General features: G+C 35.5%; 1 protein-coding gene and 1 pseudogene across 3 annotated transcripts; one reads left to right on the forward strand and one right to left on the reverse strand.

Annotated features, from left to right (window-relative positions):
- The first annotated feature begins 11542 nt into the window (after positions 1-11542).
- Positions 11543-120321, forward strand: ADGRL4 (adhesion G protein-coupled receptor L4). Of its 3 annotated transcripts, XM_047871600.1 has the most exons (16): positions 11544-11838; positions 13254-13403; positions 69322-69474; positions 76184-76333; positions 76860-76930; positions 77935-78114; positions 78230-78413; positions 79699-79815; positions 84578-84783; positions 86979-87152; positions 88593-88796; positions 90872-91092; positions 91215-91281; positions 116693-116784; positions 118373-118541; positions 118898-120321. In XM_047871600.1, exons 1-16 carry the CDS (start codon positions 11589-11591, stop codon positions 118958-118960), a joined length of 2451 nt encoding a protein of 816 aa, XP_047727556.1. In that variant the 5' UTR covers positions 11544-11588; the 3' UTR covers positions 118961-120321. The 3 variants fall into 3 exon arrangements, with proteins under 3 accessions (XP_047727557.1, XP_047727558.1, XP_047727556.1); XM_047871601.1 differs by lacking the exon at positions 116693-116784 and having other exon boundaries at positions 11543-11838; XM_047871602.1 differs by lacking the exons at positions 91215-91281; positions 116693-116784 and having other exon boundaries at positions 11543-11838.
- Positions 82740-83221, reverse strand: LOC125172948 (transcription factor BTF3-like; annotated as a pseudogene).
- Positions 120322-144179: the final 23858 nt, after the last annotated feature.

Consider the following 144179-nt stretch of genomic DNA (forward strand, 5'->3'; position numbering starts at 1 on the left):
CATGAGCTGTGAGATCATGACCTAGGCTGAAGTCGGATGCTCAACCGACTGAGCCACACAGGTGCCCCAGGACTTTTAGATTATTCTTACTATGTTTCCTATTAAACCACTATACTGAGTCTCTAGTTTGTTTATAACTGAAAAGTATACCTCAGATTTTTCTTCATGTTGTCCCCTAAATTTAATTTTTGATCAACCTTATCAATATCAACACATTTCTAAGGTGAATTTTTTTAAAGCTCATTATGGGGCGCCTGGGTGTCTGACTTTGGCTCGGGTCATGATCTTATGGTTTGAGTTCGAGGCCCACATAGGGCTCTGTGCTGACAGCTCAGAGCCTGGAGCCTGTTTCAGCTTCTGTGTCCTTCTTTCTCTCTCTGCCCCTCTCCCACTTGTGCTCTGTCTCTTTCTCTCAAAAGTAAATAAACATTAAAAAAATTATTTAAAAAAGCTCATTATGATAACGCAAAATAAATGTTAAGTATAACAAAAGATTTAATGTACTTGATAAAAACTGCAGAGACCTCTTATAAATATCTAAATGTTACCATTTTTTTACTTTTGTATGAAAATCTATCAATATCAGTAAGCTAATATTATCTAATAATTCATTTGAGAGGAAAACCAGAACTGACAATTTTACTAACAAAGCTATTAGTTCTAAGTATTTCACTTAAGATGTCAACCACTTAAAAACCAAAAGACTTTATCAATAAGCCACACTTGCTTCACTCAAAGCCCAGGATTGTGTTACAAAACACCGTGTGATAGTTACAAATTAATAAAAATTCCCACTATCACTTACAGCATGCTGGGATGCTTTTTTTCATGTTACTCTGATAAATACCATCTTATTTTTTAATGACCGTCTTCATAATCTATAAAAGCCACCATGTCGACTCTCCAGAAATGTTTCAGTAACCCTTTGATTAAACAAAATCCTTAAGGATTTCTTTGAAATCTTGAAGGTTTGTCATTATTTTTAATAGACTAAGCGAAGCACTCAAAGGATAGTCACAAGCAGTTAAATCACTTGGATTTGCACTTGCCACAATGAGGTACTTTTGTGTAGCATTCATATTTTAATCAAGGAGGATCTCTTTAGTTTAATTTACAACTTGAAGATCTATTATAATAAATCCAACATACTCAAAGAATTAAGATAAAGAGACATCTAATGTTGAAGTTATTATCTCATAATAAATATTGAAAAAATACGTATGTACCCTAACTTTGTTTTAATTTCTGGACTCAATAAATTAGTGAAAAAAAAAATAACATGAAAGTAAAGATTCTAATATTAAGTATTTTTGTTGTATTTAGCTATGAAAAGAAGTTATACTTTCAAAAAGTTGCTTTATTTGTGTCTATAGAAATATATATGCACACACACATACATATACACATATACATATATATGTATATATTCATATGTGTGTCTGTGTGTTTGTGTGTGGTATGGTATTTAATTCCCTAAACTGTGGTTCAGGGCCCCCTGTCTTATCCTAATGTTAACTCCTACCTGAGCCTCTGACTTCCTTTGTTGGCAGTCTCTGATCATTACCAACTAGATGCCAAAAGCAAATTAGCGGGAGGCGCAGCATTACATAGGTACAAAGAATACACTTGCAGATGCCCTGGTAGCCACGCCTTTAATCTGATGTGCCAAAACTGTCCTCATGTTCAGCTCCTTCAAATCCAACATCGATAGTTCTAAAAACATTATGCTTAAGAGTAAACCCCCAAAACAACAATTGCTCACTTAAGATAGGAGGTAATTGTTCTCACCTTAAAGACTAGGCATGGCCAATTTTGCCCGTTCTTGCAGGTGGCTTTGGCTTTACGGTCCTCAGGGATGACTCTGTTTTATCACTCCACCATCCCCAGGCTGCAACTTTTCCTCCTGGTGGATAACTGCTAGAGTTCCGATTTGAGCACAGTGTCTTAAGTAACAGGAAAGAAGAAGCAGGGAGAAAAAAAAAAAAAAGGCTATTTAAACAAGGCTTTAAAAGCAAAACCCAGAATTGTGCTTATACCCTAATAGCCAGAACTTAGTCTCAGCAGAACCAGTTGTAAGGGCGATCAGAAAATGCAATTTTTACGTTGGTAGGCTAAGTTCACAGCTTCAAGTATAGGCTACTATTATTAGGAAAGATGGAAAATATACTTGTTAGGGAAGCAACCAGCAGTCCCTGCCACACCCTCATGGCAGTCTACATTCTTTGTACCATACTGACAGTTATTTATTTGTATTAAAATTGTTGGTTTAGGGGCGCCTGGGTGGCGCAGTCGGTTAAGCGTCCGACTTCAGCCAGGTCACGATCTCGCGGTCCGTGAGTTCGAGCCCCGCGTCGGGCTCTGGGCTGATGGCTCAGAGCCTGGAGCCTGTTTCCGATTCTGTGTCTCCCTCTCTCTCTGCCCCTCCTCCGTTCATGCTCTGTCTCTCTCTGTCCCAAAAATAAATAAAAGTTGAAAAAAAATTTTTTTTAATTGTTGGTTTATCCCTGCTTAATGAATTACTGAGGTCAGTAACATGTCATGTCTAGTTTTGTGGTAAGAAGATCAGGACTGCCTGAAAGTTACCCTGAGGATTCATTTTGGGATACCTAGCAAGCGACTTTGAATTAAGGATTCTTCTCCCATCAGAAGGCAGTTTTCTCTCCCACCCCAGCCACCTAGAGAAGTTAACAAGCTCCGAAAAGCCCTACAATCCCCGATGTTAGGCAGCTAGTACCTAAATTCAGATTACTTGGCTCCCAGGAGTCTTCCACCCTATGAAAAAGCTATTTTCTTCAGGTTATCTATAAGAAGGGATAACAGGGCTATGTGCGTGGCTCAGTCAGTTAAGCATCTGACTCTTGGTTTCAGCTCAGGTCATGATCTCGTGGTACATAGGTTTGAGCCCTGCATTGGGGTTGGTGCTGAACTGTGAGGAGCCTACTTGGGATTCTCTCTCTCTCTCTCTCTCTCTCTCTCTCTCTCTCTCCTCTCTCTCTGCCACTCCCTGCTCATGCTCTCTCTCTCACTAAATAAATAAATAAATAAATAAATAAACTCTAAAAAACATAAGGGAGAATGGAGGGCCAAATCCCCTTCACTGGAATCCAAACCCACACAGCGTGTCCTGAACAGTACCTATTTAGGTAAACTCACAAGCCCATGCTCAGCAATAACCAAGAAGGCACACATCCCCTCCAAGAGGGGACGGCTGGTCCCAGTCTCTCTGCTATGCATGAAGTACAGACCCAGTAGGGAAGGCCCTGCTTTCCCTTTTGGTGGTGAGGAGTAGGACAATAACCTTGTCAGTTGTAAAGGAAGGAATTTTCAGTTAATTTGGTTGACAGAGTTCAGAATTCTGATATCAACTGTTGACAAGAGTTGTTTGGGAAAGTACTTGGGCACCCTGTGGCCCCATGGGAAGCCAGATTAGATACGGCCCCTTCTGATGAAGAAAGTAGAGGAGCATCTTCAAGTCCCAGCTAGCTCATTGTCCAGGAAACCCAGAATCAGCCTATAGGATGAGTTAGGGATATTTCTGCTTGTCATGCTATAATTTTGAATCTCCAGTGTCACAGAGAATATGGCAAATAGTAGACACTCAGTAATGTTGGCTGGAGAATTAATGAATGAATAGAGGATATCTAATGTTACACCTGATAGCAACATTGGGAAATACATTAATATCTGAATTATTTGTTATTTTCTTTAAATGAAAGAAAAAGCCACCTTTATGTAGATATCCTAACCTGTCAGTGGGTGTTTTCTCATGAAAGATCTAAGCTTTCTATGACACTACCAAGGAAGTACAGAGTGAGCTCTCCTGGAGTAATGCTAAGAGCCTTTGTCTTAGGTATTTCTCATCAGAATGGAAGCTTGTTCCATGCTGTCCCTTTTTAACTTACTATATATTTCTTTCAATCTGATTCTAAACATCTAATTCGAATAGTGTTTTCTAATCTTAAAGGAAAAACTATTCACTGTAAAACAATTTGTCTGAGGACTGGAGAGATAAAGAAGCCATTGCAACTGGTTTGCAGGCACATAGAAAAATGGGAAAGCCACACATGGACCCTGCTGAGCCTCCTGTTCTCACGTGAATATCAGGCCAAGTAGATGAAGCGATGTCTTTGGCTTTAGAAGATGAAGAAGTTTGATATCCCCTGGCATACAAAGCCACTAGAAGGCAATAAGGATGTAATAGTAGCTGTGATAAAAATGAACTGGAACACAGTTCTCCAGATACAACAGGGCGCCTCAGAAGTATATTCTACTCTATTGTTCCCAGTATCTTAGTTAATTATTAGACACATTGTGTAAACTATTGTTTTTACTGGATAATATATGGAGATGATTCAGTGCTAGAGTGATTTGATTTTCCAGTAACATTACTGGGATGAGAAAAGTTACATCTGGGCAAGTTATTTTACCGTAGTCATATTTCTTCAATTCTGTGTAGCACTCAACATGAACCAAGAAGCTAGGTTTTAAAGATTCTGATAAGAATAGATTAATTATTTTGACCCCTTTTCTCCCAGTAAACTTTTTGCACAGTGAAAATATGAGGTACACTTGAAATTCAAGGATAACTCTTTGTTAGGGTCAAACATTTTATGATGCAGAGGTATAAAATTAATCCATTTTGTTGACAGCCTTATAAATCCTTTAGGAAAAAATAAAACAAAAAGAAAAATACATTCTATTGACAAGGATAGTAAGGAAATGGAACAAAATTAGTGTATTTACAGGACAACCTCTAAGACCATAATCATATGGTTCCTCTCAAATGCTACAGTAATGGACCACAGAACACTGTAAACAAGACATATCACTTAAAAACTGTGCACATCAACCTTAACCATCTTAGCACTGAAGGAATAAACAATGCATAATATTAATTTCAGCCTTCAAAAACCGAAAGAAAACAGTCAACAGAGGACTCACAATTTTAAAAAGTGATATGCATTGTATTAAGTTTTCAAAAGTACTTTCTGACAAGTATAAATATTTTTTTTTAATCTCAAAAATAAGAGAGCAATGAGGGACATATTTAGAAGACACACTGCTAATGACAGAATACTGAAATTATTAAAAATAAAGTGAAAAATAACTATTTAAAAAATCTGTCCAATACTACAAAATAATATAATAGAAATAAAATAAAAGCTACTTAAGAAAATGTTCTATATGTAGTTTTGTTGTTTTTTTTTTTTTTCTGTAAAGAGAGGAAGTGCCCAGATCAAGGAAAATGTTAACTGCTTACATTAGAACCTTGTTTGTATCTCCTGATCTAATTAGACAAAGTGAGGAAATAGTTTGAAATAAAATCTCAACCTCAAGATTAAAGGGTCAGCTATGTTGACAATAATTTAACCACAACCTCTATCTTTCAGAGCTAAGCAATTTCACACCTAAACAATGTTATTACTATTATAGTTTAGAATTATTTTCATTTTAAACATATGTATTTACATTGCAAAATTGCTTATAAGTACCTGAATATCACCTAATGAAAGAAAAACCTCTTCATTTGTCCTATGTACTGGGCTCAGTAATTGTATATGTCACAAAAATAAAATGATATGACTACTTTTCCACAAAATTATTATTTGTACCTTACATAACTTTGTTTACATTTCACAGATAAGATTCACTTTCAAAAGATATTATTTTAAATATTTTCCCTTTCTAGAAGTTAATTCAGACAAAGAATTATTTTCAGAATTATCACCAAAACTGATCATCATTCTAGATTTTCATCATTTTCTTATAAGTCATTGAATAAAAGTGTGTAATTTCATATGACAAAGAAATCAATTTTTATTTATCATTTAAAAATTTTCATTATATTATAAGAAAAGTTGTAGTGGAATTTGGTATAATTACATTTGGAAAATTGCTATTTAAGAATTTTTTGGGGTGCCTGGCTGGCTCAGTTGGTAGAGCATGTGAGTCTTGATCTCGGGCTTCAGCCCCATATTGGGTGTAGAGATTACTTTAAAAAATAAAAAAAAATGGTAAAAGAAAGGAATTTTGGAAGAGAAAGTAGTGCAACTAGTTTGTGAATAATTTTTAAGACACATATGAGAACTAAACTCTATATCTTAGCCCTTGCTTTACAATGTTAATTTATAAGTTATGCGTCAATGATGCCTTTTTTGTCACCATGACTTTTAGGGGAGTAATGGTTACCTTCAAATTTATCTTATTATTTCTGTTTAGGCAAAATCATATTAGCAGTTGGTTGAAGACAGTACTATTTATACTATTTATATTCATTTACGGTTATACATAGAAATATGAGGAAAACTTATGACCACCTGATATGCACCTTCATAAAAAAAGTTTTAAAAATGAGATAAATTACAAATGATTATAAGCTAATGAATTTTATTTAGAGTTCAAAATAACTTTATATTTTTAAGCTAATCCTTTCTCATAGAAGGCTATTAATAACAGATTACAATAGGAAAATTAAATCTTGTCTGAGATAAAGATTTGTGACAAAGTCAAAAGTAAAGAGTATGAATAAAAAGGTAATTCTCTAAGAAGTAGGAAGTTAATAATGATGTTCCCTAGAGATCTGAACAAGAGACTTGTATTTTCAATATGCATGTTAATAATAATGGATGATTGTGAATAACAAGCAGCTGAAATATGCTGACAGTATGTAATTACAATATTTAATTTTCCTTAAAAATTTTGAGCAATTATGGAGAATTGTAAAAAGGTATAATAAACTAATGATCAAAGAACACAAAGTAGATGAAATGTAGTGTAAAGTACATTGTATTACATACTAAAGAAATAATTTAAATTATTTGTACATCCTGATGGATTCTCTAACTTCTTAGGATATTCTTCTGCACAACCCGGTGAAGCAGAGGAACCAACTATGATTAAATCAATATTACAACATGTTAATTAAAAGCATAGCTAAAAAGTGTAACAATATTAAGTAGAAGATGATTTTAGCATGATTTATATTTTAGAAGTGGCACACTTTTTAAAAAAATAGCTAAGTTTAATATTTTTATAACATGGAAAAAGTCCAAACAAAGGAAGATACATTAATAAAGTATTTAGAGGTCAGTTATAATGCAAACAATTAGTATACTACACATGCTTTCTTTCTTTCTTTCTTTCTTTCTTTCTTTCTTTCTTTCTTTTTTTTTAAATCAATGCCTGGCTTAAAAATATCTGTTCCTAAGCATTGGTGCTAATTTATAAATCTTTAAGAATAGGAGTCATAGGAGAGAAAGAATCATAAAAAAAACAGGGACATTTGCAAAAATGTTAAACAGAATAATGGAAAGATTTAGTGAGTTTTCTGAAGGTCACAAAACAATTGAATGACCAGGCTGGGAAGGAACTCAGATCTCCTTTCCAGTCAACATCGAAAATTACCAGATGCTCTTTGCACTTGCTTCCACTAAAAAAAAAAAAATTAGCCTAAAACTAGTCAAGTGTTGCTATTCATAGCCTTAGACAGTCAATTTTTAAATCATTTTTAAAATACTAGAGTTTTATAGTTATGGGTTATTAAAAATGCCTAAGTGAAAATGTTTATTATAATATTAAAATTAATTTTCATACAAAATATTGACAGACATTAAATAGATTCAATACAGATTAGAGATACACAAGTTTCCAGATAGCTAAGTTTGAAAATCGTAGCACTTCTTTGTTTTTTAATATTATTTTTTTAAAGTTTACTTATTTATTTTGAGAGAGAGAAAGAGCACACATGAGCAAGGAGGGGCAGAGAGTAGGAAAGAGAGAGAATCATAAGCAGGTTCTGTGCTGTCAGCACAAAGCCCAACAGGGGGCTCAAACTCACAAACTGTGAGATCATGACCTGAGCCAAAGTCAAGTGTCAAAGGCTTTTCTGACTGAGCCACTCAGACACCCCCAAAATTGTAGCATTTCTATATTGATTATTTAAGACCATTAGTTTAACAATAGACAAAAAGACATAGTTCCCTATTGTTTGAGAACCATGAATTACTCTACAAATAACTAAAGATTTTCCTGGACTTCTCTTCAAATTTAAATTCAAAATATTTACATCTGCTATATTGCAATAACATGAAATGTATCTGGAAGCCTAAAAGACATTTGAGGCAAACAATTTCTAGCTGATCTCCCAAAATAAAGATTTCCTTTTGTGATAAATTTTACTATTCATTGGTCTAGATATTTATTAATTTATTAACTCATTTAATCAGCACAAACTTTTATTGTATACCTATCCTTCTCAAGTTACTGTGTGAGGTATCATGGAGGGGAAAACAAAGAAGCAAAACTATGTTTCTTACCTTCAAGTTCTAAGATACCAGGTGAGGAACCCTCATCAGAGAAGTCCACCTTGTGGAAACCCAATCGGTACCCATTCCTAGAGGTTGTCTTACACTGAGTGGCTGATGTCCCACTTTGGTAAAGCTTTTCTTTGAGTGTTGCATGTTGCCATCAGATTACTCTTCCCATCCTTACACATAATTCCTTTTTTCTTGTTTTTACTTTTTTTTTTATAGTCCTTTTGCCAAGCATATGTTGTTAATGCTGGGATTGACTAAAAATTAACCTGTGGTGGAAAAATCTGTTTAGTAAATTGTAATCCTATTGAGAATCCTATGGGAAGAGAGATAATATAAAAGAATGAGGAACCACCTAAATTAACAAACTGGTAATAAAGTTTCCTTAAGTCAAGAAAAATCAAATGATGTGTAATGACAATATTTAGAATATAGTCACAGAGCTGGTCAAACACTTAGAATCCAATCACACTGTTAACATATATGGATAGGAATTAGAAAATCCCACAGAGGCCTCATGAGGGAGGTCCAGAAGCAGCATACGTTTTGCACATGATAAATACATCTTTGGAGAAGGTCTTTATTTCAACTGTGCACGAATTTCCTATATTTTGATGTGTTGAGTATTAAAGGTATGGAATGCCTGAGAGTTCTGGCATGTATATTAATGACCATAACAATTGTGATCTAATGTGGCATGCATTGTTATTTCCATGTTATAATGGGTGAGCTGTTTCCCAAAGAGGTTAAAAAAATCTATTCATGATAAAAGTTTGAGCTACACCCAGATCTTCACGGTGAGTACTTTTCAATGCAAACTTTAACTTGACTAAGAACTTTTCAAGGAAAGCCTCTTTGATTTCGCATCTTATAGATAGACCCAAGATAGAACTAACCATTAATTTGTTAAGACCCCACATTGCAGAATGAGGGTTCAAACTAATGTATTATGACCACAACTGGGTAGGCAGCTTAGAATGACTTAACTTCCATGTGTTATACTTAGGCTAAAGTCAAGCTCTAAGTGATTGCTATATTTTTAAAAGTTAGACATGTCTCAGTGGTACCCAAGTGAAGATGACCAATAAAATGTAAAACTTAAAACTGTATCCCTTTGAGAATACTTCTTTAAAATACACTTTTCTCTCACAATTGAAATATTTTCTTGGATTGAAAATTCTCAATGCTTCTTTTTTAGTAATGTAAAGACAATGGGTCCAAAATTATTCAGTTACTATATCTATTCCTTAAGAAAATAGACTACTTCAAATAAATTTTTAAGTAATTTTGATTTTTACCAGAGCAATCTTAAACTGTAAGCATCATTAAAAGTTCATGTTCACCCTTATGTTCTCCTACATTTTCTTGATAAAGATATATAAATACAATTTTACTTTTTATAAAAATACACATGTGAAAAAAGAAAGCTTGGAAAATATTTTTTAAACTGAATTTTAACTTACTTTTGTTAATTTTGAAACAATGTATAGAGAAGAATAATATATCATTTTTATTTGCTCATCTTCTGTTATCTTAAGGGTAAAGAGTAAGCGTGTGTGGCTGACATAGGAAGCAAACCATTTTAAGGCAATGATGTTAAAAGTAGGTACTGTCTTTCAGTTTATAAGTTGTCTCAGAAAACAATGTATTTCTATATTTATTATGCCTTCTGAATGATGAGTATGTTCAATGACTCCATATGATGAATCTATACCATGACTGTGGGAAAACTCTTCATAAACGGAATCAGGCCATTGGAACACCTCAAATTTTAAATTATGAGACTGAGCTCGCTATTTATTTCCCTACAAAGCCACTCCTCCTATTTTTCCAATTTTTGTGAATGGTTCCAACCTTCCTCTATTCATACAACTTGAAAACCTTTCTACTCTCTGTGTCTCAAATATATCTCTCAGCCTGAACTAGTCAATCAGACATCAATCTGTCCTTCTTTAATCCTTTCAGGACTCTGTCCGCCGCCCCCCCCCCCGCCCCTCCCTTTTTTTTTTTTTTTTTCATCCAAATACCTCTACCTTTGTTGAAACATTTGTAGTCTATTTCCTGAACTATTCTGGCTTCCCTGCCTTTGATGTCTCCTTAATATCCTTCATTTAGACTGCTGCCAGACTTTTTCACTGAATCACTGTCTAGTTAAAAAAAAAAAGGGGGGGGGGAGTAATCATTAAAAGAAAACCAATTAACAGTAGAACAAAATCCCAAACTTATGTTTCGTGGCATTTGGGGCATTTAAATCACCTTTACAAACTCCCTGAATAGCGATAATGGATAACGGTGACCCCTCATTTTTCCAACAGCCTTCTGAGGTGCTAAGAGCACTAACTCAGGAGCAAAACAGCCTGGGTTTGAATCAAACCAGCCACTTAAGACTAGTTGTGTGACCGGGCAACTCACACACTACCTCTGTTCCTCATTTCCCTCATCTATTCCAGACCCACTCTCAGGAGCTCCTGGTGGGAGTTAAATTAAGCTAGAAAGGGTCTAAGCAAATGCAGTAGAGAGCCAGGGAAATATATTTATACCTAAGTACTTAGGTCGTTGTGACTTGTGTCATTGTGACCGGTTTTCGTTGTTGCCCCACGGTGGGGGGGGGGGGGGGGGGAAGGCAGGGCTTGCTCCTCTTGGTGATTGTACTCTGTATACAAAGTCAGTTCTCAGTAGATGTTTGTTAAATCAAACAGAATGTAAATGAAACAACAAGGGGGTGCCCAGCTGTGTAAAGGAAAAATAGCTTGTCTTGATGGCACAAATTTCAGTTGCTTCTTTTCTTTAAATCAACGCTACTGAGGTATAATTTACACACAATAAGATGCACCAACTTGATGAGTTCCAACAAATGCGTAGACTTTTGAAACTGTTTTTTTGTTTGTCTGCTTGTTCTTTGCTCAGTCATCCGAAGCCCAATCTTCACCTGTAGACAAGGTATCCTTCTGCCCTCTGAAACCCTGAGTCCCAACAAGGTGAGGACTCGGCGCTGGCCAGGAGTGTCCCATTGTCGGGAGCCAGGGCTCAGCCTACCTGCGAAGGCTTCATGGAAATGTGCTCGTGAACAAAAGAACGCTGTGTCCGGGAACTTCGGAAGTACCCCTTCGACCTTTGCGGTCTTGGATGCTCTCCCGGGAGGGACACTCCGTGGGCGGCCCCCTTGTTTTGTCTACCGAGCTGGGGGTTTGAGGGCGGCCCTCTGGACGCTGAGCCCGGGGGCACAATGATCCCTCCAAGGGTCAGCAAGAGTGCTAGGCGGTCAAGAGGCCGGGGATGGAGGTCTGGGTGGCGTGGAGCAACCGGCCGGGGGCCGGACGTGACCGGCAGACTCAGGGCTTGACCCACAGGCTCACACAAAAGAGGCCGGAAAGTGTCCGGAGGAAGCGGCGCGTCACGGGGGACGGAGCCTGGACCCTGCCGCGGCCGCCCAGCTGCGTCCCGGGGACACGGCCCGCACACCCAGCCGCACTGCCGCCACCGCCTGCACCGCGGCCGCCGCCAATGAAACTCCTCCCGCTCCTAGGTGAGTGCCCAGCGAGGTCGCGGAGGGGCCGGGGCTTGCAGGGAAGGGGATTTTTCCGAGGTGGAACTCGCGTGCCAAGCGGATTTGGCCCGGGTTCCAAGAAGAATGGACGGCGGTACTTCTCAGGATGTTTTTTCTCCTTGGCCTTTCAACTCTGGAATTGGATATGCAGGGCCCAGGGACCAAGTCACCTTTTTATTCCTGAATACAAAGTCCGCAAAATCCCCAATGTCTCCTTTGACCTTTTTTTTTTTTTTTCTGATCTCCCCTCAAGAAATTTGGGAAATCCAACCCGGTAACGCTTGTGGGAGGCTTCCCGGCATTTTAAGGGGACTGCCAGCCCGGACTTTGGGTTCATTTAAAATACCATTTGGATGATGCTGTGCAGAAGGGTTATAAATCACATCTTTGCAGCTGAATTAATTCTGGTTTAGACAGTATATCCAGCCCTATGTGAGGCCGAGATTTAGAATCAAATGTTAACACTCTCTTGTTACCAGATAAGGACAGTTTATCTCAGATGACTGTTCTAAGAACAATGATTTGCATGGCTCCTGACTGTCCATCCTCAAGCAGGTGTGACTTCAGAAGACCTGGGACAACAATAAAAAAGGATGGGCCCATGCTTTTCCTTATCAGCCCACAAAATACCATTTCCTAATACAAAATACCAATTTCCTAACAGCCCACAAAATACCATTTCCAACTTTGTTTTCAATTACTCCGAAATAAAGCCTCGTTCTCTTTTCTGCTTCATTTTATTGGTTGTGTTTGTATGGTGTCCGTTCCCAGAAGATCAATCTTTGACCAATATGTTGAGTTTATCTTAAATTCTCCTACTGGGGGAACATGTAGCATAAATTTTACTATGGAAAAGGCAGGATTTAAAAGAAAATTAGACTACAGAAAAAAACAATAATTGCACTTGTCCTCCTGATGTTATGATATGTTGCTCTTCATCTTAAAAATTAGAGATTTGAATTTGACAAGACCCAGACCATCAAGTCACCTTGATCTCTGCACAGAATCATTCCCAGAGGCGAGAAATGGCTTTACAATCATGCAATCCCCTTTAACAATATTTCGTCTCAGAACCAAGAGTCCAGTGATCTAGGAATACTCTTTTCTGTATAGAGCTGGGTTGTTTACTACATTACAGCTTTGTTGAGATTTACTCAATAAATACTGACATTGAAAAAAGTGCTCATCTTTTTGCTTACTTGCTCTTGTGCTGTTAGCTAAATACTCTCTTGGGAAATTCTCATAATCCATTTATCTAGATGGAAAGAAAGAAGGGTTTTTGTGTTTACTATAGTATGACTCAACAATGGGGGGGGGCAGGGGAGAGACTTTTCTTTCTCTTTCTTTTCTTTCTTCCTTTTTTTTGAAAAGGTATATTTCTCTATTTTCCGTAGTGGGTTTTTCCACTTTCCTGAATTGTTCCTACACTCAGAACTGCACCAAGACACCTTGTCTTCCAAATGCAAAATGTGAAATACGAAATGGAATTGAAGCCTGTTACTGCAACATGGGATTTTCAGGAAATGGTGTCACAATTTGTGAAGGTAAACAACCTTTATTACCTCTTTTGGGTTTTTTGGTAAGATTAAATTCTGATATGATTGTTTTTCCCTTGTCCAGAAATTAAGTGTTTTACATTAATCTGTATGATTTCAAGCTATTGATAAAAAAAAAAAAGCTTAATTAACTAAACAAGTTTGAAGGTCCCACTTGAAAATGTATACTTGATTATTGATTTTTGAGGAGTCCAGGTATATCTTATTTTTGGTGTAACTATTGAACATTGTCCTTGAACTTAAGCTGGAAAACTAAGTTGCAGAGAGCAGAGTCAATACCTTTGGAAAGGAAAGAACACAGAGTTCATGAAGTCCAAGCTATATGGATATGTGTTGCCTTCGGGTACCTTCTTTACTACCTGACTACTTAAATTTGAGGATAATATTAAGAGATTCAAGTGTTTTGCCTGTATATCCTGCATGATACCCTGGAAGAGAGAGAGAGAGAGAGAGAGAGAGAGAATTTTGAAAATGTATTCTTTTCTGAAAAAGTAGATCTCACTTATAGAACTTGAGGCTACAATCCAGAGCAAGAATGGTAGAAAAGGTCCTAGCAGGGTGCAATTCAGCCCACTGATTTGATAAACAAGACCTTGTCCGAAAATCATATTTCAGTGACTTCTTGTCTGTGGTTTCAACCACCACTCTTTATCTTCCTTCAAGCCTCACTCTACCCTTCTTCTCTCTTTCATTTTTAGTACAATCTAGTTTTAACTGGGTCAATGGAAAAACATTCTGTGTTAGAGAGAGAAGCAGTTCCAAGTCATATAAATTAGTTTTAAAATATAATTAAATGACAACTTCAAATTAGAACTATGTGGTATTATACTCCTAAATGTATTTAAGATAACATGGACTTTTTCTAATTAAGCCAGGATATTGTACATTGTTAATATTGCATGTGTTTGCTTATAGAGTAAACAAGTTGTATCTCGTGATTCAATTTGATAGGCTCTTAAAAAAGATTAAATATGCAGTTCTTAGTAAGACCAGACCTCATCATAATTAGTTTAATGTTTAAAAAATGTAGAGCAAAGCTACAGTTGCTTAATGGTGCATTAGATCAGGCATTTCTGCTTGTACATACAGCCAGGATTTGTAATATACTATTCCACAAGCACTACGAAATTCTTTCTATAAATAATCTTAGATTTTTACTGTGTATTTAATTGAATGGCATTATAGCAAGTTGATAGTTGAGTGACCTTCAAAATATTGCATCGAATATATTAGTGTGCTTTTCCACTAATCATTACAAATTGCACTATGATACCTCATAAGTGGTGTTGCCTTTTTGTTATTTAGATTCTTTTCAACTGTCATGATTACCATCATTAACATCAATAATTTTTCACAATTTGGACCTTCAGCAGCTAACCAGATCATAATCATCTTTTTAATGTTTTTTTTTAACACATCTTCCATTATCCAATGCACTCTTCCTCCCCAACCACCCCCATCCCCCCGCCCTGCTGCCTCAGTCAATAGCCAGCTGAAGGACAGAAAAAACTTTTTGTTGGAAAAAAAAAAAATACTGCAAGATCTTTTGGCCTGTAATTTCTTTTCACACAGAACAGAATTTGTAATGGCACTTTTTTTTTCAAGGTCTTTTTAACAAATCCCTCATTTAAAGAATGTTATAATTTCACTTGTCTTAGGGATACAGGAGTACTGATGCATAGGGGCACTTGTACCCCAATGTTTATAGCAGCACTCTCAACAATAGCCAAATTATGGAAAGAGCCGAAATGTCCATCAACTGATGAGTGGATAAAGAAATTGTGGTTTATATACACAATGGAGTACTACGTGGCAATGAGAAAGAATGAAATATGGCCCTTTGTGGCAACGTGGATGGAACTGGAGAGTGTGATGCTAAGTGAGATAAGCCATACAGAGAGAGACAGATACCATATGTTTTCACTCTTAGGTGGATCCTGAGAAACTTAACAGAAACCCATGGGGGAGAGGAAGAAAAAAAAAAGAGGTTAGAGTGGAAGAGAGCTAAAGCATAAGAGACTCTTAAAAACTGAGAACAAACTGAGGGTTGATGGGGGGTGGGAGGGAGGGGAGAGTGGGTGATGGGTATTGAGGAGGGCACCTTTTGGGTTGAGCACTGGGTGTTGTATGGAAACCAATTTGACAATAAACTTCATATATTGAAAAAAATTTTTAAATAAAAAAATAAAATAAATAAATTCACTTGTCTTAATATTCACTATGTGAGGCTTATAATGGCCTCTTAAAACTGTTCAAACAGTGGTTTGCACCTTTTATTAATTCACTGGTAGATTTTTGAAATTTATTTCAGTAAGTATATTTAACATGTGTTTTAGAGTTAAAACACTATGTTCTCAACCACTGAATTGTCTAGATTATATATTGGGTTTGAACAGTTGGCTTTCTTCATCTGTGAAGAGATTTCCCACTTTTCCTATCTTTCTCTAAACTTGGTATTAGGTCAATAAGAAATGACCAGACAACAGTTTTGTTATAAAGGATGGCTACTTCTTGAAGAGTGGAAGTAAATTTCTTTTTGGTATCATTACCATCATCTTCCTCATCTCCATCCAATTTGGCTCCCTCAGACACCTGTCAAATAAATGTTATGGTAGTAACCAGACCTCACTTAAATGAACTCTGTTGCAAGAACTAGTTTTAAACAAGTCATTTAGAATTTGGATAACCTAGTCCCATAGAAACAAGTGTTGTTTTTTTTTTTGATGTTTATTCATTTTTGAGAATCTGAGAGAGACAGAGCATGAGCGGGGAAGGGGCAGAGAAAGAGGGAGACACAGAATCCGAAGCAGGCTCCGGGCTCCAAGCTGTCAGCACAGAGCCTGACACGGGGCTCGAACTCACGAACGTTGAGATCATGACCTGAGCCAAAGTCGGACACTCAACCGACTGAGCCACCCAGGCGCCCTGAAACAAGTTTTCATACTAGTGACTTTATTTCATTTAATCATCTTTTTACTGGACAAATATTTATTGAATATTTTCATTGTCATCATTATCATTATCACCATCACATCAAGATAGCTAATATCTAAGATATTAATTAGCACAACACCTTCATCTGTTGTTATTCTCATTTTATCTATAAAAAAGTAGAATCTTAGAAAAGTTCAGTGAATATCACAAGTGGTAACAACAAATAAGTAATAGAGCTGAGATTTCAGCCTAAGTCTGTTTCCAGAGCCTGTTCTCTTACTCACTATGTTTGCCATAAGACCTCTACTTAACAAATACTGCTATGCCCTTGGATTACAGTAATAGATAAGGAATTGGCCTTGATTTCCAGGATATCTAGGGACAGCTTCAGAACTATATTAACGACTTGATGCGGTGTTATAAAATATGCAAATACAGGTAAATTTGAGATATGTAATCAACTGCAGGGTAGCTTTCCAAGTGAGGGTGACATTTAAGCTGAGAATCAAAGAATAAATAGGATTCATTAAGACTGACAAAGTGACAAAGCCAGGCAAAATGAATCAGCAGTAACAAAGGCCTAGAAGTTGAACATGTGTAGTATGTTTTAGGGAGCCCCAAGTATTTCATTCTGGATGTATATATCACAGGGCATATTAACTGGGGGGGGGTCAGTGGGAATTAAGTGTGGGTGTCAAGATATGGACTTTTTTCTCTTAACAAAAAAAGAGCCATTGACAAGTATTAAGTAGCTAAGTTACATGATAAATAGTGTATATTAGAAAGATGACCCCATTCGGTAGAATAAGAATAAATTAGCAAAGGTCAACCCAACCTATACAAACAGTAGTACTGGGGTGCCTGAGTGGCTCAGGTGGTTAAGCCTCCAACTCTTGATTTCAGCCCAGGTCAAGATCCCAGGGTCATGGGATTGAGCCCTGAGTTGGGTTCCCTGCTCCTGCTTGTTCTCTCTCTTTCTCAAAAAAAAAAAAAAAAATATATATATATAATAATAATAATAATAAAAATAATAATAAAAGAAAAAGAAAAGAAAAAATCCAATAGTACTTTGTACAATTCTTATAGTTTATGTCACTTCTATCCAATATATCTTAATTTTCATAAGCTTTTGAAATAAAATGTATGGATGCTGTCTTTTATTTACAAACACCATTTTGAATGGTTATAACTAGTTTGTTAAGCTCAATGCTATAGCTTTTTGCATATGAGAGAAGCAGGACTCTGAAGCTTAAGTGAGTTTCCCAGTGTCCCAAGGCTACAGTGACAAAGCTAGGACTCAAACCCTGGGGATCTCAACCTTTTCTAGATTACCAAAAATATCACTAGTATTACTAATCAGCTGATGTAATTAGATTAGTGTAGTACAGCTTTTTAAATCAAATAGGTAAAACAGTATCATTTGAATAGGAATTATTTATTTTCGACAACCTTACTGAGGTATTAACATGAATTTATTTACACACTTATCTTTATGCTGACAATGAGTGTATTTTAAGGCAGAAGCTGGAGAAGTGTAGAAATTTGGGGATATATTTAATGGCTTTTGAAATTGTTGATGATATTTTCCTAAAATTTAGGATTATTTTAGTCTTTTAAACAAATATTGTTGCTATATGTTTTGCTTCTCAGCACAGTGTTGGTTACTCTCTGGAACACAGTTATAAATCTAAAAAGTGAGACATGAGACATCCCATCTCCCCTCAGTAATTTGGAAGGTTGGAAAAGTTGAAAGAATCATTGTGTACGTACAAAACATGATATTACTTGATTTGAAATAAACTGAGCTGGGAGAGATAAGAAGCAAGAGCAAGGGGAAGGATGCAGTACAGTGCCTGTTTGGGTGTGGGCGTCAGGAAGAAGGTAGTAGACTTTCTCTTCCTACTCACATCTGAACTCAGTAAGTGGTGCTGTGTTTGGGGAAATTTCATGGAGTCAGAATGGGTAAGAAAAGAGTTGCCCCAGATGAGGATAAGATAGGTCAGGAAAGATATAATTGACAGCGTGTATGCATGTATAAAAATCTTTCATAGCTTGGGACATGCTTGTTATGAATAACATCGCAAGCACTTTATAAGAAATAATGAAGTCTCAGTGCCTGCACTCAGGGAGACATACTCTATGCTTAAAAAACAGTTTTCTTCATTATCTAATAGCCATATATATGCTTGCAAAATTCAGCTGGGAGAATATCATAATAAACTAAAGAGCATTGTGACAATAGTAAATGTAGAGAGAACAATGTCGCAATAGTTATCTAAGAGTTTGGAAGAAGAAATGGTCTGCGCGTTCTGAATGTGGGAGAAATATCCATTAGAATAATCTGCTAGCATCATTCTGCCCAGGCTACAATATAAGTACCAAGGACATGTAATTTTCTTCCATAATAGCTTGTTTTTTAGTAATGAAAGGATGCTTATCAAAATGGGCAAACCGAATGTCATCAGAACAGATGCAAAGCATACAAAATGTGTGCATGTGTTTGTACATCGTGTATCCCCGGTTACCACAGATATACTATCTAAACTATCTCCTACAAAAAATAACTGCAGTTTTAAATATTTAACAAAAGACAGTTTGGTAATTTCCATAATAGACATGTGATCAGCAAAACTTAAATGATGCAAGTCCTCTTTTTCCTTTTCCTTTAAAAATAATTCTATTTTTAGTGGGGCACCTGGGTGGCTCTGTCAATTAAGCATCTGCCTCTTGATTTTGGCTCAGGTCATGGTCTCAGGTTTTGTGAGATCAATCCCCACATCTGACAGCATGGAGTCTGCTTGGGATTCTTCTCCCTCTCTGCCCCTCCCCCGCTCAGGAGGGGGTGCATGCACACTGCAGGCTCTCTCAAAATAAATTAAAGAATTAAAAATTAAAATAGAATATAAGCTTAAGGAAAGTGTTAAAATGGTTTATGCTTTTATTTTTTTCTTCCTATATGTTGAAGGAATTTGTCATCTTATGAAGTGGATATTTTTGAGGAAATTCCACCTAATTATTGTGGTAGAGTTTGTTCTCTCTAATGTGGAACCTCTTCTTGTCAACACACGAAAGAGGTCATATTTCTAGTACAAGGAAAAGGATTTCTGGAATTGGCAAAGGCACTTTATTTATTTGGAGGAAGTTCATGAAAATCACGCATCCTGGAATGTAAGCCTTGGGTTAATTTAGACTGTCATTTCTTAAATAGGTTACATTTCCATTGAGTACAAGACATCCCAAGGAAATATGTACTTCACTTTAAATACATCTGATACATGACTGTCTAGAAGCACATTAGAGTTCCTACTTTTTCAAGTTTGTATTCGTAGTCATGTACCTAAGAAGATCATCTGGAGTATGTAAAAATGCATTTGTTTTACCAAAAAATAAAAACTTTGCTTCCTCAATGCTTTTTATTAGTATATCACATATGAAGGAAAATGAATCTTGGAATTATCTAACTTTCTTCCATCTAGAACCTCCAGTTGATTGTTCAAATATTATTTAAATATTATGTATAAATCAGGAGCCGCCTCCCTCTAGGGATTGCAATAAGAAGGAGAGAAAGAGGGAGAGGGAGGGAAATGAAGGCAGGGAAAATGAAAGTGCTGGTCCTGGCTGCTACTTGTGCCATTTGAGTTTTGTTGATAAGCTGCACAATTTTATAAATAAACACTTACCTCATCTGACTTGACAATGTCATTTTTGCAGGCTGTTTCAGAAATCATTTTTTTAAATCATCCTGTTTCATGTTTATTGCACAGGATAATTATCAGAATTAATGAGATAACAAACTAAGAAATATTTTGAGATCTTAAAAGAGGTTTTAATATGAACATATGATTTTGGGTTTTTTCAAGTAATTTATACTGAAATATCATGACAAGTTTTCTTCATGTAAAAATCTCTTTGATTTGTAATCATTTTAATCTTTTATTTATTTATTTATTTATTTATTTATTTATTTATTTATGAGAGAGAGAGAGCACATGGGCATGAGTTGGGGAGGGGCAGAGGGGAAGGGAGAGAGAATCCCAAGCAGGTTGCTCACTGACAGGCACAGCTTGATGCGGGGCTAGGTCCCATGAACCATGAGATCATAACCTGAGCCAAAATCGAGAGGTGGACACTTAACTGAGTCACCCAGACACCCTGTAATCATTTTAAATCAGTATTATCTAGGTGGATTTATTGCATATTTAGAATCAGAAAAGTAATATCAGCATAGAGAATTAGCAATAAACACATTGCTTCTGAGTTCTTTTAAACAATCACAAAGAGTTGTTCAAAATTCTGAGTTAAATCAATTCTAAATAAGACTTACCATCTGATTTGACATTATTAGTGTCCTGATTTTTTTTTCTAAGTTAAGACTGCCATTTTTGTTTTTTGTTCCAGGCTAAAACATCAGTTCACAAAGTATGTATATATCTATGTATAAGTGTGTGTGTGTCTGTGTGTGTGTGTGTGTGTGTGTATGCGCCCTATGATATGTGCTGATGCTAAGGCATCAATAAAAATGGAAATGGATATTGTTTTTTCTAGAATTAGTGTTCATTTTGCATGCAGAGTGAACATGGCAGCTATACCATCTTATACTCTCTGTTCAGCCATATCTTTAGGAACTGCTAGGAAATTAAAATTAAATGGAAATTGTGCTCTCAATGTGGAATTTTCATACATTTTAATCCTCTGTGCTTTTCAAGAAAACTACTGGTAGAAATAAGAACAAAAGGATCATAGGGATAGCACTTTCAATTCCACGAAGTAACTCACCGAGTTCAAGTTTTTCTGCTTTGTTTACTGTAGCTCTGATCTTTTGTCAGCATTTTAAGATAGCAAACTTTATGTTGCTAAATTGATACTTCCTGTGTCCTGGGGCATGTCAGTTATCTACAGCCCCAGCTTTATAGGACATCAGCATACTTTACAGCCAACTCCTGCTTATTTCAGAAGCAAATTATCCAGTCTCCTGATTATCCATCTTTCCATTATTTCTTTTTCCTTATTTAGGCTTTTTTCATGCTTAAAGAAGTAACTTTCATATTTACAGTTTATTTACAAAAAGAGTAATAATATTGATGTTGATTTTAGTGCTTTCTGTGAGCTAAATGCTGCTCTAAGCACTTTACATGAATTTATAAATTTAATCCTCAAAACAACTCTTTGAAATGAGGGCTAGTATTACCCTCAATTTATAGATTAAATAATTTTCCAGTGAAAGCACATTCAAACTATTGCTTTATATAATTCTCAAGCTACTCTGTGAAGTAAGTCTGCAAATAAGAAAACTGAATCTCCCTGAGACATAAATGAATTATTTTGGTTGTTGCCCCCACCTTGAATCTGCTTTTTACTCACTATGTTATCAAAGAAATTGATTAAAAACAAAAAAGTATGAGGTGTATATACTTAAGATACCTTAGGAATAAGTGCAGGCAAGTTAAAACTATTTACAAGTTTCAATATCTTGATGAAACTCATAGATCAGATAAAGTTGTTTAACTCCTGTTCATCGACCTCCTTAAAACCCAGTGTATTGATAATACAACCAGTGAGATTGGGGTGAGGAGGATGGGCACGGGAATTCTATAAATTAGGAGTGAACTTCTCAAAGCAGAATCAGAGCAGGCTTCTGCAAAAATGGCAGCTCTTCCTTGTGGTGATATCCTATACCCTTCCCAGAAAGGAAGTGTCAGTCTCGGTGACTGGTTTAGTTACATGTGATTTTCCAAAGGTTACCCTGATTGGGCTCCTTATTCCCCATTGGCATTTGAGCCCAAATAAAGCCAAGAAAAAAATCTCTTAAAGGGAACTCTAGCATCCGCCTGAAAGGAATTGTTGAGAGTAAAAATTGATGTCACCTTTCTGCCTATACCCCATCTATGCCACCAGGAATAATTCTTGGAGATTGCTCTGCCCCTCCACCCACAGATATAGGGAATTCTGAACTGTCTTGTATGTACTAAGGAGGTTGTAATGGCTGGCAGGCAAAACCTGGGCCAAGCTACCTGAGAAAATCAACATTGCTCTTTAAAAACATGACGATCATTTAAGAATAATCAGTCATTGGAGAAGAGCCAATAATACAAAGCACAAAGTTGAATAAATAGAACAATCGGCCTGGAAAATGATACTGTTAGGAAGAGAAAAGAGGTTGAAGGGAAAAGTCTAGCTTATATCTTCAAAGAGATTCTGAAAAAGTTTGCATTCAAACAAACAAAAACAAGTAGAATAGGCTTCTGTGTACAGAAAAATTATCATACCACAAAAAATTTTCTTCTTCAATATGTCTTTAAACCTTTGTGCTGCTCAATTCCTCCTACCTTTATCCCCTGTTTTTGCTCTCATTTTGTAGCAAGAGGCATCAAGACCATAGCTGTAATTGTCAGGAATGAAAGCCAATGTTTAAAAGTCACCAGAAGGGGCGCCTGGGTGGCGCAGTCGGTTAAGCGTCCGACTTCAGCCAGGTCACGATCTCGCGGTCCGTGAGTTCGAGCCCCGCGTCGGGCTCTGGGCTGATGGCTCGGAGCCTGGAGCCTGTTTCCGATTCTGTGTCTCCCTCTCTCTCTGCCCCTCCCCCCGTTCATGCTCTGTCTCTCTCTGTCCCAAAAATAAAATTTAAAAAAACGTTGAAAAAAAAAAAAGTCACCAGAAGATTGAGAGCATAGTCCCCATTTCTGGGTTTCCACCCCTACCAAGATGATCACACAAGGAACAGGGAGGTTATAAATATCAAATTTACTAACAAATCAGTGGAAGATACATCAGGACTCAAGAAGTGAAGATATTCTGAGCCGATCAGCTCAACACAATCATCCTTTTTATAACACAATTTCACCCTTTTGTGATCTTTTCCTTCATCTGTGCCAAAACCTCTCCCAAATTCTTCCCATGTTTTATCACAACGTGAAACTAGGTAGCCAATGTGTTTTCTGATCCTAATTGCCTAATGTGGTTTTCACATTATAATGTCATTAATATAGCGATGGAACCCCTATGCAGTCTCACTATATTGTCTGTTTTCCCAAGTGATTTTCTGAATTCACCTGCTCATACTTTTGATGGTTCCTGCCAGACACACCTAATGTATTTTTCTCCTCCAATAAAATATATTTATCATTTAATCAGTATTAGTCCCAAGTTGAATTGATAATATATAGTAGTGAAAAAGTGGTAAAAAATAACCCAGGAATTGCAGAACTAAAGTTAAGACAAAAATTATGAGAACAGAGAAACAGGACTAGACATGGAGAAACTAACATCCATGTAATAGAAGTCTTACTGAAGAAAGGATAAGACAAACTTTAGCAAAGGAAATAATAAAAGGTCTGACAATTTCCCAGAGCTTAAGACACACATGAGTCTTTAATTAAAAGAGCCCTCTAATCCAACCTATCTTCTACAAAATATGTTTATGCCTTCACTTCTCAGTTTATTGCCTATTGAAGCCTTCTCAGCTTCGATGTCTATTGATTGATATCCTGCTATAAAAGAGGAGTATCATTTACTTCACATTGTCACTTTTATTCATACATTCAAGTTGTTACCTTCATGTCCTTAAATAATAATGGAAATACTGGCTATCGGGCTACTCCATTCCTGGAGACTAGGGTGAGGACCTCTTCAGATCATAGGGACAGAGAGAGAAAGGACTTTAGGGTGGCTGTGGCCATCAGGAGAGTGAATAGATGAGCCGAGCAGCCTAAAAATGTAGATGCCTACTACAGGAGAAGTTTTTGTCAAACTCTTGAGCCTCATTTCTTCGTTAGTCTACTTTCATTTAACCCCTACTTCATTTCATCACTTTTCTGAGACGAATTGTAGCCCTAAGAAGGGAGGGAGAGTATATTTAAAAGTCCTGTGATTTTAATCGTTATCTTAAAACTAATTTTTAAGTGTATTTATTATTTTCAGAGAGAGAGAGAGAGAGAGAACAAGTGGGGGAGGGGCAGAGAGAGAGGGGCAGAGAGAGAGAATCCCAAGCAGCCTCCATGCTCAACACGCCACTCAGGGCCTGATCTCACAACCTTGAGATCATGACCTGAGCTGAAATTAAGAGTCGGACGCTTAACTGACTGGGCCACCCAGGCATGTAATTTCTAAATCAAGTAATTCTAAATCAAGAAAAGTAATTGGGCATGAAAAGTAATTTCTAAATCAAGGTCTTATTTTTCAAGTTCCCATTGTTAGATCCATCCCTTATATCTTTGTATTGCAGTAGCTAAGACCCAGCCCTATAAATTGGAGCCTTCCTGTTATGCCATGGCCTAGTAACTAGATTCTCTGATATAAATTCTAATATTGCTGTGCAGGGTTTCCAAACTTGTTTTAAATGTTCTAGTCCAGTTCATCTGCGATTCTCATGATAAGTCACAAAGTGCATCTGAGCCTGTTTCTCTGTGAAATGAGCAGATTTCACCAGGATCACTATCAATATCTATTCCGGTTTTAAAATTATGTGGGTCTATTATTGTGAGACATGTATTTGAACTGTAGTTAATTCCCAGTTCAATCACTTTTGAGGTAAATAGCCTGGATTTGGGGCTTTATTTGAAACCTGAAAGTGAAACAGAGATTTTGGTCTCTTGCCTCTGAACTCAGTACACTTTTCATTGTTTTTTTGTTTGTTTGTTTTTTAACTCTGATCTCTGGAGCTGGCATGACCTAGGCAAGCAATGCTTTCATCTCCTCTTTCTGCTCCATTCCCTCTGACTCATGGCCATAACACATCCTGATACTCTTTCTTGCTGAGCCAGGATGTGACCTCAAATTTCCTCTCAAGACAGGTGTTACAAATGAATAGGGATTGGCACATAGGTGAAACTTATTTTCCATGTTTTCTCTGGTACCTTCCACTCTTGGAAGGAATTTCTGGACCAGTCTTCAGGAGCACTGCACTATTGCCGTGCTGAAAGGTAAGCTATTAAATATAATGCAACCAGAAAGTTAAGTACTGTAGCGGAGTGATTTGAACCATTAAAAACAATCAAGAAGGCTATAAAATCTTGATTTTTATATTTGCTTTCCTATTGGAGAGGTTTAGCTACTTTTATATGTTATTGAGACTACCTCCCTTTGGATAAGATGGTGTGCATATCCATTTTGTGGGTAAGAGGGTTGTGATTCATGTGCTTTTATAACCACCATTTAACTGACATCTGGAACAAAATGCTACAAATGGAACTTGTCTTTGTGTTGCAATTCCGAAAGTACATTGATGATTGTGTGTTTATGAATATGTGATGAGCCAGGGACAGTGAGAATGGAATTGACCAGAGCAATCCTCTCAGCTGGAAACCTGGACCAAATTTCTCCTTTCTGAGGATTACCTGTGTTTATAGGCATCAAAGTACCTTTGTGTCATGCCCAATAAATGGGATGGGATAACCACCGTGTTTGTGCTCAGGGGAGAAATTGGGCACTTTCCATGTTGGAAATACTATAAGCTGAGACTCATTGTGTAAGACACAGTACATGTCATTCTCTTTGGAAGATTTTTTCATTTCTATTAAGAATAATTGCTCATGTTTTCATGTTCTCTTCATAATTCCTTTTTATTTTGCATTAATACGTAATGTTGGAGTAAGTTTGGATGGGGTCTACCTGCTTTTTAATAGTACCTGAGGGAATGGCTGTTTGGGGACAGTGACTAGTTCTTATTCTTGATTGTACCCTTGAAAACTACCAAAATTGGATCCAATATATAAAATATCATGGGCTATTTTTCAGGTGCTACTCTGACAGGTTGGTGCACTATTTTTATTGTTCCTTCCCTATGCTGAATGTATTAAGATATTGCAATGAAAGGTATCTCTACTTGTACGAATCTGTGCTTAGATTTCATTGAATTTTATGCATTGTAAAAGGCTGATATAGCAAGGTTACCTTAGGTATGATCCCATCACAAATATTTTGCTACACATAGTGTCCAATATAGCCATATGGAAGATTTGTGTGATCAGTGAACATCATAAACTTCACATACTTCTTTCCATAACATCTTTGTTTTCCTACTTTATTTTGAGGATCATCCATACAATACTGAATGTTCATTAACTTATTTATTGCACTTTTGAGAATTTTCATGAGTTAGGAAGCAGCATGTGTTAGGCAGGGTCATTTGCAATTTTGGCACTAATCCTTCATGATCATCCCCTAGTTTTGAGGACGATCCCCTGGTATTCATGTTTAAATCCCAGGAGTTATTTATGTTGACTGTGGTATTTCCTTTTGTGTCTTATGTTATCAAAAATGCCTTTTTTTACAAAAATCCTAGGAAGTATGAAAATACTGGCACTTAAAAACTGATATTTTGGGGGCACCTGGGTGGCTCAGTTCGTTAAGCATCTGACTTTGGCTCAGGTCATGATCTCACAGTCCGTGTGTTCAAGCCCCACGTTAGGCTCTGTGCTGACAGCTCAGAGCCTGGAGCCTGCTTTGGATTCTGTGTCTCCCTCTCTCTCTGCCCCTCCTTTGCTCATGCTCTGATTCACTCTGTCTTTCAAAAATAAATAAATGTTAAAAAAAATTTTAAATAAACTTTAAAAAAACTGATATTTTTACTTTTAATCATAAGAGTACTTTGATAGTTCTTTCTTAAATTGCAAAAAAAAGAATTTTAGTTTGTGTTATTGAAAACACCTGCCTCATTTATTGCTCCTTCTAATGAACTGACCTTTTAAAACACAACTTTATATGAAACACAACTTTATATGAAACACAACTTTATATGTTTATTATTTAGTTAACCATTTAAGATGAAGTTTTATCTGGTTTGCATTAATGTGTTTAAAGTGAGGCACTGTTTCATTTTTTTTATCAAACTTTAAATTTGATTAAAATAGAATAAATGATCACATGAAAAGGGAAGAAATATTCTTAACTCTCTGTAACTTTAAATCATTTCCTTAGAATGTTGATATTTCCAAAATATAAAGATTATCAAGAAACTATTGTCTCCATCTACAAAAAAAATTTTTTAAGTGTATTTTTTAACCCTTCCCTAGACTGACTCACTTTCTTGCTCTAGAAAAGATTCTTATCCCATTTGACAGTGCTGGAATCAACTAAAAAGATTACATGTTTAGAAGGCTGTGGGAAAATGATTTTAACAACTCTAAATGTATTATCTCAGATAATTTTCTGTTTCCTGTCTGCTTGAGATACAATTTTATATCCTGTATCAACCATCAAACATCATCTTGGTCCCAACGATCTGAATTTACAATAGATTTGTATAATTTATTAGTCAGTTGCAAGAGAGAACACCACTGGATAGTGTATATAGCATTTATATACATATCTCAAACATTTGCAATGTTAAAAAACAGCAAACACAGCACATTTATCTGGCATGGAAATTGTAATTTTCTGAATATTAAAATATTAAGGCAAGGCTATTGAAGTATTTCAGTTCCTTTAACTATTTTGGTCCATTACCATTGAGTATAGAGAAAAGGTACTAACACTTAAATTACTATAGTCTCGTGTGTAGTGTGAGTAAGGTAAGAATGAGGATATTAGGAGAAAAAAGATTCAGTGTAAAGAAATTGGAATATACAGAAAGAACTTCAACCTGAATATAACAGATGATTGTATTTTATATTCAAGTCAAAGAGCTTTCATTGAAAATGTGATTATCTTGAGTGTCATTGGTCAGACAAGCTCAATTCCTACAAAGTCCCTTTATACGGATTTACTGAAAAGTGCCACTATTTTCTATAATAACATGATTTTCCCGACAATTTTATATTCTTAGATAATTAATTTCTATTACCAAGAAGTCTGGATAAGTATACAGATTCAGAGATTTTCTTTATAATTGCTTAAAAGTTCCCAGATAAATTGCTGGAAGATAGAATGTCAAAACTGTTCAAACCTAGTACTTACTTTAAGGAGGAAATTAACACTTTGGTCCTTTATTTGCCATGGAAAGAGATAATGACGTTCTCTAGGAAGATTAGAATCTAACCAAACAGTGTAGGCTATATATAGCACACAAAGCCTTGTGCCATTTGTGAAAATGCTATCAGGGAGAAAACCCAATGACTGAGTTTCTGTACTGTATTTTTTAGGTACACAGATTTAATTTAGAGATTATGGTTTGAAAATAAAATTTACTGTATGAGTGTTTTTGACTGATAAGAAATTGATTTTGTGAGCTTGCTACACATTAATTGAAATATCTGGCCATGTGTCTTGCCTAGATTTAAGAAACCATACATACTTGGAACCATATATATTCCTTCGCGTTGAACTAGCAAGTTAATCACTTTGTTACCCATGTAAGGAAGAAACTACTTTTTGCTGGTGTGGTGTCTGAATAATCTCCCTGTATTGCATAACAAGTGGGTTTTACGTAATTGACAGTTTATTTAGTTGGTTTCAATATATTGAAGGTGGAGACCTTTAAGTTATTTAGGAGTGATATTAGGTACAAATTAAATGCAATAATTTATATTTTCTAATATTGTAAAGGCTATATTTCTAAAATCAAAAATAAGAATGTGTGTGCACATAAGCCCATTAAAACATAAATGTTATTTGTTATTGATATTATTCAATGCATTTTAGAATGCAGTTTTTAAGAAGTTAAAATAGAATGAAGGTGGTTACATTGTAAGTGTCTTTAATATGTTTTAAATATAAGCTTATTTAACAATTATTGACTCAGGTTGTGCTTACACAGGAAAAATAAATTGCAGACAAGAGTTAAATGATGCAATTTGGCAAATCTTCCCAAAGAATGCCCAAATATATAATTTCCATGAGATTTTTTAAACTTAACTATCCAGGTCACTTATCTACACAAGAATTATCCAGCAAAGGGGATATCTGTATTTTATTTCTCTTTTGTGAATAAAAGAACCAAAATTTGGGTCATGTTGATTCAGTAATGTCATGCTGTTGGCCCTGTGCTGAACAAGAACACATCCTAAGTCTGAAATAATTTGCTATTAAAAATATAATTAAGTTGTGTTTAACATTTAGAACTTGAGGAAAGAAATGTGCTGGCCTTTGCACATTTTTGAGAATTAAAGTTTACATATACAGACAACTAAATCAATTTTGATGAGATTGAACAGAAGTTGACGTCGTCCTAACAGTCGTTTCATAGTTTTGTATTTAAAGCAATTTTTTGAAAAAAAAAGAATTGTGTACCTTTTGTGTCGGAAAGGTTCTTATGCCACATTTCCTAGTGCCATATAGAGGATAAGTTCCAAAGATAATTTCTGGACCTTTATAAACACAGAAACCTATTGAGAATACTAAAAAAAAAAGCTATAACAAATCTCTGTTGTGTATGCAATGCAGGAAGTCAAGCAGATGCTTGATTATAGTGTTATGTTTGTTCAACTAATGTCATGTTCATTGCTGCAGTTTCATAATGGAATACCATGTGGAGAAGAATGGTTTTTTAAATGTGTTTTGCACTTTGAATTTCAGTTTATTAGTAGACAAATATGTCAGAAAATTTTCGGTAGAGGCATTAATTGTTGTTTTATAGTCAATGATCTCTTGATACTTATCCTCTGAAAAAAATCACATGGTTGCTTTAAGAATAAATAAGTATAGAGTTAATCTGACTTTAAGTAAGGCTTTAGATTATAACCCATAGTATAATTCCACTATTATGATAAGAAAACTTATGACTTGTTAATTACTGGTGATACAATTTTAATAAAAGATTACAGTGATTCATAAATTGTGATCCAAGAACTTACTACTACTAATGCCTTAATATTTGCAGGTCTTTTCCTTTATTAAGGGAAAAGAAATTATCCTTATAACAACACTTATAATCAATGTAAGTATGATACACTTAGAGAGTAGAATTTAAAATAAAATTTTGACATATGGTAGTATTCGAAACTAGGATATCAAGTACAGATAATAAATATAGAAGAGAAAAGGAATGACTTTAATTTATTTTGAAGTTGGTTTCAGATGACGAAATGTTGTAACGGAGACCCACTTTGAAACTATGGGCCTCAACTTTTTAGATTCAGACACTATTGACAATTTCAACCAAAATACCTCAAAAGTAGAATTACAGCTTGCTAGGAGATGAAGGGCCATGAAAGAAGCACAGCCTCTGAGGAAGACTTTCCTGGGCTTAAATCCTGGTTCTGTCATTTACTACTCACTATCAGATTTGGACCAGTTTCTACATCTTTGCCGTATAAATAGTTTTATCATTGTCAAAGTACTTTTTGAGGATTATAGAAGGTAATACAAATACAGCACTTAGTTATGATGCTGGCCATAAGTGATAACGGTTATTAACATAAATCTGTCAGTCACCTCTTGCCAAATTGTTTATGGTAGGTTCATTCTCTTTCTACTTTCCCAAACCATTTGGGAAACCAGGTTAAGATCATCTAGGTAGCTAGGTCTGAGGATGATGTTACACTTATATACCAAAACACTCTTCTGCTTTTCTGAGACTCCATGAATATGAACAATACATATATGCACTTCAGCATATATCTGGAATACAGGCATATTACTCCCAACCTAGTAACAGTTTATTAATCTTTAACTTATATCTTAAGCTTGTTTTGTCTGAAGAAAAACTTTAAAACACACACAAACACACACACACATACCTAAAGAAAATTATTTTGAAATGTTTATCTTTGAAAGCATAGTATCTAATGAATGATATAAAATATAGTAGGAAATAGATTTAAAAAGCATAAATTCTCAGAAAACAGTTTATTCTGTTTACTATGACTATGTATCATTATTAACAAATATATTAATATCATTTTTTACAGCTTGAAAACAAGAAGGTTTACCTAAAAATGTGAACATTTCTCTCTGTTATGAAATTCTATATATTTTTGGTTTAACAAGTGTCTAACTAAAATTAGCTATTTCAAAGTATATGAAGATAAATAAAAACAGAAAAATAGATGATATATATACATACATAGTTGCTTTTAATTATTATTATGAAATGTTTAAAAAGACTGGCTGGGGGCGCCTGGGTGGCGCCGTCGGTTAAGCGTCCGACTTCAGCCAGGTCACGATCTCGCAGTCCGTGAGTTCGAGCCCCACGTCAGGCTCTGGGCTGATGGCTCGGAGCCTGGAGCCTGTTTCCGATTCTGTGTCTCCCTCTCTCTCTGCCCCTCCCCCGTTCATGCTCTTGTCTCTCTCTGTCCCAAAAATAAATAAAAAACGTTGGAAAAAAAAATTAAAAAAAAAAAGACTGGCTGGATGCTTTGTTATAAAACTTATTAGAATAGAGAAATATATAATATACATGTTTGTGTGTACATATATAACATTATATATAATAAGATCATAATACATATAATAATATATAATATATATAACATAATATATATAATAATATATATATAATAAGATCACTATATATGCAATAAAATCATCAAATATAGCAACAAGATTTACTTTTCATTGAGTAGGATCACTCTAAGAAAAGTATAAGGGAAAGTAACTTTTCATATTTGGCACAACTTTGTTTCAAAGATGGGAATTTGGTGTCTTACCTTTCAATATAATCTCCACGTAGATTCTTCAACTCTGAGGGAAATCACGGATCCATAGTTACCTCACAGGACAGCATTTACTGGTATCCTCAGTGCCTGGGAGAAGTGATGTGTGTTCACTGACAGAAACTAGTTGAGAGGAATGATTGGAATCACTCTATCATGATTCTGCTGTTCTGTGGTTGTCCAAGCATTCATCAGTGTAATATATCTCATCCTGAATCAGGATAGATTTGAATGGAAATATGTCTAGACACCCTTATTCAATTCAACAATATTTCTGAGTTACAATTTAACTTATGTCAACCTGGGATGATCAAATATTTATTCACTGCATTTGAACCCTCTGTAATTTCTTGGAAATTTTTCCAGTAGAAATGTAAGGAGGCCAAATACAAATTCAATTGATTAAGAATGAAAAGGCATCCTTTTGAGACTAAATCTCAACTAAATATTTTTTTAAATGTCAAAACAGACTTTTAAGCACTTGACCAGTGGTGAAAACTCCCATTAGGCTCTCTTAAGTCTAAATTTACTCCTCTCACTTTTTTTAAACTGTTTAAAATTATTATCAAGAAACTCGTGACCAATATAAGTTTTAAAAAGTGTCCTGAAATAGAGTGTTTAAACCCTTGATATAATAACATTTCTTTGTTTTCCATTACCTTTCATTTTATAATTTAGAAAAAAAGGACCAGGTTATATCTTAAATTTATGCACTTTTAAATTTGTTATTTTTAATTCTAATATATTTTGCAACTTTCATTCTCATTTGTCAATTTTCCTGAATTACAGACATACACAAAAAATGCAGTTGCCGTTAAAAAAAACTATTTAAATAATTTTTTAATTTATTTTTCAGAGAGAGAGAGCAAGCAGGTGAGGGACAGAGAGGGAGGGAGACACAAAATCAAAAGCAGGCTCCAGGCTCCAAGCTGTCAGCACAGGGCCTGGCACAACCCACAAACTGTGAGATCATGACCTGAACCAAAGTCGGACACTTAACCTACTGAACCACCTAGACACCCCTGAAAAAAACTATTTTAAATGATAGGATAAATAGTACCTAACAATAAATCTAAATCTAAAATTCCATTTTATAATTAGCATAATTTTTAACAACAGAGCAGTCATATTGAATCAAATTGGATGCTAATTTTTAATTTATTTATATTTACTTATAATTTATAATATATTTATAATTACTGTTCACAAATTCATGCGTTTGCTCACTCAAAATATACAGTTGAGCATTTGTGATTTATTAGACACTTTACAGGGTTAAATGTAAAGCAGTGAGCAAACGTGTGGCCCTTTTGGGTTCTAGAAGGATAAAGAAACATTAAAAACAAAATCGCACAAATGATTACTTAATCATTTGAGTGACCTGAGTGATCATGGAACCTTCATAAGGAGACAATGTCTAAGCTGAGAATTGAGCTGGGAATGAAGTTGATGAAAATGTGTTTACGGATGGGAATGGGGGATAAGAATGATTATTGCATGCACTCATGAAAGGTGTGATGAATGGTAAAGAGATGCAAGGGCCAAGAATAAAAATAAGTTACAAGTTAGTAAAATGCTGGAATTGTAGAAGATGTATCTAAAAAGTTGGTCAGTGTCCATATGGTGTAGGGTACTGATTTATCCATAGAAAAATTTTGATTATATTTTTAGATTTTTACATTTCTGAAGATCACATTAATTTCTACAAAGGAAATAAGTTGGAGGCCATCAAAGTGTGGATGCAAGCTTGTAATATAGGGCTGTTGCATTGGTTGGAGAGAGAATATTGGCTTAGTTAAGATTAATGAAAGAAAACAGGCAGGAGTAATATATAAAATGTAGAGATATATAGGTCTTAATGATGAACTGGATGTTCTAAGTGAGAGACAGATGTGAACGATATGTCTTAGATTTGTAGTATGAACAATTGGGTAGATGTTGATGAATTTGATGTTAAAAGGAAATATATATGGAGAAAAATGATTTGTTCTGTATTGGACGTGGTATGACTGACATGCTCTTCATATATCTAAGTTGCAGACAATAGTATATATTGGTCTAAAACTTAGAAAATTCTTGAATAGACAGAAAATTTTTGGAATCCTTAATAGAATGTTGGTAATAATGGAAGCCATGGAAGCAGATATGATTACCTATAGATAAAGATACCATAGAATGAAAACAAAGAGGAACTAAGCACAATTTCTGAGACTCAAATCTTTAATCAGTAGGAAAATAAAAATTGGCATAGAGTATTTAGAAATATGGCCTTAAATGTGGAGAGAGTGTGTATGTTACCACTAAATCTCAGGGAATGAGTATTTCAGGAGAGAAATAGAGTTCACAATTTCGGACACTACTGAGAGGTCCAATAAAAATGGAAAATCACTGAGTAACCCTTTTAATACAGAGATCAGTGATGACATTAGTAGGAGCTACTTTGGTGCAATTTTGGTGACGGAATCCAATCTAGAATGGGCTGAACAGTGCATGAGAAATAAAGTCAGTCTTTTAGGCAGTTTGGCTATGAAAGCAAACAGAAAACCCAATATGGAAATTTACCAAATGTAAAGGCTATTGGAAAGAATTGAGAAAAAGTAGAAGATGAAAAAAAGACTAGAGGAAACAGATTCAATGAAGACAAAAGTAGTTGGGGTCTCAGTCTCAGGAAAGCACACCCAAGCTAAGTGAGGGTATAGAGCAGGAAAAGATTCTGCCTTACTCGAAAGCACAGGCACAAGTTTGGCGTCTAGAGAATCCTAGCATGCTATTTCAAATTCTTGAGTGGTGGGGATCAAAGAGGGAATAAATGTGGCTTGTCTAGAAAAATGACAGGAGTCTTGCAATATTGAAAAGAAAAGGATACCAACAAAAACATTATCCACATAAAATAATCAAACAGTATCTGCCAGCACCTAGAGCAGCATGCCAGTAGATGGTTCCAATGAGGCCATGTTTCCTATCTTCTCCCATAGATAATTATCATCATTTCTGTCTTAATCAGTCCAAGCTGCTATAAAAAAAAATATCATAGAGTGAGTGGATTATAAACAACAAACATTTCTGTCACACAGTTCTGAAGAATGGGAAGTCCAAGATCAATGTGCCCACATACTAGATGTCTGGTGAGAACACTTCCTGATTTGCAGATGGCCATTTTTTCTTTGCACCTTCACAGGGAAGAGAGGGAAAACTCTAGCCCCTTCATCTTCCTAAAAAGGCACCTATCCCATTTATTAGGTTTCCTCCCTCATAACCTACTTATCTCTCAAAAGCCCCGCCTCCAAATACAATCACATATACATTTTATGGGGACATAAATATTTAATTCATAGAGTATCCCTAATCAATATTGACTGAACATTGCCTTACAATTGTCTCAGAACAGTATATCGTGAAATAACTATCAAATGATTAGAATTGTCAGAGAATCAATTCCACTTAAATTGATAGTAAATTTGGGGGGATTCTGTATTTATGCTGTAAATTAGAATTTTATAGACTGCACATCCAATATATGTACATTTATTAATTATATTTATACTACTCTACATTTTGCAACACCCCAAAATTGAATTGTAGAAAGGAAAAGATGTAAATAAATGAAGAAATGTTAATAATATTTCCTGTGTATCCATGGATCTTTTTGTACACGCTTTGGGGTGCATTTCCCCCATGGTAATTTGAAAACAGCTGGTACTAATGAGATCCTCTTTGACAAGTATACCATGGTAGCATGTCATATGTATACTATGGGGTTATCTCAAATCATGCATGGAAAATTTGGTTATTGTGCTGTTATATTGATTTAGATATTGAGAGTTGCAGTTACTTTTAACTAATGTTAAGAAAATTCATGTGAAATTGAAAATTTGCTATTAAAAATAGCACTGACAGCTCCTTCCAAAATATCATTTTTAAATGATACCATACTGCCATAATTTATCTAATTTTGTTCCCTGACACATGTATTGAGATTAAAGTGTCTTCAAAGCATCTTATTGCTACAAAACACCTCCCTTATGGTCAAATTCATTTTTAGACACTTTATCCAATCTCTTTGCCAAGATACATTTTTTCTATTCTTGATAATCTTTTGAGGTGTTAACTCAGATTGTTTGCAGTCATTTTGAATAGGACACCAGCTGCTTTTAGTTATGATGAGTCAACAACTTGGAAAATATTTGAATTTGAGTAGAAACATAGTTTGCATTTGGATCTCAATTTTATTTTATTAGTTGCAAAATATTATTTTATTTCTCCTCTTTTGACAGTTGGAGAAGAAAAATAATGCATACTGCTTTTTAAAAAATTAACATTTTTTGTAGATTTCATTGCCAAAAAACAGTCAATTAGTTATTATTCTGCTGTATAAAAACTTAAATATGAATCATATTTTTCATATATTGCTTAAGTTTGGCCACTCATATCTTCCACAACCTAAGAGGGTTTCTTATGTGTAATTTTTATCCTTGTCTTTATTTAGATGGGAAATGAGAGATTCTATAATAGCTCTCAACAAACCTGAAATTACTACTTCAGGAAGCATATTATGTTAGTTGTGTGAGACAATTAAAGATGTAGATACTGTTTTTAAATTTATCACATAAGGAATAAATTCTGTACTCCTTTTATTTATAAGTATTGTTTATAAATATTATTTTAGAATAACATTTTTTGTGGGGTGCCTGGGTAGCTCAGTCAGTTGAGCATCTGACTCTTGATTTCACCTCAGGTCATGATCCCAGGGTCATGGATTCTTTCTTTCTCCCTTTGTCCCTCTCCCCTGCTTGTGCAGTCTCTTCCTCATTAAATTAAAATAAATAAATAATAAAATAAAATGAAATAAAATAAAATAAAATAAATTTTTGTTTTGTGTGTGATATATACTCATTATAAAAATTTTAAGCCATTTGAAAATTATGAAGGAGAAAGCAAAACATCACTCAAATCTCCATACCCCTACCAAACCAGCTTTTATGTATTTAATAAACATTATTCTGTGGCCCTTTTACGTGTACCTGTAAAAGATACTATAGTTAAGGGAAATAGTTGCTACATTAGATAGATAGATGATAGATAGATGGATAGATGGATAGATAGATAGATAGATAGATAGATAGATAGATAGATATAGATGTGATAATTATAACTGATTATTATGTTACTGAAAGGTACCCACTCTCATTTTACTAGAAGTAAAAAAATGAAATAAAACTGAAAGAATTACTCATTGCAGATTTCTAATTTTAGCTGCAAGATAATAAACTTCAAAAGAACTGTTAATGTAAGAAAAAAAGGTGTAAATAGAATCCGAGTGCTGAGATAATTTTTTAACCATTTGTTTTAATTTCAGATAGTACTGATTTGTCCACTGCTATAAAAGATGAATCAGTTGGGGTTCCTGGGTGGCTCAGTTGATTGAGCATCCAGCTCTTGCTTTTGGCTCAGGTCTTGATCTCATAGTTCATGGGTTCAAGCCCCTTGGACTCTGAGCTGATAGCTCAGAGCCTGCTTGGGATCCTCTCTCTCTCTCTCTGCCCCTCCCCCTTCATTCACTATCTCAAATTAAATAAAGTAAAAAAACTAAAAGATGAATCAGTTATCATAATAACACTTTCTTCTCCCTTCTCTTTCTTTTTTACCTGCTTATTTTTTGCTTATACTATTTTTACTTTGCCAAAGCTTGTACTATTGATATTCTGTTCGACCACAATTCCCATAGAAGTTTAGTCTTGATTTTATGTTTAAAAGGTTTTAGTGCTTCCCTTGAGTAATTTTCACTATCGATTCTCCATTTCAGGTGATTTAAAAATATCTCTAATTAACTGAGTTTAATCATTGAAGATGTTTTTTCAAGAAGGCTTTCTGACCACTGCTGTTTTCAGTCCTCTACATTGGAGATGTCTAACAACCCCTTTTATACTTAAAAATTTTGTATGAACATACTATTTCTTTTTTTTTTTTTTAATTTTTATTTTCAACGTTTTTTATTTTATTTTTGGGACAGAGAGAGACAGAGCATGAACGGGGGAGGGGCAGAGAGAGAGGGAGACACAGAATCGGAAACAGGCTCCAGGCTCCGAGCCATCAGCCCAGAGCCTGACGCGGGATTCGAACTCACGGACCGCGAGATCGTGACCTGGCTGAAGTCGGACGCTTAACCGACTGCGCCACCCAGGCGCCCCTGAACATACTATTTCTAAGTCAAACTGTCTTTTCATTAGAACTCCCTACACCACTCTCTGTCTTCTGGTGCTGACTGCGGACATATCAGAGATTCAGGCTAGTTTAACTTTGACCTCTCACAAATGACCTGCCTTTTCTGCCTAGATGGCTACATTCACAATTTATTCAGGTGGGCCCAGCAGACATTTTCCTTTCCTGTTTCTTTTCTTTTAGTAGTATCTTTAATTTTCAGTTTGTGTAATTAACTAAACAAGCCAAAGATAATCAGTATCTCTGCATCCCCCTCAAAATATGAGAATTTAAATATTTCAATACCAATCGTCCATCCCTAGTCTGAGTTGTTTTTATAGTCTAGTATTTTAGTTTGGTATTATTTTTGGTCCTTTCATTAGTCCTTATTATTTTGCAATAATAGAAGTAATCATAATAGAAATAATAAGAGCTATAACATGCTTACTTTGTGCCAGGAACTGTCTTAGGATCTTCAATTATATTAACTCATATAATCCTCATACCACCTGACTTTCAGATGCAGAAACTGATGTATTGCAAGGCATCTGCCAGCTAACAAATGGCTGAATGGGAAATGAAATAAATAAATAAATAAATAAATAAATAAATAAATGGAATTTATTGTCAAATTGGTTTCCATAAAACACCCAGTGCTCATCCCAGCAGGTGCCCTCCTCAATTCCCATCACCCACTTTCCCCTCCCTCCCACCCCCATCAACCCTCAGTTTATTCTCAGTTTTTAAGAGTCTCTTTCGGTTTGGCTCCCTCCCTCTCTAACTTTTTTTTTCCCTTCCCCTCCCCCATGGTCTTCTGTTAAGTTTCTCAGGATCCACATAAGAGTGAAAATATATGGTACCTGTCTTTCTCTGTATGACTTATTTCACTTAGCCAGTCAGAGTGGCCAAAATGAACAAATCAGGAGACTATAGATGCTGGAGAGGATGTGGAGAAACAGGAACCCTCTTGCACTGTTGGTGGAAATGCAAATTGGTGCAGCCACTCTGGAAAACAGTGTGGAGGTTCCTCAGAAAATTAAAAATAGACCTACCCTATGACCCAGCAATAGCACTGCTAGGAATTTACCCAAGGCATACAGGAGTACTGATGCATAGGGGCATTTGTACTCCAATGTTTATAGCAGCACTTCAACAATAGCCAAATAATGGAAAGAGCCTAAATGTCCATCAACTGATGAATGGATAAAGAAATTGTGGTTTATATACACAATTATTCATATATTTAAAAAGAATGAAAGATCATCAGTACTACTGCAAATACTGCTACTACTAAGAACTAACATTTACTGAGCACCTACTAAATGCAATAATTCACTCGTAATATCCTTATGAATCCTATAAAGTAGGGGGTTTCATTGTAGCCATTTCATAGGCAAAAAAAATGTTACAATTTAAATTTTATACCTGAATCAGCACTGGGATAAATTGACACAAAATAATTGGAGACATCATGAAGGGAATGGCAATAATATAATCGTGGCTTCATTATGACCAATTTGTCTATATTAGTCACTTCGTATTAATTAATCTGTTTTACTTTCAGCAGATGTTTTTTAGTCTGTCCTCTTTGAAGTTTGCATGATAACGGGACTGCTTTTGGAGGGCACAGGAGTAAAAATGAGAAGGCCGCTATAGAGAGAGGCTGGTGCCTTCGGCAAGAACTGCGAGAATTGTCATAAAGAGTAACACAATTCTGGAAAATGACTATTCAAACTGAGACAAAGGAGGTGCTCAGGGCTCCAGTGATAGACGATACTGTTCAAGCTGCTGCTCACCTGCTGGAAATTAACCTACTATTCTCAGGCTTGAATAGTGATGGTACCAGAGGAAATGGGTTTAAACTCTAGCAATAGAAATTTAGGTTACGTTTAGGGAGAGGTGTTTAGGGTGAAAGGTGTTACGTACTGGAATGAGTACAAAGAGAAGTTGTCATATCTGCTTTTACAGTGTAGATTTTTATTTCTCCAGGATGATTTAAACATGAGAGATGAACTCAGCGACCTCTCTGGTTCATTCCCAGCCTTGTAATTCTGTGAAGAAATAAAATATTTCTTCAGAGCTGCTCATAAATTTCATTAGGCTTCAGTTAGTGTTCTCAATGGTAAACTAGTTACTAAAGATTTCTTCTGAATTTTCTGACCTTACTATATAAATAAAGCTTTAACTCCTCGGTGACTGTAAAATCTTCTGTTTTAAGAATATTAAGTAAAGTATTTTAATTGTAGAAGTTAGCACTGGTTTTCAATGAAACACTCAAACGGACTTGATTTATAGGTCTCTCCTGAAGACAATGTTATATTGTAAGAAGCAGTGTTTTGTTTTGTTTTAACTAAATTAGCTGGAAAAAGTATGAAGTACTGGAAAGAAGCAAAGGTGTCCTTACTCTTTAGAAGGACGCCAAATGAACAAGTCATACAGTAAATAAAAAAGATCGGAACTCGGGGTGAATATGAACACTGCAAAGACGTAGCACATGAGGGGAGGGAAGCCTTCCAGTCTTCCGTGCATGCATGTGTGCCCCCTACCCCCCAACCCCATGCATGAGCAGATGAGTAAGGAGGAAGGCTGCCGGCAAATGACGAAATCTGAGTGTGTCCTAAAACATTAGTATTCTTTATTCAAGTGAGGTTAAGAAAAAATGCTATGTTGGAAGCATATGTTTAATGGCTCTGAAAATGAGAGTGTGAGTTGTCTGAAAATCTTCAAGCACTTTATGGATCTGCAACACTGGGTACAAAGGGGGTGAGCGGTGAACAGGCAGATACAACCAAGGGCTGGCTTGTGAAGGAGTTTCAGTACCAAGCTGTGGCCAATGGACTTAAATAGCCAACTAGAAGATTTGAAGTTAATTTTGAAAACAAAGGCTTTTTAAGTTGTGAAAGGAAATGACATTTAAGTTTGGGGTCTGTATCTGTCATGACTGTGAACAGTGTTTATTATATTTTGAGGGTCAGGTTAACCATTTACAAATTATCTTGAAACTTTGTTTTATTTTCTTAGAAAGGCCAGCCCCATTAGAGAGATAACTGTGCAGGGTCTAGAGGAGGTTGTGATGTTTTCTGGATTTAAGTTAGGCACATTTGGAGATGGGTTTTCATTAAATTTAACTCATAACTAACTCTAAATATTGCTGCTGCTAGTGGCAAATGGTAAGTATTAACAGTCCAAAAGTATTAAAATGTAAAACAATGATATTAGTTATCAATCTAATATATATGCTGTGCTATACTAAACTATACATTACTAATACTATACTATTATATAGATGTTAAAATAGAGAAGAAAAATGAATCAGATCTTTGGCATTACATTAACTTGTATTTGAGTCTTGACTCCAAGCTTTCCAGCTTGGTAAACAGTGAAAAATCAACCTCTTTGATTCTAATTTCTAACTGGTGAAATAGAACTAATAAAATCCAACCCACGGGAGTTTTTGTAAGGATCAATTGAAACAACACATGTAAAGCACTTACAGATTTCAGCACCTGGAATATACTTGATAAATGTTAGTCTGGTCTTGTGCATATTTGTAAAAATACTGTAAGGTTTCTCAGGGAATCCTTCTCAAAGGGAAGTATATTTCATATACACTTAAGAGTAAGGTTATGAGAAAAAAAATGATAATAAAAACAGAAATGTCTGGCAACAATGGCCTAAGGAATTACATGAGAGAGGAATTGAAACATTGATTATTCAGGCAATTTTCTACTTGGAAATTGTAGCTTTTCATCCCCATGTTCTTGTAGGCAAAGATACTGCCTCTCACTTTTAGATTGTCAGCTATAAAGTAGGCAGTACATTTTTAATGCAAAAATAGTTGTATGGATGAAAGGATCAGTTATGCCAATAGATGGTCTAATAGAGGGCAAGAAAACCCACCAGAAGTCAGTCCCCCAAGCCCCAGAAATCTGGGGCCTGACAATAGGCACAGAGAGTAGAGTCAGGAATGAAGATCACAATGGGTACTCTTAAACTGGAAGAAAATGGGATACTGAAGATTTGACACATGACTTAGGGTCTGAGAGCCAGATAGAAGTCTTGTTATTTTGTGTTTGTTTTTGTTTTGGTTTTGGTTTTTTAATGTTTATTTTTGAGAGAGAGGGAGAGAGACGTGGCATGCCTGGGGGTGGAGCAGAAAGAAAAGGGGACACAGAATCCGAAGCAGGCTCCAGGCTCCGAGCCATCAGCACAGAGCCCAACACCAGGCTTGAACTCAGGAACTGTGAGATCATGACCTGAGCTGAAGTCGGAGGCTTAAGCATCTGAGCCACCCAGGTGCCCCAAAGTCTTGTTATTTTAGATGCCAAAGAAGCTGAACCCCAAAGCTTTTCTACCTAGTCATGGTAAATGGAAGGACAGAGCCGAAGGGAGAAATGGCTATGGAAATTTACATGGTTGCAAAAATTGGTGGGGAGAATGCTGTTAATTTGAGTATGAACTTGGTAAAATGTTAATTATTTGTTGAATTCTTCTTTATTTAATGAGTTTCTTTTCTGGCCTAGTGGCTTATATTTCTTTGCTAGTATTTTCTACTACCAATAAGTAATAGGGGTGACTGGTATTTTGATTAATTCCAGGTGAAGTTCACACCTAGGTATACACTGTATTCATTAGCATAAATAGTCCATAGCTAGATTCCAGGAGTGCCAGAAAAATAGCACTTACTCTCCAAACTACTTACCAGTATACACACATACTAGGACTACTGTTATCACTACTGCTTCTATACACGCATATATTTGCATATGGATCTGTTTCCGAGTTCTGTGTTTGATTTCATTTGTCCATTTGTCTATCGTTGCATCAGTACCACATGGTCTTAAATACTGTAGCTTTATATTAGGTCTCTACTGTTAGACTCATCTCACCTTATTTTCTTCAAGAGTATCTTAGAAGTAGTTAGCAATTTGCAGTTTTAATCAACTTTATTGTGGTGTAGTTTGCATACAACAATATTCATCCACTTTCAATGTATCTGTTGAGTTTTGATAAATTTATAAAGCCATGTAACCAGTGCTAAGTCAATATATAGAACATTTCCATCACTCTAGAAAGCTTTCATTTAATCCATCACAGTCAATCTTGTCCCTAGCCCCAAGCCAGGTCTGAGACAAACCCTGCTCAAATTTCTGTCATCCCAGACTAGATTTATCTCAAATGTGTGCAATCATTAAATATATCCTTTTTTTTGCATATGGCTTCTTTTTCTCAGCATAATAATTTTGAGATTCATCCATGTTGTGGAATGTGTCAGTAATTTATTCCATTTTTTTTCCTGAGAAACATTCAGAATTTATTAATCATTCACTGTTGATGGACATTTGAGTTATTTATTGTTTGGGGCCATTATGAATAAAACTATGAATATTCATATATAAGCATTAGAGTGGAAAATTTCTCTTGAGTAAACACCTAGAAATAGAATTCCTAGTTCATTTGGTAAGTGTATGTTTAAGTCTATCAGAAACTGACAAAATGCGTTGCAAAATGGTTGAACGACTTTTATTTTCCCATAGATAATGTATGAGAGATACAGGTGCTCTACTTCCTCATGGTCATTTGGTATGGGCCATCATTTAAATTTAGCTTTTCCTGTAGATATTGAATGGTTTCTCATTGTGGCTTTAATCTGCATTTCCCAAGTTACTGATGATGTTGAATATCTTTCATGTGCTTCTTTGCATTCCCTATCTTTGGTGCAGTATGTGTTCAAATATTTTGCCCAAAATTATTGAGTTGCTTTTTTTTTTCTTAAATTATCTCATATTTTTTTTAAGTTGATTTATTTATTATTGAGAGAAAGACAGAGGTAGAGAGATCGGAAGAGACAGAATCCCAAGCAGTCTCCTCCTCATCAGTGTGGAGCCCAGTGCCAGGCTCAAACTCCCAAACTGTGAGATCATGACCTGAGGCAAAATCAAGACTCAGACTATCAACCTACTGAGCCACCCAGGGGTCCCAAGTTGCTTTTTTACTACTGAATTTTTAGGGTTTTTTTCCAATATATTATGGATATGTCTTTCTTGAGATACATGCTTTGCAAAAACTTTCTCCCAGTCTATGACTTTACATTTTTTAATTTTGATTAAGTTTAGGTTATCAGTTTGATCTTTTATGGATTCTGCTTTTTGTGCTGTATCTAAAAAACATTTTTATAACATAAGTCACAGATTCATCCTGCATTTGGTTTTACATTGTGGTCTATGATCCATTTGAATTAGTATTTACACATGGTATAAGGTATGGATTAAAGTGTTTTGTTTTTGTTTCTATAACATATGAATATACAAATATTTTATCACTATTTGCTAAAAGACTATTCTTTCCAAATAGATGATGGTATAATTTTCCAATAAAAACAGTTTTACTTCTTCCTTTCCAAACTTAATACATTAAAACAAAACTCAGATTAAAACAAAAACAGACATGCAGGTTATTTTTTACACCAGAATTGGAGATTTTATCTCTGGGTTGTTTTTTTTTTTTTTTTTTATATATTCCATGCTCATATGTATTTTTTTATGTTATTATTTTTTAACTTTTTTTTTATTTTTAAGAGAGAGTGAGAGTGGGAGAGGGGCAGAAAGAAAGAGAGACAGAGAATCGGAAGCAGGCTCCACACTATGAGCACAGAGTCCAGTGTGGGGCTTGAACCCACAAACTATGAAATCCTGACCTGAACCAAAATCAAGAATCAGCCGCTTAACTGACTGAGCCACCCAGGTGCCCCTCCATGTCTATACGTAATTTTTGAACATGTGGGAGAAACTGCTGAAACTTAACATTTAAACATTCTACCTAATTTCTTGTTTTCCATCTGCCTATGGGAGCAGAAACTTGCTGTGTGAGCAAGAGGTACCGGGCTCTTATCCTTTCAGATGATTCTTTCTTCACATGCAGCACTAATCAGTACTTTGCCGAATCCTCACGTGAACCTTTGCAGTCCTCTAGGAGTTTTTCTCTCTGCAGCCTTTCCTTCCTTCCTTCCTTCCTTCCTTCCTTCCTTCCTTCCTTCCTTCCTTCCTTTCTTCCTTCGTTCCTTCCTTCCTGCCTTCCTGCCTTCCTGCCTTCCTGCCTTCCTCCCTCCCTCCCTTTCTTTCCTGTCCTGTGAACCCTAGATACCCTGGTCTTCTGGGACTGTTAGCTCCATCTATTCAACTCAAAGGGTTCATTAGGCTCCATCTGGGTCATGGGCAAGAAATTCTCTCAAGGCAGGAAGCTTACCTCATTTTTTTTTTTTTAATCATCTCCAGGGATTAGTGTCTTTTTATATCTGTTGTCCAAGGTCTTGAAAACCATTGTTTCACATATTTTTCTTGTTTTGTTATTGTCATTAAGGTTGATTATTTCTGACAAGAGAGTAAATCTGATCTCTTTTATTCATTTTCATCACTCTGTATTGTTATGTAAATTGAAAAAATAGCATGAATAGCTCCATATAAATGCTTGATTTGAGGGGCTGGGATTTTATTTCAAAATGCAAGGATTATATATAAAAATAGTTTGAAATGGATATCTGTAAAATAGTGAGGTAATCAATCCATGAACATGGTATATTCCTGCTTTACAATAATTTGACATTTCTCAATAGTGGTTAATCATCTTTGTAGACAGCTTGCACAGTTTTTATTTGTGTGTTTGTTTTTTGTTTGTTTGTTTCGTTTAGTTTTTTTTTTTTAGCTTATTTGCAGATACCTGTGACTTTTTGGTGTTTTAACTGATATTTTAACTTCATTGCTTATTTCTTATTGTTAAAAAGCTTATTGCTTTTATTGCTGTATAAAAGGAATGGAACTGATATTTTTCTTATTTTGACTTTATATCTAGTGAGCGTGTTACATTTATTTATATTTCTGATAATTTATTAAATCATCTACAGTATTACTCTTTTCCTTTTAATACTTATCCCTTTTATCTCTTTTTATTGCCTCACTGGACCTCAAGTACAGTGATGAATAAAAGTAATAAAAACAGACATTCTTATATCTAATCTCAAAGAAAAAACTTTCTTTTATCATTAAATATTGTATTTATTGTATTATCTCTTTTATTTCTAACGTATAAAAATTTTCATTAGGGATAGATGTTAAATTTTGTGAAGTCCTTCTTTATTAAGATGTTCATGCCATTTTTTTCTTTATACTACTAGTGCGGTAAATTTAATTGGTTTTCAATTGTTCAACAATCTTTATATTGCTGGAGTAAATCATTAGCTATCATGCATTACCCATTTTTGTGTTTGACTAGATTAGATTTACTGCTATCTGTTTTGATATTTTGCATCAATGTTTATGAATGAAGTTGAACTGTAATTTTTCTTTTTCATAATATCCTTGTTCAGGCTTCTAGATTTTTAGATTTTTCTGGTTTATTATAATTAGTTATATAGAATTCCATTTTTTCTGTTCTTTGAAAGAATTTTTGAAATGACATTATTTCTTTATATCATCCAAATGGTATACCACATAGGGCCTGGTGTTTTGTTTTTGTGGAAATATTTAATTATAGACTCAATTTCTTTAAGTTAGTTTTCTATTTCTTTTGCATGCTTGTTTTTATTTATAATAAGAGAGATTTTGCAGAAATCTCTGGAGAAAGAATGGTCTTTTCAGCAAGTGGTGATAAAACAATTAGATATCCATGTAGAAAAATGAAAAGCATGTCTGCTGTTTACAACATATATAACAGTTTCAGGTGAATTGTACATCTTTAGATGACATTAAAATCAGAACAGCTTGTAAAAGATTAGGAGGTAAGAAGATTGGGAGGTTAAGAAATGATTTCTTTTATAGGAAAGAATAGTAGTAACCATAAAAGGAAATATAAATGTACTAGATTAATTTTTTTCATCAAATTATATCATTAATGAAAAGGCAAGCCAGGGGCACCTGGGTGGCTCATTCCATTAAGTGTCTGACTCTTGATTTCAGCTCAGGTCATGATCTCAAGGTTTGTGGGTTCCAGCCCTGTGTCCAGACTCTGCACTGACTCAGCAGAATCTCAAGCAGGCTCTGAGATTCTTTCTCTTCCTCTGTCTCTGCCCCTACCCCATTCTCTGTCTCTCTCTCTCACTCTCTCTCCTTCTCAAAATAAATAAATAAACTTAAAAATACAAAAGAAAAAGAAAAGGCAAGCTATATAGTGGGAGAAGATAAATGCAACACATGTAATCAATGGCTTTTATATAGAATAGATAAAAAACTTCTAAAAAATAATAATAAGGCAAAGAGCCCAATAGAAAATGGGTAACAGACTTGAATAAGCAAGCCATGAAAAGAGATATCTAAATGTCCTGAAAACATAAGAAAAATGCTCACATTTGTTAGTAATTACAGAGATTAAAAGTAAACAACAATGAGTTAATACTACATACTTACCAGGATGGGTAAAATTTTTAAAGATTGTCAATATCAAATGAAATTTGGGAATAGTGGGACACTGCTAATATGAATATAGGTTGATATAACCACCTTGGAAAACAGTTTGGTATTATCTAGTATATTTGAAAATATGTGTGCACTATAACCCATCAATTCTACCACACAAACATCAAAAAACATAAAAATATTTGTATCAATATTTCTAATATTCAAAAATGCAAACAGTTCAATTGACCGTTATCAGTAGAATGTTAAGCCAATTGGAGTCTAGTCATATAATGGAATAATTATTAAATAGAATCATAAAGGGGTGCCTGGGTGGCTCAGTCTGTTGAGCGTCCGACTTCGGCTCAGGTCATGATCTCACAGTCTGTGAGTTCGAGCCCCGCATTGGGCTCTGTGCTGACAGCTCAGAGCCTGGAGCCTGCTTTGGATTCTGTGTCTCCCTCTCTCTCTGACCCTCCCCCATTCATGCTCTGTCTCTCTCTGTCTCAAAAATAAATAAACATTAAAAAAATAGAATCATAAAAATAAATAGAGCAAAGGTATATATATAAAGCCATATGAGTGACTCTCACAAATATACTTTTGAGTAAAAATAAACAAATGGAATAAAAATCAGACATAATAGAATATACATTGTGTTATAAACCTCAGGACCTGACAAATGCATGCAGTGTTGAGGTAACCATGCTTGTGCAATGAAATTACAAAGATAAGCAGCAATGTGAGATTTCATAAAAGTCAAGATAGTTGTTACCTCTAGGAGTGAATTAGCACAGTGATTAGCAGGAGGTATGGGGGTTCTCATGAGATGCTGCTAATGTTCTATTTTTTAACCTGAACGTTTATTACATAAATATTTCCTTTATGAAAAACCACTGACCTATGCATCTTTATTTTGTTCACCTTTCTACATGTGGGTATAATAAAGATTTTTTTTGTGCCAAAAAAGTTTTAAAACCTTATATTTCTATAAACATATTCTTTTCACACTCAAACATCAGGTTGTTCTGACTCATTTTCTACATCTAGGCTTCTCTCACTAGCCATCTGGGTGACATAAGGCATATCAGATTTTTTATTTGTAAAACAAGAATGCGATATTAGTGTAGGATTATCTTCTTCCTGCTATGAAACTTGACAACTTTATTTGCTCATTATATTGGTGTTTTAACCATAGATTTTCACCACCATTGGTTTTGTGTTATAATTGTCATATCATTAATTTATCATTGGATAGTCTTTCTAAGTAATAATTAACATTTCCTCCATCAGAGTTGCAACTCAGAAACCATTTCATATCTACTTTTCAGAGTTATATCCAGAAACAAACAATGGTCAAGACTGAGGATTGCTTAATAATCCCATAAATTCCCAATTTTAATTCTGTAGGAGGAAAAAAAAAGTTAATTAATTTATTTTTTTCTTTGTGATTGTAATAGGATCTGAAAGACAAATGTTATCACCTGCCCGCTGCAGTCTATTTGTTTCTTTTCTTAATGTTTCTTCACCATGTGAAATAGGTGGTAGGCAGAATAATGGCCCCCATGGGTATCCATGCCCTAATTCTCAGAACTTCTAAGAATGTCATGTTACATGGAAAGAAGAAACTACGTTTGCAGATGAAATTAAGGTTGCTAATCATGTGACCTTAAAATAGAGCAATTATCTTAGATTGGGTGAGCCCATTGTATCTCTCAAGTATTCTAAAATGTGGAAGAAGGTGGCAGAATGTATCAGTTTCAGAGTGAAGAGATTTGAGAAAGACTCAACTAGCCATCCCTAGCTTTGACAATGGAAATGAGGCTCTTTCTAGAAGCCAGAAAGGCAAGAAAATGGATTCTTCCCTGGAGCTTCTTGGAGAAAACTCAGTCCCACTGACACATTTTAGCCCCCTTGAACTCACTTCAGACTCCAACCTCTAAAATTGCAAGATAATAAATCTGTGTTGCTGATAGCCACCAAGTTTGTGGTAATTTGTTATAGCAGTAAAAGGAAATTAATACAGCAATACTGTTTCCTTGGGTATAATACAGTATAAAAGTGAAAGGCATCATGGATGTATTTCCATTCTTTTTATTATTTTTTACCTCCTAAAATTTTGGAGTCATATGTTTAAAAGAGACACTATAAAAAAATGTTAAAGCCAAATGGCACGAATAACGTGCCAGTAAATACCTGAAAAAGTAGAAGAAAATAAATCTAAAATTAATAGGCACTAAAATTCACCTGTATCCACAAGAAGCTATAACAAAGGGTTGTGATTTTCCCTGTAATTTTATAGGTTATTATTAAATAATAATTTAAAATCAGACTAATTGCTGCCAAATTAGAAATCCAGTAGAATACTTTTCAGTAAAGATGAACTAGAATATAATAAAGATACTTGTGTTTGTGTATATATTTGAGAGAATATTAGGAGAGGTAGCATCACAGGGGGAGAAGGTCTGTGGTTGTGCACTCTAGTAAGGGGTGCTTGAAAGAAATGGGTGTGTATGTGTGTGTGTGTGTGTGTGTGTGTGTGTGTGTGTTCAGTATACTGATCAAGCAAAGAAAAGAGAATATACTTTTCTTTAAAGATTATCACAAAAGGCTCAATAATCCAATAATGAAATCGAAGTTAATGTTCATGAATACCCAAAGATTTCCTCAGTTGCTCCAAACAATTTGTTAAACTAGTCAAACTCTTCTTAGAGTTTTGAAGAGGAAAACTATAGAATATGAATACAAATGAGCAAACAACATGAAACAAAAACCCTGTAGCAATAATGGATATTTTAGCACAGTTTATAAGTGGAGAAAGATAATAACTTGGTCAATTTATTGTAAAGATTTTAGGTGGCAAAACTCATTGAAAAAATGTGTTTTATGTGTTTAAATTAACATTATATAAATAGACTTCCTTCTTATTTTTGTTGTCACTGAACTATTGCCATGCATGCTACATCCCACATCACTTAGGAGAAATTGATATATGTTACATTTTATTCAAATATACATTATATTCAAGTACAATATATTTATTGTACTTGCTCATAAAATATACCTTATTTGAAACTTTAAGTATAGTCATAGGAATGTGTTTTTATTTTTTATTAAAGTTTTTAAATGTTTATTTGTATTTGAGAAAGAGAGAGAGAGAGAGAGAGAGAGAGAGAGAGAGACAGTGCATGAGTGGGAGAGGGGCAGAGAGAGAGGGAGACACAGAATCCGAAGCAGGCTCTAGGCTCTGAGCTGTCAGCACAGAGCCGGACCAAGGGCTCAGCCCCACAAGCAGAGCCATGAGATCATGACCTGAGCCAAAGTGGGATGCTCAACCTCCTAGGCTACCCAGGTTCTCCAATACGAATACCTTTAAAACCATAAATGTTTATGTGAGTATTTTTAAATAATATTTTTTTAATTTTTTAATGCCTATTTATTTTTGAGACAGAGGGAGAGACAGAGCACGCACAGGGGAGGGGCAGAGAGAGAGAGGGAGACACAGACATCTGAAGCAGGGTCAAAACTCTGAGCTGTCAGCACAGAGCCTGATGCAGGGCTCAAACCCACAAACTGTGAGATCATGACCTGAGCCGAAGTCAGATGCTTAACTGACTGAGCCACCCGCCCCTTTAAATAATATCTTTAATTATAATCAGAAGAGTCACTCAGAATCCCTTGTTTCCTTATAACTGAAGGTAATCTCTATATATACATAGCTTATGTATAATGCTTACGTGAATACGAAAACGAGTTACTAGATATTTGCTCTGTTACATGAAGCAAAACTAAACTCATTTTAAAGATATAAAATGGATAACAAAAGTTCTTGGTTTAACTCTTAAAATCTGAACCAAAACCAGGAACTTGTTTTTAAAAATGCTTTGAAACTAACTCAAAGGGAAAAAAAAAGAAGAAGAAACTAAATCTGGAATAAAGTGGAGAGAACTTGATATTTGAGAGAAAATGCAAATGCTAACAACCTAAGGGTGCCACCTGTCTGGCTTCCTTTAAAACCACAGAAATATGTGCTTTGCAACTGAATCCAGTCTGATGTTCATAGCTGAGAGGCCCCCACCCGGTGGGAGCAGGGTCCACTGGCAATCTTATTTCCCAAGCAGACTTCCCACACTTTTGGTGCCGCACAGGCAAGGCGGCGACAACAGATGGAGTATCGCTGTGGTATAAAAAACATTTGAGGGGAAACATGTGCAGATGTATTTTGGCCATGAAACTATGTGAAAGGTCTTACAATTCGAGAAATTAATTAGAAAACAGAACTGTTGTGCAGAATTTGAGAAAGTTTTGGCAGTAAGCAGTTATATTTGTAAAACCAAATAGCCACCACCCTTCTCTTCATCTTCTAAATAATAAATTTTATTTCCAGCGTGTTCCCTTTCTAATTTAACAAACTCATATCAATGTACTAATGTGAAATTATACAGTCCTTAAATTATAAAGCTTTGCTATAGGAATGAAGCTTTTTTTTTAATGTAAGTTCCTCATGTGTTAGACTTTATTCTTTTTAACATATTTGTAATTTCCATTTGTTCTAAATTTGCTACACCAGAAAACTTGGAAGTCAATAAAATCTATAGTTAAATCTATTAATTCTACTTTTAAAATTAGGCAATAATTTATAAGTTTTTATTTCCTGTCGTAATGAAGATTTGACTATAAATATTAAATCTAAAATTCATACTGATAGAAAATTCAAACTTTTTCATCATGACCATACAGTATGATGATAAATATGGGCTTTACATAAAAAAAAAGATAAATATGGGCTTTACATAACCTAAGCAGTGGGTTAAAAGTAATTGTTTTCATTCCTTCGTATTTATTCAAAAGTTAGTATGTTTTGGGGCGCCTGGATGGCTTAGTCGGTTGAGTGTCTGACTTCGTCTCAGGTCATGAACTCACAGTCCTTGAGTTCGAGCCCTGCATTGGGCTCTGTGCTGACAGCTCAAAGCCTGGGGCCTGCCTGCTTCTGATTCTGTGTCTCCCTCTTTCTCTGCCCTTCTCTTGCTCATGCTCTCTCCCTGTCTGAAAAATAAATAAAAAACATTAAAAAATCAAAAGTTAGTATGTTTTATTATTCTTAATATTTGTTTAACACCTCCAGTGTGCCAAGTACTACCTGAAGATATTTAATGTTTTTTTTTCTTTTTGTCTTTATTTTTTAAAGCAATTTTAGGTTCATAGCAAATTGAGAGGAAGGTATAGAATTGTCCATACACCCCCTAAGCCAACACTTTGCACAGCCTTCTCCATTATCAACAACACCCCCACTAGAGTGGTACATTTGTTACAACTGATGAACTTATCTGGACACATTATCACCTAAAGACCACAGTTTACAGTAGGGTTCACTGTTGGGGTATATTCTGCAGGTTTGGAAAAATGTATAATGAAATGTGTCCACCAGTATAGAATCATACAGACCATTTTTACTGCCCTGGAAATCCTCTTTATTCCGCCTGTTCTTCCCTCTCTCCTCTTTAATGGATTCTTAATCTTCACAATAACCCTCCAGTGGACATCCTTGATTCCATTTTGCTGGTGGGGAAATTAAACTTTGGACATGTCATATAAGATTCAAAGTTTGACCTATGTGACTCTTCAATATGTGTTTTTCCCAATTTCATGATGGCTCTTTTCAACCAGGATTCAAATTACTGGGTTTTTTTTCGTTTTTTTTTTTTCTTTTTTTCTTTCTTTTTTTTGTTTTTTTGTTTTTTTGGTGGGGGGCGTTCTATGCTGTCATTACTGACAAGATAAAATAAACTTTCCTTTCTCATTGGAAAATAGTTCTTTTGTCACCATGTTCATTGGAGATGATATAAGTCTTGCTTAATATTTTACAGCATCAGGTCAGCTGTCAGATTTAAAACCCAGCTCTGACAGTCTAATGCTCTGTCCTGCTGTGTGCTAACATCTCTGTGCCTTCAGTGTTTTCATCCATAAAATGGGGCAATATTACTTCAGAGTTTTGTTTTAGTATTTAAATGACACAGTAATGTGACTGCCTAGCACATAATAAATGTTCAGTAAACGTTAGCAATTACTTTCTTCTTCTTATAAGAGATAGATAGGGGCATCTGGGTGGCTCAGTCGGTTAAGCATCTGACTCTTGATTTTGGTTCAGATCATGATCTCATGGTGGTGAGATCGAGCCCCACATCAGGCTCTACTCTGACCATGGAGCCTGCTTAGGATTCTCCATCTTTTTCTTCCCCCCCCCCCCCCCCCGCCCCTGCCTCTCTCCCAACTCACACATACTCTCACTCTAAAATTATAAAAAAAAAAAAGATAGATGTAAATGGGTCCAGTAGTTTTAATACTTATAATCTCTTGTTCTTTCCAGCTATTGGTCTTTGGAGTAGGTTATTTATTTTTTTAATATATTTTTTAAATGTTTATTTTTGAGAGGCTGAGAGAGAGCTTGAGAGCAAGGTAAGGGAGAGAAGGAGACAGAGGATCTGAAGCAGGCTCCACTCCACGCCATCAGCACAGAACCTAATGCAGGGTTCAAACTCATGAGCCCTGAGATCATGACCTGAGCTGAAACCAACTGTCAGATGCTTAGCCGACTGAGCCACCCAGGTGCCTTAGTAGGTTATTTAAAAGAAGATTCTAGTTATACTTGATCTTGGAAAATCATTTTATTGTTTGCTACAAAATTGTTGGGACATGAGATAAGGAAATGTCCCATTTTTTTCCCCTTAAATTAACACTGATTGTTTAGGTATCTCTGGGAGTACTATAAAAGCTGAAATGTTGGCATGTTAGTCCATATTATTTATATTTTTATGTCAGCCTGCAAGGTTTGCCTGCTATAAACTAGCAAGTACAAGGAGTTAGTGCTCCAAAGGAGATATTCTTTTTCTAGCACAGTTAAAATTGAATCCTCAGTTAATTTTTCACTTATGTTTTATTTTTATAACAAAGTATTATACAGATTATGGCTTTTTGAATCATAGTTAACTGTGATGGTTACAAAGATTTTTTTTTAAATATTTATTTATTTTGGGGAGAGAGCAGGTGGGGGAGGGGCAGAGAGAGAGGAAGACACAGAATCCAAAGCAGGCCCCAGGCTCTGAGCTGCCAGCACAGAGCCCGATGCAGGGCTGGAACCCACAACTGCAAGATCATGACCTGAGCTGAAGTCGGACACTTAACCTACTGAGCCACACAGGCGCCCCTGGTTATAAAGATTTTAAAAACACGACAATTATAGATTTCACATTAAAACAGGAATCTCTCCAAATATATACTTGGATTTTTTCAGAACTCTGGACTAAGTAATCATAAGCAGCAATTATATTTTTATATTATGAGTAGGCGAATTCCTATTTTAAAGATTAAAATACTTAGGAATAAAATAGCTTCAAAGTTTTATTTATTTAAGTACAGTTATATTCACCATCTTATTTATTGCTGAGAACCTTTCTGCAGAAATTTAGACAGTATATTATTAATATCAGCACTTTGTGGATGAAAAAAACACAGACAAAATAGAACTAAGTGACTTGCCTGAAATAACACAACTGTTTGTAAATAAATCCAGGACTGGGGCTTATCTTCTCGACTCAAAGCTTTTGTAAAATTTTTTAACACAGCAATAAGCAGAATTCTATTCTGATTATATGTCCTTCTGCTACCAGAATATCTAGTATGAGTCGTTTAGCCAGAACCAAGATGTTCTCATTTTCAATAAGTCTGCACAACAAAGTCATTAGGCATAACTAACTGCTATCACAGCCATCTGTAAATGGGCTTTGAAAGAAACAACTTTGATACTGTAACAGAAAACATCACAGAGGCAGAAAACAGTATTTTATTTGATGAGTTTAACTATATCTCAACTAATAAATTGGCTGTCATTCCTGCCCAGTATAGAGATAAGGGGGACGAGGACATGTAGATGCCCTTTTTGGCTTGCCAATTTGCAATTATCCCATGACAGAACACAGTTTTACTATGATTGATGAAACATTTTAGGGGGGAAAAAAGGGCTTAAATGGAAGAATTTTATTAGGTTTTAAAATGACACTGCTAACAATAGTGCTGGGGAAAAATAAACATGAAAACATTTTAAGTAGATAGCAGGAATGCAGCCTAATCCAAACTGCCTAGAATGTCCTTGCTGTTTTCACTTACTTTTGCATCATATACGGGGATGTAAACAACTTAATTCTAAGGTTATTGTTGCAACCTTTTCTGCTTTGTACTTTGATCAGAAATAGTGTCTGAAATAAAAATGAGAAACCTCTAAGACTTCAGTGGCTTGTCATAAAAGGATGCTATTAAACATAAAAAAAAATGCGGTAACTGCATACTCTGAGCTAGAAAAGCACTAGAGTGATAAGGAAATGTACATTATACAGTAATATCAGGATCACTCTGATCTTGAACATTCATTTTCAAGTTGGACAAAGTTTTTGAATCAGTCTCCCTTGCTCTTAAGTATTCGTATCTCAAGTTATATAATCAGTTTTACCATCCCATATTGGGTCAGATCACTGGTCCAGAAAATAAGGCATCAGGTCTTTTCCCAGAGTCGGTACTATTAGCTAAATCATCTTACTGCTCAGTGTACCTAACCAATGGTATGAGGCTACAAAACTTATGGAGGAAAGCAATTTCTAACTGACCCTTAAGGCAATTATTTTAGGGCTAGAAGCGTGATATTTGATTACACCTAGTATCATTTTCAATTTAAATAGCTATAAATTACTCACACCTTTTTTTGAATAGCAACAAGTTTTAAGTCAAGGAACTCTTCTGAGAATTGAAGAAATGTCCATATGTTTATTATATGCCCCATAAAACAGCGTTTCTTTAAATGCTTTAATTATTTCTTGGGGCTGTGATTTTATTATGTGTAAATTTATTTTTATTTTTTCTTATGAAGAGATCCCATAAAACAGTCAAGTGACCGATGATTTGAGACCAGCCAGACATAAATGATAAAATAATAGTTTTGTGATATGCTGTATGATTAAAGCAGATGTCATATTTAATTTAAATTTAAACCAATGTCATATTTAATCCTGATGATATGAAAACTATGAATACAAGATTTATTTTTCACAGTCCCAAAGTAGATCTCAAATATCCAAATCCAATTAGAGGGTTCTCTCTTGCTAAAGAAACTTCAGAAGGCAAAGAAAGATAATCTTGGCAGCACTCTGGAAGTGGAAATGTACTCCTAAATAGGCAGGATCAGAGGAATTTGGGATCAGGTAGGAAGGACAGGTACACAAAGGAGCAGAGTGGGGTTAGGGCAAAGGAAATATGGAGGAAATATGAAGGAAATTGTCCACTGAGCAGCCTCTGTGGTGGTTTGAACACTAGTATGATTTATACCTCTTACAAGCACCATACCAAGTTTTAAACAGTTTGTCAATAGGGGCACCTGGGTGGCTCAATAGGTTGAGTGTCCAACTTCAGCTCAGGTCATGATCTCGTAGCTCACGAGTTCAAGCCCCACGTTGGGATCTGTGCTGACAGCTCAGAGGCTGGAGCCAGCTTCAGCTTCTGTGTCTCCCTCTGTCTCTGCCCCTCCCCTGCCTACTCTCTCTCTCTCTATCTCTCTCTCTCTCTCTCTCTGTCAAAAATAAATAGACATTAAAATTTTTAAACAGTTTGACAATAAAAGGTGTGTGACATGCTCAGGTATGGGTGCAAACAAGAAGATTCCATATTGTGATGTCCTCATTGAACAAGCATTTGTTGTGTATCTCTTATGTACCAAATATATACAAATGCCCAAATATACAAATATCAATAATTTATGGTCTTTTTCCTTGATAATCTCACAGTTTAAAATGAAAGACCTATTTGTAGAGAATTCATCAACTTATAATAGCAAAGTATGGGAATCTTATTTTAATATTCATAAAATATGAGACAAGCTTTTCTGTATACCATAGTTTTGCATGTCAAGTTTTCTTAAGGCATGGTAAGCTTCTGTGGCAACTTTTCTCAAGTAGATTAGTACCATATTTTGCATTAACCAAAATTTGCTATTTGATTAGTTTTATGTGGCCATAGATTTTTAAATATGCCCTCACCACTATTGTACTTTATTTTGTACATGTTGAGATATCTGTGAGATTTACAAGGATATGTCACCAAAAAGATGGAAAAATCATTGAAATTAAATTTCTGTATTCTTTTCTTTCAACAAATAAAAACTATGTATGTTAATTTACACACACCTGTACATATATGTATAGATATATTAGTTTTAAAGCAAAAATACATAAATGACATTTTAGTATAATTTTTGAAGAATGTTTGATATGATTTATGGCAAATATCTAAAGAAAAAGGTGTCATTCTGACATTGTCAAGATAAAGTTTATGCTTGGATGGACAAGACAGGGAGATAAAGAATCAACAATATCTTCAACATGGTTCTGCACAAGGACTTGTGAAATAATGGTGTAGATAAAAAGAACTTGAGGGAGGCAAAATGGTTGTCATCTTTGAAGAGGAAGGTAATAAATTTAAAGTTTCCATAGTTAATTTAGGGAATTGTTGGGAGACTTTAGGAATATCTAGTAGCTATTGAATTAAAATGCAGAGAGATCAAGCGTGGAGGGAAAAAAAAAGTAGGAGTGTCCCCAGGGGTAAAAGATGAAAACACAGAGTGAATGTAATCTCTGAAAAGGACAAAGGGCTGCTAACTGAGGCATTTTAGGGATGCATTAAATGTTTATTGCAGATAGCCTGCAATTCTGCACATGCTTTGCTCTCAGGGCCCTGTACTATGATGAAGGGATTTAAAAAATGAGTGTTAGGCTTTGACCTACCAAAAATTAAAAAATAAGTTAGGTTTGAGCATTAAACAAATACTATTTTTTAATATCAACCAGTCCGACATCAAGATGCACCTATTGGCTGGTAGAGAAATAAGTTTTGAGTTTTTTGCCACTTCTTTCTCAGCTATTAATACAGTCATATATCTAGGAATGGATAAAAAAATGTACAAGAATAGGTGAAGTTGGGGTCATCAATGTAGGCATCAGGAAAGAACATTACTCAGACACAGGACAAGCAAAATCTTAGTTTAACTAAAAAAAAAGAAAAAGAAAAGAAAAAAATACAGACAAAACTGATAGTTTTCTCATGTCAGTACCATTTGTCACGCCTAAATGTGGTAAATATTGAGGTCACAGTTACAATCACAAGTTATGGAAGGCAGCGTATCATCATTATACTATGTACAGGTGGATGACAAAAATAAATTTTGTCAGGACAGGGAATTCTTGCTCCTCTACACCTATTCCTGGTACTCATCATCAAATCCATATTTTTGTGCTTGACTAAAATTAGGTAACCACATTTCTTTTCTGCAGTGTGTTTTACTTGCCCACTGTACCCTATTCTCACCTTGATCAAAGTAATATCAACTCTATGAGCCCTATTATGTCCCTAGTATTATTAGTTTTTCATTTCAGTAAATATAAGAACCCTAATTATCTCTTAATTTACACATTCATAATCATACAGTCATCATCCAATTGCATTTATATATTGTTAGGTTGATTGTCCACCATTATTATACCTCAGTCTAATCTTCCTCTGTATTGAGGCCTGTATACAAAATACATTACTATTTGATTAGAACACTATGTTGAATGTTTACTTGACACAGAGTACATGGGTGGGTGATCTAATATCTGAATACATGCATTTCTACAAATGCTTTGCAATCCCATGAGCGAAAGATTTCTTTAGCTGCTTAAGAGAGAACAATAGGATCAGTTATTTTATCCCAGTAACTTACACATGCTACCCCACTGTCTCTCAGTTATGTTGGTGAGGATCTGCTACTATTCTAATCATTTTTCCTTTGTTAACTGGTGACTTTTTTTGTAACTGAGAGCTTGTAAGATTTTTCTCTCTATCATTGATTTGATTTTCCCCTTGAATATGTATTATTTTAATGATTAGAAACAAAAATCAATAAAACTAGTTTCTCAAAACGTATTTCATAACCATCACTTAAGTACCAGAAAGATTATACGAGTATTATTCATCTTTACTATTATAGTTAATAGATATAACAGAATGAAAAAAAAATTAGAATCATTGATTCATAATCTGAAATAAATGTATGAGGATTTTTATCCCACCCTCTGCAGCCAATGAGCAAAAGAAGTGGTTTCCAGTGTCTAGAGAAATAAGATGGCTTGTTTTCTTTCTGTTTGCCTACCCTGCTTAGATTTGGTTTTGCTTATTTGCTCTAAAATGTGTTTTAATAGCTCTGACAAAGGGCCAAAAAATGATCATAGCATGAAATGGGAACATTTTCGTAAGTGCTACATTTCCTTCAGAAAATAAGTAAATGCAAAAACAGCAACAAAAACCATTCTATACATTGGAAGGGGGATGCATATCCTTGGCAAAATTCCCGATCTGTATTCGAAGACATACTTTTCCTTTCAAAAACCTTGAAATGATACTTGTTGCTTCAAACCTTAATATTCCCAAGATAAGTACAAACCGAAGACAGTCCATAATTGAGGAGGCTGATAATGATGATTTTTCTCGGTTCATTAGAGCATTGGAATGAGAAGAGTATTAATTGCCAATGCCACTGGACACACACAAGCCCGGCAGCCTGCCATGGGGAGAAATAGAAAAGAGAAAAAAACAAAACAAAAAACAAAAAACAAAAAAAACCTCTCCCATTGCTTCACCGTTGACATAGAGGACCTGTTTCACAAGGAATCACATAATAGTTACAGTCATTTTAGTGTTCAAATTTACGGAACAATACTGGAGATCATGACCAGAGGGAAAATGTGTGTAAGAGTGATGTGCTCTTAAGGTTCTGTGGCTTTCACATTGTTAGAATCCATTTGAGTCCCGCCAATATCTCAAGTGCTTGGAAAAGAGAACAATATTTTTTCTTTTTTAATTATTTTTTCCTGACTGAGATCAATGGATTAAAAAATGGAATAGAAACTAAAATCATGCTCAACTGTTAGAAAGCCAGTGTCTTATAAACCCAGTAAAACTTCATTATACGGAAATTAATACAATTATGTGGTTTGTTGCCAAAAATGTGTCATTACCTGGATACTCCACAGCACTCTTGAGTTTGGAGAATTAGATGCCCATTAATTGTGCCTTGTTTGGAAGAACACTTTATGGGTCGCCTGGGTGGCTCAGTCTGTTGAGCGTCCGACTTCAGCTCAGGTCACCACCTCGTGGTTGGCGAGTTCGAGCCCCGCATCGGGCTCTGTGCTGACAGCTCAGAGCCTGGAGCGTGCTTCAGATTCTGTGCCCCCCTCTCTCTCCACCTCACCCCTGCTTGTGCTCTCTGTCTTTCAAAAATGAATAAACATAAAAAATAAATCAATTTTAAAAATTAAAAAAAAAAAAAGAAGAACACTTTATGAAAAAGTACCCGTCACTCTACACTGCAGAGATGTAAGGTAGAGCCAGGTAGTCTTCAGTATAAAAACTGTGTACAACATATTTTCTTTCTAAACTACATGATTTAGCCCATCAGGGGTTTAGTTTCATCATACATAAAATAGAAATAATAGCGATCATTGTGTTATTGTAACAATTAAATAAAATGAGCCATCCAGCAGGATGCATGAGAAATGTTTCCTCTCTTCTTTCAGATTATTAAGATATAAATCATGCTGATCTAATTTTTAATGTAAGCCCATGGTAATAAAATGAGTAGCTAACCACCAACCACAGGAACAAGTTGCCCAAAAATATGCTAAAAGAGGATTTTTCTGGCATATGCATCTGTGTATTATTTTAAACTCCTGTGTGGTTTTCGGGTAAGCTGGATTGAACCATGTGGAACCCCAAAGTTTTTTCTGGCCAGCACTGGGAACAAATATAAATTAAAAGGCTTCCTTGGTCCTTGTCCTCTACTCTCACATCCTAACCTCTGGGCTGTATCACTCAGTTGGTAGGAAGATCAAACCCAAGTAAAAACATATAAGAAACAACAACAACAACAAAAGGAAAAACAAGAGTGCAGTAAGGTGACAGCAACACTCATGAAAACCATAGAGATCAAAGCAGGTTGAGTCAGGAGAGCGGGCCTACCCAAAGAGAAGTACAAAGACAACAGGCTTGTTTCTTGCACTAAAGCTGAGTAAATGCCAGGCTCTTGATTCTGATGCATCCCCTGGAAGAGGAGGAAGCCTTGTGTTTTACCTGGCGATTAAACAATCTATGGCTATATAGTTGACTGCCCAACTGTTAATACTCCTTTCTAAATGTCCTAAAGGCACCTCAGTCTTTCCTTGTCCAAAAGCAAACTCTCGCCTTAGCCCCTAAGGAAGCTCCTCCTCTGCTTCCCCCTGTCCTGGTAAGTGGATCAGTTTATCAGTGAAATTCCTCCAATTTGGAACCTGGGAGTCATCCCTACTTCCTCTATCTCCAATTAACTCATGTCCTATTAGTCTCCAATCCTCACCAATGTTTTAAAAATTATTTTATTATGAAAAATCCAAACACACAAAATTAAAAATAATAATAATAATATAAAGAACCACATGTAACCATTATCCAGCTGATACAATTTTTTTTTTAATTTTTAAGTTTATTCATTTATTGTGAGAGAGGGAAAGAAAGCATGAGCAGGAGAGGGGTGGAAGGAGAGAGAAAGAGAGAATCCCAAGCCGGTTCCATGCTGTCAGTGCAGAGCTTGATATGGGATTCATGAACTGCGGGATCGTGACCTAAGCCAAAACCAAGAGTCATACGTTTAACCAACTGAGCCACTCAGGTGCCCCTAAGTTAGGTCTTCATGTCTTGTAGTGTTCTGTTGAGTCTACTTGGATCTTAGCTATTTTTCCTTATATTTCCAAAACTGTTTTGAAATTCAAATCTAATCTGATTTCTCTACTACATAAACCTGATGATGGCTATTTTCTTACCCACTGAGTATAGTCCCAAATTCTTAGCAAGTGTTTTCTCAGTTCAGACCACGCCTACCTGCACAGTTTCTTGCTCTTCATCTCTACCCTCATACCCAGTGTTCAACAATTTAGCTCTCCTATAAAGTATGCTGTTCCTGCAGGCCTCCAGACATTTGGGGAAGCTCTTTCCTTTGAAAGGATTATTGGGGGTTCCTTTCATTTAAATTCTTTTTTTTTTAAGTTTTGTTTTTTAGTTTTGAGAGAGCAAGAGAGAGAGAGAGAGAGAGAGAGAAAGACAGAGAATGAGTGGGGGAGGGGCAGAGAGAGAAAGGGACAGAGGATGGAAACAGGCTCTGTGCTGACAGCAGCGAGTCCAGTGTGGGGCTCGAACTCATGTACCGTGAGATCATGACCTGAGCTGAAGTCAGACCAACTGAGCCACCCAGGCAACCTAGTTTGTCTAAATTCTACTTCATTGCCGTTTCCAGCATCCCCTCCTCTTCTAAACCTTCCCTACAAATAACCTTCACCCTTCTATCCTGAAAATTTGCCCAGGAAACCATTCCCCTGAGTTACCATTGCACTGCTAAATACCTCTCGTATTTGTTACACACACTACATTCTAATAATTTGGGCCTTTGTACATCTTCTCTCCAGTATCCGTGGATCCTGTTATGTAACAGGCTATGAGCATTCCTTTGTGCATGGAGTGCTCAACTCAGTGTGTTAGACATGAACCACTGAAAATTTTGGCCGAAAAAATGTTACTATTTCTCCTTAACAGTTTTTATAACTTTTAAAAATTTTATTTCCCACTTAATGGTGTTACAGTGAACTTTTCAAGTGATACTCCAATCTAAATATTTATTTTATTATGCCACACAAAGGATTCAGTATAGAGTTCCAGAGAGTGTGTAGCATAACTGGTAAGTTGATTTGAACAATGGAAATAAGAGCACAGAAGAAGCAGCCTTCTGTTTTCCTATATGATATCCACCCAAAGAAACTTTCTCCTTGAGAATTAATTATTATGAAGCTGGACACTGGAAAGCTTAAGGCTATTTAAATACTTCACATTTGTATATTACTTCACAAAGATAATTTCTTGCCTATCTCCACTATCTTGGGGGAAGTGAGGAGGTTACTTCCAGATAAGTGCTATTTTACGAAACAAGATTTGACTGGGACCATTAGGGAATTAGTCCTTATTGTATATCCAGTCCAGAAGATTGGGCGAGAGATAACAAAATACTTTTATTTCCCAATTCTTGATAAGAAAGCTAAAAGGTCAAGTGCTCAAAACCACACAGTAGAGAAAGACACAAAACTCATTGTTAATCTCTTTTTTTCTGCCTATTCATAACGTCACCCAAGACTTTTAAAAATGTGTTGAGGCCCAATAACATATTGCCATGTTTAATTTACTTTTAGAAACATAATCAGTTGATATAGTGTCTCATTTTCTTGGACTCTTACCAATACCTCAGACCTAGTGAGTCCTTTTTCTCTGTATTTTTGCATATCATTTTTCAGCTATAGGCCACAAGGGATAAAATCTTCATCGTTCTCTATATTACCAATAACTGATCTGAGAGCACAATTTCTTTTAAAGTTAATATAAACTTCTCCCAGTATGCTGTAAAAGGAGTCAAATTTTGAGATAAAAATTGAAACTTTTATTTTAATAAGAACTCAATTATATGCTCCTGTGTTAACTTGCTTTAGAATGTGAACTCTGACAGCAGGGCACATATCCTGACTTTTTGATTAATTTTTACTTATTTCCCAGTATAGACCATATTCACATTTGGGAACTAGGAAACTCCATAAATATTTGAGTAACTAAATGATTGAATCAAACCTAGTGTTATGAGATATTTTTCTTTTACTTGATTTAGATGATTGTGTTCAATCTGTGAGCTACTCTCAGTTAATTTTAATAAACTAGGCTTTTTGTATGTGTACATAAACAAATGCTTGCTCTGTGAGTGTATATGTACATATTGTCATTAGAGTTGTGTAAGATATCTCTGTTTACAGAATAAATTAATAATTAAATACATACATGTTAATAAAGTATTAACTCTTCAGCCCACTTTATATAAAGCCATTCAAAATTTCTCTGACTTTACTGTCAGATTCTCAGCAATTTTTCTCAACTCCTCCAGCCTCCGTATGCTTTAGCTAAGGGTTGACAAATGTCTAGCCAAATGCTACACATGAACTAAGTGTTTTAAATATGCTTTTTGAATTTTTAAAAATGTTAATCCTTTAGGTAAAGTATGTACTTCCCAGTATCACAAGCCATACCGCCTTCTGTTATCTGACACTTGGTGGAGTCACCTACCTGGCCTATAGAGTAGAGAGTTTTGAGAGCTCAATCTTTGTTCTTATCTATCTCTGAGTTGTTGGCCTCTCAGGGGAGTTCAAAACTCTTCTCTTGCTGCTCTGTCCTATTTATACAAGAATAAATCAGGTATTATGCTGGGGTTTAGAGCTTTCAGTGAACAAGGGATTAGAGAGAGGTGTCTATTAAGGTAAGGTAGAAAGAGGCCTGATGCAAATACACACACACACACACACACACACACACACACACACACACACACAAATCTAGGTGCAAGGCCTGGCCTAGCCCTGCTCTAGATATTAGAGACAATGTTCTTGCTTCTCGAAGGCTGACTGGTTTTTCTCTTGAACTGATTTTTTTTAAGCAGTTGAAATGGTAGTATGCCCATTGTAGAAATTTAGGGGTGTGCTCAAAGCAAAAGACACTCCAAAGTGCTTCCTTTGTTTTAGGAACAGGCCTCCCTTGGGCCTAGGAAAGGAGTCTAACACAGAGTCCTACAAGTCTTACCATGAAATAGATCTGAATTGTAGGACATCCTACTAGGCATTAAGATCTTATATTTGTTGAGCTTTGGACCTCATCGTTAACAGTCAAGATCAGATCTCAAATAATCCAAAGTCTGTTCACAGAGATCTTTTTTTTTTAAGGAAACTGTGTATTTCCACATCATAAAATGAAATAACACCATCTTGTTGATATTTCAGCTAACTTAAATAACATGTAATTCCTAGGGGGGAAAATGTTAATATAATGGGACCGTGTAAAGCCATATACAAAACTAGATATTTTGCATCCGAATTATGTTTCAAATAAAAATGCCTCAAGGGATGAGTGGTTATCTTTGTGTACTGGAGTTACAAATGATTTTTCTTTTCTTTCTTTCTTCTCAGCGTTCTTCCAAAGAATTATAATGAGCAGCATTAAATTACTGAAATTTTAGAAACTGAATTATGGGAAAACTAATTTCGAGAACTTAGAGATTCTCTTTTTGTAAATTATTTATTTATTTTTGAGAGACAGAGTCTGTGCGAGATTGAGAAAGAGAGGCAGAGAGGGAAAGAGAGAGAGAATCTTAAGCAGGCTCCTCACTGTCAGGGCAGAGTCCAGTGCAGGGCTTAAACTCACAACCCGCGCATGACCTGAACTGAAATCAAAAGTCAGATGCTCAACTGACTGAGCCACCCAGGTGCTCCTACAAATGTCTTTATTGTTATAGATGGGTAAGGATAAGTGATTTAAACTGGTTCCCACAGTTTGGAAGCTCCCTCTACACAGAGAAGGGATGACATTACATGCTAATGGCCAAGTAGCTGTTAAGAATCTTAAGCAGAGTGCAAACAAATTTCTAGCAATTAAAATGGTAGGAGTATTATTTTTCAAATAATAAAGACATTAGCAGCCTGTATATACTGCTTAAAACATGCTAGGCTCTACTCTAAGCATTGTCTGAACATCAATTTCTTTAATCCTCTTGACAATCTTCTGAGTTAGTCACAATGTATTTTCCATTTTACAGTAATCTTTCTATCACAGTGACTAGCACATAATAAACACTCAATAAATGGGAGCTTGTTACCACTATGAACTCTTTTTATAATGTATTTAAGAAAGATGAGATCATTTCAACATTCAGAATGGTCCAGGCTTGAATCAGACTTTGCCACTTATTGTTTGTGTGCCTTTGGGCAAGGTAATCCAACTTTTTATATTTCAGTTTTGTTTGTAAAATAGGAATAATGTCTGCATCATAAGGTTTATGTGAGGATTAAAAATGTGTGTCAGATAATGTATATGATGTGTTTAGTATGGTGCCCTGGTTCGTTGGGAGCCTTCAGTGAATGGCAGTAATGTTAGTCATACAACCCTGTTTTATAAGGTCTTACCCTGGAGGCTCCTGGGTGCCTCAGTCAGTTAAGCTTCCAACTTCATTTCAGCTCTGGTCATGATCTCAGGGTTGTGAGATCAAGTCCCACCTCGGGCTCTGCACTGAGTGTGGAGCCTGCTTAGATTCTCTCTTTCTCTGTCTGTCTGCCTCTCTCTCCTTCTGCCTCTCTCCTCCACTCACACTATACTCTGTCTCTATAAAATAAAAAATAAATCATGAAAAAGGTGTTCTCCTGAAAACCACAAGGTAGGAAACTGCACTGCAGTTAGGTGGGAGTTGAAAAGACATCAATGACATTATTTCCTTCTCTTTCTATAACATCTTTTAATAGTTCCATAATATGGGGGCACCTGGGTGCCTCAGCCGGTTAAGCGTCCGACTCTTGATCTGGGCTCAGATCAGTCTCAGGTTCATGGGTTTGAGTGATAGATGACTTTTACAGACATGACCCATAACTCTCTTATGCTCTGTTCAACCCTAGCTCCCTACCTGGATCAATACAGAAAGTTTGGAAGGCCTCTGGGGTGGTGGAGTCATTACATTACACAGAACACCCTGTGTCCCTGAACCATTGATTGTGGAAAAATTACCTGAACACTAACCGTGGTGTCTGTCTAGAGCAGTCAATAAACTTTTTATTGTACTGAGCCATTACATGTTTGGATACATTTATAGCAGTTAGTCTATTATAATTAATATAATAATTCAAAATGACAAAGCATATAAATGGGATTTGCAAATCTTACCTGACCTGTCCATAGTAGTCATTTTTGAAAAAAGAGAGGAATTCATCTTTAGTTGTCTGCCATATGTTAACTTCTATACTTATATTCTTAATGTTTGAAAATGAGGAAGTGGAAATAAAATGTAAGTTAAAGATGAAATGCAGGGGCTCCTGGGTGGTTCATTCGGTTAAGCCTCCGATGCTTGATCTCAGCTCAGGTCATGATCTCACTGTTTGTGACTTTGAGCCCCACGTCCAGCTACACACTGGCAGTGTGGAGCCTGCTTGGGATTCTCTCTTTCCCTCTCTCTCTGCCCCTCCCCTGCTTTCTCTCTCTCTCTCTCTCTCTCTCTCTCTCTCTCAATAAATAAACTTTAAAAAATAGAATTTGAATAAAGTTTCCATTTTCCTTCTGAAATCACTACCTCGATATCTTTCCATCTTGCAAAACAGACCCATAATTCATTTGATGAATTCTTATTATACATTTTGGCATTTTTAAATAATTCTCATAGAGGCAGCAGGATGCAACAGTTAAGAGAACAGGCTTTGGAACCAAACTACCTGGCTCTGCAACTAAATAGCTGTGTGATGTTGGCAAGTTACTTTTCTCTCTAGTCCTTATTTTCTTCAGCAGTTAGCATAACAATGGCAGCTACTTCCTAGAGCTTATGTAAGGATTCAGTGAATTCATATTTATAAAACAGTTGGAAAATTCTCCAACTCTTAGTCATCACTAGATGTCTGCAATAGCCTGTGTGTGAATTAAATGTTAAACAATTCATTCTTTAAAGAGAAATTAAATTTGGTTTGATAGAAACGGGGGTTAAAAATCAAAGGCATTTTTCCAACTTAGTTTTTACAATTCCCTCATGATATTTCTCTGTGTTCCCCAATTAGGCTTCCCTGTACCTTCAGAAGTGTTTCAATGACCTTCTGCTTGCATCTTTGCCCAACATTCTGCCTTCCTGTTAGTGACCTTCCTGCTCTCTACCCAATACTTGTCTAACCTACATTCACTTCAAGCTCTTCCTCTGTTTTCACATAGCTTTCTCTTCTGTGTCTTCATGTCCACATTTCCCATATAATTTATTTTAAGGGTACCAGTCAGTGGATTAGGGTCCACCTAATTCAGTATAACCTCAACTTGATTACATCTGCAAATGCCCTGTTTATAAAGTCATAGTCAACAAGACACAGGGTTAAGACTTGAACATATCTTTTTGCGAGACATAATTCAACCTACAGCAAGATTTAGTGCCACCTGAAAATATTTTCTGTCTCCTCCAGCCCCTCATGATCACTATGGAAAAGCACGTACTTTTGGTTTTATTTACTTGACAGATTATATCAATTTGCTTTCTAATTTTTACAAAGGGCTTATGAACCTATATATTTTCTGATAAATTGTATTACAATATTTTAGGCAAAACCTTGGACCATGATATAATTTTTTTGTATTTGTATACTCTTCTATAGGACAATAAAATGCACATAGTAATGAATAAAAATATTAATGAATAAGTGAAGAAACCTAGTAATGCGAAATTTTTCTAGGGAATAAGTAATAAAGATAAATGGTACATGATTAGAACATGTCAATTTGTAATCTCAGATTTTTTAACTTATGATATGCTTTTGACTAATTATAAAGAGAATTATAAATTTACAAATGAGTATATATGTATTGCCATTATTATAATTAAATTTCATATAAAATCTGGAAAATGTCCCAGTATACATCCGATAACTATGTTCCGTGCTTCAGAAATAAGAGATTCTATTTTGCTTTGCAACAACAAAGAAGGCTTCCCACTGTAAATAAGAATAACACAGGGTGGAATGTCGATCAGACCATTAATTTTTCCTAGAAATTGACATCGCATTACCTTATACTGTTTAACAGTCACAATTCCCAAATCCTGGTAGGAAATATTAGAAGTCAATTTCAATTATATAAAAATAATGTTTTAAATTGATATGTCCACAGATGATAATGAGTGTGGAAATTTGACCCAGTCCTGTGGTGAAAATGCCAACTGCACTAACACAGAGGGAAGTTACTACTGTATGTGTGCACCTGGTTTCAGATCCAGCAGTAACCAGGACAGGTTTATCACAAATGATGGAACCTTCTGCATAGGTAAGTTTGACTACCTAACTTAAAATTGGTACCTCTCACTTATTGCTTATTACCTCCAGAGATTAAATAATATTTGAACCAAATTCTGCCAGTCTTTGAGCGTACCCTAGATGTGCAGTACTTTTAGAAATTTCATTAATTCTTTTAGTCTTCTAACACTGTTTAATCAGTTACTATGGAATATTTATCTAAGGCTGTAAGAAAAAAAATCAGGGGAGAAAATCAAGCAGTGCGTAAGAAAAAAAATCATGAAAGTATGAAATCTAGTGTGGTGGCAAACCACAGGATAAATATTTACACTTGAGAATAATATGTTAATTCAAGAAAACTACGATTTGCATGGCAAGATATTGATGCTTTTATAAATATGCACTCTGAGATGGGCTCTACATTTTCTCAGAAAATGTTCAGAAAGGCATTAGTTCTAAAAGACTTGTTCTAGGGGCGCCTGGGTGGCTCAGTCAGTTAAGCGTCCGAGTCTTGATTTCAGCTCAGGTCTCATGGTTGTCAGATCAGGCTCTATGCTGACAGTATGGAGCCGGCTTGGGATTCTCTCCCTTTCTCTGCCCCTCCTCTGCTCTCGCTTTCTGTCTCTCTCAAAATAAATAAATAAACATTTTTTAAAAATAAATAAATAAAAGAATTGTTCTACTGCTTTTAGTATTGTCAGCTGAAAGGTAGTTACACTTAAGATCTGCATTAAGTTTTTCTGAACACTAGAGTCCTATTTAGAAAATCATTTCAGGTTTACTAAAATGTTTTCTGGAATGATGATAATAATTTCAATTAAATCCCTAAGTGAAATATTATTCTGAGTCTGAAGAGAGTATCTAGAAGTTTTTTTTTTAATGTCCTTCTGTTGTAATTTGGTCATGCATTTGATATATCAGATCCTATAGAATTTGGATTAAAGTCTGAGAAAAAAAAGATTGCTTCGGAAATTCAAAAAGTTGAACAATTTTCAGGGACAAATTCTCTGGGGCCAAAGACTTTTAACTTTGAAAGTAAGTTGTAAATCATCTTAATCACGGTTTATACAACACTGTCCAATTTACCAACAACTAGTATAATTAGTTGTGGTTGATACTAATCTGCAAAATGAATACATGAACTGAGACCCTGAGAGTGCAATCACATGGCCAAGAGAAGATATTTTATTAGAACTCATGACTCTATATGCAACGTGGCCAAGGTAATGTGCTGCTTTCACTTTACACAGTTAGCTAAAAGAGAGATACCCAGGCTGATCCACATCACACTAAAGCTTTGCTTAGTTCCCTACTGAGATTCTCCTTAGTGAGCTAAGGAGAAGTCTAGCTATGTTCTTATTAACACATGAGAAGTTAGGAGACAGTGTTCAAAGAAACTTCATCAGTGAAATGTCTCCATCAAAGAAATTATCCTGTCTCATGTACCTGTGGTTCATAACATTTACTCCGCTATATAACCAGAAAAGAGTTTGTTCTCCTCATTTGATCTCTAAGGTAAATGAGGGCTACTTCTGATTCACATGTTTAGGTAAAAGGAGGATTAGAATCACAGTCTTGTATCCGGAAAGCTACAGGAGGCTAAAGCAGGTGGCCATCTACATCTTATACATTGATCTGAATCTTGCAAGTGCAGAGGATCAAGTTTTGCAAGGGCATAAAAGACTTAAAATATGAGACAATTGAATGATAACTTCACTTTTAGTGTTTGCAGCAAAAAATTTTATTGGAATATAGCTTTACAGTATATTCAGGATATAGTCTATGAAGCTCCCCAGAAAACTTGTAATACCTCATCATTTGATATTCTCAAACCTCTGCTCTTGTTGCTTGTCTTCTTAGAATGTTATGCATATGTGTGTTTTAGCTTTAGTAGTTAAGTTCTAATTACGTAGCTCTGTAAGCTTTACTAGAAACGTTCCAGTTAGTGAAGAAATATAACTCACAACATCTTAATCACTTAATTTTAACTATGTTCTCCATTCCCTCTTGTCTCTGGAAGACATCTGTCTTTTCATCTGATCATTTTTACTTTTAATATGCTTCAATTCACAAAATGCTGTATTTCTCTGTCTGTTTGTGTTTCTTACAAGTAGAGAATTCCTATATTAGAAAAAAATTGAATCACAGACACAGAGAAAACACATACACACAAAGATGATTGAATGCCAACGTTTCATGGAGGTATAACATATTTGTAATTTATGATTCTTTCTCCCAACGCTCATTTATTATTGAGATACTATAGAATGCCCCTAAGTTTTGGCTAATTCCCTTTTTAGCTATTTTAAGCAATCAGTAAACACAAGAACTATATTAAAACCCAGTACCCAATATTGAGTCCTTCAGTTTCTACCTGTTTCATTTGATGGATTATTCACCGAAAAACTCGTTCTCTGGAACATTGTTATTTCTCACCAATTTTGTTGTCCTTAAGGATTAAGCTTTTTTGAGAAGTATAACAGTTGTATCTTTTTTTTTCTCTAGTCCCATAGTAATTTTCATTGTGCACTATGATAATCTTCAGGAGAATTTGAACAGAGAACTATAATTCTGTTTCCTTTTACATTAGTGTATCACCTTGTACTATGTTGCCTCTGATTTGAAAGTTTACCTGATCCTTAAATTTGACATGCCTGGTAATTATAGTCATTAGGAATCTCTAAAAATAAATAATGAAAAACTCCAATTCAGGGCAAGAAAAGACCCAAGCAAAATTCTTTGCCTTTAGTCTATATTCAAATACTATTGGCCACAGATAAGATCATTTTGTTGCAAAAGGATTTGAGGCAGATTTAGTGTCCTGTGTATTTGCCTTCCCCTGTAATTACAGTAAAACAGAATTTCAGATACCTAGCTTCCTCCCAAGAGACCTAGTTCCAGACTTGCATTTCACAAATGGGAAAAAAGAGGCATCCAATAGGAAAGTGGTTCTCCCAAGGCCAAATGAGTAGAACCTAAAAGCTTCACATTTACTAAGTGCTTAAGACCAAGCTTGTAATTTTTATGTCGCATTGCCTTGGGTATGCCGATAATTTCAGGTTTTTTTATGGCTTTGGATAATATTAACATCCAGTTTTGTCTTCACAAATTACTTTCAGTAATTGAACATTTTATCTTTTCTTCGCAGTGTGTGAGTTAAACGTTAGACAAATCAGTTATTGATGAAAATTGTAAGAATCAAAACAATCATATGATCATGTTTTGAAAGAAGATTATGATAAAACACTGTTGGGTTGGCTCATTGTAGACATGAAAAACAAGCATAACCTCACTAATGAAAAAGTACCAAGTGAATTTTTTGATGTGCAAACCAAGCAAACGATTGTTATGATGTGCTTACGTTTGGCAAAATCACCTTATTAGTATTAAGCCCAGTGTTAGGTTGGTGGTAGAAAAAGTGGATCAGTTATTAAATATGGTATGCCAATTCTAGCCTGACTGAAATAATTCCAGAGTAGCAATTTAACTTTTATTAAGCTGAGGTGGGGGTTCTTTTCCTCTTTTACATCTCTAGGGAGTACCAAGACATGGCAGTCTAATGAGACACTCATTATCAATCTGTTTTCTCCAAACTTACATATTCACAGGGCTCCTGCTATTAAGAAAACATGCAGTCTGAATAGAATCACTGGGCCTATTATATCTTGGGCACTAGTTCAAAACACCTTCGTGTCCATTTCCTCATTTGTTTTAAAAAAGAACTCTTTTGAAGTAAAAGGTATTTTTTAGGGTATTACCCAAAGTCACAAAACTAATGAGTATTACAGCTAGAATTTGAGTTAAGATCCTCTGCAGGGCCTTTACCTATAAGAAGGACGCATAGTGATTTGATTAGATCTCAGCTAATGAGGCCCTGCAAGAGAATGCTAGAGAAGTTAGTGTAGGTCTTACTGCAAAATATCGCGTTCATTTTGGTAAACCAGTTGCATCTTATTTGGGCATGGCATACTCTCAATATCTGATGATTCTCTCTACATTACTAGGTAGCAAGGGGCGTAGAGGGATATCCTGACACTAGTAGAAGCTTTTTGACTAGTCTGGCACATAGCCAGTTGTCACACACTCCATTATTAGGTTAGATCCAATAAACTCTACTACCAAGGCACAGAATGAGAAGGATATCAAATTCAGCCAACTGCACTTACACATTTGAGTAAATAAGTTATAAAAACAAAAAGTATAAGCAAGAAAAGTATAAATAATTTGGAAAACAGTCCTTTAATGGGATGATTAGGATTTTTAAAGGATTACTTTGGTAGGTTAATTAATATTCTTGTATAACATTTGGAGTCAGAATATGAAAATTTTCATAATGTTAATTTGAATGCTGGTCTCCCAAGCTACTACCTCCTTATTATTTTTGATTACTGTTTTGTCACTTGCTGAACTTAGAGCTTGAAATACCCTACATGATCCAAGGCTGACATTCTGGGATGATAACTAGCAAAGTGAGTGGTGGTAGAAAGGCTTGAACTAGAGTGGAGACCCCAAGAAGCACCACAGGCATGGAGGATGCACAGGGAAAAACTGAAACACCGTCAGTTACAAACACCAACGTTATATATACCTGTGTCCAAAATGCACAAGAGAGGGTGGAAATTGAGTTTGCAAAGATTTCCATGTTGCTTAGACATTGGGTTTGGGACAAAGTTGCCAAGAAGAGTTGCACCTTTAAATAATTTTAAAATTAAGAGAAATCAATACCTCATTTCCTGTTAGCCATATAAGTCATCTAAAAATATGAAACATGGGCATGGGGTGCCTGGGTGGCTCAGTCGGTTAAGTGTTTGACTTCAGCTCAGGTCATGATCTCATGGCTTGTGAGTCAGAGTCCCACTTCGGGCTCTGTGCTGACAGTTCAGAGCCTGGAGCTTGCTTCGGATTCGTCTCCTTCTCTCTCTCTGCCCCTCCCCTGCTCACACTATCTCTCTGTCTCTCTCTCTGCCTCTCTGTCTCTCTTGAAAGTAAGTAAACATTAAAAAAATTAAAAACATAAAATAAAAATATATAACATGGGCATTCAGAGAACCTAAGTTTCTTATTCATGAAATAAATGATTCTATCTATGATATCACATGGGTCTGTCACATCTTCATTGGGGTGTTATCCTATTTGGATACAGTACATGCTACTTCTTCAGCCATGATCCAGAAAGAACTACTCTTTAGTTTTCTTATACATATTTTTTTCACTTCATTGATGTCATTAAAAATAATGCTAGTCTGCACTTCCACCTGGCTTCTTTTCTTTACCCTAACCTGGAATCCTTTAGTGGATGGTTCACTAAATCTTAAGAGTCAACCTGCTTTTGCTCATCTCCTACTTTATTTTCTGTCTTTGTGTGTGTGTGTGTATGTGTGTGTGTAGAGCGGCAGTCTTTAAACACACATACGCAGAAATGAGAGGAAGAGCTTGAGGGTACCAGGACGATATTCCTGTTTCTTTAAACATAGTATACTTGGATTCCTGGGTCATACAGATTATGAATATACAGACTTGACAGAAGAATTAGGAGTTTCTCATCCTTTTTTTTTTCAGGCCTGTGAATTGTCTTAATTCTAAGACCATTGCCTTTCTGGCTAATGGAAGTTTCTTCAAGAACTGCCGGGAGGCTTACTGTCAGTTCCAGTTTTGGGTGGTTCAATTTTTAATGGTATCCTGTCCCTTCATTACATTTTGGAAGTGAGAAGTTAAGATCAGCTACTTTTAAGATAACTAGCTAGATGGCTTTTTAAATTGGACTGTGATTACTACCCCCCTTTTTTTTATGACAAACAGTATTGTGGCACTCTATTAGTTTTTTTTTTTAATCAAATTTTATACTTAAGATTACAGGCTTATTCATTAATCTAACACAGAGTATCTCTAAGATGTCAGAGCCAGGCTGAGAACTCAAAAATCTTTGCATTAGTTTAAGGTAATGATTTGGACTCTTCAGTTCCTTGGAAGCATTCCCTATTGGAACTCTGCCTACTGGCAGAGTATTTATACTGCATTTATAACTTCAAGACATATTTCACTGCAGTATGTAAAATTTTAAATTAAGAATATAAATTATGTGAGCTTAAAACCTAACATTTTTATTGTGACTTTGATATATGGCTACTGAAAATCTAAGACTTAATTCTGCACAATTTGTTACTTTATCTATGATGACTGTGTATTAAGAATCATAGTAAACTATAACTTGGACAAAATTAATAAATAAGTTGTGGTAAAATTTTAAAGGAGTCACATCACACATTCTGCTAATTTTTAGGATAACTTACTTGCAAACAAGAAGCGTTGGAAAGAAAGTGGGCTATTCTTTTTTATCCTCCAGATTACCCTAAACTGAGTTTAGCATAATACTAGAAAACAAAGAATTTTTGATGTATTTTAAAAATTGGTTCTTTATTAAATTAGGACAATGTTAAAATTGTCAATGATAGAAATTCATTTAATGGCTTTGGGGATGACTCATTCTTTTCAGAAAATAATTCAAGAGTTTGGTTGTTCCATGAAAGGCGGTTTTTAATACACTTTCAAAATGGATTGGCCAAATCAGGGTTTAAAAAAATGATATGCGGCTCTTTGCTCTGTCATTCTGCAAATGATGGGATTTTCATTGCTTTCCTGTAAAATTTGATATGAAACCATTAACCATACCTAATATTGTATCAGCAAGGTAGCAACTGTGTAAGTACTAAATAAAAATTTAATTTTTTAAATATTTCCAGATATAGATGAGTGCAGTGGACCAGCTGCCTGTGGTGATCATGCGGTATGTGAAAACGTGGACGGTGGGTATAATTGCTCCTGCAAGGAAGGTTATCAGACATCCACAGGAAAATCTCAGTTCACGCCTAATGATGGCACTTACTGCCAAGGTAAATTATACGATGAAATTTTATGTATTATCGAAGAACTGTATAAAATATAATACTGCACAGTAGTGAAGTATACAAAGAACTGCATCTTCTAAGAAATATTCTAGTATTCCTTTATTGTCTATAAAATGAAATAAGAAAAGCTATTGCTTTTTTTAATGGAAGAAGTACACCATATGTTTCACGTAGTTAACATACTTTGTTCTGTAGGGTGACTACAATCTTCCATTTTGCCATAAAATATTGTGTATTTTATTGAGTAAAAATAAAGAATAGATAGAAATAAAAAAGGAAAAATAAATGAATGCAATGAAAATAAACACTGTATTTTATTATGAGTAAGATTCTTTAAATAATGAAAAGTAAATAAATGTTAATGAAAAAACAAAAAATGAAAACAAAACTCAAGTGTTAAGAATGTGTTTTTAATATTTAAATAAGGGAGCAAAGTTATTAGAATCAATATAGTCATCTTAGGAAAAAAGTATTTTTAAACATTTACTATATACTCTTTTTTCTTCTACAGAAAATGTGAGTGCAGACTGCCATCTAGATAATGCCTGTATTGCTGCAAATATTGATAAGATGTTAACAAAAGTAAGTAAACTAGTTGTATTAAGAACTTATTGTGTTTTGACATTTTGGTTCCAGTTAAAATCCTTCCTGCATCACATGTAAAAAAGATTAACAATCAGGGGCACCTGGGTGGCTCAGTCAGTTAAGCATCCAACTCTTGATTTCAGCTCAGGTCATGATCTCACAGTTCATGAGATCAAATCCCATATCAGGATCCATGTGGACAGTGTGGAGCCTGCTTGGGGCTCTCTCTGTCCCTCTCTCTCTTTCCCTTCCCTGCACTAGCACTCTCTATCAAATAAATAAACATTAAAAAAAAAGTAACAACCAGTTGATCTTCTTGTATTTACGTATAGAGATTTAAATAATTTGTTTGAGTCATAGAAAGGAGCAATTCGAAAATCCCCAAAGCATTGAAGACTTTTAGATATTTAACATATATTACTTTTTCACTATTAGTATACTGGAAAAAAAATTTTAACATACAAAAAAAGTTGATGAATAAAATAGTAAAAACACACTTTGATCCCAGGCCCATTCCCACATTCTAAGAAGACATAATGAATGCAACTAGGTTTTGTACTTCAAAGGAAATATTTCAAAGAGTAAATAAAGTAGGACATTCACAAAATTATTGTCATGTGATTGAAAGTGTGACTCTCAACATGATTAACAATCAACTAAAAGCAAATTTCCAATATATCACATTGTAAAGAATTTTCTTGGGTTGATTAAAATCTAATTCAAATTAAGTTATAATGTATCAGAACTTTTAAAAGCTAATGTTTAAAGGTTATTAATTCAAGCATGCAGTTTCTTTTCTAAAGTAATTTCTGTGCTTTTTATTTGGTCACCCTTTGTAAATAGTTTCAAATTTTAGTGCTGCATGTTATGGTTTAGGTGTAGTCTGATAACTTACTAATACATAGCACAAGAAAAATAAACTTAGAATAAATTTGCCATTCTTGAAAAGCTCCAGTACTACTCTAATTTGGTTTCTTTTCTCTGGACTCATTTTTGTACAGATTAGACACATAAAAGAACCTGTGGCTCTACTACAAGAAGTCTATAGAAATTCTGTGAAAGATCTTTCACCGATGGATATAATTACATATATAGAAATATTAGCTGAATCATCCCCATTACTGGGTGACATGAATAGCACTAATTCAACCAAGGACACTCCTTCTAATTCAACTCTTACTGTAAGTATATTGAGCTTTAACTCAATATAACTGAGCTTTAAACTTTCCCTTACATCTGTGATTCATGTAAGATTCCAACATTTTTTTAAAAGACACACTATTTTTTTTCTAACAGGAATTTGTAAAAACTGTGAATAATTTTGTTCAAAAGGACACATTTATCGTTTGGGACAAGTTACCTACGAATCGTAGAAGAACTCATCTTACAAAACTGATGCATGCTACTGAACAGGCTACCTTAAGGATAGCTCAGAACTTCCAAAAGACCACTCAGTTCGATACTAATTCAAGTGATATAGGTAAGAAGCCAAGGTCAATTTCAAAACAATAGTGTTTCCCAAACAAGCCATTCTAAAAAGGGGATGTATTTAAAATACTGCTAATTGGGGGCTCCTGGGTGGCTCAGTCGGCTAAGCGGCCGACTTTGGCTCAGGTCATGATCTCACGGTCCGTGAGTTCGAGCCCCGCGTTGGGCTCTGGGCTGACAGCTCAGAGCCTGGAGCCTGTTTCAGATTCTGTGTCTCCCTCTCTCTCTGACCCTCTCCCATTCATGCTTTGTCTCACTCTGTCTCAAAAATAAATAAACCTTAAAAAAATTATAAAAAAATAAAATACTGCTAATTGAATTGGCAGCTGTTTGATCAATGCAGAAGCTAATGGCAATGCACATTGCAAGAGTAATATGAATGAAGTATGAATCAAAAGGATGGGTACCTAACCATTGCCTCCTTCGTACCTTCTGCACCTTATCCTATTCCTGAGCTATTTAGCATTTAAATGCTCAGAGTACAATACTCCCTTGTCATTTTGAGTTAGTCATCTCAGGACTTCTTAGGGTCTACCTTGACCAAAGACAGTTCTAGACAGATTTTCTGATATGAAACAATCAGCATAGCAAACTAGAACATTTCCTCCTTCATGAAATCTCGTACTTAGAACATTCAGAATCTTGAATCAAATTGAAGATGCCTATAAAGTTGTTCTGAGGAAACAAAGTATATTTTCTGATAATCATTGCATTCATCTATATTGTATTGTCTGGGAGACATCTTGCTGTGCAACAGCAGGTAAGCAAAAATCACTCTGTTATATCATGACTTACCACTTACTCAAAATTAAAGTAGCAAGCTTTATGACTAATATATAGGAGCCTTGCATTTCTGTGATGTTCTCGCATAAAAAGGGTGAACTACCCCAGGTAAAGAAATTATCACTCGAGAATTTAACTCAATCACTCTCCATATAGTAAATTATAGATACCGTCCTCTATACCATTGTGGTTGCTTATCTTTGATTTAGTAATTATAGTTTATAGCTCCCTGGTGTACATACATATTTTGTCTTTCATTTAATTCAATAAAGATTAAATTAAACCATGAGTGCTATGGTGAAATTAGAAAGTTAAAACTTGAGTTAGATTTTTAGATATAAACTACAAGGTCCAGGCATGTTCAGAATGTGTTCATTCTACCTACCATAAAAAAGTTGAAATACAATAATGATGGATAACAATGTTCCTAACTAAATGAATACACTGATTAAACTAATTTCAGAGAATTTATGATTTTCATGATTTTGTTTCAGCTCTCAAAGCTTTCTGTTTTGATTCAAATCACATGAAATATATTCATCCCCATATGAATGTGGATGGAGATTATATAAAGATATTTCCAAAGAGAAAAGCTGCATATGATTCATATGGTAAGACTTTGATAGTCTTGTATTCAATGTCAGTGATTTGCAATAAATACTTACCATGCCTTTGATTATATCATATATACCCATGTGATTTCTTATAGAAAATATTTGATGTTTCTATACAGAATTTGTATTTGTACTTGAGATTTTCATTCTGATATAAATACGTGGTGAGAATTTTAGCTGCCAGTATCTATATCCATCTTGTGTTATGCCCAATCTCTGAAACTGTCTGATATTGTTGAAATTCTAATGAAATATATAAAGGAACTGTCATTTCATTCCTTGTTTCTCATCAGTCATAGGTGCTATAATTTGCATAGAATTCTTTTAATATTTCTTCTTCAGCAATCCTTCATATTCCTCATTGGGAGACTGAATTTGTGAGTGTGTGAGGAAGACAAATAATGCTCAGAAAGACAGAAAGTTATTGTTTAGGCTTGGATTTCTTTCCCACTTGTCATTTCTTGGTCTTTGTACAGTAAACTTTTCAACTGGCAGGCTTTCTTAGGAAATGGAATCAGAAAATGCCAGTACCAGCAGGTGACTTGATGATTATCTAACTTAATTTCTTCATTTTATGGTTACTAGAGCAAAGGCACAATGAAGTTAATGGATTTGTCTCCATGCACATCAACAAACAATACAGAACCAGTACTAGTAGGGAGGAAGTTAACAAAGAAATCAACCCTGACCAGCTTATCTTTGTCACCTAACCAAAGGCAAGCAAGCAGCTATTTTAACCATTTATCTGCTCTCTTAATGCAACGCACTTAGGAAAAAAAAAAAAATCTCCGCCAATAGAAGAATTGTTTTTGTTTTCATATAGGTCAAAATATAGTACCTAGAAAGACATGAATTATAATAGCTTCTCAAAGAATATGTGGGTGGTCATAAATATAAATGAAAAGCATATTTAATAACACACATATGGTTTTTTATAGACATCACTTCATAAATGGATGTGTCTTTATTTTTTTAACATTCTGCACATTCATTCTCAGAAGAATATCTTTTAAAAAAATTTGTATGACACTAGTATGGGATTTTTTCCTAATCTGTTGATATTATCCTTTTTTTTTCCTTGTCATTTTTATACAATAGTAAGACACGGAAGGTCACAAAACAAAGAAAAAATAACTAGGCCATGCTACCATTGAACGCAAGGCTCTTACCCTATTACATCATATTCTAATTCACCAAGCACACATATAATTTTTAGAAGCAAATCCAAGGACTGTGTTAACTGTTGAAATTTCAAAAACAATTGAGTAATGTTTAAAAGTTGAGAATAAAGCCATTGACAATACTTATTATAGCGACAGATGATGAAATTGTCATGGAATTAATATCTCGAAGAGATCCTGTCTGAATGTATGATAGCTTTGTTATGTTTGAAGATCACACATGCAAACTCTGACACTTGAAAGAGACCATAATATCAGCTCTCAACAAAACACGAGGAGAAAATTTGATCTCCTTAAGGGCTGTATCTTAAAAATAAGGGCAAGTCTAACAAACTGATAAAACCTGCTTTATGATGTCTACATGTGATGATTCATTTACCGATAAAAACCCATTAGTAAAACACAGGCTTCAAGTTAAAATCTGCATAGTGTCATTCATAGGAAAATAAGGAAGGTTTATGGAGAAACAGGTAGATTTTTAATCTTTTTTATAGGCTGAATTTTAGTTCCTGTCATTAGTAAATAAACTCCTCATTTACTGAATGAAGGTACATACCTGATAAAGGACTTAAAAGCTAGATCAGGCCAAGATTTAGTGTGAAATCTCTAAGAATTAGAAGAGGTTCAGATGAGAAGAATGGACAGATACTGAAACAGTACTCAGAACAGAGGTAACAAGGGATTTGGAAGCATTCTATGCAGCAAGAATCACATTTTACCCAAAGTCAAAAATTAATGTTAAATATTTTCCTTGAGAAAGGAAAGGAGTGATTAACAGACTTTAAAAACCCATCTTACCTTTTCGGGGCTTCATTTGGTTTTGGACCACCTCCTACTGCAACTTCTGAGAAGTCACTGCAACATGAAAGGGTCATCCACCAGACAGGGTCAAGTTGACCTCAGAGGTTTTCAGATCCTGCTTCAGGCCCTGGTCGGTCTACAGCAAAGGCTGGACTAGTTGATGTCACTCGGAGTCCTCATGATGTCACTAGCCCAACCATGTGAGACTACTTCATTTCTTTCTTTCATATAAGTTTTCTTAAGCTGACAGTTCAAGAAAATACTCTTACCTAATACACATAGATTTTAGCAACCTCTTAGCAATGTTTCTTCTCTTGTGATACCTTTTTAGATAAGATAGAAAACATGAATCATGATATACTTTGGCAATGTCTAGCTCACATACCCATAGCAATATCCAAAAATATTATTCATTAATGTGATATTGTGATGTGGAAGGACTCAGGTTTGTATCACGGTTCTTTGTTTTTTGGTTGTTTTTTTTTTTAAATTAACCTTGTTTCAAACTCTATTCCCAGGCTTCTTCAGCTTCATTTGCTGCAAAGAGTGAATTGTGTATAAACAAACACTGAAAATAGTTGTGGTATCTAAGGGGCTCAGGCTTAAATATATTAGAGATCTAGATTTTATCAGATCCGTGAACAAAATTTTAATAAGCAGTCATAATATAAAATAGCTCCCAGGGCACCTGGGTGGCTCAGTCGGTTAAGCGTCTGACTTGATTTTGGCTCAGGTCATAATCTCGAGGTTTGTGAGTCTGAGCCCCACATTAGGCTGTGTCAGCACAGAGCCTGCTTGGGATTCTGTCTCCCTCTCTCTCTGCCCCTTCCCAACTTGCTCTCTCCCAAAATAAATAAAAATAAACTTAAAGAAAAAAGATTGAAAAGGCAGCTCCTAATAACTTCTTCAAGTTTTATCTTCTTCAGAAGTTGACTCAGTTCAGTTTGCTTCATTCTTGGAAGCTTCATGAAAGTTCTCCACAAGATCTGGAAATTCATTCTCCTCCTCATCCTCTCCAGTAGCAAATGGTACTTCTCCAGCCACAGACTATGTGGGCAGAGCTTCAGCCAGTCTTCTTAAACTAGTCAGACTGTCTGCACCAAGTTGGTTTAACACACTGGGTTAGATTTCTGTCAGCTGCTTCATCTCATTGTGGCCTGTGATGGTGAAAGTGTTTGCTGCCAGGGATGCCTGAACTTTAGGCTTGTTAAAGTGGATCACTGTTCCTTGGTTTGTGAACATTTTCACTTCTTCAGTACCAGAGGCATTGTTTACCCCTAACTTCTTTAAGCAGAACTGAAGTGTTTTATCATCTGCTGTTGCCCTTCTGTGAACCACCTTCTTTAAGCAAGCAGTTCCTCTCCCAGTGCACAGCTGGACAGTTTGGCGAGTGTCTCCTGGTTCATGATACTTTCTTTCATCTTGGAGTGGAAATGGCACAGCATGGGGGTCTAGGGTTGACACTCGGGGGTCTCGGGAAGACCGACTGAGATTAGGTGCACATACATGGGGATCCAAGATGGCTGCTAGAGGGCACAGTTCTTTGGGTTTTTTGGCGATGTAATCAACATTTGTATTTATGGTTTTGATTGATTGATGCCTGTCACATTATTTGCTGGTGTCACAAATTTGAGGGAACAAATACAGAGTTCTTTGTAAGTTGTCCAGTAATCTAAAGCCAAAACATAATGTTCCTAGTTAATAAATATAACAATAATCATATTACTATAGTGTGTTAAATTTTACAGAAGCCTCATGTGTCATTTGATTTGTCTCCACCTTAGCCTAGTAAGTAGCTAGGGTGAGTATTACTATCATCATTTTATAAGTGAGGAAGCTTAAGTTCAAAGCAGTTCATCCATAGCCACACAAGTAGGAGCCATGACTGAAACCAGAACTTTTGATTCCAAGAGTAAATTCAGAATGCAAAGTTCTAAATTTAGTATCCATAATTCTGTGCAACAAATAGAGGAGGTGTATGATCTAAGTGGCAAGAGGAATTTTGAAAAGATAATAGATCTAGATTTTGAGTTGTTCACACACTTAATATCAGTAATAATGAGCTGCTTCAAAAACCAAGACAATGTGAGATCCATTAATATAGGTGCACTGTCTAAGCTAAGGGGAAGATAGTCACATGATAATCTGTACTGATAAGGTTACATTTTTAGTACTGGGTTATATGCGGGTCTCCTATGCATTTGGAGAGTGTCAAGGGGCACAGATAAATGGCTGCCTGGCAAGGCAATAAATTTCCTACCTTGAGACTGCATAACTGTATGTCATCAATATTAAATAGGAAACATTTCAGAGGGCATGAGGTGGAACTCAGTGGCATGTGACAACTTGTTTAATTCTAAAGTTCCTGAATACTCTTAAATCAGTGATAACTTTTTTCCACTGTCTTTCTAATTCCTATATTTGCATAGCAAAGATAAAAAAAATTTACCTTTTAAGTGAATGCATCTCACATCTTTGTTCTTAGGAGTTGGATATACATTTATCTAGGACTGTTTTTCTCCTAAATATAGCTTGTGCAAAGGGGATGTTATAGTCCATGATCAGTTTCAGAATCATAGAGGTCAGAGAATATGTCTTAATATGATTTGATTATATAGACATGGACTTATTATGACCAATGTATTGGTGTCTAGGTATTTGTACGACTGCCTTAGAGTAAACATTTTGACTGTTAAATTTTTATGTTTGAGAGCTTAAATATATATATATGTATATATTTATAAGAATTTCACTAAATCCACTTATTTGATTGATAGGCAATGTTGCAGTTACATTTTTATATTATAAGAGTATTGGTCCCTTGTTTTCATCATCTGACAACTTCTTATTGGAACCTCAAAGTTATGATAATTCTGAAGAGGAAGAAAGAGTTGTTTCTTCAGTGATTTCAGTCTCTATTAGCTCAAACCCACCCACACTGTATGAACTTGAAAAAATAACATTTACCTTAAGTCACATAAAGGTAAGCTGTTTTTCTGGTGACTTCTGGTTATGATTGTGAAACATTCGAAGTGAACGTTTTTGTTGTGTCACTTTAATTATATGTGAATTCTTCAGTTTAAAAATTGAAATAAAAGAGTAAAGTAATTTCAACTCATTTTTCTATAAAATAGGTTTTTACTTTCAGTGCTCTCTAAACTTTCTAATAAATATCAAGGAATTTTACACATTTGATTATCTGAAATTAAGCTATATTTTATTTTTATTTTTAATTACATCATTCACTTTGGAAGTGTCTGTACCTTTTATGAATGAGTTATAAAAAATGTATCAAATAGATAAATGTCATTTGTGCAATGACAGAGACGTTTGATTAATAATTGCCATTTGAAATAATAATTGCTGCAGGGATTTAGATGCTGATTACAATAAAATCACAGAGAAGTTTACAATATTTCATAAAGAAATTAGCTGAGACCACTTTGCTCTTTGTTATTCTAAATCTTTTTGAAGCTCCAAAAAATTAAAATTCTACTATAATAAACATTAGAAAGAACTAAATAGTTTTTTTTATATACCTAAAAATGAATGAGGAAACTAAAGATTATAGATTACTCACTGCTTTTTTACAGTTGATGGTTTCTTGGACTTTCAATAGAATTTCAGTCCTAGTACCTGAATAAGGTACCTTTAATGCTCCATTTGAAGAGTCTTGAAGCTAGACAGTTGTATTTGCATATAATAAAAGAACATATATGCTTACATACAATACAAATGTGTCACTATAAGTAAAGACATCTAATGTAGAAAGAAACTAAATGTATAGAAAATACAAGAAAATAGTAGCTCAAACCTAAACATTGGTAGGCATTATGTTCAGTGCAAAAGAAGATGTGAAATGTTTTAAGAATGGAAACAAAACTTAGATATTTTCAGATGCTAAATGACCTTTAGACACTAGAAACAAAACATTGTTCTTTCACATAGTCTGATGGTTTTTCTGCAGTTTTTACTAGTAGAATGTTTTGGCAGCTGAAGAGATACCAAGGACAACTCAGTCACCAATCTCTGATACAATGACAAAATAAAACACAGCACACATTTAAATAAAAATTTTTCACCAAAACCAATGGGAAAATTGATTGTCCTTAATCTTCCTCTGTGTTCAAATTGTTTATCCATTCAAATTAATGACCACTATGAAATTTGATCACTTTCTTTGGACAGCACATTCACTAGTTCATGGTTTCCCTCTTTCTTAGAATAAAATTTGGATCCTATCTTTTCCCTAAAAATAAAATAAAATAAAATAAAAGCTATCTCCTATATAACAGCTTCAGTTTCCTGATTCCCTGAGAATTTATTTGCAATTTCACCAATTAGTATACACTTCTCCATTACCTCAAAGGAATATTAAAAGTAGTTGTCATAATAGTATTATGTTATGCTTACTTAATATAAGTACATGGTAAAGAAAACTCTATTTACTAAACAACCATCCTGTAGTCTATGTGATCAGACCCTATCTCTGATCTTGTCTTCAACTGATCCTTATCTCATTCACTATACCCTAACTACCCTGTCATCTAGATGCTTCTGGAAGATTCCTATTCAGTCTTAACTCAGAGCTTTTTCATTTTCCATTCCAGCTGGAACCCTGTGTTCCCAAGTCTTCAGGGTTTACTCTCTCTAACTTCATTGAGGTATTTGCTTTAACATCATCCCCTAAGACCTTCTCAGATCAACCTCAACTACTTTTTTTTTCCTTTGTTTGGTTTATTTTTCTTGTTTAATCATTTCTCATCTCCTGAGAATATAAAATCAACAACACAAATACTTTTACTGTTTTGTTCAATACTTTATTTTTAGTACTTGGGTCAGTGACTAATATCTATTATATACCCAATAAACTTTTATTAAATAAAGATTGCATGATAATTATGTGTCATGCACTATTCTAAGTGATCTCTTTGGATAATAAGTAATTCTCACAACAACTTTTGTGACACAGGAATTGATAAAATGTAGCACTGTTGCAGTAACTTCAATCCTTCCACATAACAATGGCATTCATTTATTAGCATTGATTTTATACTTTACTTTTAGGCAAGGTGTTAATTATATTGACATACGAAATGGTATATTAAATATGACAAATGTGATACTAGATGTATAAGTTTTTCTCTTTTTTCCATCAGTAAAATGTCTCTTTTTCAGACCACAGATAAGTATAGGAGTCAGTGTGCATTTTGGAACTACTCACCTGACACCATGAATGGCAGCTGGTCTTCAGTGGGTTGTGAGCTGACATACTCAAATGAGACCCATACCTCATGCCGCTGTAACCACCTGACACATTTTGCAATTTTGATGTCTTCTGGTCCTTCCATTGTAAGATACTTTTCCAATTCATATTTATAAACCTGCCTATTTCCTTCTTTTTTCTTGGTTATTTCAGGAAAGAGAATTGATTTTTTGTGTTTCTTTGAGTGTCAATATCATATTTAGTTAATTGATAAAGCCCCAACATTATCTTTTTTTAATCTTTGCTTTCTTACCTACCATAACCTAAAAAAGTCTAGGACTTATTCAGTCTATAATAGCTAGTAGAGTGTATGTTAAATATCTCTCCATTGACTCTTATGTTGCTTTTGATGGGGTGTCAGGGAGAGGGGAAAATGGGTGATGGGCTTTGAGGAGGGCACTTGTTGGGATGAGCACTAGGTGTTGTATGTAAGCAATGAACCACGGAATCTACCCCCAAAAACCAAGAACACACTTTACACACTGCATGTTAGCCAATTTGACAATAAATTATATAAATAAATAAATAAATAAATAAATAAATAAATAAATAAATATAAATAAATAAGAAAGACATAAAAAAACCATTTACATATTTAAATGTATCACGGTTTTTAAAGGCCTTTGCTTTTGTCTCGAAAGTTTATTTTTACCGAGTACAAATTAGGTAAAAATATTTGACATCTGGTCAATAAGTATTAACATATTTATAACTAATGCAACGTTTTAATAATGTAGAAGCCTACAAGATTTTTAAACATGAAAATCTCTCTACAGTGAATAGCTTCATGCTATGTATTTCATATCATTAATATGTTTCTTTTACATTATATAATTTCTTATTTTATATCTCTGTATCATAATTATCATTAAATATCAGGTTAGTTTCTATGTCTATCGAGAATCCATCAAATATATAAAGTGGCCAAATAGATCTACCTCACCATGTCAGTTATAAAGACTTTTTTTTCCTGAATGTTAAGTGAGAAAAGAAGCCTCTACTCTGTATATAAAACATAAATATTCATCTGGTTAGAATAAAACCAACTTTTCTCATTTCAAAGTCTTTCAGCTTTACTATTTTGATGTTCTATATATTCAGTATTTCTGATACCTTTGTTTAATGTGTTTTAGATGAATTGCTGCATAGAAATAAGACTTGTTATTACCATTGATAAATCTGTTTTAATTAACCATTTTCACATTACAATAATGAATTGCCTTTCTAATATCATGAAACTGATGACGATAACATTGTTAAACCATGTACTAATATACACTGTGCCCAGAAAAAAATCACTAATTACAGAACTTTTAAAGTGCTACATGATTTATATCATATTTCTCTGAATATTGAGCATTTTCAAAGGTACAAAATTTTTCTCATCTAAATGCACATTTGTATTTTTACATTTTATGAACATTTTGATTAATGTTACACCAAAAAGAAAGTTCATTATATGTTGTAGTTCCTTTGACAAGTTACTGAGTTATTCTCTTAACAGCTTTATTATTATTTTCCCTTAGGGTATTAAAGATTATAATATTCTTACAAGGATCACTCAACTAGGAATAATTATTTCACTGATTTGCCTTGCCATATGCATTTTTACCTTCTGGTTCTTCAGTGAAATTCAAAGCACCAGAACGACAATTCACAAAAATCTCTGCTGTAACCTATTCCTTGCTGAACTTGTTTTTCTGGTTGGGATCAATACAAATACTAATAAGGTATGTAGATCTCTCTCAATCTATTTTTATTTTCTAATGTTTTTCCCTAAATATACATGTCATAAAATCATGAATTGTAATTAAGAGCTTAATGAGCAAACATAGTATATATTTTGTTCCTAAGTGTTTTCTAAGTTTGCTTATGTTAACATAACTAAAACCTGCCTGTGAATTTCATTATGCACAGTGTCCCTAGTTAGAATGAACCATTGGGACAAGTGAAAACTTTGCTACAAACTGAAGAAATAATCTTTTGGTTTGTTTTTTGGTTTGTTTGTTTTGCTGTGTTTTTACCTGGGCATTAAACAAAGGCAGAAGGGACAGAGCGAGAATTGGAAATTAAAAGTTTATCTTAACATAAAAGGAGCTGGGTTCATAGGTTGAGCTATGACAAATAGGCTCCACCTAGTCATTACACTTTCCTAACAACCTCTTCCCCACCATTATTGATCTAGGGCCTTACCAGTTTCTATATTGTATTAGTCTGAGTCCTCCTAGGGGCAGGCATTAAAGTGAGATTAAACATGCAGTAAATTAATTAGGCAGAATGGTTGAGAGATAATGGGAAGAGAGAGACTGGAGAGTCATCAGACCAAGACGCAAGTGAGTATCTGCATGAGAAGATGTGTAAAGGAAAGAAGGAAGGAAGGACAAGTAGGTGGAAGTGTTTGACACAGCAGTGCACTTTTCAGGAAAGTTCAGCACGGTTGTCAAGGAGTCCTTTGAGAAGACCTTGAGTCAAATCTGTGTCTCAAGAAAAGGAAGGTCTTAGTAGCAGCAGCCTATGGGAAACATGAACAGGGCAATGTCTTTCCTAGTGCAGCTGCTGGAGCTCTAGGTCAATTGCCCTCCCTGCAGGTGGAGATTGGAAAAGTGCATTCTCATGGCCACAAAACATTCAATTGTCTCCACATTGCCATCCTTGTAGAAATCTTTCAAGTATTGACACTAACCCCTAGATATCAAGGTTTTCTTCGGAAGTAGATACCACCAAACATCTATCTTAAATAGTATACACTAGACTATAAACTTCATAACTGTTTTTGTTGTTGTTGTTTTGCAGTGGTGCTCCCAACACCTGCCAATTTTATATACCACCCACTATCCTCCAATGCCTTATTTTTCCTTCAGTTTCATTCCCCCCATTATCCTTTCCCTAAAACTATTCCTTAGAGTATTTATTTTCAATTCTGTTTCACCTATCAAGTTTTTCTCCTTACCAAGCCATATTTTAATCTCAATTCCTCACTAAAGTAGCTCCCAAATTTTAATTACCAGTGACCTCTCTGTTCCCAACTTTATATAGTACCGCCTAATATATTTTGTATATAATCTCATTATGCTTGGATTATGCTCCTTTTTATTAAGTGCAATAGGTATGTAAGTGTGAATTATATTCCTTTTCCAGCAATAGATACTGTTAGTTCTATTAATACAGAAGTGTGTAACTACTTCTTTTTATATTATTTCTTCTAAGCCTAACTCCAATTCTATTTGTGAAGTAAATACTAATAAGTAATATTTAACTGAAATCCATCTTGAACTTACCTGATAATCTTACAGCTTACAGTGCTTCCATAATGAATTCTTTTTGTAAAATATATTATCCATTGTCTATTTTGTAAAGTCAATGTTTGTCACGATAATCAAGATATTTATTATATTTCATTTAGCATGGTATTAGCAATAATTTTCATTCTTTGAGCATGAATAAAATTGAGGAGGGTAAAGGCATCTCCAAAACAGAAATCAACTTAAATCATAACACAGAGATCACGTTTTACCTGTGACGAATCCACAACCGATCCCATAATGTAAATGTATAAAACTGTAACTCTCTCTGGACGAGACCAGTCACTTAGTTCTGTCATGGGATTGCTTCACAACTGGTGCTTCACATTGAAGAAGCTCACCTGGAAGTGGTACATCTTAAAAAACTGGCACTTGATGAGGATATTTTAATATGAGCAAGCATTGTATCAAGTGGCATAATTTACGGGGAAAGTCAGGATGTTATGTTATGCTAATGTTAAAGCAAACCCTGCTTATGGTTCCTTTCTTTCTTTGGTTTCTAGCTCTTCTGTTCAATCATTGCTGGGCTGCTGCATTATTTCTTTTTAGCTGCCTTTGCATGGATGTGCATTGAAGGCATACACCTCTATCTCATTGTTGTGGGTGTCATCTACAACAAGGGATTTTTGCACAAGAATTTTTATATCTTTGGCTATCTCAGCCCAGCTGTGGTAGTTGGATTTTCAGCATCACTAGGATATAGATATTATGGCACCACTAAAGTGTAAGTTAAGATGATCTCGTAAGTATTTGAAATGCAATTCTGAATATGCATGTGTATCATTGCAAATGTTGCTTTGTGAAGTACATACAAACATATTTATAGATTTATTATTTACTTTTCAGATGTTGGCTTAGCACAGAAAACAACTTTATTTGGAGTTTTATAGGACCAGCATGTCTAATCATTCTTGTACGTATATTTAAAATTGGTTCAAATTCCAAACAGTGATGATCAAAATTCTCAGCAATCAGGCATTACTCTGAGGGAAAACAATAATTTTGAGCACTTTACAGTATATCATTTTTTAACATTTTACACATATTGCATCATTATTGAGAAAAAATACATGTATACACATTAAATTCAGAGGTACTAAAACTCATCTGCCTCTCCTGGAGGAGGATGTATTTCTGCATAACATACAGGAAAAGCATTTTTCACTTATCAGTAATGTCTCAGCACACTTCAATACTGAGAGTTTGCCGACCAGCTGATAATCTGGCGTTTCAGATGTTTACGTTATTTAATCTTTTATCAGTGATCAGTGATCTCTGAAGATTAGACTGTCATCTTTATAGTTTCATCATCTGTATGTACCCTGTCATCAAGAAAGTGATTTTAAACTAAATTGCGACATCAGAGACAAGAACCCACTATTTTTCATGAACAGACAAGTCATATATTGATAGTCCCATTTCAGTGAGGAAGAGGGCCTTTTAATTCTTATTGGAAGTGGTTTTTCAAACCTACAAATTTGGCGGGTGTTATGTTTTCCTTTCTAAATAAAGACATTTTTAGATATCTCAAGAGCATTTCTAAGTGCTGTTAAGTTTTCAGAGCCATTCTGAATATAATAGTCGGTCAATGAATCTGGGAGGGCTGACAAGGCTCTAGAATGGAGTGAATTGTCAATGGAGAAGCTGTAACAGTATTTTGGACAACTCTGTCACCTGTGTTTTGACCATAAGCTAGCCATCCTTTTTGAATTGGTTTTTTCTCTCACTCTTTCCCCTTGTGTTTTTATGGTTGTAAGGAAGCTGCTAAAGGGTGAAAGACTTGAAATGTAAAGCAGAGAGTTTCATCAGGGTTTATTTTTTAATGGTGTTGGGGAAACAGAGTGCATTCAGAGGCGGTATTTCCTAATCATCACAGAAAATTATTTCTAATTTTCACAGTGAATCTAGTAATATAACAAGAAATCATTAGCTAGATTTCAGCTAAAATAATTTCATAGTTTATTGTAATTCCAAAATTTTCAACCCACATGAGAAAATAGACTGCATGTTGTTCCTTTCCTGTATTTTTGTGCATTGCCCTGATAGGAGTATTTTGTATAAACACACTCCCTGTATATTCTGATTTTACTGATTCCCTCTCTACAGAATGGGCCATCTCTGGTACTGTTTTGTACAAGTGAAAGTTTTTTGGATCAGTAATTCTTATAATTAAGATAAGAAGTAGTGAGCTAGAAATTATAGTGAAAACAAGAAAAATAGGAGGATTCTGCTCTTAAGGAAGAAATGGAAAGTGTTCCCTGAAATTGTTTTTTTTTTTACTTTTGCTTATGTAAGGGAAAAGATAACTTTGGATTATCTTATAGTAAAGTCCACAGACTTTAGATGGGCTTATCTAAAAATGAGTCCTACAAACTTTCCTAGATGCCTAAATGAATAACGTCACACTGTCCTAGGCTGGAATTAATGAACCAATTTATCTTCCATAGTTTCAGTATGATAATCATTTCATTTAACCAGACGGTCAGGCTACTTAAGAAATAGATGAGGCACCTCAGTTTTATTCTAAAACTGAATAATGTTTATCTTCTTCAGTATCTTTAAAAGCAGCAGAAATTCCTTAAATAATTATCAGATTGAAGTGAAGTCATTTATTGTTGTTATTCCCGGTTTTTCTGGCTAACACTGGCTTATTATTATCTTTGTTGTTGTTGTTGTTGTTTGTTATAATTTTATATTCAGCTATATGTTGTTGTAATTGTTATTATTCTGCTCTATGACACACTGTTAAGTGAAACACATCCTGTCATCCCAGAATAGTATACATCTCTAGTTCAGAGATGAAGTAAAAGAAATATTGGGAACCAAACATCTGAAAAAAGAGGCCCTAACAGTTTGGGCCTGACACTTCCCATGGGTCTGTTAAAGAGACAGTAGGACCAGCTGTAGCCTAGTAAGAGGACTGGAGATGGGGGCCTCAGTGGTAGTGTCTTAGAACTGGGAGTCCTTGGCCTTTGCAGGAGTGCAATGTTCTTTTTGAAAAGCTTTTCTTTTTGTTGCCAATAAAAAAACGTTAAGTGCTCCCCTATATTTTGAAGACAAGTTGTGGATGAGTACTGCAAAAGGTTTGCAGAATAGAATCAGAAATATAGTAAGAATAGAGGCGCCTGGGTGGCTGTCAGTTAGGCATCCAACTTTGGCTCAGGTCATGATCTCACTGTCTGTGAGTTCAAGCCCCGCGTCTGCCTCTGTGCTGACAGCTCAGAGCCTGGAGCCTGTTTTGGATTCTGTGTCTCCCTCTTTCTCTCTCCTCCCCAGCTCATGCACTGTCTCTCTCTTCTCAAAAATAATCATTAAAAAAATAATTAAAAGAAAAAGAAATATAGTAAGAATAAAATTATCATTCTGATTCCAGATTGAATGCCAGCATGACTGGATTTTCATGTCTCCTTGATATATAAGAGCAGAGTATAATGATCCAGTATTGGCACGCTTGGGTGGCTCAGTCGGTTAAGCGTCCAACTTTGGCCCAGGTCGTTGAAACCACGCACTTCGTGGGTTCAAACCCCACCCCCCCCCACCCCCCCCCCACCCCCGTTAGGCTCTGTGCTGACAGCTCAGAGCCTGGAGCTTGCTTCAGATTCTGTGTCTCCCTCTCTCTCTGCCCCGCCCCTGCTTGCATTCTGTCTCTTTGTCTACCAAAAATAAGTAAATATTAAAAAAAAAATGATCCAGTATCTATGAGAGCTTGACATATGTCCCCTGACTTTGGGCCAAATCTGAACATAGAGACTAGACCTGCTTTTTTCAGAGTTTCTTGCAAGCTGCATGTTTACCAGAGTATCCTTTGACATCAGGGATGGAAGGGATCATTATATAGCATGCCTAGGAATAAAATGATGAAAGAACATACACAACTTCAGCTCTTCTATAAACACAGGAAACTTAGAGAAGTGGACAAAAGTTGTAGGGTTGCCTAGAAGGTTGCGAGGTCAAAGTGAAGTTATGCACAACTCAGAGAATGGGGTGAAGAAAGGTGAGGTTAAATGGTGGCATGACTGCCCTTCTCTGAAGAATAGAAGGGGCCAAAATGGAAAGGAAATACTATAAACACTAAGAAAATCACATATACCTCTAAGTGGTGGCCATCACATAAGCCAAGATTACCAGCAATAATAAAAACTAAACTAAACCAAAGTGATGTCATGAAGCAGAGTAATTGAGCTTTATCAGTGAAGGGACAGCATGAGAGAAGCAACTATGCTGCCCCACACTCATCTACACTGATGTAATGAATGGAAAGTCATTATCCTATGTTTGGGTATATTCTGGTAGGTAAGGATGCAAGCCATACAGTTAAGTTCTCCATGTTAATTAGGTGGTATGGGCATGAGGGGAGAAGAGGAAATATAAGAATTATCCCCTGCTCACTACAGTATCAATGAGGATAAAGCAAGACAAAACAAATGACAAAGAACAATATATAATAAAATAGAAATGACAGATAAGATGTGGGCGAGATTAATATGGGCCAAGGTAATCATTCAACAAATCTTCATTGAATGAATGAAATTGTTTGTAGAAGGGGAAAGAAGCAAATTCTGCTTTACATACACCAGATTTTTAATGTGAATTTAAGTTTCTAACAAGAGGCCCCATAAATCTGCCAGATTTCCTTTAAAGGTAAACAAAGAACACAGACAAATGGCCATCACTGTGTATAAGACAATGCTAGAAATAACAAAATTATTATCATCTGGCTGTTACTAAGAATATTCGATTATTGTCATTTCACGGCTTCATCACTTCCTAGTCTGGATGCCATTAATTATGTATCAGATTTTCCTCCATAAACTTATCCATTTCTCCTCTACTTTCAGAATCAAACTATTGCTATCCCTTCCTAAGATTCTAGTATTAATAATGGGAATTTTTTTTAATTTACAGTTTATTAAACACTATCATTCATAGCTAATACTCAATCTCCTTAAATCACTCACATTGTTATCATCTATCCCATGTTATAACTAACAAAAAATAGGATTTGATTCGAAATGTTAAGTGATTGGCTCAAGGCTCTAAGTCTACAAATAAATATTGATACGAAAACTTGAAACTAGAAACTACCTTTCCATTTTATCTTGCCTCTCTTGCAGTTGCCTTATCAACCTACATTTCTGCTGCCATTATCAATTTCATTTTAACCTTTCCATAATAAACTGCCCCCAACTCAGCTAAAACAATAGCAACTATTAAAAAAAAATAACATTGATGATAAACCTCATTTTATTCCTGATATTAACCTAATCATTCTCCATGTTTTACCACATTTAATCTAATCCTTCAAACAACTCAAATATGACTGTATGTATGTATTTTATTTTGAAGTTGGAGAAAATGAGACATAAAGTGATTACACAACTTGCTTAACAGCTAGTAAGCACCTGAGCTGAAACTCACATTCATGAAGTTGAACCCATGGCCTGCTTTCTTGATTCCAGGGCTGATATTTCCCTTTGTCTATCGCCCAAATTCTAGAAGCTGGAATGTGAAGTTCTCAGTAATTTAGCTGAATCCCACCTATTTCCAGCCTGTTTTCACACTGCATATTCCCACAAAACAACTCCCTCAAAAACTTCATCCTTGTTAGATATTCTTGGATATTTTCTTGTTCCTTTGCACTCCAATAATCCTACCACCTTGCAGTTCTGCATGAAATCTTATCATTAATTAACACAGGACGTGATGGAAACCTTTCCAGATTTGCAACCAATCTCTGTCTCCAACATACATACCATAGAATTTTTATTCAAACTCTCTATAGTACTTTTAATGCTCGGTTTTGTTGCACACAGTAATTTTCCTTATGCGTTATGCTACCCATCCCCTACATCCAAATTCCCAAACAGAGCTATGAGTTTCTTGATTTGCTGACCATATGTTGCTCAATAATCAGTGTCATTTTGTTGCACAACCTTAGGGGCCGCCTCCGGTCAGTAAATTACAATCACTCTTTACAGAGCAACACTCACATTGCATTTTCTATAAACCCTAGACTATCAAACAGGCTCTTTTGGCCACCCAGAATATAGAACTATTTAGTAAGTCCTTAATAATTATCTGTATATTTCAATTAATCCATTAATAAAGACCACAGTAATAAATGGGGCAGGAAGAAACACCATGAGATCCTTCTAAAGCTGCGTGACTGCTCTGTGTCCTGGATGCCCAACACCTAAAATGAAGGTATCAGTGCCCACCCTATACAATAAGGCTATGGTAAAGCAAAAAGAAATGTTTTAGGAAAGGCATCCATTCTTTAAACTTAAAATGCGAAAATGCACAATAATTTGGAGGATAATTTTTGGCTCTCTTATTTATACGTTTTGTATTGGAAAATAAAGACTAATTTTAAAGCCATGGTTTGCACAGTAAAAAAAAAAAAATGTATGCAAGGAAAGGTATGTTTGGCCAATACTGTGTATTTGTGTGTATACGTATATAATACATATGTGTGTGTGTGTGTATATGTTTAAGCATAAATCCTAATTTTTAAAATATTGGTGAAGATGTGGCAGCAGTTAATTATGGCAAGATAAGATTTAACATACGTGCCTGTTACTTTTTGGAATGTGTTAAAAGTCTCTAGAATACTCTGCCAGACAAAGTTTAACTGAAATTGAAACAAAGTGTATAATATCTTAAAAGCAATAAAAATTTCATAGAATAAAAAGACAGGATAAAGACAAAATGTAAGTGAAACTTCAAATGTAAATAGATAAATTAGTGTTGATTCTGTTATGCTTCGCCTTTTAAACAAGTTATATGATTAATTTCGTGACTTACTCTAAACAAATCTGGGCGGACTTGCACTCCGGAGTAGACATCTCTGTAGAACAATGGCAGTACTTTTCATTCATACATGGAATTCTTGCATTTCTTCTGTAGAGGAGGGACTAGGTCCTGCAAATGATGTTTGCTTGTTTTTATGAATGAAACCTGAAGTACGTCAGGTTTGGGATTATAATGTAAAATGCCTTTAAGACAATATGTAAATGAGTAAGAACTGAATTCGAATCAGCATTGGTGGCTTTTTCTACCCCCAGGTATGTTGCTTCAAAAGAATACTCAAGCTTTTAATCTCCTCTGATAAGTGTTAACGATTTAGGTATTTGAGGAGCAACATTTTCTGCATTGATCAAATGAAAGTATTTCCTCAGGTGTTGACTCATTAATATTAAGGATCTCTTAGAAATTGGAAGTATAAACCAGTGACCCCTCGGATTCTATCTAGGAATGGCTACATTTAAAATGTTAAGATTGTAACTATACATAAAAAGCCCTAGCCATGCTTTTGAAAGATGGAGCTGTACAAGAAAGAGGCTTCTAAATCTTTGTAAAGCAAGCTGCAAACTGAAGATAATTTCCATAATTCATTTCTTTCTTCAATATTTTTAATCTTTAATGCTGAATCCTTTCAACTAAAACTGCACAAGCGATTAGATTCAAATACACAAATATAAAAAAAGAGTTGGTGAAAATAATTTAACTTTTAAGTAGAAATTGAAGTTTCCCATAGACATGTTCGGCATTGAAGAATAGAATTTGCTTGATTGAGGCAAATACTAATTAAGCTATGTCCAAATAAGGCATTTTCTTTTAAAAATGGGAGCTTCCATTTGAATTTAAATCACAACCCTTATAATTGAGTGTTTCTATATTACTACTCCTAGCCCCTTCCTTTTAGGTTTGCCCAGATTTCCACTCAGTTCTTTGTAGTGGCCTCCTCTAATTGTTCTTTCTATGTCTGCAATCTCTTAATTCCCTTTCACCAGGAAATGCCTATTAAAACCTCCTCAAAAGTGAATTCCTCACATAACCCTTACACAAGAGACAATGTCCATGTATGTTTATTATTGTGTGAGCTATTCATATTACATTTTTTAATTTCATAGACTGCCCAATCTTCAAAGAAATGCAAATATTATAAAACAATATAAAGTAAAAAGTGGATATTTTATCCCACACTCAATATTTTTCATAACCACTCTTTTTCTTAATATTTGCTCTGCTTCCTTCCAGACCTTTGGCATGTGCATGTATATGTGCACACACATTTCACATACACATTTATACAAACTTAAGCAAAAAATTTGATTACAAATAAAAAAACCCTGTATCGTTTATAACCCACAATACGTCATATTCATCTTTCTTTGTTATGATATGCAATTCTCCCATTTTATCATTACATATTGTGTATATTATGCTCTAATTAATTTTACCACTTATTGATGAACATCTAATTTGTACCTAATATTTTCTTATTATAAATAATACTGCATGCACAGGGAATTCTTGTTCCAATATAGTTGCATACATCCATTACATAAAATTGTTAAGAAATGCTTCTTAGGAGTAGAAATGCAACAAAACACAATGTTTTAAATTTACAAATGGTCTCCAAAATATTTACTTCAGTAGATACTTATACCAACAATATTTGAGGATGTCCCTTTTCTGACATTTTTGCCAACACTAGATATTACTATTTACTATAGTGTCTATACAGCTACCCTGGAATATATAAACCCAAGGGAAGGATTATGATAGACCGGGGTTCTGCAACAATGGCACTGCTGACACTTTGGACCAGATCTTGTGGGAAGACCTATCCTCTGCATTATAGGAAGCGTAGCAGCATCTCTGGCTTCTACTCACCAGATGCCAATAGCACTGCTACCACAGCTGCTGGACATGACAACCAAAAATGGCTCCAGTACAGCCAAACATCCCAGGGGGAATGATATCCCTGATCCTCTCCATTAGGAACCACTAGTCTAGACTTGGACATTAAGCATCTTCTATAGGAGTGCGTTTGGCAGCTTTCTTTAAACAACAAAAATATTTAAAAAAAAAAAGAATTAAAATCGTAACTTGGGCAATGTCCTCTAGATAACCCCGCTGAAGCTATACTGGAAACACTAGCCATTGTATATTTTACATGTTATGGATAACAACACAGACATTTTCATTACATCTTTTAATTTAATACCATCGTGTTTGTTAGATGCATCTTTTAGTGACCTCTGTGGTTCAAGGCATTTTACAATTCTAATCTTTTCTTCATATTACATATTAATAAGCATTTCAGTGCCTGTAACATTTTGTTACTTTCTTTTGTATTATTCCAACCTTCTTGGAACAATAATAGCTAGAGTTTAAAAAAGAAAAAGTGGAGTTTTAAAAAAAATACTTAACATAAATAATACATTTGTAGTTTTCAACGCATTCTCATATGTGGAAGTTATATTCGTACCTTCTCAGATAATCTCCTTGGGATTTGTACTAACAAAGTTTCATAAAAATTGAATAACTTTATAGAAATTAGAGATCCAAAAAGAATACTGGAAAAAAATATCCCTTGGGTCTCTCAAGCCCAATTAGAAAACACTGGCCAAGGTGAAGCTCATCACTGGTATTTTGTTTTATAAATATAGCTTTACAGTGAGGGATGTTACATCATGATCTAGTGAAAGTGAGTTGGTAAAACAAGGTATCATTAGAATTATTATTCACTTCACATTTGTATAGTCTTTTAATCTTTACAAAACCCTTTTAACACCTCAGTTAATCCTCACAAAAACCTTTGGTAGTACAACAAAATGTAAATAGTAATAGCATTTAGTAAGAGATAACGTGTTACTAGATTTTCACTAAATCTATTAACTATAACCTTGACTTATTTATAAATCCCTATGGGGGTTCTGCTATTTATAACTTTTTCAAGTATACCAATTCCTTGAGAACTGGTTATACTAAAGCAAATTATGTACATTCTTATGTGGGCAACAGATAAAACCTTCTACAACAGATAAAAGCTTCTACTCACTTAAACTTGGCCAAAAGTTCAGTACTTGTTCTGATCATTGTTGTACCTCTGATCTAACTCTGAGCATAATACAACGTCCTTGCCAACATTGTTGGTTGGTCTGCAACAAAAATGAGCCCTTCTTTCAATCAATCTTTATTAGCATTTGCAGAAATCTTATTCCACACATGAGAAAATATTTAATCTTTCCTGTAAGTATTTATTATAACCCTCCATCTCCTTCATTATTCTCTGCAAAATACAAATGACTCATTCTGAGACCATGGACTATCTGTGTGGCTGTGTCTTGATTTCTGTTTCTCATATGTAAATGTTGTCATGCCTAGTTTCAGATTTTTCCAAGAAAGGAACATTTAAAATTCCTTCTGATGAAGAAAGCATGCCTCCCAATGACATCTGATCAAAAAGAGACCCCAAGTTGTTCACTGTTAGGGCACAGCCTTTAGTCATTAGAGCTTAATTCACACTTATTTGGGTAACAGGCACCATTTTGTCTGTACTTTAAATAAGTGAGAACTAAGGTTTAGCAAACTTAGGCAATTTACTCAGGATTACCCAGCTACTGAGTGGTAGAGACAAGCTCATGTTTTCCAGATTCATGTTCTGCACCTTTTCACTACCGCATGTCCTTCCCTTCTGAAGGTTGCAGATTTTTGTTAGGTCCATGAAGATCTTGTTCTCTCTTCCAGATTCTGGCAAACTGTCTTAGGGTTGAGTTGTGAAAGATCTAGCAGCTACAGAGTTTCAGAAAATTATTCACAAAATTTCAATTCTTTATTTTGCTGGTGAAGGTGTCAAAATAAATTATTTTCCATATTGTTGAAAATGAGGGAAATCTTGGCCCTTATAAATATCTCTTCCCTCATTTTGCTTTGCTTTATCTAAATCTTGCCAAGAATATCCAACAACTAACCAAAATACCCTACCTAAAATCCTGATTATATCAGACTACAGATCAGTATGTGGAATACAGATAGTATGGAGATTTACTGTTTCATTAATTCATATTCATCAATAAGTAATTTCCAATGCCCTGTTTGACATCTAATTGCTCAAATTCCTTTTTCCATTTTCTGTCATCGAGAAGAAGCTAAAAGGTGAGTTTAATGCTTCACCCATTTTTAATTGTCCTTAATTTCATATTTTTAGTTAGAAGATTTATTTTTTTATAAAAAAAAGCCTTTGGGGTTCTTTGAAAAATTATTATGATTTTATTTAACTAATATCACTCTACCAATATAGGTAGTATTAAATCAAAATAAAAGTACAGGTAGTATGAAAAGAAAAAACCTGGGAAAAAATAGGTACAACACTTTGAATATTTCAGAATAGGTCAAAACTTTATCAAGTATTAAATCCCCAGGTGAGGTTGTGCTAGAAAAACTAAGGGGATGTAAATGGAGACAGTTGCTTTCAAAAAGTGCATCAGGTTGGAGTGCCTGGGTGGCTCAATCAGTTAGGCAGTTAGGCATCCAACTTCGGCTCAGGTGGTGAACTCGTGGTTTGTGGGTCAGGCCCCATGTTGGGCTCTGTGCTGAGAGCTCAGAGCCTGGAGCTTGCTTCAGATTCTGTGTCTCCCTCTCTCTCTTGCCCTCCCCTGCTCGCACTTTATCTCTCTCTCTCTCTCTCTCTCAAAAATAAATGAACATTAAAAAATTTTTTTTAAATAAAAAAGTGTATCAGGTTGACATGTATAAACAATTCTAAGACAACACATTAGTGTACTTGAGGTAATATTTTGGAAAGACAAAGCTGAACATCTTTCCACCCCTTGTTTACCTCTTTCTTGGCTTTATTGCTCTTGGAGTCAAACCTAAAATCTTTAACAAAGCCTACAGTAAGGGTGACCATATTCACTTACTTATCACCAAAATCTGTACCTTTTTAGGTTCACTTTTAGTGAAAGTAGGTAACAAAAAATCATTCATATTGGGTTCATTTTATTGATGGACCCATAAAACAGCTCCAATCAAAAATCTATTTTTCAAAAGTAATTTTTTTGACACAACAACAGTGATTTTGAATAGAGCACCGTGTGACTGACAATGATGGCCATTTTGAAACCTTCTTCCACTACACCCTGATGACAAAGGAGAAAGCTGTCCCTAACCACTCATGCCTGAGCCTATTTGAGCAGAAGGGGCTGTTTATGCTATATCTGGACAGAGTCTGGAGAGGGAGGTGGGATATTACTGGTTATGTTCCATGTTTGAGCACATGTGAAAGTCAGAATGGTTACTGCAGATGTGACTCTCACACAGTGCCCCAAGAGACATGGCAGGGTAGAAGTGGAGATTACCAAACATACTGGGCTTATTTTAATAAGATGTAAACAAAAAAAAACCACGGACAAATGCTAATCTGAACAGAACACTGGGCAACAGGCGTTAAAAATACCGTGCCCAGCTAACAGGCATAAAGTGGACACTTTACTTTGGGGGCACTGCCCCTGTCAGCCACATGACCCTCCCATGGGATTTTGTGTTTTAATCACACTGCCTGCTTTACATTTTCTGAGCAGTGCTTCATACCTTCCCATCTCAGCACCTCTGCACTAAAATGGCTCCCTGTCGCTTCCCTCCCACCATCCCTTCATCTAGGTAATTCCTGTTTGTCTTTCAGATATCAACTCGAAAAACACTTTCTGAGGAAAGTACTTCCTGACTCATTGATCCATAGTGTACTTTTTTGTGTTATATGACTTCACAGAAACTCACTTTTTAAAAAACTGTTTTCCTTAATTTATAATTACCTATGTATTGGTGTGAATAACTGATTAGTGATTGATTCATATGTTTCCTCCAGGAGACCATACACTCTTTGAGGGTAAAGCAGCTTTATGGATTTTCTCTCACTGTATTATCCTTGAGGTTTACCAGGTAGTTATCACTCAGGCAATAATGCTGGGTAAATAAATAAATGATGCAGCAAGCACAGTATTTAGTCAAAAATGTTCATTCCTTTCCCCCAAAAGGAAATTTAAAGAAATCATCACCACCGCAGAAATGGGATTATTTTGAGAGGACTTCTCCAAAGAGATAATACCTGAAGCATTCCTTAGAGCACATCATTTTTCCTTCATTTCTTTTCTCCTTAGAAATGACTGTTGTATGTATCTGTCTGCATTGATCTCTCTATTTAGGGTATGATTTCACTAAGAATTCTAACATTGGCATTTTATGTTTAGCTGAATAAAGTGAGGTCCTGGCCAAATAATGTGACAAATTTTCAGAAGCCAACTGGTAAAAAGTATACAACGTGGGTTCTTTCTGTGCCCTGGATTTCTAACATTGACATGAAGATATTGATGCCAATTCTATATACAGAGTTACTATAAGAAAAGAAATGAAATTAAAAGAATAAAAGCATCCTTCAAAAGTTAAAAAAGGAAAATTTTTAATAATTTAGGAGACATTCTTATGACTCTTCTATTTTTACCTTTAAAATTGGCAATAACATCAGATACATCTTTGAATTTAATTGGGTAAGATATTTTAAATATAAGTTACAGTCAAATGATCTATATATAAGTTTATGTGTGTGTGTGTGGTGTGTGTATATAAATATTAAGTTTGTGTGTGTGTGTATTGTGTGTGTATGTGTGTGTAAACACACACTTTTTTTTTTTACTAACCTCTATCTTCTTTTTCCACAGTAAGTATACATAAAGAAATTATTTCCTTGCTTATATCTTAACAAGGGAGATTTCATCACCGGGTTTTCATTGTCACATTAAATGGAACTGTTATAAATGTCCTTCACATATAGTTTTTCTCATTTGCTTTTGTTACTTTTCTAATATCTTGCTACGGCTCATAACCATCTACAGTTGAAACCAGCTACAAAAATAAGCCCATGGAATTCACTTACACCCACGGAATTACTTTATTCTTCATGTTTATCCATTTCTAGTACATTATACATTTCTCTCCACCTTTTGATTCCATTTTGAAGACAGTAAATTACTCTTTCAAACACTGAAAACAAGTTCGGCTATTGAAATATTCCTAATGGAAACATGTTAAAAATACAGAGTGTGAATTTTTTAATGTCTAAGATGATTGTATATCAAGATGGGATTTTTAGGAGTGCCTTGGGTGGCTCAGTTGGTTAAGAGTCCAACTTTGGCTCAGGTCATGATCTTGTGGTTTGTGAGTTTGAGCCCCACGTCGGGCTCTGTGCTGTCAGCTTGGAGCGTGGAGACTGCTTCAGATCTGTCTCTGCTCCTCCCCCGATCATGCTTTCTCTATGAAAAATAAACACTAAAAAAAAAAGGATTCTTATCCATAATAAAATGGAGCAATTATTCAGCAATTACTTGAGGGGATGTGGGAAGATATCTTCCGAATGAGGCCATATGCTTCCTACTTGTGATTAAGACTGTTGTTGTGGCTTACGTGCCCAAGACTGTGAATAATGAATATACATCATAAAATCCAAGGGTCTGCCCTTTCTGTTAGAGGCAAAATATTGCATATACTCCAAGGTATCCACACATAAAATAAAGGAGGTGCAACTTCATCATTTCTCTATGCAAAATTATTCCTTGAGGGTCATTACATTTTAATAATGTATAATATATCCCTCAGTTTCTATTGCTATATCTATTTATGGATAATAGATTTCTAATAAGATATTGTTTTGTCAAAATCTGCATGATGTGAAACAAAACAAATTTTTTAAATGTTTAATCAAATTAATGGTTGAATGCTTCTTCACATGGATCATAAAGGGTAAGTGAGATTTAGGTATTCCATCCTTCATCCTTTTATTCATTCAGCAAATGTTTATTGAGCATCTTTTATATACCAGACATAGTTCTAGGCCTAGGGAATATGTCAGTGAATAAAATAGAGAAAAGTCCTTACCCTTATGGATCCTGAATTCTAGACCAGGAGTCAGCAATGGCCACAGTCCACAGTCTGTTGTTATAAATTTATTTATTTATTTATTTATTTATTTATTTATTTATTTATTTATTTATTTTCTTTTTTACTGAGACACATTCACTTGTTTGTGTGTTGTCTAAGTCTGCTTTAATGGCATGGCAAAGTTCAGCGTTTGTAAGAGAAACCATATGGTCCTCAAAACTTAAGCTATTTACAACCTGTCCCTTTGCAGAAAAAAATTCCTGACCTCTATTCTACACTTGAGTGATTTAAGAAAAGATAGCTATCCTCTCCCATAAAATATCCCAGAATATAATATCGGTTTCATGAAGAATATGTTTCTTATATTTAAGTTATCTGGTAATTTTATCTATAGATTGCCTTTTGAATTACTCCTACCTTTTCGATAAACCTTTGAAGATACCCAGATTTTTGACCTGGAAACTTCAGTTCTACCCTGGAGGAGTTTCAACAAAAAATAAGAAATTGTTTATATGAACAATAAATGTTTGACTTATTGTTGAATTATACTACATATTGTTGAAGTATTTATTTTGCTAACATTATTTTAGGGGAAAGTCCTGAAAGTGGAAAAAGATCATCTGTTTTCTATTGAGGTCATATTGCCCAAAATAAAGACTGAAAGGTATAAGTCTGATATAAGGTGATTTTTATAGGTCCAGTGAGACTATATCACAAAACAATTCTTATCCAAGTGTGGAGTAAATATGTTATATTTATCATTGGGCACATCAAATGTTGAGATAATTTGGAAGAACACATTTCTATATAAACATAATTGCCGTTAGTGAGAATAATTGATGTTCCTTGAGAATTTATATATTGAGCACTATTCTAAGTACTTTATATTATTTAACTTACTATACATAACCATTTATGATAAATAGTAATATTATCCATATTTTACATAGGACAAAATGAAATACAAAGAGTTAAATAAATTGACCAGTAAATAAGTATCAGCACTAAAACTCAAACCCATGAAATGTGGCTCTGAGTCCATTTATCCTATTTATTTTGAAGTTGCTTCTGTTACTTTTTTTAAGTGTTTATTTATTTATTTTGAGGCAGAGAGCATGCAAGTGAGTGTGGGGCAGAGAGAGGGAAAGAGAGAATCCCAAGCAGGTTCAACACTGTCAGCGCAGAGCCCAGCGTGGGGCTTGATCCCACAAACCTTGAGATCATGATGTGAGCTGAAATCAAGGGTCCAACGCTTAACCAATTGAGCCACCCAGGTGCTCCACATCTGTTGTTCTTTTCATACTGTCAAATTATATGTAAGGTAATGATCTCCAAATTTTTCAACTCAAGAGCCCATCAGTAAAATATATGTATCTTAATACATAGTTTACATCTTGAAAAATTGTATATACTTAGTAGTTGCCTAATATGATCTGTCACATTATATGATATATACAATATATATTATTACACATTCTGAAAATATAAATTCAAAATTTTGAAGATAACAATGCTTCAATTTAATAATTCTCACTAAAATATTATTAGATTTTTAAATGGAATATTGATTACACTTTTAATACAGCAATCCAAAAGTGTAGATCTAAGTTCAGTTCAACACTTGGTTTTAATGGTTATCAGAACTGATACTTCACCAAGAGACATTAAATCTGTACTTTTGTGTGAATGTATAGCCAATAGATCACACTGAGTGCTGTTCTAACATTCATTTCTTCACATCTTCAGTAATGCTTTCTAATTGCACTTTGAAATAATATTACTAAAAGGAATGTGTATTTAAATTTATAAATGAATGCATTTAAGTTTGTGCCATATTATTTTCCAGATATTATTTCAATTAACGTACCTCATCATGGAGAGCAAAGCTGTTTTCCAATGGTGCATGACTTTTTAAAACTCGAAGTAGAAAACATTAAGAAACTGCTAAACATGTATTATTGACTTTAGAGAAATTATGTGTTGAATTGATTATTACTTTAAATATGATTGAAAATTGTGGATCTAAATGCATATTTCAAATAGCCCTCTTAATAATTTGAATTTTTAAATGACATTTTATCAAATCTGAGTAGATCTTTATGTATTTTAATTTGGTTGACTTACATGGACTTAGAGCTTGGATAGCAACTTACCATATAAGTAGAAAAATAGTCAGTTCTGTCATTGTCCCATGTGTATATTTTTTATCAGGATTAATTTTAACCCACAGTATACTTGGAGACACTTTAGGTCCTAATTTTTTACTTTGTTCGTGTTACTTTGTTAAAACTACATAATGTTTAAAAACATATTCATGTTACTTTGTTAAAACTACATAACTACATAACAACAGGGGCAAACCTCTCTACCTTTAGGCACAAACACTCATCTTGCTGAATGCTTTGAGAGCATGAGTGTCATATATATTTTAAATAGTAAATCCTGGGGAGCCTAAGTGGCTCAGTTGGTTAAGCATCTGACTTCGGCTCAAGTCATGATCTCACGGTTCGTGGGATCGGGCTCTGTGCTGACAGCTCAGAGCCTGGAGCCTGCTTCAGATTCTCTGTCTCTCTCTCTGCCCCTCCCCTACTCTCTCTTTCAAAAATAATAAATAAACATTAAAAAATAATAATAATAAACCTTTATTTTCCTTGGAAAAGTATCAACGGCAATTCTAATGTGTTTCTCCTATGTCCCAGTAGATTATTTTAAGGCATTCTACTTGACCACCAACATGGACCACATTTGAAGACTATCACATTCCTGGATTCTTTGATCACAGAGAACAGTGAAGACAGGCGTCTCCACTAGGGGATCACTGGCATAACGCACTAAATCCTACTCATGTTTACAAGACCTTCACCACTGATGTCTTGACTAAGTTCAATGAATACTAATGCCAGACAGCTGACCATGTCACTACTCATTGCTGTTTCACTCTTCTACTTTTGACCATTTTAAAAATTAAGTAACTATTAGCAGCTAATATAATACATGTCTAAACATTTACGTTTGTGAAATTTTCAATGCCAATTTAATTTTTCTTTACTGGCCCTTCATCTGTGGTTTGGTAGTTTTGTAAAGAGCTTAAGGGCATTATCTTCCCTACCCTGTCTACTAGGTATGAATCTTTGCCCTGGTACTTCCTACTTGTGTCACCTTGGGCACATTATTTAACCTCTCTGTGCCTCTGTTGCCCTAATTGTGAAATAAATGTAATGATAGTGATAATATTAAGAATATTAAGAATTACCCCCATAGAAGTTGGCGTGAGGGTGAAATGAATTAAAAATAGCACTAACAATAATGTCTAGCACACAGAAAATGCTCATAAATATTGTTTTTGTTATGGACCCAAGTTTCAATGTTACAGCAATTTATAACTACCTGCAAAATGCTTTTTATCCCAGAACAACTGTTCACCCAATTGTAAATCCCAGCAGCCCATGCTTGGTGGGAGAGCATTGCTATCTTCTAAAGAATAAACCTCAGGGTATTTATACCATGAATACTGTTAATATCTCAGATGTTCTGTGAAGGATACTCTCCTCTTATAATACTTAGAACCTGTTTAAAAGTGTTTAGTATGTTTTCAGATTGCTTCAACTGTTTCAAATACTGTACCATCATAATTTCTGTGAGTTTCCACCAAATTTGAATTTTTTTAATGTTTATTTATTTTTGAGAGAGAGAGAGAGAGAGAGAGAGAGAGAGAGAGAACAAGCAGGGGAGGGGCAGAGGGAGAGAGAGGAAGACATAGAATCTGAAGCAGGATCCAGGCTCTGAGCTGTCAGCACAGAGCCTAACACAGGGCTCAAACTCATGAACCACAAGATCATGACCTAGGCCGAAGTCAGATGCATAACCAACTGAGCCACCCAGGCGCCCCAAGTTTTCACTAAATTCGTACTAATGCAATTTTACATCTAAGCTTTAGAAAATTTATTTCTAGCCATTATTTCCTTAACACAAGTTTGTTAACAGGTGTCAGCCTAATCCATCACTTCTCAGCATAACTGTCACCGTGTACATCAAGGGATTTCTAATGGGAAGTTCTGCCTGGCCAGGGTGTGTTCTTTACTGGGCTCAAACCTTTTGTATGTGCTTTCGTCCACTGTATACTATATATTTTATCAGTCTCCGCACATACACACATGGTCTGGTTCCACAACAGTTGCAGCATCTGAAAATTTACCCCCTCTTCCTTTGAGATCTCTTTTCAAGCTGTCATATGTGGAGAGGGTGATGTCCTTGGGGGTTTCTACTAAGAAGCTAGTGTCGTCAGGTTACAAAAAAGATCAGATGTGAAAATAATTTTAAAGCTATGGAGTTGTGGTGGCCGTACAAAACACAGGGTGCCCAATTAATTGGAATTTCAGATAAACAACAAGTTATTTTTTAAGCATGCCCCAAATATTGTATGGGAGATACTTATACTAAAAAAGTTTTTGTCATCTAACTGCAATTCAAATTTAACAGGCATCTTGTCCTTTTATTTACTAATGAGACAACCCTATGAGAAGGGCTTATCAAAGTGTGTGTTATACAGAAGAAAATGTGACAGGGACTTGAAGGTATAAACTGTATTTCTGACTTACTGAAAAGGAAATTGTGTACTAGTTATAATTTGTGTTGATCTTCTAAGAAACGTAGAAACAGAATCCACAAATAAGTTTTTGTCTAATTGATTATTCATCACATATCTAGAACATCAATAATAAATACGAGCTATTGATAAGTTCGTATTTTTTTAAACTGGATTTTAAATTTTTATTTAAAATATAGGAAACACAGTATTTCTAGGGTATTTCATATATGTATATATGTAATTTATATTTTATATTTACATGTCTTTTACCTTGCATAGATTTCTGTTGTTGTCAAAACAAATTACCACAAATTTAGTGGCAAAACAACAAATCTACTGTTTCACAGTTCTGGAGGTCAAAAGTCTGGGTACAGCATGGCTCAGCTGTTTCTTCTGCTGCGAGTCCCACTCGGGCTAAAATTAAGGCCTCAGCCATTCTAGAGGCTCTGGGGGAAGAATTTGTTTCCACGCTTCTTCAAGTTGTTGGCCAGATTCAGTTTCATGCAATTGATTTCTTTGCTGGCTGTGGGACAGAGGTCAGTCTCAATTTGTAGGGGCCTCCCACATTTCCTGACTGACGACCTCCTTTGTCTTCAGTTTTCTCTGACCTCCACTTCTGCCTCCTCTCTCCTGCCTCTCTTCCTCTCTTCCATAGCACCTCGCTGCTAAATCCCTTCTGCCTTCCTCTTTCATTTCTAAGGGCTCACGTGCTTACATTGGAACCAACAGGATAATTCAGGATAACTTAAAGCCCATAACTTTATTCTATCTGCACAATCCTTTCTGCTGTATTCACAGGTTCCAGACATTAGCTGTGCCCATTTTCTCAGAAGAGGGGTACATTTTTTGCTTATCACATATTCTAATTTTTTCTGATACTCTGTAATTAGCATAGTAAGTAAGTAAGGGGTGATTCCAATTAAGAAATAAAATCAGAATGAAGACAAAACTCCGACTACTTGATTCCAGTGTAGCTAGTAAATTTGTTTTTAGTTAAGAGATGATATCTTCTCATTTTAAAGCTTCAACTGCAAACTACTGAGCCATCTCGGCAGTGATCTAGGGACTGAAAATGAGTCATTGTTTTTTGTGAGTTTTGTTTTTGCTTTTAGTGCCCTCTCGGTAGGCTAGTAGAAACCTACCCTTTGTCCATGGCAGAAGCAGATTAACTAGGCCAGTTAATTTAAAGGTAATAAAACTATTTGAAAGGACATAGCAGTTGTAATCATGACACATTCTTAAATGAACCAGATTCCATTTGATGTATATGAAAAATTAAAGCATAGGTCTAAAAGTGCTGTAAGAGAAATTTTCTCATTCTTTTTGGTGAGATCTGACATCAGCATATAGATGGCTTCATCAATTATTGAGAAAAAGACTAAGAAAAGAAAAATGACTGATTGGGATGCTTCATTTTGAAGTCTGAATTTGAAGCCCTTGGGTTGAATGTACCTGTAGGTCTAAATCTTTCAGAATTAGCTCATGCTCTCTCCCCAGCTTATCTATGTAAATTTTTTGTTTAAAAAAAAATAAGGTACTTAAACATTTTTAATGCACTCCATCAAACATCAGAGCATGTGTGCCGGGCTTTGAAGCCACTGCATATATCAACAAAGGTAAGAAATAGATCTCCGTATAGATAAATATTCCTTAAGATGAAGCTAGGGGAATGACTTTAAATTTAAAATACTGCTTTCTCTCAAGGGTTAAGTTTTCATGATTTTGAGTGATTTTTTTTTCCGCAGCTATTTTCATTCTCTCTATATTCTCAAGTGCGGCAATGAATTTCAGAGTTCTTGTTTGCCACCTAACGTGCTTGTCTTGCTTATTATTCCCAGAAAAGTATTAAGGACTCCTAATTGACAAGCTAAAACTGTTTTTTTTTATTGAAACAAAAAGGATAATGAATGACTCTGTTCAATTGTAGGTCATTAATTAGCCCCTGTGTTTTCGTGGAACTCATATTTAGTGATAAATAAAAAGGAAACCACAGCTGATAAAATCAGCACACGTTGGTAAACATTAATGATCAAGAGTGTGAATCATTTGAAAGGCACCATTTTCTTAATTAAGGTTCATATTAATGATGTTCCTCGTATTTTAGAGAATCGCTCAAGTATTCAAGTCCGTTATCATGGAGCCAGAATTGCCCATAAACACAGTGCTAGTAGTACCTTTCCAATTATTTAACCTAAAATGCAGTTATTTATCTAGCCTCAAAGTTGTTACTTCTCGAATAATTGCAAACCATTCCTCATGATCAGAAATAACTTTTAATTCTATATAATCTTGGTTTGGGCTTTTGTTTTTATCTTCTCAGACTATTTGTACTTATTTCATAAAACATTCCCTCCTGAAAATATTTTTCCTTGCCATGTAGAATGCAGAGTTTCAACTTAATTTCCACCTCTAAGTAAATAAAGTCATGTGCCTTTCGGTGATACTGATTCTTTAGTTATGGTTTTTTCACTCTATTTAAACATGGATCCAAAGTAGCTTATATATTTATGGATTAAGAGAGAATGCAGGCAGTGTAAAAGCAGCAAATGTAAGTTTTTCGTTACCCCAAATTTGCTGAATATTATAATATGATGGTGGATTTGTCTCTGAGTTTTGTTAAGGAAAAAACCTATTCTTATATTTGGTAAGGAAGACTTTTTCAGGACTACTGTGATAGGTGTCAAAACTATTGCAATAGGGGAGAGAGAGTCAGCTCAATTCTGAATACAATAAATATAGCTGGAGATTTATAGCCAAGGATCAGGTTGTGTGTTGGGGAAAGGAGATGAGTGGGAAATTACTAAGAGCAGATAGCAAAGGTAGGGAGAATTCTTGCTAAATTTACTTAACAGGACTCTTGCTAAAAGGCAGGCCAGTGTGATCAGATACCAAGGTTGGGGGTGGTGAGGAATTTAATTAGATATTGAGAGTGCCCAGATATCAGGGGTGGTAGGATTCTCTCTAGGCTGACTTAGCAGGATTCTTGATAAAACTGAACTCTGCAAAGGTGGACACTGAAGCCAAATGCTGAGGCCTAGTTGAGAAGAGAGCTCAGAGGAGGCTCACTGAAGTTTGGTCAAGAATTTTGTCAGTGCTCTAATGACTAAGGCAAGGGAAGAACGTGTTTGCCTACAGAATTTTCATTATCCAGAACAGTAGAGAATACTGTCACGGTTTACACTGCCATCGAATTGAACTCAAGCCTGATTTTATCATTTGGGTTTCAGTTTTCAATAAACATACACTGGGAGGCAGTATGTAACAAGGTGGCATTTAAACAGGAGTGGTGAAGGAATTTGCCCTGGCAATTCCTGAAAGCCCGGCAAATACAACCACCCTAGGGCACGCTGGTGGGCTGGAGGAAGGACAGAGAATCCAATGTGAATGTAGTGACGAGATCAAAGGATAGAGATGTAGGACGTGAGAGAAGAGGTATAGTGAGACAAATCTAGAGGCCATTGTGAACTCCTTAGATCTAACTCTGAGTGAGATGAGAAGCCATCAGAAGATTCTAAATAGAGACATGGTCTGACTTACATTTTAAAGGGATCAGTCTGACTGCTGTAATGTGAGAATAGAAGGCGAAGACAGAAGCTGGGAGACCAATTAGGGGGCTTTTGCAATAGTCCAGATGAGGCACAGTGTGGCCTCTCCCAGGAGAGGCACTGCAAAGACAGTAAGTGGTAGTCATATTCTGAATATGTTGTAAAGGTAGAGGAGAAGGGTTTGCTGATGAAGAAGACTGATCTTCTAGAAGGATGAGGTAACTTTTTTTTTTGAGGTGAGGAGATTGAAGCAAAACTAGGTTCTTTGGGGGAAGAAAGGCAGCTTGGTTTTTGACATGTTCAACTCCTGATGCCTACCAGACCTACTGAAGCAGTTGGGTAGGACGTTAAGGATAATATTTTGAGGGGCACCTGGGTGGCTCAGTGAGTCAAGCATCCAACTCTTGATCTCGGCTCAGGTCATGATCTCACTAACCGTGAGACAGAGCCCCACATCAGGCTCTGACAGCACAGAGCCTGCTTGGGATTCTCTCTCTCCCTCTCTCTCTCTCTGCCTCCTGCCCCACTCACACTCTGTCTCCTTCAAAATAAATAAACATTAACAAAAAAAGGATAATATTTTGAGCCATTGGGTCTGATAACCCAGGAAATGAGTGTGCATAGATAGATCTGATGACTGAGACACTGAGTAATCTCTTATTTTCTCTGCGTTGCCTCCTTTGGCTTCACTGGTCATTCAAGATTGGCTTAGAAATCATTTGTTAGTGTGCCATTACCTGTGTTCTTTTACACTACTATGCAAACAGTCACTGGGCATTTACTGAATAGTGTTGTACCTATCGATTGGTCATCTCTTCCATTATACTGTAAGTTTCTTAAGGAAAAGGCTTAAAAGTGTTCTTTTCAGGGAAGTGGAAGAATAAATTAAAATCCTTCGCATTTAACACAAAATCTAAGTAATATTCAGCTTTGTCTACTTCACTCACCTCTTTTCATACTACCCTTCCCTTTATTTACTACACCCCAGTCCCCTTTGCTAATTCCTTCAGCGTATACCATATCCTCAACTCTCTCAAGCCTCATGGGTTCTTTGATCTGCTAATGCATTATAACTTATTAAGTTTTGGTTTAAATACTAAATCCTAAAAGAAGTACTTCCTGAACCTTTATCTTAATCCACCCTCGTTTTGTCTCTCTTAATAACCCAAATTTGTCACTTGATAGCATTTATCCCAGTTTGTAGATTTATAAGTATTTGTGTGATAATTTACTATAGAATTGTCTTAATACATTTATGAGAACAAAGGACAATGTCTGTTTTGTTCATTAATATACCCACCTCTCACCACTATCCCAGAGACTTGAGCCCTTTATAAAATGTTTAGAATACATGTAAAAAGCTTCATATATTTGAATTAGTACCAATGAATGTGGATAATATAATCAACATGTTTGTGATTTTATTCATTACGTAAAACTGTAACACCATTTGATAAATATATTTTAATCTGTGTTCTCTTATAATTGGTAAAGTATAAAATTATGGAATAGGAATTAGTCTCCTGCTTGTCCAGCAACACCTGGTTTTTATAAGTATGTAAACATTCTCCCTATTGGACACAAAAATGTACTTTCCAGAACTGGATCACCCATAGGGAATAAGTTTACATACTTATAAAATGATGTGGAACAACATTTCAAATATATACGTACTTCTGAGAAGACATAGCAGTATGAGCAACTATTTTTCAAGCCTGTTTTATTGAAAACATTTAAGAAACTTTAGTTAATATTACAAATTAGTCACATGGAAAATGTATGCAACTAGAAAACAATTTTTTTGTTAAAGCTATCTCACAACTCTTTGCTGAGATGACATATTCAATATAAATACTTCATAAAAATTCTTCAAAAATACTCAAACCAACAGTGGTTTGACATATATTATTTATACTAGCTGAATTATAATACTTTTTATTATTTAAAAATATATGGATATAATTATAGAATTAAATACAGTTGTTTCCAAATTTACTTAAAGAAGCTATAGCTATAAAACCCTAGAAAATATGATGCATCCCTCCTTCATAAGTATAGTCTCCTTACAAACTTAAATATTATTAAATTATCATTTCAGTTAGTTATTTGAGCTAAGATAGGGTGAAACTATCAATTCAATCAATTTTAATATGCTACCTCTCCCCCTCTACAGTTGCTGAATTCTTTTCTTTGTATCAAAGAATTATTGTAATTAGAATTAATTAATAATATAATTAGAAGTAATAGACATTTGGAAGCAGAAAGAACAGAATAGACCCTCCTCTAAGATTTTCTCTCAAGGACTTCTCCATGGAGAAGTGACTATATGAAATTATCTGACCCATTATTTCATACTGCTATTTATAATAGTAATTAGTAAATTTTGAGAAGTTATACAAAACTTCTTAGAATATAGGGGAAAAAAGCCAATTTTTTCCATAGCTATAACCTCTTGAAATACTAGTATAAGAATTAGATTAAAATACTGCATTTTGCTATTTTTACAAAATGGCTTTTGAAAAAATGTTTGGATTAATAAAATGTATTCAATAAATGATTAAGCTATAAATTATTTTTATAATATTTAATATTTTTAATTGTTAGTATTCTCATATTAAAGTGGACATACACTAAAAGGTACCCTTAATTTAGTCTTCTGGGACCACAAATATGACCTAAAGGTTTCCAAAAATACGGGAAAGAGGAAACTTTTCATAAGCAGTCACTTTAAAAGGAGTAAAAATTGTGTGTATTCTACTTAGCCCATAATAGGAAATATAAGTAATAGAATGATAAATGCTTTTTAATAAAATGTATATGCCTTCAGAAACATTTCTTTCATTGATTGATATTTTGAAAGATTCTGAGGTTAAATCTAAGGGAAGGAAATTTCAGCGTAAATATTAGGCGACATTGCTAGATGAACCATACAAAAGAAAGTACATTCAAACATTTTCTAGGTGTTTGAAGGTGTTTTGTTGGGTTTTCTAATCCCTCTGATCTCTTTTTCCAGTTTAAATTTTTAAAAGCTGACAGAATTATCACTAACACTTCTCATCGAAGAAACAGCACACAATTGAATGAAGAAAAATTTGATTTCTCAAATGTTCACAAAGTTTTTCAAACCAAAATTTTACTTAATGTGCATATTAATCTTATTATTGGCAGCAGCTGATAATCATCAATCTGTAGATGTGATCATACATCTGAAGAAGTTTCTTGAACAGGTTGTTTTTAATACAGTCTGGCAAATTGTATTACCATTTGTACCAACAATTTTCAGTGACATTATAAAGATCAACCCCAGATCTGTTTCTACCAGAGGGCTTGTACTTTGTAATATACATAAAAGTTCTAAGATTTTCTAGTTTCCATCTTATTTGAAATCTTTACTATTTATTTATTCCCTTTATATGTATCTAATTTACTATGAAAACGGTCTTTTCTTTGAAATTCATTTATTTTCTCAGGTTAATCTCTTGGCTTTTGGATTTATCATATACAAAGTTTTTCGTCACACTGCAGGGTTGAAACCAGAAGTTAGTTGCTATGAGAACATAAGGTAAATGTCTCTTTCACTCTATTTCTTTAGTAGTTAAAAGATTGAGTACCTTAAGGCACAAATAACTCTTGGAAAGGCTTTTTTTAAATTTTTTTTTATAACTTTCTTCTGCCATATTAAAAAAGCTTATTGTCAAATAGCATTTTAAATATGTTTAATAAGACTATAATCACCACAGATTAAATGGTAAGTAAAGCCATCTTTTCTAACATAATCCCCTTTGAAAGAAAAGATGATGGCTGTGTTTTAAGGCAAAAATTGGCCTTAGCGATTTTCTTTGGAAAACATTCCTCAGAGCTTAGTAACTGTGTTTCTTTCTTGTGACTCCTAGTTTGCATGCTGCCATGATTTTTCCTTCAACCCTCTCTTTAAAACTGATTTATTGAGACCTCGAAAATGGTTTGTTCAGGAAAAACTGAAGTGTACTATAGGGAACATTAGAAACGACTAACGTTTGTGTTGCTTGGAAACACTCCTGTAGTTTCAATACCTTACACAAGATTTATAGTTAGGATTTAGCAAACGTTTGATCGATTACTTTCTTTTACTCCTCACCATTCATAGCTTCATGTAGTGTGCTGGTTTTAATAAAGTTGAAAATGACTCATTTTCTGAGGTATACTGCTAAAACATCTTCTGCAGGAGAGAATGATTGGACAAAGAATGAATAAGAAAATAATCATTAATTGCCTCATTTTCAAAGCAGTGTCCTCAGTGAGCAGGATTGAATGTTGTTTTACCAGAAGTCATAGGCAGTAAGTTGAAAATATGTAAGAGTATGTGCATGTATTTTTTTTTAATTTTTAAGAAAGCGGTATTCTGACACGAATTTATTTTGAGGCAACTGTATTGTAACAGCAGAAAAAAGAATCTAGTTTTATATTTTATGCTTTCTTCTTTACTAAACCTGAAAGGAAAGCAGAACCTTCCTTTGATGTCATGCACATGTACTCACCCAAGTCCACCCGGTATACTTTGCAAGGTTTCTTAGGGAAAATGCTCCCTAACAGATAGATGTCTTACCTTCAGGAATTATTACAACATTTGATTTGAAATCAAAGCACATACACTGCAGTATACTAGATAAAAATATTTTAAGATTAAGGGAATTCCAGGACGCTTGGGTGGCTCTGTCGGTTAAGTGGCCAACTTCAGCTCAGGTCATGATCTCACAGTTCTTGAGTTCGAGCCCTGCCTCGGGCTCTGTGCTGACAGCTCAGAGCCTGGAGCCTGCTACACATTCTGTGTCGTCTTCTCTCTCTGCCCCTCCCCTTCTCTTTCTCTCTCTCTCTCTAAAATAAGTAAACTTTAAAAAAAAATTTTTTTAAAGATTAAGGAAACTCCTTGAAAAATACCATATTTTAATAGCGTTGCCTTCATTTTGGAAGTGCATCCCTGTCATGGTGCAGTAACATACCCTAAAGGCTGTCCCACGTAACTAGCATGATGTATCAGTTTCAAAATCCTTATTGGTCTTTGCAGATTTCTTAATTGTACCAAAAAGCCATTTCCCACATAATTTGAGGAGTTTAGGGATGTGTTGAGTCTATGTCATTTTCTTAACCGAAACATTTCAAATGTGTTACAGGTCTTGTGCCAGAGGAGCCCTTGCTCTCCTGTTCCTTCTTGGCACCACCTGGATCTTCGGGGTTCTCCATGTCGTGCACGCATCAGTGGTAACAGCTTACCTCTTCACCGTCAGCAATGCTTTCCAGGGGATGTTCATCTTCTTATTCCTGTGTGTCTTATCTAGAAAAGTAAGCAGTTTCTTTTATTATAATTGCGGTCAACCCTATAGCATATTCATGTAGCATCGGCTACTAAATTGATAAAAATTCTTATTCTCATGGATTTGTGCTGTCTTTATTGCCTAATGCAGTACATTTTAGTATCAAAATAATTGGAACATCTATCTGTTCGTATGGAAATATGCTTTAAAAAAACTTGCTCTTAGGAATGTAAACATAGCTTATATTAATTTAAGCATATTCTGACAGATAATGAGAAAATCATACTTTAGAAAACGAAATATAACAATTTAATGTGATTTGAAAATAATTTGATGTGACCATTGCAATTATGTTTAACATTTCTTTTTTTTTCTTCTTTTTAGATCCAAGAAGAATATTATAGATTGTTCAAAAATGTCCCTTGTTGTTTTGGATGTTTAAGGTAAAAATAGAGAACTGTGGATAATTTTTGCTCTACATAAGAAAACCAAGCTGTGGATGGCCAATGTATAAAAATGACTTGAATCAATGATCTAATTATTAATTACTAGATAAGTATTTTAAATCCATTTTTCTGTTTACAGTGTAGAAACTGTAGATAAGATACCATAATTATGTACCATATAGCTATAGTTTGCTTTCCCACATGACATAGTTAGTTATGTCAAAATAGTATTGCAAATATTTGAAAAGTAATTGGTTTCTCAGGAGTGATATCACTGCGCCCAAGGAAAGACTTTCTTTCTAACACAAGAAATATATGAATGTCCTGAAGGAAACCACTGGATTGATATTTTTGTGACTCATGTTGCCTTTGAAACTAGTCCCCTATCACCTTAGTAATGAGCTCTGTTACAGAAAGTGGAATATGAGAGAATGAAGGGGCAGAATGTAAAGCAGTAAAAAGGAAATGGCTATTATAACAATGAGATGTATTTTGAGTGAACTTGTTTTTTTTGTAAATTAAATGAGAAATTATAGCTGAAATAATTGAATAAACACTTCTTACCACTGCATGAATTTTTCTGAACTTAAATTTATACTAAAACAACTTAGACCTTTTCTATATTTATTTTCTTTCCTAATATTCGAAAAAAACCCACAAAACTTTACAAATGAAAAGGCAGGCAATTATGTTCTGGTTTTTGGGTTAACATCATAAGGAGGTATGTGCTGTTTCCATACTAATTTCATAGATTATAACTTCAAATCTTTAATCAGAAATACATAAATGTGTCAAACTATAATATTTTTCATGGCTGTAAATGTAAAAATAGTGTATATAAAAATTGAAGTATTCTCTTCTATAACCTTTCAGTGTAGTGAATAATATCGGATCTCATTAGGCTAGTATATTTGAGTTCTTTATTTCTTTTAATTTTGGAAATATTATAGTTCACATGACAATATTCCCTTTTAACTTACTATTTTTAAAAGGGCATTGTAAATATGAAAGTATTCAGAAAGTGAATTGCCATTTTTTTCTGTTCAGAAAAGTACACATTTTAAAATGTTATTTATAACAAAGGAATCACTGAGAACTGTAGAAATGTTCGCAGTGGATATATTTTCTGACAGTTTTCTACTATCTATTAAAGCATATCTGCTTAAATGTATGGTTTCTATCTATCCTCAAATCTTCTCATTAAAATGTGGAAGCAGGGATTTTATTTCAAAAATATGTAATTGTCTGCACCTGCCTGTAGAAGTATGCCAACACACTAAATGTTGTGATTTTAATTTCTCCAGCTTTTAAAATGAAGTCTGTCAAAACTTGCTCTAACAAATAAAATGTTATCTAAATGAATACAGCTACTGTTTGCTGAGTCATTTTCTCAAGAAAGATGAGCTACCTGCCAATATGTCCCTACACATTTTTAGAGAATCCATGATAAATTTTCATTATATCTTCTGATCTCTTATATGCTAAGCCTGTGACCTATTATTACCATTGTCATTATAGAACAGGGTTATAAGCATGTGATATTGAAAAACTAATCTGTTCAATCAATACATACGAATGATGTATGGCAGGCAGAATAATAGCTCTCCCAATACTCTCACACCCTAATCTTCAGAATCTGTGGCCACTATGTTAGGTTACATGGAGAGAAGAATTAAGATCGCTCATCAGCTGACCTTGACATGGGGACATCATCCTGGATTATCTAGGTGGGCCCAATGTCACCACAAGCGTCCTTGTGAATGAGAAAGGGAGAAAGGAGAGCACGAGAGAGTGACACAGCCCGAGATGGTTTGACCAGCCGTTGCTGGCTTTGAAGACTTCTGAAGTCTACAAATGAAGGAAACTTCACAGCCTCTAGAAGCTGAAAAAGACAAGGAAACAGATTCTTCCCTAGAGCCTCTAAAAGGAAGTAGATGTGCTGATACCTTTATTTTAGCCCAGGCTGACCTATTTTGGACTTCTAACCTCCAGAACTGTAAGATAATAAATGTATATTGTTTTAAGCCACCAAGTTTGTTGAAAATTTGTCGCAAGTTTATTGATAATTTTTGATAATTTGTTATAGCTACCATAGGGAATATTATGGAAATATGTATAGCATGTTTAGAGATAACCAACTATTCATATCATTAGGACAAACCTTGACTCTAGTGTCTTGTTTTTATCAACCCTCCCTTAGATATCATTGGATAAAGCTTGTATTCTTTAGCATACTGTTCAAACCTCCGTAGGAGCCTCCTGGGTGGCTTCTGAAACAGCCCCCATATGTGGAGGACAGGGTGAGACCGAAGAAAGAGGCAGGCCACTCCAGATTGATAGAAGGCAAGTTCAATAAGCAAGAAAACTTGTCTTATGGGATTTGTCTTAGGTTGCCACAAATAAGTAGATCTTTACACCCACCCATCAAATCTTAAAAGTTTATATAGAGTGGCGCCTGGGTGGCTCAGTCGGTTAAGCGGCCAACTTCGGCTCAGGTCATGATCTCGTGGTCCGTGAGTTCGAGCCCCGCGTCTGGCTCTGTGCTGACAGCTCAGAGCCTGGAGCCTGTTTCAGATTCTGTGTGTCTGTCTCTCTGACCCTCCCCTATTCATGCTCTGTCTCTCTCTGTCTCAAAAATAAATAAACATTAAAAAAAAAGTTAAAAAAAGTTTATATAGAGACCGTCACATATACCATCCAGATGGTCTCAATGCCACATTCCAATCTCAAGACTGCATTGTTGGGGTATCTTCTTGGAGCACTGAAGACAAGCAGGATGTACATTCCAAGGACAGTGAAGGGGTGAGGAGCCTCCAAGTGCCCATGTCCAGCTTGCAGGTCAACCACATGGCAAGTCTTCTTGATGTCCTCCTCCAACAATAAGATTTCAGACCTTTCAGTTTTTACTTTTTTCCCTCTGAAAATTTCTTTAGTCACACCAAACTGTTTCTTTTTCCCAAAACTTACCATGGGTTACCAAATTCCCAATTCCTAGAATTTCCTCCTTGTGAACATCATTACTCTGACAAACATTATTTATCCCTAATGTATCTTTACATGTATCTTGAACGTATCTTGTCTATGAAGCCTTCCTGGATTCATGCGAGGAATTAATCACTTCCACTTTTGTGTCAGCACTTTCTCTAGTACTTATCCTATTTTAATATTCATTACATTGTATTGCAATGTTTAGGCCAAACTCAGGACATTCATTGTGCCTACTTTTGTTCTTCATTGAGGACAGGAACCTTTTCTCCTTTTTGCTTCATGAATCAGTGTTACTGCCCTCTGCTGCCTTGTGATCATATGACTGATATAAGAGAGTCTGGGCCCTCTGAATAGTCTGGCCTTTTGCTTTAGGTATTCCACACTGGAAGCCCATTCAGCGAACTGGCTTTCTCAGGTAAAGCCCTCGATGCTTGTCTCTAACTGTTAGAGTGTTCAGGGGAAGATATGGCCCAGCAATCTCAAATTGGTGAGGTACAGCAGGCAGAAGGATTAGGCTACCAGTGTAGACGTGAGCTCAGAATATGGCTTTACCTCAGTTTTTCCAGGAAAGATCTTCTTTGGGGATTTGTAAGGAGCTTGCCAAACTGCTAATAAAGTAGTGATTTATTTTCCATTTGGCTGTTATTCCTCATGTAACACTCACTTCCTTGTTTGATGGTGAGTGAGGTAAATATTAGGATTTTAGATTCAATTTCCTCAACCTCTAAAACGCATCACAAGTTTTGTCATATTAATTTACAAACTCTTCTTTACTTGATAAATATACAAGGATGAGACAAGATTATAGGATTCAGTCAAAGAATTTGATACTTTAAGGTTGGCTTCAAACAATGAGAAGAATGGACACCAAAGAAGTATAAGATAAATTCCCCATGAAAATTTGCTATTAACTGGATATAATAATGTCCCAATTGTGAAAAAAAAAATGTTGCTTGACTGATTACACTGTATATAAATATATTTACACACAATAGAAATATATTTATATAAATGTATCTATACACAATATAACAATTAGGAAAAGTGTTTTAAAAAAAAATCTATCAGCAAGTACTCCACAATCTGCACGCTAGACATAACCAACAAAGAGTACTTAATAATTTGATAACATCATCTCTTTAGTCCCTTTCAATTCAATGCCACTTCCCTAAAGTTAGACAATAACTCTGCATTACCAACATCCTTCTCTAATTTCTCCAACATGAAATCTTTGAAGAAAACACAAATTATGGTTCCAGAAAGAGTACCCGTGTTCAGGTTTTTAATTTACCTGGAATGTCTACTCCCATGAGAATTCCACACGTCATTCAAAATCTCCCTCCACGAAGCCTCTCTGATCAATTTGGTCCTTGTCGATTTCCCCAATCTACTACAGCTATACCACATAGAGAGTGTACAAGATAACATAATACTTGATAGGAGTCATTGTGAAATTGTCATGCAGTGTTCAAACTTAAAACTTCTAGGTTTTAAAAGACAGCTAGGAGAGAAATCACTTAGAAAAGGCATTTAAAGGAGGAAAAAATTATTTTTCCCCAAAACTTGCTACAGTTTTCAATTATTGCATTGCATGATCTCATTTAATTTTCACAGTAACATATGCAATTCTATCTTCATTTTTCAATGTGAACAGTACTTGATATCACAGAGCTGGGAACTTGCAAAGTTCATGTTCAAACTGAAAGCCCAGCTCATTCTGCTCCCTCGTGTGAACTCAGGAACTTGCTCATATTCTTGGATAGGAAGGTCCACCAATCCATGGCCATAAACTCATATAGTATGAGGACTGTATTCCTGTTTATAATTATGTTCTCTTGGGTGACGACATGCTTTAACATGGCATTTTGATATGTCTTTTCTATATGCATGTGCAATTTGAAATGCACACAGCCCACGTTTTAAGGTGAAATGTTTTTCTTCTTTTCTCTTTACTTGATTGCCACTTCCTTGCACATTTATTTCTATCTCTCATCCCCACTCACACCCTCAGCTAGGCAATTCACTTTAATTACCTGTTACATATTCTTCCATATTGTTCTTCCTGTTTATATCATCATATTCAAATCATTAATATGAGATTACATTATAAAAACATCTCTTCTACCTGTTTTTCTCACTTGGGAAGCTAACAGGTATAGCTCACTCTTTTTGGGTGACTAAATAATATTCAGTATTGAGGATGGACCATAAATTGTACAGCTGATGTGCAATTTGGATTAATACAGTAATACATTAGAAGACTTCGGTATCTTTCAGAAGTACTGTTCTCTATGCCGTATGCCTTGGTTTTGTTGACGAAAATACCAAATGCCAACAGCCATCTTTTTTCCTCTGATAGATGTGGCTTGTGTTGATAAGACAAAACACTGTAACCCTTTCTTTGATGTAGAGGTTCCTTGTTATTTCTTGTAAGTATTCAGTGAAACCATACCATGGATTTGAGATCCATAAATCTCCTTAAGCATTATAAGCGAAAAGGATTTGAATCATTTACCCTAGACTGAAGGCTTGAGCAAGCGTTAAGATCAGTAGGCAATCTGAAAGTACGGGACATTCTACTTGGTGTTTCATTCAGACGTGACGCACCACAGGTGCGTGTGGTGGTTGTGATTAATATAAAATGAGAGAGTTGGTTTGGCGGCAGTCGATCTGTTCCGGTACCAATGTGCCGTGATTCTGATTCCAACCCCCCATTTGGAGGCATCGTAAATACTAAAATCTATAATGTATATTACCATTTTACGCACTCAAACATAAGGGAAAAAATAATAGGTTTCTTTCAAAATTGTCCTAAAGAAACGTGGTTTCGTTTCCTGTTGGGCTGCAATTTGCCATATATCAGAATCCAAGGGCCAGGCTGTTCAACCTGAAAATTATTATTTTCTTTCTTTTCGTTAATGTATCGGAAGTGGATCTAAAAGAACCTCCAGGATGCAGGGGGGCTAATTATCCTGGCAGTCAGTTAAGCTTTGGAAGTTTTAGGTGATAAGAACAGAGCCCTAAAAAGGACTCCCTGCCTGCTGCTGCCTGCTGCGAAGAAAGAAACCTGTGCTGCCATCCCTGAAAATATTGTTCAAATTACCCTAAAATTCTTCTGGTTTTCTGTGCATCCTGGCTCCTGGAGAGCGGCACTGTTCCAGCGAGGTCATTTACTCTGTCACTTCAGCCTGCTCGGCGATCATGACAACTACATCTTTCAGTCAATCTTATGTAGGAGGCTTTTCTGCCAGACCTTATGCGACCTGAGTGGGGAAGGTAATTATACAAAACAACACTGTTTCTTGTTCCTCAAGTGCCACCTGTCTCCTCTGCAGAACCACCTCAGTGCTCCCCGATTTGATCTTCCCACTCAGATCAATTTCTCAGATTCTGCTAAAGGAATGCGTAAGTAAACAGCCACCTTCATGTCCCAGGACTTAACCTGCAGAGAGGCACAGCAGTGTCGCCGATACTGGCACCAGACTCCACGGGCTGGTTGCCAGGGCTAGAGTTCTATTTCTACCTCTGGTGACATAGGATCTTGGGCAAGTTACAGCCATGTGTTTTAGTTTTTCATCTCAGAAATGGAGATAAGGACAGTACCTGTCTTATAACGCCGTTGTGAGAATTGTATCGCTTGATATATGGAAGATAATGACTACAGTGTTGGGCATATAGCAAGTGACATTGAAGGATTAGCTATTAGTATTATAACCTGGGTGAACAGCTCTTGATTGTGCACCTACTAGGTGCCAGCAGCGGTTCTAGGTGTGTGGTAGAATTCACTGGTAAAACCCAACTAATAAAAAATAGACATAAATCTCTTGTTCAGCGTGAGGATTCCTACGGTACTGATTGATCAGCCAGTTACATCTGAAACAGCAAGGAAACAGTAAAAACAAAAATCGGTAATGATAAGTTACTGTCTCTAGTTTCTACCACCTCCTTATTTGCCTTCTCAACTCCCACCCTGCCCCATTCAAAACCTCCAACCTCGAATTTCACTGCCATGCTCTGTGAGGCTGGTAGGATGGTGGAGAGAATTTCTAAGGCTTAATGTTACTGACCCATATCTTTGAAGTAGGGGTGCAGCCCAGGCCTCACACTGCTCTCTACATGTAAAATCTCTGCCCCTCTGGGGCTAATGTCCTACAGTTGGATTAAAATAGCTTTCCTGTGCAAAGGTACATCAATATATTTTTACTTAAATATAAATACTATTACCATTTACGTGAACTTGAAAAGTATAATCTCTTTAAACAGTGCACATAAGCAAAGCTAATTTGGTATTCTCAGCTTTCCATATATCCCTCCAGATGAGAGAGAAAAAACTTTGGCATTATTTGGATACTTCGTGTTCTTTGTTCGGGACACTTTTGTAGTCATTTCGTTTGCTCTTGCTGAGCGTAAAACCATAGAAACCATGTTCCTTAAAACACAGTCTTGATTTCTTTAGAGGCAAAAGCAAATGAGCTATTTTAATACTTGAGAAAAACAATAATACAGGAATTTTCAGTGGGAAAGGAGAAATGTTCTTTAATAAATGTCTGTTAGTCATAGGTAAGATGCATTTGTTTTTACATATTATTCATTATTGTTTCCTGAAAAAATAAGATGTATTTGTTTTTACATAAAGGTGATTTCTAGTTTCCATATTTAGTAAACCAGATTTTGAAAATTTTGACATAAAGGAATTAAGAATTCTATTAGTAATTTAGGGATTCAGACATTTTGTTTTATCTGTCACCCCCTTCTGCGTACCTCATTGTTCTGATAAACAGAGCCTCAGAGGTCAGAAACATAGTTTTTATTCTTCTATGTGCTAAAGCATAAGACATGTTTAGTATTGTGTGATTTTTTTTTTACCAAGTAGATTTTCATGCAGAGCTTGAATAAGTGAAATACATAGCCAAACATGTTTTCTACTTGTAGAGACAAGTTGAATACAAAGCTCTCTTTTGCTCACCAAATCTCAATTTCCTTGAGACTATGACTACAGTGTTGTTTCTTAGCATGCTTCTATTTTCTTTATAAAATTCAAAAAGGTAAGTAGATTAACATATATAATTTTGACTTGGACATGATGTGAATTTTATACACGAAGAATTATGTCCATTGAAACCTCTTACAAAATGAATTTAAGGCACTTTACAAAGATGGATAAAATAGAAGCTAGATGATATAAATGTGAAACACATACTAGAGTTGTGTCAAAGGAAAAACAAAGTTACAGTCATAAAATGGAGGTAAGAACTTTAAACATGAGTGCTTTATTCATTCAAGTTCTGTCCTATAATCCCTTGCCATATAACAACACCACTCTAAAACGTGCCTTAAAAAAAAAGGATTTATTACTGTTTCTCACATTTCTGTTGGTTGGTGGGGCTCAATAAGACAGCTCTCACCCAGGATCTCATGAAGCTGCAGACTGATGCTCTGTGGGGCTGCAGCCGTCTTATACAACTGTCCACTACCATCTCCAAAGGGGCTGCCAGCCAAGCATCCATTAGTGGTCTCTCCACATCATTTGGGTTTCACACAACATGGGTTCTGGGGTCCCTGAGGAAGCATCCCAAAGCAAGCATTCCAAGAGACCCTGGTAGAGACTGAAAGGCTTCTTATCACCTAACCTCTGAAGTCATGCAGTTGACTTCTGCCAAAGCGGCCAGTTGCAAAGCCCACCCATATATAAGGGGTTGAAGAAAGAGATCCATGTTTTAATGGCGGAGTGGCAAGGTCACATTGCATAAGAGTATATGGAAATGGAAAATATTATTGAGGTCATTTTAGGAAAGTACAATCTGTCATAAGTTTTATATTCTTGTTAATATCTATATATCATAATATTCTTACATTAGACCAAGCAATGAATTTCATGGGACTGTTTTCCTCAAGTGTCCTTGAGCGTAAGCCAATGAAATCACACTAAAGAACAATTCAGTAAAAGCAATAAAGCTATAAAAGTTCCAAGTAATATGACCCAGGTAACTATTGTTTGCTATCGTATCTTAATCCAAACGTAGATTCAAAAATCCAGGTCTGTATCAGTATTTCCCATACTATAGCCTAGTATTCTGAACACCAGTATTCTGATTAATGGTAATAGGGCCTTATTTGAAAAAATAAGACAATAAAGGTCTTCCACAAGTGAACATTTTTTTAAAACTCATGTAGTTTGCCCAGACCATTATCCAATTCTGCCACTGACCCTGGGCATCAGTCTGTCAATTCTTTTAATATAGAAAATGTTTTGAGAAGTACTGTTGTTTTTTAAACACACACACTCACACAAACCAAAATGTTGATGTTAGTCTAATATAGCCTTTCCATAACTTTTTAAACTCAGGATAACCAATTAAGATTTGGGAAACTGCACAGAACATGGACTAGAGGATGCTGATATGATACAATACAGTTTTCATATCCTTCTACCGTCATTCATCCACAGTTATTGACTCTATCACATTCAGAAATACTGAGTAGTACTCTATTTGAGAGTAAACTCTAAGCACCTGTTATGTATGAAATAATGTCTCTTTGCATTCAATCAATCCAAGAATATAGTCGGCATTCTTTGTAAAATTAACAACATAAGAGTACTCAGGAGTTTATAAAGAGGCAAACCACGGGCATATAACCAGAGAATATAACAAACGATTGGGTGATTGAAAGCCCAGAGTTGTACCATATATGTAGCACCCTGAGAATAGTTTAGTTAAAATCCTCACTGGTCAGTATACAGGCAAATATCAAGCAAGGTGAACTTTTATAAAGTAATCCTAATACTAAATTCCGGGTTATAGTATAAAATCTGAAGTCGGGGCGCCTGGGTGGCTCAGGCGGTTGAGCGTCTGACTTCGGCTCAGGTTACGATCTCGCGGTCTGTGGGTTCGAGCCCCGTGTCGGCCTCTGTGCTTACAGCTCAGAGCCTAGAGCCTGCTTCGGATTCTGTGTCTCCCTCTCTCTCTGCCCCTCCCCCACTCATCCTCTCTCTCTCTCTCTCTCTCTCTCTCTGTCAAAAGTAAACATTAAAAAAAATTTTAAATCTGAAGTCAGTGTAAAAATCTATAAATGGCTTTCTGTCACTTGCTTGATACCTTTCAAAATAGTTTCAAGTTTAGAAAATATTTGCAAAAAATTAGTTCTTAAAAAAACTACAATTCTAAAATTAAGATGAAAATATTTACTTTTTATAAAATGGCATATAAATTATCTTATGTTACCCATAATATATTATTTTAAATCAAACCATTGTAAGATTAGTGACAAGGTAACATTTTCTAAATTAATGTGAATGACCTAATGTTAGTTAATTCAATGCTCTAGGCAGTAGACGCCATTTACAGAATAATATTTCTGACCAGAGATAAGGGAAGACAAATATTTAATACAAAAAAATTAGAAAGAAACATTTATAAATATAAGAAATCTATTTCAAAGTTTGATATATTTAGTAACCCCAAACTTCAACTATGTCATGTTTTCTTATTCCATGACAACCTGAGTCAAAAGGTTAGGACCTAAAACAGATGGTCTGCTAACACTAGATTTCATCTAGCCTAGATCTAGTTGAGGAACTTTTTCAAGACAAAATGACTGATTCAAAAATGAAGTGTGTGCTGCCTGCCCGTGAAAATAAAGAACTTTCAGGTCCTTGCTTCACCATGACAAGGCACAAAAGGAAAAGGGAAATAATGAAGTTGTGTTTAATGGAAAATGAATTTATGAATTAGTGAGGAAATGAAAGAAGCTTTAAATGAAAGTAGTTTGCAGGGATGCCTCCCCTGAAGCTACACAAAATTGAAAAGGCATCTACCGAATCTTAAAACCGCATTCAGTGTTATCTTCTAGTCTGCCCTTTTAATGGATGATTTGTATGCAACACTTCCAAGTGAGATGAGAGTATTACAGACTACTGAATCAGACATAATCATCCTATAGACCCAGCAGGGGCAGCCTGAGATAATAGGGGGAGAGTGAAAAATCCTACATTCAGAAAGTGTTTTTCTCTGAAACCACCCAAGCAACACAGTCTCTGAACACTGCACACGTCATCGTGTGGCCTTAACCATAGCTTATGCCTTTCATCCTTAAAGGGAAAAGAGCCGCCACCAAAAATTAGCCTGTCTTCCTTTAGCATTCTGTCTCTAATAAGCTGTATCCCCAAGTAGGTGGCCATTGCCTTTTGGTGGCACTACAGGCACAATATATGCATGAAATGAAGATACAGCTATTTTGTTTTTAGTTAAATTTGTTTTCAAGAGGTGGCATTTCGAAAGTACTGTAAGCTAATGAAAACCAATGAAGAGAGCTTTATGTAATAACCCAATCACTGAAAAACCAAAACACACAAAAAATATCATTTTATAAGCAAGAAATGGTAAGCTAACTTTAAAGGATTATGACCCTTGGAAGAATACACCCATGAGGGAAAGACCACCTGTGGAGCTATTCTCTTTCGTACAATGTTAGAGCTAAACAACAGCCTATAAAGACTGGCATGCGATAATATAGAAAGACTTCAACAACTAAAATGTCCAAATATAAAAATTGACCATTTGAATCACCTTTCTTCTTAAAAAGTTTGTGTTACAAAATACTGAAACATATTATAACTTATAATCAACTTAGACAAGGAAAATTTGTAAGCTCTTTAAAAATCTCAGAGTGTGTATTCTTTCAGCACTGGTAAATACTGTCACTACCATGCATATATAAATTCTGTTTCATCACTGGGGCACTGGGTGGCGCAGTCGGTTAAGCGTCCGACTTCAGCCAGGTCACGATCTCGCGGTCCGTGAGTTTGAGACCCGCGTCAGGCTCTGAGCTGATGGCTCAGAGCCTGGAGCCTGTTTCCGATTCTGTGTCTCCCTCTCTCTCTGCCCCTCCCCCGTTCATGCTCTGTCTCCCTCTGTCCCAAAAATAAATAAACGTTGAAAAACAAAATTTTAAATAAATTCTGTTTCATGATATCTAAAATCCTTATTTTTTCTTCTGTTACGTGATCTGTAATGAAGAATAAACTTTGCTCGAAGAGAGGTACGAGCTTTAGCCTTCAATTTCTGGAAGGTTATCTCCAGATCTCTGAAATGTCCTGCCTGATAGGAGTGCCTTTGTTTGCTCAGAGACTTTGGCCACCAGACAGCCCAACAGTGTGATTTCTAACAGAAGCTTTGAGTCACACCATATTGGTTCTGAACCCCTGAGGAACTAGGGACTAATGGCATTAGCTCAATCTCTAGGAGGGGCTGGAGACCAAAGGTCAGCTGTACAGGAAGTATAAAGTCAGGCCCAGGTAAAGACTCTGTACACCCAAGGCTTTCGTAAGTTTCCCTTTCTGGCAATCCTCTGTATGCATTGCCTCACACTGTGGCCAAAAGAAGGTAAAGTCACCTATGATTCCATGGGAGAGGACAACCAGAAGTTCCACATTTGGACCCTTCCTGGACTCTGCCCCATGCATCTCTTCCTTTCGCTGATTTTAATTTGTATTTTTTCACTGTAATAAAAACTTGGATCCTAAGTATAGTGCGTCCCTGGATTAGTTGTTCTAGTGGCTTATCAAACGTGTGAGTGATCAAGGGGATCCCTTGAATTTGTAGTTGTATCATATATAGTAGCTATATTATATACATAAACCCTGTTTCTCTGGGGAACCCTGACTAATCATAAAGAGAGAAAGAATTTTTTTATAAGAAATTGGCTTATGAAATTTCATAGTGGCTGGCAAGTCCAAAATTTGTAGGGCAGACTGGCAGTTTGGGAACTCACACAAGAGTTGATGTTGCAGTCTTGAGGCAGAATTCTTTTCCTGGGGAACCTCAGTGTTTACTCTTAAGGACTTCAACTGATTGGATTAGACTCACCTACATTATAGAGGGTAATTTCTTTTCCTTAAAGTAAATTGATTGCAGATGTCAACAATATCTACAAAATATTCTTACAGCAACATCCATACTAGTGTTTGAATAAATATCTGGGCACTACAGCCTCGCTTAATTGACACATAAGACTAGCAATAACAGTGGCCAACTGGTCTCAAGTGAGGGTAATCCTAGGGAACCCCTGACCTTATGGCTGGTGTCCGAAATGAGAGTAGTCTTGTGGGGACTGTGTCCTCTGACTGTATATTTGGCTAATTTCCAAAGACAGGCTCATACAAATATAGTCAACTGATTTTTGACAAAGATACAAAGGTAATTCACTAGAGAAAGAATAGTATTTTCAATAAATGGTGCCAGAACAATTGGGTATCTGTATTAAAAGAAAAACAAAAACAAAAACTAGAAACAGACTTTACATCTTACACAAAAAGATAACTGAGAGTGGATCATAGACCCGAATATAAAATTTTAAACTATAACATTTTTGGAAGGAAACAGGGTGGGAGTGGGAATCTATGTAACCTTGAATTTGGTGATGAGCTTTTAGATACAACAAGAAAAGCACAACCATGAAAGAAAAAAATGATAAATTGGACTTTTTTAAAAAAACTAAACACTTTTGAGCTGCAAAGAACTGTTAAGAAAATAAAAAGACAAGCTATGCACTGGGAGAAAATATTTGCAGATCACACATCTGATAAAGTATTTGTATCCAAAACATACAAAGAACTCTAAAACTCAACAATAAAAGCTGAACACAATTTAAAAATGGGCAAAAGACCTGGACATTTAACCAAAGAAGTTGTACATATGGCAAATGGGCCTGGGAAAAGATACCCAACATCATTTGGCATTAAGTAAATGCAAATTAAAGCAACAATGAGATAGCATTACATGCTGATTCAAATGGCTAGCGTCCAAAAAACTGACAATATCTGTCTCTGGCAAGAATGCAGAGCAACAGGAACTCTCATTCATTGCTGGTAGGAATGCTAGGCCACCACTCTAGGACACAGTTTGGCAGTTCTTATAAGCTAAACATAGTTTACCATATGATCCAGTAATTGTGTGCCTAGATATTCATCCAATTCATTTGAAAATTAATGTCAACATAAACCTGCCCATAAATATTATAGAAGATTTGTTGATTGTTACTAAAAACTGTAAACAACCAAGTTGGTCTTCAATAGGTGAACGGATAGCAAACTGTGGGATATCCATACAATGGAATGCTATTTGGTGATTAAAAGTAATGTGCTATGAAGCCATGCAAAGATATGGACGCACCTTGAATACATATTAATTACTAAGTAAAAGAAGCCAGACTGAAAAGTCTACATATTGTATAATTCCACAGAAATGACATGGAAAGGTCAAAACTTTAAAGACAATTAACAGATCAGTAGTTGCCAGAGAGAAGTGGCAGGTGGGTCTATGGAGAGGGGAAAAATTGATTACTTTTCATGCAGTAAAATTGTTATGTATGATCCTATAAAGGTGGATACATGATATTATGCAGTTGTCCAAATCCATAGACATCTATAGCACAAAGAGTGAACATTAACACATGCATATTAAAAAAAATCATTTAGAAAGTTGAGGGATTCCGTGATGTAATGCAAAATGCCATGAAAGAATATAACTCTATTACAAATGTATGAAAGAAGGTGAAAGAAGATGAGGGCAAAGGGTGCCACATAAAGGAATTTTGAAAGTGAGTAGAATCTGTAAAACTAAAGTGGAAAAAAAGAAATGTGTATAACATTGTGTCCTATATATGTTGGTTTCCGTAGAGGTATGGGTTAATAATTCTGAAATCATTATATATGTCTACCAGAATTGAAAAACTAAGTAATAGTAAGATGGATGGTGGTAGCCAAGTTTCTCACTTTTGGAGTGAGAAGTCACAGTTAGGCAAGGGGAGAAGGCTAGAATGATATATGTGGTGCATTAGGGTTGGAGATATCATACACAGATACAGATAGTTTCATGTAAACTAAAACAACGATACCCAAGAACAATGAGCATATCTCATAGTCAGATCTTGGTTTCAAATACCACTTTACAATAAAAAGAAGCACAGCGTCTTGAATAAATAGCTGTTCTAGGAGTGGGGCAGGAAATATATAAAATGAGCCTGGAGTACCTTGTAGTGCCAGAAGGTAAGGAAGTGCTCAAAAAAAAAAAATTGAAATGATGGCAATATGTCAAAGGGGGATACTTGGTCAATGGAAAGAGTTCCCATTGGTAAAAGCAAGAACACAACTGATCTTTGATGAATGAGTAAGGACAACACATTGGAGAAAGAGTCAGTCTTTTCAAAAATGGTTCTATAACAACTGCATGCCCATATGTAAATAAATAAATAAATAAATAAATAAATCTAAACACAGAGCTTACAGTCTTCACAAAAATTATTCTAAAATGGAACAAAGACCTAAATGTGAGGTGCTAATCTATAAAACTCCTGGATGATAAAGTAGGAGAAAATCTAGGGGGCCCTGAGTGTGGCAATGACTTTTAAACTCAATACCAAAAGCATAATCTATGAAAGAAATAATTGATAAGTTGAACTTCGTTAACATTTTAAAATTTTAAAATCTTATTATGTGAAAGACACTATCAAGAGAATAAAAAGACAAGCCACAGACTGGCAGAAATTATCTGCAAAAGGCGTATCTGATAGAGGACTGTTACCCAAAGTATTAAAAATACTCGTACAACTCAACAATAAGGACCTGATATAAAACGACCTGATATAAAAATGGGCAAAAGGCCTAAACAGACACCTTACCAAAAGATTATACATATGGCAAATAAGCATATGGAAAAAGCTCAGCAGCATGTGTCATTAAGGAAATGCAAATTAAAACAAGATATCACTATTAGAATGGCCAAAATCCTGAACACTACAACACCAAATGCTTGCAAGGATGTGCAGCCACAGCAACTCTCATCCATTGCTGTGAGAATGCAAAATAGTAGAACCACTTCAGAAGACAGTTTGGCAGTTTCTTGCAAAACTAAACGTGCCTACCAAATGATCCAGCAATCACACTTCTTGGCATTCGCTCAAAGGAGCTGAAAACTTCTATCCACCAAAAAGTTGCACACAGATGTTTATAGTAGCTATATTCATAATTGCCAAACAACCAAGACATTCTTCAGTAGGTGAATGGATAAATAAACTGTGGTGCCATACAAACAATGAAGTATTATTCAGCACTAAAGAGAATTAAGCTGTCAATGTGTGAAAACACACGAGAGAATTTAGACACACATTATTAAAGTGAAAAAAAAATCCGATGGGGTCTCATACTGTTTGATTCCAACTATATGACATTCTGGCAAAAGCAAAACTATGGAGGCAGTAAAAAGATCAGTGGTTGACAGGGATTAGCAGGAGAGAGGGATGAGTAGGTAGAGTAGAGAGAACTATTAGGTCAGTGAAGTAATTCTGTATGATATCATAATGGTGAGTACATGTTCTAATACAGTTGTCAAAACTCATAGCATGTACAACACCAGAAGTGAACATTAATGTAAAGTATGGACTTTTGGTGATAATCATGTCAATTTAGGTTCATTTATGGTAACACATATAACACGCTGGTGTGTGATGTTGATGGGGGAGAGGCTGTGCATGTGTATGGGCAGAAGTTGTATGAAACTTTCTGCATCTTCCACTCAATTTTGTTTGGCACCTGAAACTTCTCTAAAATGAAGTTTATTAAATAAAGTATTAAATTATAGCCCAAAGTATAAAATAGATACCCATGAGTTCATATTGATATCAAAGAAGATTAAATAGAAGAGAGTAAACAAATATTCCATGCAATATAATTCAAAAAAATTCACATACATATGACCACTACAGTAGTTGGAACTTAACTCCCCACATATTAATTGTGGAATGTGCATAGAAACTTTCTTCCAAAGATTACACTATGGAAAAAAGGAAAAAAGAAAGTGGAGAAACCTGATAAACACTACCTCAGTCAGGTGATCTAGGTCAACATCTACAGTGATAAGTCATGTTGCTAGATTGTAATCTTGATACAGTAAGAATGGTAATTTATCTCTGTGATTGTCTTCTTCAAAGCCCATAATCCCAGTATCATAAAGAGAAAAACCTAAACATTCCAATTGAATGACATTCTACAAAAATCCTGACCAGTACTCTTCAAACTATCAAAGGCATCCAAAACGTGGAAAATCTGAGAAATTATCACAAAGAGCCTAAAAAGACTAAGACTAAATGTAGCATGGTGTCCTCAGTGGAATTCTGAAACAGAAAAGGGACATTAGATGAAAACTCAAAAAACCTATTTAGGTTTTAGGCTTCATGTAATAATAATGTATCCGTACTTATTCATTGGGTGTGACAAATGTACTGGGTTTGGGGTTACGTAGGAACTCTGTACTATCTGCACAATTTTTATGTAAATATAGGATTTTTATTCTGAAATAGAAAAGACTTTTTTTAATTCAATGAATCTTTCCTTCAATTTTACCTTGAAATGTAATTGAAATCCTATGCCAGAAAGTGAAAAAATATTTGCAAGTGGAAAAGATATGTCTTACATTTTTTATTTGTAAACTGTACCCACCGTCCAATCTCTGTTTATTTCAGATACACAGCACTACTTGGTAATGATAAAATTCTTCTCCATCACTCAAATAACATATGGAAACAGGAGATAACCTCAGCATTTGACCTGAAATATAACTGACCACATTAACGCCTACCTACCAGTATATGTAATTGCCATAGCTGACTAATCTCTTCAAGGTTTTGACCCTGACAACAGGAACCAAATTAAAATATTTGAGTGGAGCAAGGGCGGCCTGTGGCTGTGGGAGGCATGGAATCAAAAGACGATGGACATTCTCTAGGCTCAAAAGAAGGGTGAAGACCCAAGCTGGTAAAATGAATAATCCAAAGAAGACAGCAAGGTGGTAGAGTGACTTCTGAGGCAACAGGATTGTAAAAGGGATAAAGGAAACTATAGTAGCAGCTTTGGGATTCATGACACAAAGCAGAGACTTTATATATGGTGCCTATGGTATCACCTGCCCTCATAATTGAAGTGTTCTGTCAATGATGCTGAGCCTGAGCCAAATAGGACAAGAGCTTTTACATTCCTTACCTCTCAGAGTTTAAGCTCGAGACATGAACAGGAATTCTTTTACTCAAACTTTCAGGTACACCAGTTTTGATAACTGTTAAGAATGAAGAGGATACAGGTCATAACAAAGTACACACATATGAGAAAATCCCCATTAACCCCTTGGGGGAAAGCCCTACACCAAGAGGACCAATGAATAGAACAAACTGGTCATACCAGTGTCTCTGGCTCTCCTACTGATACCCAATGATATCTTTATGACATCGTTCAGTCTATCTAAATCTGTTTCTCTGACTGACCTTATCTGATTCCTCATTTCTTACCTTTTGATACCTATGCTTTGTTACTTCTGCACCCATTTCTGGTTCCTTGTCCCATAAAATGGGTCAAGTCTAATCCAACATCCAGTCGTGTTCCCCAACCTTCAGTCTGGGCTGATCCACCCTTCTTTTTTTTTTTTTTAATGTTTAATTATTTACTTTGAGAGAGAAAGAGAGAGCATGAGCAGGGGAAGGGCAACGAGAGAGAGGGAGAGGGAGAGAGAAAGAAGCCCAAGTAACCTCCATGCTGTCAGCATGAGCTGATGCAGGGCTCAATCTCACAAACCATGAGATCATGACCTGAGCCCAAACCAAGAGTAGGATGCTTAACCGACTGAACCACCCAACCCACCCTTCTTGATAGCACCACATAGAATCCAGGACACCACCCTAGTTTGTATATCTCTCAGAGATTTTATCTCTATAATGTACTCTTTGATATAACTGAAATATTCTAATTTATTCTTGTGAGTCCTCCTAAAATAGGTTCATCTTAAGAATCCTAACTGTATACCACTTGTTACTGTGCAAAAACATTTCACATCTATGTATTTATCTAATTCTCCCACGAAATCAATGAAGTAGTCAACTAGTAGTTTCCCAATGTTAAACCTAAGTTCTAAGAATGTTACTTGCTCTAGATCCCATAGCTAGTGGAGAGATTTCAAAATCCTAAACCAAAACTACAGTCTATCAAGTGCAACATATTCTGTTAGTCTGGTTTGGGAACCACAGTTGATAAGACTGGTGTGAAAAACCTAAGATCACAAATATGTCAAGTGAGAACATTTTTGTTTCCTCTGCTATTTTTGAAAACTACATCTCCATACTAACCACTTAAAATTCCCTTAAAAGTAGCTTTTTTCCCCAGTTGCTCCCTACCACCAACCGTAGCCAGACTCTAGAATTACTGTGGAGATTAATTGTCTATAGGAAGCAAGAATTTATGATTAACCTCCAATTACAATCAGCCACACAATAATCCTATTTTCCTTCCACCATTTCTACATGTATTCAATGCTCATATTTTTTGCAGACTCTTGTCACTCACTGCATGATGAAATTGTTACCTTTACTGCTTCTCTTACTCCTCACTCTATGTCATTTAAACATGGTTACAGCAATCTCTTTTACCATATTTGGTATATAACTTTCAAATAGAATGCATTTTCACACTCTCCTATTAGTCTTTATCTAAATCTAAACTTCTTAGCAGAGCATTTAAGACCCCAATAAATTATCCTGTTTTGAAATTCATCTCTACTCCCATCCATACATTTCAGTCAAGTCAGCATCTCATTGTTCTCCCAAGTAGGTGCTGATCACTGATTGCCCTATCCTGGATTTTATTTTACATTTCTCTCCAATAATTAATATCCTTCACTGAATTATGATCACAAAATTCAGATCTCACCCTTTTAAAATAATATATCTGATTGTCTCTTCTACTATCTGTAAATTCCTCTCTGATAATGCTATTTTCAGAATATATGTTTCTCATCTGGAATAATTGTGTTTCAGATGTCCAGAGGGAAATACATTCTCTGTCCTCTGCCAAAACCCATGCTGGGCACTTAAAACATGAAATATGCTCTTCTTATCTGTTGCTTCAGAACAATCCAACCCAAACTTAATGGTATAAAACAACTGCTTTTTTATTAGGCTCACTAATTTGGAGGCTCACAAATTTACCGGGACACAATGGTGTCATTTACCTTCTCCAGACTCTTGTCTGGAGTCTCGGCTGAGAGGGACACAAATGACCAGCAGCGGAAAGGGCTGGCACTGATGCAGACACTTACAAGACCGTTATTTCATTTACATGGGTGGTGTTTGGGCTGGAATCACTCAAAGGCTTGGCTTAGCTAGCTCTGTCGATCAGAACATGTACTTGTGGCCAAACCGTGTGACTTGGGCTTCTCACAGTGTGGATTCTGGGTTCCAGGAGGGAATGTTCCAAGCACAAGCTTTCCAAGAGATGATGGCAGAGGCTGCAAGCCTTCTAGCCTGGCTCCAGAAGCCTCTGCAGCATCAGTTCTGCCACATTCTATGGCTGACAGTCCGGACTTCGGTGGCAGCAGGAAGGAGTTAGACGACATTTCTTGATTAGGATGTGGTAAGATCACACTGAAGAAAATACATGAGATAGAAGATTTGTTGTAGCCATCTTTACACCATACCGTCTTACAAAGTACCATAAGGCAAAAATAAATTTTGTCAGGGGGCGTCCTGCTTCCCTCAGTGTTCCCAATACCGACAGCCTAATCTCCACTATCAGATCATAATTGTAGACATAGTTTGAATGGCCAACATAACTTTTTTTTTTTTGGTCTAAGAATTCGTGTAATCGTACGGTGCTGTTACATGTGGGGCCCAGCATACCCTGGCTACTGGAAGTGAGAGGGGAGGGACACAGCCAACCTGACTAATCATAAAACCCAGTGCCTTTGTAATTAGTTCTTAGGAACTGAATGTCTTGCAGGACCAATCAGTCTTTTCTGAAGACAAAGGTTAGAGAGAGAATATCTATTTCCTCTAGTGTTATTAAGCTAGAAACAGATAATTGTGCCCTCTGGTAGCCTCCTTAGCTAAGCACATGTGAAAAGCTCATCTGGAGTATAAAAAATTCAAACTGATACATAGTTAGAAGCAGAGTCAAGGGATGAAGAGAAAAGCTTGATAACATCATTAGAGTCCTAGATTCTAATGTGCATGAAACTAGATCTACCCTTGATTTCCAGTTTATACAACCCAATAAGTTCCCTTTTGTGCTCACAGTGATTTAAATTGAATTTCCAACATCTATGCTGAAAAGTCCTTCTGATCTGAGTAAAGTTTACCTAGTTCTGTCACCTATGATTAAGAATACTTGAAAGAAAATCTTTAACAAGAAATAACTTTCAATCAAAATGGTTTATATGAGAAGGAATATAGAAGGACAGAAATTCTCATACAGATATCCCAGGTACACATTAATAAAGCAACTTTGGATACTACAACATAAGTTATGATGTTAATTTGCTCACTTAAGAACTGGTAAGAAACCTTGGAAATGAAGACCAAAAGAAAATTTTTGAATTTTTGAATCAATTGAATCTGGGTTTCTCTTTACTTACTCATGTCATAGATCCACTGTAACTTTTCTGTATGCCCAATAGTAACCTCACCCCCACAGCATCTGGCACTAGAATTAAATCCTCTACTTCATTCTGGGGACTTTCTTTCTAGTTTTTGTGCTTTTACAAATCAAGATTGACTTTTTTGAGGTGCATTGATGAAGGAGGGAAAAAAATCCTCTTTCTTTAGTAAAAAGAATCATTCTCATTGATGGGGATTCATACTGAAAATAACTTTCCTGCTGACGAATTAACATGATACTCTCTGGATAGTATTGTTGATCATCACCCTTGTGGCAGTAATTTGGGTAATTTCCTGTTTACCAATTGCTTATACTGTTTCACGCTGTCTATACAATGGTTACTTGAGTGCTACATGTCTAGAACTGGACTGAGCACTATACCACACAAGCACAGTAATATATGGTCCAAATACCCACAAACCCCACTGCAAGGCCAATACTGACCCACAGAAGCCAACTAGACAACAAAGTATTAGGTAAAAAACACACCAAATAAAGATACCAAAAAAGGGAAAAACTTTGTTCTTTCATTGCAAGAATCGAAAAAAAAATAATAACCCTAAGTAATACACTGGCATTATGAAAGTGATACATTAGGGCATATTTATTAGGCAGTACTGCTGAATCTTACAGCTAGGTAAAAGACAAGCAAAGGGAACCACAAGGAATATATTGAAGCAAGCTAGATTTGGGAACATAAGAGCCATAGACTACAATAATGGAAATGAATGTTGAAAAAAAGAGACACTATTGTGTGATCCTGAGAAACAAAGCTCGAGAGGTCTGGATTACTGAGTTGAACATCATCAGAACTGATTCCCTAATTGAACTCATAGATAACAAATAAATTCTTTGTAAGGACAATAAATAACACCTACATCCAAAATTTTAACAGAAGAGAGTTAAACAGAAAAAAAGAGTTTCTTTCTTCCTTCCTTCCTTCCTTCCTCTTCTTTCTTTCTTTCTTTCTTTCTTTCTTTCTTTCTTTCTTTTCTTTCTTTCTTTCTTTCTTTTTCAATGTAAAGAACAGTTTGGTTGAACCACCAGGCCCCCAATCAGGCAATCAGGTTAACTTGGATAACTATGTCTATTTGACCCTGAGGAAAACTACAGTTGGCTTATCAGTGGTCAAAGAATGACTTTCTCAAAAGCCTAGTGTTTTTAAAAATAATTAAGTCACAATGGACAATAAAAAAATAATGAAGCCTATCACCCACAGTAATATTTAGTTTCTAAATACAAGCAACCACAGCATTGGCTTACAAATCTGAAGCGTAGCTTGGGGGCCTGTGCTGTTCTATTTTCAGTTCTGAATTTTCAGATCTGTGAGCCTTATGGCAGAATGACTACCATGCAAATTCCCCTGTGACTCTGTGAAGCTGTAAACCAGCTCGTTGCAGCTGGTTTTGTGCTCAGCACTGTTACCAGGCAGCATGGGAGGAAAGAAAGAATATATGGCAATCATTCCTAAATTTTAGTGTGGGTAAGAGTCATTAGGAGCCTTGTTATAAAAACAGATTCCTAAGCTCTATCCCTAGAGATTCTGATTCCATCAGTCTGGGATGGGCCCAGGGATCTGCATTTTAATAAGGACTCCCCAGGTGATTCTGATGCAGGCAGCCCATGGAGGACACTTTGTGACACTCTGATCTGTGAAAATTATAAGGTAAGTGCTCCATCCAGCATGTCCCCATAGCAGGCAGTGCATTCTCCATTATGTCAGGGAGCACATCATATTAATGTGATTTGTTTACATTTTGTATCGCTAGACTGTGAGCTTCTTGAGGGCACATCTTGGTCAATTAATTTTATGTCCCCAGCGCCTGGAACAGTGGATTTAATGAAAGATAATCTAAAGTTGATACCGCAAGTGCAAACAGAATGGTTCTCAATGACCAAAAGAGATAAAAGAACATTTCAATTTAATTAAAATTTACTGTTTGTGAGATTATTCCCCAGCTAATATCTAGGATCCCACTCTGACTTTTTGGGGAACTTTCTTTTTCCTCCAATCTAAGTAAATGTCCTTAAACTGAATCACCACTTTCTCATATTAATTCACCTTTCTATCCAAAAAGTACTTTTGTTTTCATTTTTCTTTTCTGAGAAGTGGGCAACTGACCAAATGTGAGCTAACCTTGCTACTTCCGTTCCTAGTCATGGTCATGGAGTTTATTCAAAAATAGACACAGGGTGGGGCGCCTGAGTGACTCAGTTGGCTAGGCATATGACTCTTGATTTTAGCTCAGGTCATGATGTCACAGTTTGTAGGATCAAGCCCCGCATCAGGCTCTGTGTTGACAATGAGGAGCCTGCTTGGGATTCTCTCTCTCCAGCTCTCTTTGCCCCTCCCACACACATGCATGCTCTCACTCTCTCTCTCAAAATAAATAAGTAAACATTTAAAAAAGAAAGAAAGAGGGGCGCCTGGGTGGCGCAGTCGGTTAAGCGTCCGACTTCAGCCAGGTCACGATCTCGCGGTCCGGGAGTTCGAGCCCCGCGTCAGGCTCTGGGCTGATGGCTCAGAGCCTGGAGCCTGTTTCCGATTCTGTGTCTCCCTCTCTCTCTGCCCCTCCCCCGTTCATGCTCTGTCTCTCTCTGTCCCAAAAATAAATAAATGTTGAAAAAAAAATTAAAAAATAAAAAAAAAAAAAGAAAGAAAGAAATAGACCCAAGGCCAAAGCGAGTGGCTCAGGTATTCCAAGGATTTTTTTTAACACTTATTTATTTTTTGAAAGACAGAGAGAGAGAGAGAGAGAGAGAGAGAGAAGGCAAGTGGGGGAGGGACAGAGAGAGAGGGAGACACAGAATCCAAAGCAGGCTCCAGGCTCTGAGCTGTCAGCACAGAGCCTGACACGGGGCTTGAACTCACCAACCATGAGATCATGACCTGAGCCAAAGTTGGTCGCTTAACTGAGCCACCCAGGCACCCCCAAGGATTTTTTTTTAAAGTAGAGCCAGCATGTTTTAGTTTTTCCTTTTTTTAATAATCACTCATTTATTTATTCATTCATCAAAACTGTATCATTTCTTTTCAAGTACTGACAGTCAGCCTCAAGTCTCTTGGTCAACTGGCCCCTTTCTTTCTCCCCTGCCTCTGATCTCCTTCACCTCGACTCCTCACTCTGATTTCTTCCTCACTCAATTTGGCCGCATCATGGACAACTTTCAATCAAACTCCAGCCTGAGGGCCTTTGCACTGGCTACATTCTCTGCCAGAAATGCTCTCCCATATGGTTTACACTGTTACCTTTAAACCTTTGTGTAGAATTAGCAATGGCCTTCCTCAGTACCATTCCCAATCTCCTGTTTCCCTGCTCTACTTCTTTCCCATTTCATAGACTCTGTCACCTTCAAACCACGAAAAAATGTACTTTTATAATTAATTTGTTTTCTCTCCCCCAAGTCCCCATCTAATGTGAATTGCTCAAAAGTAAAGGATTTTTGATGCATTCCAAATATCTAGAATAGTGTTTGGCACATAGTAAGCACACGATAACTCATTCATTCAATTCATCCAACCAATACTTGAATGTTTCTATGTGTCAGGTGGCCAAGCGAACAGATCAAGACTTTCTTCTGGGTGAGGGGATGGATAAAATAGGTGACGGAGATTAAGAACTGCACTCGTCGTGATGGGTACCGGGTGATGTATAGAATTTTGAATCACTATATTGTACACCTGAAGTTAATATAACACTGTAGGTTAACTAGAAATCATTTAAAATAAAAAAAAAATTAAAAAAAACTGTTCTCATTG

This window comes from Prionailurus viverrinus, chromosome C1 (assembly GCF_022837055.1).
Source record: "Prionailurus viverrinus isolate Anna chromosome C1, UM_Priviv_1.0, whole genome shotgun sequence".
Lineage (NCBI taxonomy): Eukaryota > Metazoa > Chordata > Mammalia > Carnivora > Felidae > Prionailurus > Prionailurus viverrinus.

Bases quoted from the DNA above. Each gene is read 5' to 3' on its own strand.
- ADGRL4 (XM_047871600.1), top strand. From the start codon at position 11,589: ATGGAGGTCTGGGTGGCGTGGAGCAACCGGCCGGGGGCCGGACGTGAC. The intron at 79,816-84,577 runs GTAAGACTTTGA...TTTGATTGATAG, and splicing joins AGCTGCATATGATTCATATG to GCAATGTTGCAGTTACATTT. The intron at 116,785-118,372 runs GTAAATGTCTCT...AATGTGTTACAG, and splicing joins AGTTGCTATGAGAACATAAG to GTCTTGTGCCAGAGGAGCCC.